We start from the raw sequence: 116,049 nt of genomic DNA on the forward strand, positions 1-116,049 counted from the left end.
TGCTCTGGTCCAGGGGGTCACGAAGAGGCGGACACGACTAAAAGACTCACCAACAGTGGTCCCTCTCCGCCCCTTCTTCTCCCTCCTCCTAAAAGTCCCCTTGGACTTCCAGCTCCCTAACCCTGGAGGAAGGAATCCCACCAATCTAGTGGTCTGGGGGTGGGGAGGAGGAGGGGTTTTTTGGGAGAGGCGGCGAGGAACACGCGAACACATCCACACGAACACGCACACCAATGCGCCCCTCTCCAAGGGCGCGCGTACCGCCCTTGCCTTGGTCTGGATCCGCGCCATCAGTAGGCGGCTGGCCCTTTAAGACAGCCTTTCGCCTTCCGGGGATTTAGGAGGCTCAAATAGCAGCAGCCAGGTGGTGGGGCGCGCGACGGGGGGGGGGGTTGGGGTTGGGAGGGGCGCGCAGCAGATGAAAGCCGCGCCTTCCCTAAAGCCGGGGCTACGAATTAATACGTTTCAGCTGCAACTCTACCGAGAATAATAGTGATTTTAAAAAAAATATCAGAATAGCATGTATATTTATTATTTTGATGCAGTCCCTTCTAGAGTCGCCGTCATTAATGCTTTGCGCGCGATCCTGTCAGAACATTCTAGCCCAGCATCCTGTTCTGGCTAAGGGGAATCCGTGCGCAAGAGCAACAACCTCGCGGGCCATCGACAGCTCTCTCATCCCTCCATGAATTTGTCTAATCCCATAGAGGTTAGTCATCCTCGCCGCCTCTTGTGGCGGGGAGTTCCGTAGTTTAAAAGACAACGCGAGTGGGAGAGAGGTGCAAAACATAAAACACCGCACAATTCCGCTGTGGTTGCCCCCGGAAGCGAGTTTCCCGGAGTCCCCCTAAAGACTGCAGCCTCCTGCACAGGCTGACCAGCGGGATCCTCGCCTTCTCCTTAAATTGCAGCGGGGTCAGGCTAGATGACCCTTGGGGTCCCTTTTCCAATTCTACAGTTTTACGATTCTATGATTAAGCCCCGATGAGTTCCATGGGATTGACTTGCAGACTAGCTTTCCCACAAAAACCACCAGACAGACCGGGCTGAATCTTAATAACAGCGCTCCTAAAACATGATTATTAATTATACTATATTAATACCAAATTATGCCAATTAACAGTGGAGCAAGAGCTGTATGATCTACGGAGCAAAAGTCCAGCAATGGCTACGGGTGAGGATGGCGAGATGTGAACCTCTTCGGTGCCATTCCAGTGGCAGTGTACGTCAGAATTCCAATGTTTTGGGAAGGTTTTGGGAAGAGAGGAAGAGAACTGTTGTTTTTGCTTAGCCCCTCTGAGAATCAGGGACCTATAATATTTCAACACTTCTATTCCTGGTTTTGGTGGCTGAAGAGAACCGTAGAAATCAATCGTCGGAAGGGTTCCATGCGGACATCTAGTCCAACCCTTGCCACGCAGGAGCTCTTAAAAGATTAAACACGGATGCCTTCCACGATTATGCTGGGCTCCAGACCGGTCGATGCGATTTAATGGTGCCGCCAGACCCAGGAGAATTCAGAACCTCTCATGTGCTACCGGCTACCCAGCGCAGGAACCCCAAGGAAAGCAGTTTGGGAACACCCATTAAAGCGGGAGGGTGTTTCAGGTGGTAATGAACGCGCGTTTGCGGGGAACGTGTGAATGGAGGTACCCACACCAAGCTTGCGCTGTTTAGAAAGGAGTCTGCCGTGGAGAGAGAAGAAAAGCGGGACACACGCAAACGCACCTTCACCCCACCCGTAATTAACTCTGAAATAGGAATTAAATCCGCAGCTCTATTCCACAGTGCGCAGGACTGCGAGACCCCTTATTTCCATGCCTGCCTGACCCTCGGTTCAGACGTTCAGCTCGCCATTCACGAGAACACGGCTCTCCCGCTGCCCTTTCTCAGTACAGGGAAGGAGGGAGCCGTCGCGCGCTCTGAGGAGCCACTGTCGCGCGTCCTGCTAACCAGAAGCTTAGGGCAGCCGTTGCCATCCTGGTGCCCTCCAGATGTTGTGGACTAAAACGTCCCAATCCTTGTGTTCCAAAACATCTGGAAGGCACCCGGCTAGCCTGGCGACGGCTGCGGGTCACGGACACCTCGCCTTCCCGAACCCTGATGGGTTCCTGATCGTGTGGAAGCGCGTACACGAGAAGGCTTATTCCTTTCTTTCAAACGTGTGGCCTGCAGGGCGCGCCCTGCTCGGCCTCGCTCGGGGAACGCGTGTTCTCTTGACTGTGGGGAGGATTTCCACTTTCTTTCCACGCATCCCTTTCTCCCCCCCCCTTCCATCCATCTTCTCCAGTCTTCATCCATCCATCCCCTTCCTGTATCATCTCCATCCTTCGTTTCTTCGGCTAACGTTTTGCCCCAACCCGTGTGAACTAAAGGCAGTTCAGCTCCACGCAGGATTTGTCCCGCGCACAGACCTTGCCACAGAAGCAGCGCACGGGGATTATGGGCGGTCACCGCGGGCGCGTAAAATGATCCCCAAATCTCTTGCTTTCCTCGCGACGCTGGTTTGGGGGGAGACACCTAGTTTGTGCTTTGTTCGGCGGGGGGGGGGGTCGCGCATGCTGCGTTAGTTCCTGCCGGTTTTCTATAGTTTATTTGTCTGCCTACTTTTGCAAAAAAACACCACAAACCCAATGAAGAAGTATACAAAATTATATTTAAACTATCAGCGCGCTCCTTCTCTTCCCCCTTTCCTCCCTCCTTCTCCACATCCATATGCACCCAAGGATGCCAATTTGGAGAAACTATTGCGGGGGGGGGCAGGTAACACCTCCCCCCGCGCGCGTAATCGATCACCAGACGCAGCGCACACACCTTTTGAATGGCGATGCCTATCAATTTTGGAGTGGGGAACTCAAATATTTTATTGGGATGGGGGTGCCAAGGGACCCCGGCCCCTAGGAATTGGCAGCTATGTATTTACCCGTTTTTATTCCCACGCTTCTCCCTCTCCCCCCCGCGCCCCCCCCTCAGATACATGCATCCCTCATCCCTCCCTCCCACTCCTTTTCTCTTTTTCCCAAGGGCTCCACCTCCGGCACAGCAGCAACAACGCGGTCCAGACTCCCTCCCATTTGGCTCTGGGCTCCACCTCACGCCCAGCCCTCCTCCCGCCCCACATGCCAAGGAGACCCCCCCCCCGGAAGCTGCTCCGGCCCGTCTCTCTTCCCGCGGCTTCCTGCGCTCAGCGGCCTCTCTAAAAGCCCGGGTCCCCAGCCGCCTGCCCACAGGCGGACGCGTCTTACCTGTCCCTGGGCAGGCGCGGGCCGCCTCGTGGCCCCCGCGGGCCGGGAGATGCTGGGCAGCGGATCCAGCGGGTGGCCCCCGAGGGCGGCCCGAGGGGCCCTTGTGCGTGCGGAGGGAGGGAGAGAGGGGAGACGAGCGTGAGAGAGAGAGAGAAGTCAAGGGCCGGAGCCCCCTCCGGAACGGCCCCCGAAGGGCCTTCTTGCTCGTCCCTGCGGCTCGCCGACAGGGCTGCCTTCGGGGTTCGGTCCAGGGGGAATTTATACAGCTCCCCAAAGCCCGAGGAGGGGGCCCGCTCCTCCCCTTTGCTCCGCTTTGTGTCCACTTACCTGCTGTCGCAAACCGGACACCTTTGGCAAGAGAAAAGAGATCCCCACGGCCGACACCTGAGCCGGCCCGGCCCGGCGGATCCGGTTTCCTCGACGGGGCTGTGGACCACTTTCCGTCTCTTTGGAGCAAAACCTGGGAGGGGGGCAGGATGGAAACGAGATCTTCTGCCTCCCCCATCTTTTTTTTAGTCTAAAAGGGAGGTGTTTAAAAATTTAAGGCTGCCTTCTTTCTACCCCCGACGGGTCGGGCAACCTTAGAGGCTGCGCGCCAGGAGGGCGGCTGGGAAGGCGTTGAATATTTCAGAGGCTGTCCGGGCAGCGCCTTTGTGCGCCCCGAGGCGTCGCCAGAAACACGAGCGCGCCACCGCCCGTCTGGCCTCGGGACCCCCAACCCACCCCCTTTGTTGGGGCCAGGGGGGAGGGGAAGGTGGGAGAGACAGGGGGCGGTGGGATAGTTGCTGCAGTCGGGCGTGGTGGGCCGCTTCGCACGGCCCTCCCCCCCGGGGGTGTCGCAGGCGCAGGAACCTGAGGGATGGAGAGGGGCGCGGAGGGGCTGAGGAGAACAGTTGTTGTTTAGTCGTTTAGTCGTGTCCGACTCTTCGTGACCCCCTGGACCAGAGCACACCAGGCCCTCCTGTCTTCCACTGCCTCCCGCAGTTTGGTCAAACTCATGCTGGTCTCTTCGAGAACACTGTCCCACCATCTCGTCCCCTTCTCCTTGTGCCCTCCATCTTTCCCAACATCAGGGTCTTTTCCAGGGAGTCTTCTCTTCTCATGAGGTGGCCAAAGTCTTGGAGCCTCAGCTTCAGGATCTGTCCTTCCAGTGAGCGCTCAGGGCTGGTCTCCTTCAGAATGAGTTACAGATAGGTAGCCGTGTTGGTCTGCCAAAGTCAAAACAAAACAAATTCCTTCCAGTAGCACCTTAAAGACCAACTAAGTCAGTTCTTGGTATGAGCTTTCGTGTGCATGCACACTTCTTCAGATACACACTGTGTATCTGAAGAAGTGTGCATGCACACGAAAGCTCATACCAAGAACTGACTTAGTTGGTCTTTAAGGTGCTACTGGAAGGAATTTGTTTTGTTTTTTCCTTCAGAATGGAGAGGTTTGATCTTCTTGCTGTCCATGGGACTCTCAAGAGTCTCCTCCAGCACCAGAATTCAAAAGCATCCATTCTTCGGCAATCAGCCTTCTTTATGGTCCAGTTCTCACTTCCATGCATCACTACTGGGAAAACCATAGCTTGAACTATATGGACCTTTGTTGGCAAGGTGATGTCTCTGCTTTTTAAGATGCTGTCTAGGTTTGTCATTGCTTTTCTCCAAGGAAGCAGGCGTCTTTTAATTTTGTGACTGCTGTCCCCATCTGCAGTAATCATGAAGCCCAAGAAAGTAAAATCTCTCACTGCCTCCATTTCTTCCCCTTCTATTTGCCAGGAGGTGATGGGCCCAGTGGCCATGATCTTCGTTTTTTTGATGTTGAGCTTCAGACCATATTTTGCGCTCTCCTCTTTCACCCTCATTAAGAGGTTCTTTAATTCCTCCTCACTTTCTGCCATCAAGGACGAGAACAGAAGGAAGGGGGGAAAAGGAAATTTTGTGCATGGGTAAGAGAGGAACCATAGCGAGGAAGAAGAATGAATGTATTTCTGAGAGAGAGAGAGAGAAAGAAAGAGAGTTTGTGTGTGAGAGAGAGATCATCAGATCATAGCAGATCAGCTGTTGTGCTCTAAAATATCTAAAAAGGAGCCGCAGGCTTTCAAAGGCTGCCCCATATCTACATACGTACAGAGTCTATGCAAACCCACTCCTCCCCAAATAATAGTTGATTTTAAAAAGTGCCTCTCACTAAATGGAAATGAATTGTGAAAAAGGCTCTATGCGTTGAATGTGGAAACGATAGATGTACCCTACCTGTTTTGTAACTAAACAAACCTTTTTTTAAAAATAAAAACTAATTTTTCAAAAAAAATCTGCTGTCTAGGTGGCTGCCATCCTATGTCTACTTCCCTGGGAATCTGGGGCTTAGTTTTGAGTAGCGGTGGAAGAAAGCAAACACAGCCCTAGAGCCGGATGTGGCCTGTGGCCTATTGAAGCCAGCACCCTGTTTCCAGTGTGTCCAAACGCCCCCAAAGAACCTAGAGATCAAGATAGACTGCTCCGGGACCAGGAAGTTCCATCAGAAGTGACTGGCCGCTGGATCAGGCCAAAGGCCGCCCATCAATTCCCACCATCCTGTTCCCTCAAGGACCAGCCAGATGCCCCCATAGGGGGACCCCAAGAGTGGATTTCTGCCCCACAGCAACACTTCTCTCCTGTGGTCCCCAGCAGCAGCGAATGTAAGCCATCTTGGCTAGTAGCGCAATTGATAGATCTGTCCTTCTTCCCTTTAAAAAGCCATGCATTTTCACTTTACATTAAATGGGGACGTGATCCGCGGAGGGTGGTCGAGTTGTGCGTCCGGCCCTCAAGCTGACAGACCAGACGGCTTGTCTCTCCTGATCTCGCTCCTCGTCAGTGCAGGACACGCAAACAGCCCTCACACTAGTACTGCCACGCACGATCGTGGGGCTACATCAAGGATCCTGACGATGCTAATAAAACGTGTACTGTTTGGAACGACTGCAGTGGTCAACCTGGGATGCTTAAAGGACCACGTCTTCCCAAGGGTTGCTGAGATCTCCTTCTGAAGACCTTCATCAGGTCCTTCCGAGGTGAGGAAGGAAGGGAGGGAGCCCAGTTGCGTCGGCATGGGGTGACTTCTCTGACACGGATAAGCCTTCAGCCTGAGATCCTTCCTCCTCGCTTTTCCTCCTCAATCTACTGCTTTCTTCGGACGCCACCCCACCCCAGAGAGCCGGGGAGGCCAGTACTTCGAGCAAAGGAGCGTTTCCCTTCCCGTTCATGGAACTGGGCCGATTCACACGTGCGCGCATGCAGGGCTCGGCGCACGTGTGAATGGGCTGCGTTCCAAAACACGGCGCGTGAAGAGAGTTGGCCGTTCTCTGAGGTAGCTGCTGCCTGTGAGAGTGAGCCAGGGTGGGACCTGGGAGACCCTGGTTCCAAGCGCCACTGGCCATGGAAAGCCAGTGACTTGGGCCAGTCGCTGTCCGCCTAACCTATCTCAGATATCTGAAGAAGTCTGCATGCACACGAAAGCTTATACCAAGAACAAACTTAGTTGGCCTCTAAAGTGCTACTGACAAATTTTTTTATTTTTATTTTTTTATATATTTCGACTACCTCGCGGGGTTGTTGCTCCTCTCTTTTTATCCGCATGACGGGCGCTTCCTTGAGCTGCTTAGAAGGTATAAAAGTGGAACATAAGAAACAGCTTCTTCTTCTAAGGTTCCCCTGGCCTCGGATCCCACCGTCTGCAGATAAAATACACACCTGAATTGAGCATTCGATTTTATTGTTTGCATTTTTATTGCATATTTTGATTATGGATATTTTAATGTTTTTGTACATTCTAATTGCAGGTTGTTGTTGTTTTTTAAAAACAGTTTTTAATTGTCTGTTTTATTGTATATTTGGTCAATTGTATATTTCGATTAAGGATGCTTTAATGTTTTCGTATATTCTAATTGTGGATTTTCATTGCTTTTAATTGCCCGTGTTATTATATATTTTATTTGAATGTTTTGTATATTCTAATCATGGATAGATCTTACAGCTGTAAAACGCTTAAGAGCCATGGTTGCTATATAAGCGGTATACAAAATAATAACAATGCCAGTAATAACTTTACATAAGGTTTTAGCCGCTGCTCCACAATAGGAGAGCAAGAATAACTCGATATGTGTTTTAATTATTTTAAAAATGCATATTCCCCTTTTTGTCATAGCATTCATACCAACACTTCGCCACGTGGAACGGTTTCCTGCCTAGCTCCTGTCTGTTTCCTGCTTATCATGATATAGGAGGGTTTACATTTTCTACTCATCATTTTGAACCTCCCTTCGTCTTGCAAAGGAAAACGTCCCATCCTATCCGGGCTGCCATCCTGTAACCTTGCGCCGATTCCACGCACCCCAATTGATTTTAGGGGCAGACTGTGCTTTTTTTAACCGATGGCACCCGCGCCCTGTGACCGTACGGAGATGTCCAAACAAAGCAATGTCGAAAAAAAAATAAATAACCCCCCCCCAAATGACCAAACAAATGTCGAAATAAATAGATAACACCCCGCCCCCCCAAAAAAATGCCTACATGAAAAACTGAAAAACGGTATTAGTATTTTAATAGCGATACCAACAACAACATGTAACATGTATTACAGTATTTTAATATTTTTTTGGAAGCCGCCCAGAGTGGCTGGGGAAGCCCAGCCAGATGGGCGGGGTATAAATAATAAATTATTATTATTATTATTATTATTATTATTATTATTATTATTATTATTATTATTATTGAAGTATCTAAATACAGGATTTGGTGAGTTCTGGGTTGGCGACGGATAAACCTCAAAAAGCAAACAAATCTATATTATATATGTATTTTAAAAAGGTAAAATAAATACATAAATATGAAATGAAATGAAAGGCTCTGATAGATGTTGAGGTGTGTGAATCAGCCTCGTCGCTTTTTATCTGGAAGAGAAGGGATTTTGGAGAGCTGTCTAGCTCCGTTGCGCATCTGCGTCTCGCCAGCCTGAGTGTCTTTTTTGGTCTCTGTGCGCGCTTGGGTAAGGTGGGGGGGAGAGAGGAATATATGGCGGAGAAGAGAACCTGGTTTGTGTTGGTCTCTATAGAAATGTGTCCAGGAAGGCCCTGGGAATTCAGGAAAAGCAAACCAGTCAAACCAGTCGGCGGGGGAGAGGCGGCCGCGCTGCCCGAGGAGGGATCGGATTGCTAAAAGCCTGACCTGCCGTTTAGGATTAAAGCGGAAAAGCATCAGACGCGCGCGGGGGGCGGGGGTGGAATCCGCTGCAGAGACAAATAATTCGATTATTTGGGAAGCATCTCTCTTCTCTCGCCTCCTCCTCCCCCTTCGCCACTGAAGGCTCCTTTGGTTCCCTCGCCTCGAAAGACGTTGGTGAGGTTTTTGCAGCAGAAGGAATCCAAACAAATAAAATGCTAAAAACCAAAAAAACCAAAAGCAGAGGCAGAAAAATAAAATACTTTGTAAATGACCTAGATTTTAAAAAACAACAACAGCAACAACAGCAGCAAAACAGACATATATGCGATTTTTTTACCCGAATGACAAACAGGTTGATGGGCTTCCGGCTGGAGAAAACTGATCCACCTGTTCGCAAAAATTAAGGAATGATTCCCATTTTTCCTCTAGCCTTTCTGGTTGGTACTGTATTTGCCTATCACGGCTGTTCAGCTAAGTACAAGCAGGTCTTACTGAGCACTTACCTGGGCGTGTCAGTGAGCTCAGAGGGGGCCTTACTCCCGAGTAGACATGCACAGAGCGCTGGTCTCCATTGGTTAGCGCATGGTTTGTTTGTTTGTTCCCCCTACCGCTTTCCCCCAGCTCGGACTCAGGGTGGCTTACACAAAATAAACACAGAAAGCGAAAAACGTTAAAAAACGTTTTAAAAAAAGCCAATAACGTATAAGAGATAATTGCTAAAAAGTAAACTGTAAGATAATCAAAACAATATTTTTGAAATTATGCTTAAAAACTGGTGATAAAAACAGCACAGTGCTATTAAAAATCCCATTCAAATGAGTAATGAAAGATGCAAGACAATAAATTATTATTATTATTATTATTATTATTATTATTATTATTATTATTATTAATTTGTACCCCACCCAACCGGCTGGGTTTCCCCAGCCACTCTGATCCGCTCACAATAGAATATTAAAAACATGATAAGACATCAAACATTAAAAACATCCCTAAACAGGGCTGCCTTCAGATGTCTTCTAAAAGTCAGATAGTTGTTTATTTCCTTGACATCTGGTGGGAGGGCGTTCCACAGGGCAGGCACCACCACCGAGAAGGCCCCCTGCCTGGGTCCCTGTAACCTCACTTCTCACAGGGAGGGAACCACCAGAAGGCCCTCAAAGCTGGATCTCAGTGTCTGGGCAGAACGATGGGGGTGGAGATGCTCCTTCAGGAATCTCAGGTAAAGCATACATGGCAGATGGCCATTCAACCTCTGCTTAAATACCTACAAGGAAGGAAAGAAAGAACTGCTGAGAAGATCCACAAAAAAGCAACCATACCAAAAGCAATTTTTGGTGTTAAAATAATAAATATTGAGGGAGGTGGTGCCAAATTTTGTCCTTGTTCAGGGCACCTATTACCAAAGTCTGCTTTATCACTGAGCCTTGGACTACTGCCATGCTCTCTACATGGGGCTACCTTTGTAGGTGACCCGGAAACTACAACTAATTCAGAATGCGGCAGCTAGACTGGTGACTGGGGGCGGCCGCCGAGGCCACCGGTCTTGAAAGACGTACATTGGCTCCCAGTACGTTTCCGAGCACAATTCAAAGTGTTGGTGCTGACCTTGAAAGCCCTAAACAGCCTCGGCCCAGTAGACCTGAAGGAGCGTCTCCACCCCCATCGTTCTGCCCGGACACTGAGGTCCAGCACCGAGGGCCTTCTGGCGGTTCCCTTACTGCGAGAAGCCAAGTTACAGGGAACCAGGCAGAGGGCCTTCTCGGTAGTGGCACCCGCCCTGTGGAACACCCTCCCACCAGATGTCAAGGAAATAAACAACTATCAGACTTTTAGAAGACATCTGAAGGCAGCCCTCTTTAGGGAAGCTTTTAATGTGTGACATTTTAATGTATTTTTAATCTTTGTTGGAAGCCGCCCAGAGTGGCTGGGGAAACCCAGCCAGATGGGCGGGGTACAAATAATAAATTATTATTATTATTATTATTATTATTATTATTATTATTATTATTATCCCATGGCCAACCACTGAGGTCTATCTTGCTCAATACTGCCTACACGGACTGGAAGCAGCTGTCTGGCGTTTCAAGAAAGGGGCTTTTCCTGCCCTGCCTGGAGATGGAATGAGGATGGAATCTGTGGCCTTCTGATGCAAAGCACCTGCTCTAACAACCGAGTTGCAGTGAGTTCCTATACAGTGGTACCTTGGTTCTCAAACAACTTGGAACCCAAACGCTGCAAACCCGGAAGTAAGTGTTCTGGTTTGTGAACTTTCTTCGGAAGCTGAACGTGCTCCATTTTGAGTGTTACACTTCCGATGTGAGTGCCACACTTCCGTTTTGAGTGTTATGCTAAGGTCTGTCTATTTTTGCTCTTTATTTTGCGTTTTTATTTATGAGGCTCTTTTTGTTTTGTTTTTGTGACTGTGTGGAACCCAGTTCAGTTTCTGATTGATTGATTGTGTGACTGCAGTACAGTGGTACCTCGGGTTACATACGCTTCAGGTTACATACGCTTCAGGTTACAGACTCCGCTAACCCAGAAATAGTGCTTCAGATTAAGAACTTTGCTTCAGGATGAGAACAGAAATCGTGCTCTGGCGGCGCGGCAGCAGCAGGAGGCTCCATTAGCTAAAGTGGTGCTTCAGGTTAAGAACAGTTTCAGGTTAAGTATGGACCTCCAGAACGAATTAAGTACTTAACCCGAGGTACCACTGTACATCAAAAAATTGATGTACAATTTTTTGATTACTGCAGTCACACAATCAATCAATCAATCAATCAATCAATCAATCAATCAGGAACTGAACTGGGTTCCAGTACATCATTTATTGCTTTCATTTTATGGGTCAATGGTCTCATTAGATAGTCTCATTAGATAGTAAAATCCATGTTCAATTGCTGTTTTAGGGGTTGTTTTTCAAAGTCCGGAAGGGATGAATCCATTTTGCATTGCTTTCTATGGGAAAGCACGCCTTGGCTTTGGAACGCTTGGGTTTTGGAACCGACTTCCGGAACAGATTAAAGTTTGAGAACTGAGGTACCACTGAATTTCCCAAAATGATTCTTACATCAGCAGCGGCAGATCTCCTGCTAACCCCTGAGGGAGAGACTCAGAAATAGAAAAAAGGCAATTGCTTTCAGCAGAAATCAATAAAAGCAGAGGGGGAAGAACTCTCTCCACATCTGACGCAGTGGGCTCTTGCCTGTGAAGTCACTAACTCAGCCAGCTACCGGCTGTCACAAGGCTCTTTGCTCTTTGCAGGGGGGTTGGACTAGATGACCTCTGGTAGACCCTTCCAACTCCACAATTCTTTGATAATTCAGATTTGAATACACTGATATACCTACGACTACACCTTTTTAACAATATTTCCCTCTCTCTCTCTCTCTCCTTCCCCAACTTCCCACCACTATCCACCTTATCGCTTAAATATTCCTTCCAGATTTCTTCATATTTATCCATCCTTAATTTGCGTCGACATGCAATTCGTTCATATGCAGCCAATTTGTCCAATTTTATCAATCCATGTGCTCAATGGAATCTTTTCGTGGCTCTTCCAGTTCATCAAAACACGTTTTTTTGCTTCTAATATGGCACGGTACATCCATTTTTTTTGACCCCTTGAAATCTCCCACGTTTCCGGAATATAATTTAGAATTAAATACAATTCCCCTCAATAATAATTTTTTATTACTCTTGCTATATATATCCTCACCTCGCACCAAAATGATCTTATCATTGGGCAGTTAATCAACATATGTACTAAGTTCGCATTTTTACTCCCACATCTCCAGGAGTTGTCTGCCCTTGTTATTTTCTTCTGGTATAGTTTTGCTGGAGTCCAGCGGACTCTGAATATTATTTTCTGCTGAATAAGTCTTAGATCCATAGAGACTATTCCTGTTGATTTTATACTTGACTCCCATATACCATTTGTTATGTTGTTGTTTACTCGTTTAGTCGTGTCCGACTCTTCATGACCCCCTGGACCAGAGCACGCCAGGCCCTCCTGTCTTCCACTGCCTCCCACAGTTGGGTCAAACTCATGTTGGTAGCTTTGAGAACACTGTCCCACCACCTCGTCCTCTGTCGTCCCCTTCTCCTTGTGCCCTCCATCTTCCCCAACATCAGGGTCTTTTCCAGGGAGTCTTCTCTTCTCAGGAGGTGGCCAAAGTCTTGGAGCCTCAGCTTCAGGATCTGTCCTTCCAGTGAGCACTCAGGGCTGATTTCCTTCAGAATGGAGAGGTTTGATCTTCTTGCAGTCCATGGGACTCTCAAGAGTCTCGTCCAGCACCAGAATTCAAAAGCATCAATTCTTCGGCGATCAGCCTTCTTTATGGTCCAGCTCTCACTTCCATACATCACTACTGGGAAAACCATGGCTTTAATAGCTTTAATAACCATTTGTTATCTGTACCCCTAATTCTTCATTCCATTTTTGTCTATCATGGACTTGCTCCATTCCATTTTTGTCTATCATTGACTTGGTCTTGTGTTCGAATCCTGCTTGTGGGTTTCCCACAAGCATCTGTGAGAGCAGGGATGCTAGGTGGTCCTTTGGCTCGATCCAACAGGTGCTCTACTTACGTTCCCTTATCCTTATGTAAGAATAAAGTGTGTGTGTGTAAAATGGCATTTGAATGCTGTCGTTTTGGATTTTAATAAAGGGCAGGCTATTACCAGGCTAGCAGGAGAAGGCAGAAATTTAAACGGATTAATGGACTCGGCTGCGGAGTGGGTCTCCTGACAGCGCTGTCAGCCCCCCAGCCCCCTCCCCTTCCTGGTCTGAGTGATGATCATATAATGTTACTGCCATACTCTCCAGAGTCTTTTATTCTCTGTTCTCTGCCCCTCTCCCTCTCCTCTTTTGAATTAATGGCAGATGCCACAGGATAGCGTTGCTGCTACAGAGAAGATGAGGGTGGATTTGTTGTGTTGCATTTGTGTCTGTGTGTATCCATCCCCCAGTTTTTAAGCCATTGTTTCCTTTAGAGAGAGGATTAAATCCGCCGATGAGCCTGTTCGCTGGGCTCAAATGGAAGGAGCGAGGCGGCAGAGATGGCAGGGATATAATATTAATGGGGCGAGGATAGAAAACTATACTGATAACATTTCTCAGGTGGCAATGCCCAGCCTATCTGCAACAGCCATTTCAGGGCTCTCTCGCAAAGGCCTCGGAGCAGCTCTCTGTCCAGGTTATAATAATAATAATTTATTATTTATACCCCACCCATCTGGCTGAGTTTTCCCAACCACTCTGGGTGGCTCCCAATCAAGTGTTAAAAACAGTACAGCGTTAAATATTTAAAACTTCCCTGAACAGGGCTGCCTTCAGATGTCTTTTAAAGATAGGATAACTGCTTATTTCCTTCACATCTGAAGGGAGGGTGTTCCACAGGGTGGGCGCCACTACCGAGAAGGCCCTCTGTCTGGTTCCCTGTAACCTCACTTCTCGCAATGAGGGAACTGCCAGAAGGCCCTCAGTGCTGGATCTCAGTGTCCGGGCTGAACGATGGGGGTGGAGACGCTCCTTCAGGTATACTGGACCGAGGCCATTTAGGGCTTTGAAGGTCAGCACCAACACTTTGAATTGTGCTCGGAAACGTACTGGGAGCCAGTGCAGATCTCTCAGGACTGGTGTTATGTGGTCTTGGCGGCCACTCCCAGTCACCAGTCTAGCTGCCGCATTCTGGATTAATTGCAGTTTCCGGGTCACCTTCAAAGGTAGCTCCACGTAGAGCACATTGCAGTAGTCCAAGTGGGAGATAACTAAAGCATGCACCACTCTGGCAAGACAGTCTGTGGGCAGGGAGGGTCTCATCCTGCGTACCAGATGGAGCTGGCAGACAGATGCCCTGGACACAAAATTGACCTGTGCCTCCATGGACAGCTGTGAGTCCAAAATGACTCCCAGGCTGCGCACCTGGTCCTTCAGGGACACAGTTACTCCATTCACGACCAGGGAGTCCTCCACACCCACCCGCCCCCTGTCTCCCCCAAAACAGTACTTCTGTCTTGTCAGGATTCAACCTCAATCTAGTAACCAAATCTTGGAGGGGAAAAAGGCTCCCGAATCGTGGAAGGAAGCATTCATCTCACTTATACCGAAGACAGAAACTGAGAAACATCAAGTTAAGAACTACCGCCCTATATCACTTTTGAATGTGGATTATAAAATTTTTGCAGACATTTTAGCAAAAAGATTTAAAAAAGTTTTGTTGGAGGAGATTCACGGGGACCAAACAGGCTTTCTACCAGGTAGACAATTGTCAGACAATGTGAGGAACATTATAGACATTTTAGAACTTCTGGAAACTGACATAAATAGAAAGGCTGTTTTGATTTTTGTGGACGCAGAGAAAGCCTTTGACAACATTTGTTGGAGTTTTATGAAGAGGAATCTCCAAGGGATGGGGGTAGGCAAAAATTTTGAAAATGGTATAGGTGCAATATATTCTGAGCAAAAGGCTAAACTAATTGTAAATGGTATGGTTATGGACGAGATTCCAATAGAGAAAGGGACACGACAGGGATGCCCAATATCCCCACTATTGTTTATATCGGTACTGGAGGTTTTCCTGAACATGATTAGAAGGGACCAGATGGTTAAAGGAATACAGGTTGGAACTAAACAATATAAGTTAAGAGCATTTGCAGATGATCTAGTTTTGACACTACAACAGCCAGAAGCCAGTACAAAAAGAGTTTTGGAACTAACTGAAATATTTGGTCAAGTAGCAGGTTTTAAATTAAACAAACATAAGACAAAAGTCTTGGAAAAAAATCTAACGATGGGGGAAAAAGATAGCTTTCAAAGAGAAACCGGTTTGGAAATTGCAAAAAGAGTAAAATATCTGGGGGTGAACTTAACATCTAAGAATGTGAACTTATTTAAAGATAATTATGAGAAATGTTGGTTGGAAGTGAAGAAAGATTTCGATATATGGTCTAGGCTGAGACTTTCCTTGTTAGGCCGAATTGCTGTTATCAAGATGAATGTACTGCCGAGATTGTTATTTCTGTTCCAGACACTGCAAATTTTAGACAAGATGGATTGTTTCAAGAAGTGGCAGAAAGATATATCTAAATTTGTCTGGCAGGGCAAAAAACCCAGAATAAAATTTAAGATTTTGACCGATGCAAAGGATAGAGGGGGCTTTGCCCTGCCGGACTTAAAACTTTATTATGAAGCAGCAGCTTTCTGCTGGCTGAAACCATGGCTACTTCTTGAGAATACAGATATTCTGGATCTGGAAGGTTATGATAACAACTTTGGTTGGCATGCATATCTATGGTATGACAAGGTAAAGGTACATAGAAACTTTAAAAACCATATTGTCAGGAAAGCACTGTATAATGTATGGAATAGATATAAAGATTTGTTAGAGAGTAAAACCCCCAGGTGGTTGTCACCAATGGAAGCTAAGGCGGTAAAAAGACTCAACATGGACTCAGATTGGCCAAAATATTGTGAAATTATAGAATATGATGGTGAAAACCTGAAACTACAGAGTTTTGAGAAATTGAAACCTAAAGTCCGAGACTGGTTACATTATTACCAGATTAATGAAACCTTTAAGCAGGACAGGAAACTAGGATTTCAGAAGGAGAGGTCAAAGTTAGAAACAGAATTGCTAGAACCCAATACTAAGAATTTGTCTAGAATGTATAATTTGCTGCTAAAATGGAACACACAGGATGAAACGGTTAAATCAGCTATGATTAAGTGGGCACAAGATGTTGGTCATGATATTATGTTTGCTGACTGGGAGCAGTTATGGACCACAGGTATTAAATTTACGGCATGTAGTGCCTTGAAAGAGAATATAATGAAAATGATCTATAGGTGGTACATGACCCCAGTCAAGCTTGCAAAGATATATCATTTGCCCAATAACAATTGTTGGAAGTATAATGAATGCGAAGGAACTTTTTATCATCTTTGGTGGACCTGCCCGAAGATTAAGGCCTACTGGGAAATGATCTATAATGAAATTAAGAAAATCCTTAAGTGGACATTTATAAAGAAACCAGAGGCTTTTCTCTTGGGCATGGTGGGCCAAACGGTTCCAAAGAAAGATAGAACATTCTTTATGTACGCAACAACAGCAGCAAGAATTCTTTTGGCGAAGTATTGGAAGACTAAAGAAGTACCTACTCTGGAAGAATGGCAGACCAAGGTGACTGAATTCATGGGACTGGCAGAGATGACCGGCAGAATCCGTGACCAGAAGAGAGAGACAGTGGAAGAAGACTGGAAAAAATTCAAAATCTATCTTAAAAATTGTTGCAAAATTTCGGAATGTTAAGATGTCAAGGGATTAGATATAAAGAATTACAGCTGTAAAAATTGAAATTTAGAAAAAAGCTCTAAAGAGAATTAAATATAAAAAGGGATGAAGGATTGCTAAAAAAATTTTAAAATAAGGATGCAGTGAAGGGGAGGTTTGGGGAAGTCGTGTTATGTTTGTTTGTTTTTTGTTTATGTTGTAAAATTAATAAAAATTATTAAAAAAAAAAAAAAAGGATTCAACCTCAATCTGTTAGCTGCCATCCATCCTCCAACCGCCTCCAGGCACTCACACAGAACCTTCATCGCCTTCGCTGGTTCTGATTTAAAGGAGAGGTAGAGGTTGCAAACACTCCTCCTTTTCCCCTTTTCAGTATTGATTGTTTACACTTGTTCTTCGCCAGTGTTGCAGTCAGATAATTTTAGATTCTGGACTATAGATCCTATAGAGGTCCCGGCTCTTTAGATGGCGACGGGTATTATTTCCTTACTTATTCGGGTTTTGTTGTAATCCCTTTTATGAATCGCTTCCTGTGAAATATCTCAAAGCCATTTGACAACAAAAACACTGGCAAGGAAAACAAGAGCAATAATTTCATGTGTAAAAAAAATACGTAAAACGATTTCATATACGAAAGCAATTGAAACCATTTCACATTTGAAAAAGGAATTAAAGAAACTTCATATTCAAATACAATTCCAAATCCAGTTCTGTGGGAGATTTGCAGAGAAATCTAGCAATACATATTCTTGCGAGTTAGTATGTGAAGGGGTTAAGACCACAGAGCCACATTGCGGATAGGCAGACAGGCCATAGAAATGTAGCTGGTAGAGAAGTCTCTGTGTGATGTCATTTCCCCTCCTCTCTTGAGTGGGAAGAATTTCCTGTTCCTTTCCCATCTCTCCTTTTCTCTTCAACCAGCAATGGGACTAGACTTATATCCAACTTCTGCAGCATGCCTGAGGCTACTTATACTGTAAATATAAGCATTTTTCCTGCATTTATTTTACTGCTGTTGCTTCTGAGAACAAATGCATCAATTAAGTGTTTTAAATTTGTTGTTAGCCTGGTTTTCTGAACAGGGAAGGGTGGGGTATAAATAAAAAAATATTTATTATTTATGAGTAAGTAAATCCTCTTTTAAACTTCCTTCACAATCTGTTGTCTGATTCTTTGTTAAGCAGGCTAAGAAAGGGGGAGCCAGTTTGCTTCACAGCTGGACTTAGTTCCAAGAGCCTATTCCCACGCTTCCAATTTTTCTGCAAAGGATGGGACTTCGAACTCAGCCCTACGTTTCCAACAAAGCGGTTAGCTAATCTCTTCGTATGTTCAGCACCCACGTGTGTGTGCCTGGAAGGAAAAATTGCAATTAATATATCCTCTCCTACCTATTAAAACCCATCCCACAGATATTCAACATTGTGCCGTGACAATCATTCCAGTGGTGCAAAGATTTCTGCTTGAAAGATGGAACAATATATTTTCTCCTTGCCCTGTGCATTTTTTTTGGGGGGGGGTGCATCTCCCCCTCCCCCGAGCTGATTTGGGGGAGACACGGAGGGAAGAAGGAGGGGAGCCCTGTCAGGCTAGCGACCTTCCACTACCACACTGTTAGCTGGATCTGGCCCATGGACAGAGATAAAAATCTCCACTTAGAAAGCTTGTTGGGGAAAAAGGAAAAACTTCAGTAGACACTAAAAAAAGGCGATACCTGCCTGTTTGGTGTTTCAGAATATCAGAAGTGTTTGACGGCCGGTTCAGGCCAAAAGGTGCCCATCTAGTTCAGCATCGTGTTACCGCAGTGGCCAACGAGGTGCCCCAATGAGAAGCCTGCAAGCCTGTGAAATGGGAGGGACTTTCAAAGGTTAGGAGCCACCACACTAAAGACCCTGTTTCTATACCGTATGGTATAGACCTGCTGATAAGATGGTAACTGCAGGAGGCCCTCTCTTGCCGAGAGAGGATGGGCGGGTGAGGTGATCTTTTAGGTATCCTGGCCCCAAGTAATACAGGACTTCCCCTCATTTCAAAATGTAATTGACGTGTGCCACTCCAGCTGCAAAGTGGAGCTCAATCTGCTCATTTTGTGACTCTTATCTGCTCAGTTGTGGAAGCCATTTTGTGCTATTCTCTGCCTCCCACAGAAACTGTGAGGTGAACTGAGGCAATTTCTATAAACTAGCCTTCGAGCTTACACAGAAATTAAATTCAACGGGCACCTCAGTTTTTCCACAGATAGGGGGACCACCATCTTGCCCACAAGATGACGGAGCCAGCAGTAAATCACACCGAGCAAGTTACGAGTTCACGCTTCACTAGCAAAAGCAGGATCTGCACAGGACTGGCAGGCCTAATGAGCAGAGCAACTCATCCCCAGGGTTGTAAAGACAGTGGAGAGAATAATTGGGTGCACTCTTCCCACCTTGGATCAAATCTACGCTTCCAGGTACCATAAGAAAGCTGCAGAGATAGCGCAGGATAGTTCGCACCCCGGAAATTATCTCTTTCAGCTTCTGCCTTCTGGAAGAAGGTCCAGGGTTATAAAGACTAGGACTAGCTGCCTGAGAAACAGTTTCTATCCAAATGCGATTTTGGTTTTAAATGCAGTGTAAGGTAGTCTCTAGGGAAATGGGTGACGCTGTGGGTTGAACCACAGAGCCTAGGGCTTGCTGATCAGAAGGTTGGCAGTTCAAAACCCTGTGATGGGGTGAGCTCCCGTTGCTCGGTCCCTGCTCCTGCCAACCTAGCCGTTCGAAAGCACGTCAAAGTGCAAGTAGATAAATAGGCGTTTCCGTGCGCTGCTCTGGTTCTCCAGAAATGGCGTAGTCCTGCTGGCCACATGACCCGAAAGCTGTACGCTGGCTCCCTCGGCCAATAAAACGAGATGAGTGCCGCAACCCCAGAGTCGGCCACGACTGGACCTAATGGTCAGGGGTCCCTTTACCTTTAAGGTAGTCTCTATGGGAGTATATTGTATTTAATTATGGGGTATAAATTTTTTAGGGGCTAACCAGGCTGGGATAGCAGGCTTGTTGGTTTTTGAATGTCTGATGTAGATTTTTTCATTTTCGTCGTTCTGTATAGGACAATAACAATAAAGTTTATCATATCCCCAGTAGGTCTTGCCCCCATGAAGCAGTTTGCTGAGGCTGAAGGAATCCCTTCCCTGGCAGCGGGGTTGGGCTGGATGACCTCTGAGGTCCCCTTCTGACAGTATGATTCCTCCTCTGTGAATTTGTCTGATCCCCTCCTGAATCCTTGCTCAGCTGACCAGACACCACCCTGTCCTGTGGCAAGATGCTCCCGGTTCCCCTCACTTGCAAGAGCTTGTCTGGTTGGCCGGCTGACCAATCTGCTGTCCGGACCCTCCATCCTTTGCAGCCTGCCTCTTTCCCCTTCCTCTCCCCATTTCCCTTGCCTCCTCAAGGCAGTGACTTCATTCACCCTCTCTGTGCAACGGAGCCGCCATCAATATTTCACGACCGCAAGGCTATCATATGGCATAGGCCAGGGAATGAGAGATGGTCTCCGCTGGCAACGGAGGATGGATGGGCAAGTTAAGAATGTAAGAGGCTTGCAGGATTAGGCCAACGGCCCATTTAGTCCAGCACCCTGTTCTCCCCCCCCCCCATTTTTTATTCATTTTATAACACAACTAAACAACACAAACAGAAAAAACAAACAATACAAATTCTTAGGTGAGCTTCCCCAAGTCCCTCCTATCCGATTTTCATTTTATCTCATCTTTAGCAGTTTACATATATCATAATTTCTAGCCTTTTTTTGCCACGCTTACTTTTACCATAAAACTCTTCACATTTTATCACTTACAAATAATACTGTTTTAAAATACACTATCTTCTAACCCTACAGCCTATATCCACTTCCAGAGCTATTCTAAGATTTAAATATTAACATATTTTTTCAAATATTCTTTAAACTTCTTCCAATCTTCTTCCACCGTCTCTTCTCTCTGGTCTCGGTGTCTCCCAGTCAGTTCCATATAGTCCATCATCTTCATCTGCCGTTCTTCTATAGCTGGTAAATCTTGTTTCTTCCAATTCTTCACTAGTAATATTATCACAGCTGTTGTGGCATACAGAAAAAAGTAACATCCTTTTTGGGGATTTCACCCCCCGACTATACCAAGTAAAGACACTTCTGGTTTCTTAATAAATGTGTTTTTCAACACTTTTTTCAGCTCATTATAAATCCTTTCCCAGAAGTCTTTTACCTTGGAGCACGTCCACCACATGTGGTAAAAGTTCCTTCTTTTTCCTTACATTTCCAGCATTTATTATCATGAGTACGATATATTTTTGCTAACTTCACTGGTGTTAAGTACCATCTGTTAGCACCCTGTTCTCACAGAGGCCCACCAGGTGGCCTTGAGAAACCCGCAAGCAAGATCCGAGCACCAGACCAGGACTCTCCTCTCCTGCGGTTTCCAGAAATGGGCATCGCTGCCTCCATTGAACAGCCATTGATAGCTCTCCCTCCTCCATGTTCATTCCTTCTATAAAATCCCCACTCCGAAATGCAGAGATGTCTCTGTGCATCAACTCAAGAGATGCTAAATTATGATTATACTAAGCACAGGAGGAGCCAACACCCGAGGGCCCATGGTCCCCAAATACACCGTATTTTTCGCTCCATAAGATGCACTTTTTTCCTCCTAAAAAGTAAGGGGAAATGTCTGTGCGTCTTATGGAGTGAATGTGTGGTTCCTGGAGCCGAATTGCCCAGGGGCGAAAAGCAGATCGTGCTTTTTTTTTTTTTTTTTAGAAAGAGGGAAGGGGGTGTTGAAACAAAGCCGCTGAGCAGCTGATCAGCAAGCAATCAGGAGGGAAATAAGGGACTCTAGCGATAAAGGAGGCTGCCTGGGAGGGAGGAGGTAAAGGCACATGGATCCTCAGGATTTTTGCATTGGGTCACCCCAAATTCACCATCAGATCACATAGCATGTCCATGGCTATAGCCTGCACCAGAAAAAAATGCATCCACTGTTTCGTGGCGCAAAAACGTGGTTACAAAGCATGGATCCACATGGATCCTCAGGGTCACCCCAAACTCACCGTCAAATCACATGTCTGTGGCCACAGCATGAACCACAAAAATCATACATCCACTGTTTCGTTCAGATTCCCTCCCCCCTTGTTTTCCTCCTCTAAAAACTAGGTGCGTCTTATGGTCAGGTATGTCTTATGGAGCGAAATATACGGTAATATTTGAGGGGGCCAGGGCCCCTCCAAAGCGAATGGGCATTGCCGTTCAAATGGTGTGTGCATGACACATCTTGTGATCAGTTATGCGGGGTGGAGCTTACCTAGACCCCCAATATTTTATTCAAGTTGGCAGCCCGATATTAAGCAGGGCTGGCCCAAAACCTTTTGCTGCCTGAGTTGCAGGGCAAGAGGCTTGTTGTGGGGATTCAAGGAGGAGGGGCAAAGGTAAAGGTAAAGGGACCCCTGACCATTAGGTCCAGTTGTGGCCAACTCTGGGGTTGCGGCGCTCATCTCGCTTTATTGGCCGAAGGAGCCGGCGTACAGCTTCCGGGTCAGGTGGCCAGCAGGACTAAGCCACTTCTGGCGAACCAGAGCAGCACACGGAAACACCGTTTCCCTTCCCGCCAGAGTGGTACCTAATTATCTACTTGCACTTGATGTGCAATATTATTCCGCACCCCCCCCCCCAATTGTGCTGGTAATATAACCATTTTTATTTTTTTGCAAACCAGCCAACACCTTGAAGTGTTAAGTTTGCTTCCGGCGCATCATTTATTCTGATTGCAGAAGCTGAATTTCTGGTGCAATAGCTTTTGGGGGCAGCAGAGAAGATGCCTGCGTAATGTTTCCCCATCCATCAGGGACCCTCTCAGCTCCACCATATGCATGTTTCTTCCAACACTAGGCTGAACGATGCAACTGGTTTCCAACCTTCCCCTTCTTTTTGGTTTTTTTCTTTTTTTTCAGTTTCCATCCCCCTCTTCTCGACCGCCTCCCCTCCATCAGAACATCATGCATTAATAACAGCCACTGATCTGGCCCAGCTCTGACAGCCTTTTTTTTCCAGCTGGCGGAAAGGTTAGAAGACGTAACCCGAACTCGTGGCTCAGGGACCGGCTCGGGTATCATGGCAGGTCTCAATTTCCTGGCTGGTTTTGATCCCAGGCGAGTGTTAACAGGTGGGACTGGCGTGCCAGCGGCCTGCGGCAGCAGGGGCAGAGTCGTACCCCCTTAGAATCATAGGACTGCCTGGAGGGATCCCGGGGTCATCTAGTCCAACCCCGGAAATGCAGGAGTTGAAGCTACAGCACCTCTGACAGGTAGCCTTCCAATCTCTGTTTGGAAACCTCCAAAGAAGGACAGCCCATTTCACTGCTGAACAATTCATACAAGGCACATCGTTATGTTCTCAAAGAATAAAAATTTCCAGAGTCCGAATTCCATACAGTAAATTTGCCAAATGCCACAATGGCTGCTATTGTGTGTTTGCTGGAAGCAGATGGAATAAAATCCCTGCAGTTGATGCAAAGGGATTGTGATTTCTCTCTCTTTTTGAATATTTTTTTTAAAGAATTTCAGCATAACAATTTATCAAAGACATATCATCCTCATTCTCCCCCTATTTCCCCCTCCCCCCTCCCCAAGAAAAAAACCACCCGGACTTCCCTCAGCTCCTCTATCTGGTTTTACAGCACATATTATACTCTGCATATTATAAAATTGTAAAGATCCTTAAATTATCTGTCTCTATGTTACCAATAATAAATTTGTGTTTGTTTATTCAAAACCTGCCAAGGAGTTCAGTTCATTTTGTTGTTTCTTTAAGTACTTTGTAAAAGGTTCCCATTCTTCTGTAAAGTCACAGTTGTCCTTATCATGGAGTCTGTGTGTCAATTTCGCCAATTCCACATAGTCCATCAATTTCCCTTTGGTCGGGATTTCTTCGTTCTTCCATCCTTGTGCTATAAGACTCTTGTTCCGTTGTCGCATACATGAATATGTTCTTCAATTTCCTTGGCAGGTCTTTTCCTGCAATCCCTAACAAAAATGCTTCAGGCTTTTTTTACAAATGTTAATTGGAACATTTTCTTCAATTCATTGTATATCATTTCCCAGGGAGAAGAGATGGTGGTAGAAGATTGGGAAAGTCTAAAGTTTGTACATAGAAATATTGTAAAATTAATGAGTGTTTGAAAATTGTTGGAATGAAACTTTATGGCTTTAGCAGAAATGCTATAAGGAGTTAAGTATAAATAAGTATTTTAGTATTAATGGAAAATAAGGTTAAAAATATGTTAAGACATTCATAATGATAAAGATAGAGAAAGATGGAAAGGATTTGCTGAAACAAGTAACAGAAGTGGAATACAAAAAGGGAGGTGAGAGGAAGTTGATGAAATAAGGGAATGAAAGATAGACTAATGAAATGGTATGTTATATGTTTTTTAAATTGTTGTTGTTTTGTTTAATTTAGTGTTAAGATTGTGTTTTGTCTTGTTTATTGTATTGTTTCTTCTTTTGTTCTTTTTTCTTGTCTGCCGTAAGTTTGAAAAGTAATAAAGATTATTTTTTAAAAAATAAAATTTAAATTTCACTACAATCCCACCACATATGATAACAAGTCCCTTCTTTTTTCCTTACATTTCCAACATATATTTGAACCGGTTTTGTGCATTCTTGCTATCTGTACTGATTTCTCTTCGCCTTGCATAACCTGGATTTTGCTGCCTGAAATGATTGCATCTTAGAATCGCAGAGTTGCAGGAAGGGACCCCCAGGTTCATCTAGTCCAAAGCAAACATAACATGAGGTATGACTGCTCAAGGTGGACTCACGCACTTCTCCTACCTGTTTTGTTCTCACAACAGCCCAGTGAGGTAGGCTAGGCCGGGAGTGAGTGAGTGACTGGCCTCCAAGGTCACCCAAGTGGGGATTCAAACCCAAGTCTCTCCCAGGGGCTAGGCCAGCACTCTAACCATTACACCACCGCTGCATCTCAATGTGAGGCTCGCTTGTTGTAAACATTAGGGCAGTGGCAAATTCAGCAGCACAGTGTCGCTATATAAAAGCAGTGGCGTAGCGTGGGTTGTCAGCACCCGGGGCAAGGCAAGTAATTTGTGCCCCCTAACCCATGGATTTGCGCCCCCTAACCCTAACCCCCAGATGTTGCGCCCGGTGCGGCCGGCCCCCCCTGCACCCCCCACGCTACGCCACTGTATAAAAGTCACAGCCACGGCCCCTTCTAAGATTGAGCAGCCTTCCAAGATTCCACAATAAACTTGTAATTATACAAGAATTATAATTCAATGATACATTGCAATGATCAGTGCAGAACTTCCTGTGCTGCCCTTTTAGCTAAATCCTGCTATTTTCTGCGCATGTACAACATGACCAAATGATTTGGAGTGCTCTAATACTGTCTTTATTTTTTATTTATTGTTTTAAAGAAGAAAGGGGACAAGAGCCCACCACAACTGCAAAAGGAATACCCAAACAAGCTGGTAAATTGCATGGGTAAAAACATTTACAGTTCGGGTTAAGAACTTAATTCGTTCCAGAGGTCCGTTCTTAACCTGAGGTACCACTTTAGCTAATGGGGCCTCCTGCTGCCGCTGCGCGATTTCTGTTCTCATCCTGAAGCAAAGTTCTTAACCTGAGGTAATATTTCTGGGTTAGCGGAGTCTGTAACCTGAAGCGTCTGTAACCTGAAGCATCTGTAACCCGAGACACCACTGTATTTTTTACTCTCATAACATCCCAAAAGGCATGTCAACAGTGAGTACTGCATAAGAATCGAGATGATGGGAGACGTTACTTGGTTTTCCATGCAGGTAAGTACAGTGGACGCTCGGGTTGCGAACGTGATCCGTGCGGGATGTACGTTCGCAACCCGCATCTGCGCACGCGCGGGTTGCAATTTGGCGCTTCTGCGCATCCGCGACCGACGAAACCAGGAAGTAACCCAATCCGGTACTTCCGGGTTTTGGCAGTCCATTACCCGAAAAAAAAAAACCTGAAGCATCTGTAACCCGAGGTAAGACTGTAAAAGGAATAACAACAATAACAATAAAAATTTATTTATACCCCGGGAAGAAGAGCGAGATAAATCAATCAATCAATCAATCAATAAACAACCCCCCCCCCCCTTTTTAGGAGTGCACCAATATCTTCTCTCTTAAAGTGACTTGGGTTGCACTTTCCATGACGTTCCGTTGCAGGCCAGAGAACTTGCTCACTGCTCCCTTCAAAGTGAAATGCCTGGAGTATTCAGTTTTCTTTTGGAGCATCAAGTGGGTAAAAGAAAAAAGAAGAAGCTCTCCATTCATACTAATTGGTCAACTCAGAGGCTGGAGACCTTGCAGGGACCCCGCTTGAGACCCCAGACCACTACGCCCCTGGTAGTAGAAAACTCTAAGCGGTTTGCAGGAAATCTAAGCAGCGTACAAGCATACAGTCTACGTTGCGTCGCCTGCTTGTGGGGGGTCTGTGTGGAAGTTTTGGCCTCCCCAGCTGATCAAATGAATGAGCCTCAGCTGATGGGCTTCCTGGTAAAAGGTCCCAGATAATACCGTATTTTCCGCTCCATAAGGCACTTTTTTCCTCCTAAAAAGTAAGGGGAAATGTCTGTGCGTCTTATGGAGTGAATGTGTGGTCCCTGGCAGTGGCGTAGCGTGGGGGGTGCAGGGGGGCCGGCCGCAACATATGGGGGTTAGGGTTAGGGGGTGCAAATCCACGGGTTAGGGGGCGCAAATTACTTGCCTTGCCCCGGGTGCTGACAACCCACGCTACGCCACTGGTCCCTGGAGCCGAATTGCCCAGGGACAAAAAGCAGATCATGCTTTTTTTGTTTAGAAAGAGGGAAGGGGGTGTTGAAACAAAGCCGCTGAGCAGCTGATCTGCAAGCGATCAGGAGGGAGATAAGGGACTCTAGCGATAAAGGAGGCTGCCTGGGAGTGGGGAGGAAAAAGCCCATGGATCCTCAGGATTTTTGCATTGGTTCACCCCAAATTCACTGTCAGATCGCATAGCATGTCCATGGCTACAGCCTGCACCAAAAAAACCACGCATCCACTGTTTTGTGGGGCCACAATGGAGCAAAAACGTGGTTACAAAGCGCAGATCCACATGAATCCTCAGGATTTTTGCATTGGGCTACCCCAAACTCACCATCAAATCACATGTCTGTGGCCACAGCATGAACCACAAAAATCATACATCCACTGTTTCATTCAGAACATTTTTTTCCCTTGTTTTCCTCCTCTAAAAACTAGGTGCATCTTATGGTCAGGTGCGTCTTATGGAGCGAAAAATACGGTAGTAATAATTTATAATAATAATTTTATTATTTATACCCCGCCCATCTGGCTGGGTTTCCCCAGCCGCTTTGGGCAGCTCCCAAAAGGAGGGGAGGGCTCCGTTTTGCCAGGACGAATTGCCCCACTTCTCTATTTCACCACCCACCTCTCCTTCCCTCTCAGGATCCGTGACCCAGCCAAGGCAACCTGTTGTCACCCTGATAAGCCTCTAAGCCGCCTGCTGGCTTCCCGCTGCTCATTAGGAGACAGGCCTGTCAAAAGAAGCAGGTTAAGCTCAACAACACACACACACACACACACACACACACACGGCCCCCATCTCTTATGCAACCAGGAATTAGGGCAATTAGGTGGGTGGGGGACAGGGAACGCAAAACTGCAGCACAAAGTTAAACTGTGGAACTCACTTCTGCTCTTGCGTTCGAATCCTGTTTGTTGGGTCTAGTTGGTCCTTGCAAGAGCAGGATGCTGGACTTAGGTGGGCCAATGGCTTGATCCAGAAATAATAATAATAATTTATTATTTATACCCCGCCCATCTGGCTGAGTTTCCCCAGCCACTCAGGGCGGCTCCCAATCAAGTATTAAAAACAATACAGAGTTAAATATTAAAAACTTCCCTGAACAGGGCTGCCTTCAGATGTCTTTTAAAAATAGGATAGCTACTTATTTCCTTCACATCTGAAGGGAGGGTGTTCCACAGGGCGGGTGCCACCACCGAGAAGGCCCTCTGCCTGGTTCCCTGTAACTTGGCCTCTCGCAGTGAGGGAACCGCTAGAAGGCCCTCGGTGCTGGACCTCAGTGTCCGGGCAGAACGATGGGGGTGGAGACGCTCCTTCAGGTATATTGGGCCGAGGCCGTTTAGGGCTTTCAAGGTCAGCACCAACACTTTGAATTGTGCTAGGAAACGTGCTGGGAGCCAATGCAGATCTCTCAGAACCGGTGTTATGTGGTCCCGGCGGCCGCTCCCAGTCACCAGTCTAGCTGCCGTGTTCTGGATTAGTTGTAGTTTCCGGGTCACCTTCAAAGGTAGCCCCACGTAGAGTGCATTGCAGTAGTCCAAGCGGGAGATAACTAGAGCATGCACCACTCTGGAGAGACAGTCCAGGGGCAGCTAGGGTCTCATCCTGCGTACCACATGGAGCTGGTAGACACAGAATTGACCTGTGCCTCCCTGGACACAGAATTGACCTGCACCTCCATGCACAGCTGTGAGTCCAAAATGACTCCCAGGCTGCGCACCTGGTCCTTCAGGGACACAGTTACCCCATTCAGGACCAGGGAGTCCCCCACACCCGCCCACCTCCTGTACCCCCAAAACAGTACTTCTGTCTTGTCAGGATTCAACCTCAATCTGTTAGCCGCCATCCATCCTCCAACCTCCATCCATCCTCCAGAAAGGTTCGTTCTTCCGCTCTTAAGACGTGTGTCTTTCCTCTCACTGAAATTGTGCAGGATTCTGCCACCATTATCTCAGCGTTGCTAAAGAAATGAGCATTCATAGTGAAAGAAGAAACCATCGCCTCTGTCCAAATCTGAAGGGTTAGAACCAAAAGGAAGTCTTTCCTTTGGAGGTCAGGAGCAAAAGTCCTTGAGGAGATGGATGTCCCCGAGTTGTCCCACTTCTGTAACCGTGATAGTGAATCAAGGCCAGATTTCGGTTTGATGAGGCCCTCAGCTCCTGAAGGAAACGGGGCCCTTTATATGTCCAGTTGTCCTTTGTCAACAACAAATTGCCGCTGTTTTTTGTGTTGAATATATACTGTATGGTAATTTATGGACCTAATAGGTATCTAAAGCCTTTTGCACATAAAATACTTTATCAAAGTAATATCTATTTTATCTTATATTTTGGAAATGTACATCCAGTTTTTTCCCTTTAATTTTTTTGCCCCAGCCCCAAGAGAGTGGGGCCCTAAGCTATAGCTTGTTTTAGCTTACACGTAAATCCAGCACTGTAGTGAATAATACAGACCACAAACATTCTTGAACACACTTTGTTTTATTTTCACTTGCAATGGGAGCCTTTTTGTGTGTGTGTGTAGAGGGGAACCCATATCAGTGAAAGGCAAGGCCAGAGATGGAAAGCCGTGGGGCCAGAGACTAGCTATGCTGTGCTGTGCCGTACATTGGGACTCTTATACAGTGGTACCTCGGGTTAAGAACTTAATTTGTTCTGGAGGTCTGTTCTTAACCTGAAACTGTTCTTAACCTGAAGCACCACTTTAGCTAATGGGGCCTCCTGCTGCTGCCGTGCCGCTGGAGCACGATTTCTGTTCTCATCCTGCAGCAAAGTTCTTAACCCGAGGTACTATTTCTGGGTTAGCGGAGTCTGTAACCTGGAGTGTCTGTAACCTGAAGCATCTGTAACCCGAGGTACCACTGTATTTCCTATATTCCGTCTGTGCAAAGCTGAAGAAGAAGAAGAAGAAGAAGAAGAAGAAGAAGAAGAAGAAGAAGAGTAGAGTAGAGTAGAATCATAGAATCATAGAGTTGGAAGAGACCACAAGGGCCATCGAGTCCAACCCCCTGCCAAGCAGTAGTAGTAGTAGTAGTTTGGATTTGATATCCCGCTTTATCACTACCTGAAGGAGTCTCAGAGCAGCTAACAATCTCCTTTTCCCTTCCTCCCCCACAACAAACACTCTGTGAGGTGAGTGGGGCTGAGAGACTTCAGAGAAGTGTGACTGGCCCAAGGTCACCCAGCAGCTGCAGGTGGAGGAGCGGAGACGCGAACCCAGTTCACCAGATTACGAGTCTGCTGTTCTTAACCACTACACCACACTGAGGTTTGCATCTCTCCATCCTGCAAGTGCAAAAGCAAGACTCGTGATTATCACAGTTCAAAGACACAATGACAGCAGCTATAACATTTAAACACTATTTCTTGATGCAACCAACAATAAGAATTCTGGTGTTCATTCACTCTAGAAAACAAGCGTTTTCCTTTTCGGTTTTTTTTTGATGAACGAAACACACATTTTACCTGAGATCTGGGCACAGGTGGAGCGTGAGCACCATCTATCGGCTGACTGGAAGACTGCCCACCCCCCTGGAGGGCACAGGAGCCTCCGAGGGATGCCCAAGGGACCCATATTGTCCAGGGTGGGGAACCTCAGGCCTGGCAGCCCAGCCCAGCCCAGGCTTCTAAGCCTTTCCATGCAGCCTTCGGGACCTCCTTAGGTTCTGCCAGCCTGGAAACCCGAAGTAATGTGGTTTGAGCAGAAATGATATAAAGGATTAGGTAAAAATTGATTTTTTAATTGGTGAAAGACGAGAATGTAAAATTACAGTATATTAAGACAGATTATTAGGGTAAAAACAAAGCTGGAAAGGATTTGCTGAAATATCTAATTGAACTAGAATACAAAAAAGGGAGGTGTGAGGAGGTCTAGGAAGTAAGCAAAGGAAAGAAAGTTATGTAAAAGTTTGAGTTGTTTTTTTGTTTCCTAACTGTTTGTATTTTTTCTGTATTTTTTATTTTTCTCTTTTTTTGTCTTTTCTAATTTTCTTTTTGTAATCTTAAAAACTTAAAACTTGAATAAATATTATTATTATTTTTTAAAAAGGAAACCCGCTCCCCAGGCCCATAGCTGTCAACTGTCCCTTATTTGACGGGAAACTCCTTTATCCCAGAGCCGTGTCCTGCTGCTGTCCCTTATTGATGATGTCCCTTAAATTTCCCGGGTTAAATGCTTGCCCGGCTTGGGAGGGAAGCAGCAGCTCGGGGTCCTCCGCCGTGAGAAAGAGTGCGCGCTGGCGCCGTCGTCCTGGTGCAAGGAGTTCCATCGACCCTTCCCCGCCCGAGAGAGAGGGGGGGAGGGAGAGAGACTCTCGCCCACGCCGCCCGCAAGCCCGGAGGCGGCAGCGGTGGCGGCAGCTGAGGAGGCGGCCTGAGGGAGAAGGAAGAGGAGGGGATGGGGAGGGACGCAGAAGGGCAGCGCTTCAGCGGCTGTGGTGCTGCCGCAACCACCTCATGCCACATTGACAGCATCTTTCAATCCTACCAATGTATGTACAATAGCAAAATCCCTTATTTTGGCTGCTGATCCCTTATTTTCGAGGCTGCTGGTCCCTTATTTTCAAATCTGTAAGTTGACAGCTATACCCAGGCCGTGTCAATAACCAGCCAAGCCACAGTCTCTCCAAGGCCCCAACCACCCACATTGTGCACCAGGCTCTGTTTGGCAGCTTCAGGGTTCTTGGTTGTTGTTTTTAACACACTCCTGCAAGCTTTAAATCTCCATCTTCCAGATGCTGACAACCTAATTGGTCAGCTGGCAGCAAAGACTGCCGTGGGGAGAGAGAGGCCCCTTGTGGTGGTGAGATGCAATTGCTTCCAAGGATCTGCATGCCCCAAGAAATCAGTATAAGGCAGCAACATAGGAAAGCTGCCTTAGAATCATAGAATCATAGAGTTGGAAGAGACCACAAGGACCATCGAGTCCAACCCCCTGCCAAGCAGGAAGCACCATCAGAGCACTCCTGACATATGGTTGTCAAGCCTCTGCTTAAAGACCTCCAAAGAAGGAGACTCCACCACACTCCTTGACAGCAAATTCCACTGTCAAACAGCTCTTACTGTCAGGAAGTTCTTCCTCATGTTTAGGTGGAATCTTCTTTCTTGTAGTTTGGATCCATTGCTCCGTGTCCGCTTCTCTGGAGCAGCAGAAAACAACCTTTCTCCCTCCTCTATGTGACATCCTTTTATATATTTGAACATGGCTATCATATCACCCCTTAACCTCCTCTTCTCCAGGCTAAACATGCCCAGCTCCCTTAGCCGTTCCTCATAAGGCAGCCTCCTAAGGAGTGTGAAGGCAGGAGGACTGAGTATTTGAAAAAGCAAACCAACCAGAAGGGACGGCAGGTGTGGCTCCAAACGGTCATTCAAACCTAATGCCATCCAGTTTATTTTAGACTGCAACAAATCCTGGTCCTACTGTACTAGCTGCCAGTGATTTTCCGGCCCCAGTTCAAAATGCTGGTTTGGATCTCTAAAGTCCTATGTTGTTCAGGATCCCAGGACCTGCCTCTCCACACAGGAACCAACCCAGATCCTGCCATTGTCATCAGAGGCCTCCTCCATGAGAGGTCTAGAAGGTGACCTGGCAAGAACAGACCTTTTCAGTGGTGGCTCCGACCTTATGGAATGCCTTCTCCAAGGGAGGCTGTCCTGGCACCATCAATGCATATTTTGGGCACCAGGCAAAAACTATATTCATCAGGCCTTTTGGCTTTTAACTGAGGCTTTTTTGCACAGGCAGGATGTTTTTTATGCAGTTTTTAAAATTTGCCTTTTAGATATTTCTTATGGTGGTTTAATATGTGTATGTAAGTCGCTTTGAGTTACCATGGCAAAAAACAATATTTTTTTTTGTTAATCAACAATGACAACAACCCACATCAGTCCAGGCCAGCAAAGCGGATGTTGAGCTACTGTTCAAATGATTTTGAGTTATCATTTTGTTGAGCACTGGGCTAGCTCAACTCTTAAGATCACATTCACCCAGTGCTTTTCCAGCTGCACTGGATCCCGGTGGGGTACAGGATCAGGTTTAAGGTGCTGGTTTTAACCTTTAAAGCCCTATATGGCCTAGGACCCTCGTACCTACGGGACCGTCTGTCCTGGTATGCCCGACAGAGAAACTTACGGTCTTCAAACAAAAACATCTTGGAGGTCCCAGGCCACAGGGAGGTTAGGCTGGCCTCAACCAGAGCCAGGGCTTTTTCGGCTGTGGCTCCAATCTGGTGGAACGCTCTGTCACAAGAGACTAGGGCCCTGTGGGACTTGACATCTTTCCGCAGGGCCTGCAAGACAGAGCTTTTCCACCAGGACTTTGGTCAGGGCACAGCCTGACTCCCTCCTTTGGCAATCTTCACAGAACTTTAGCCTAATGGTTGCCATCAATTTGAGTTGAATTAATTTTAATGAAATTTTAGAATGTTGTATAATTTTATTGTTGTTAGCCGCCCTGAGCCCGGCTTTGGCTGGGGAGGGCGGGATATAAATTCATTATTATTATTATTATTATTATTATTATTATTATTATTATTATTAAGAATTCCAGCATTGCAATTTTCCCACATCATCCCCTGAGCTTGCGCCCTGCCAGTTCCCATCTGTGACCATAACAAGTAACAATTTGTTGTTGTTTTTTAAGTGGTCACTTACATATTGGGCTGGGATAGTTTGGTCTGTACAGCATGAGACTCTTATCTCAGGGACGTCGGTTCAAACCCCATGTTGGGCAAAAGATTCCTGCGAACCTTGTGGCCTCTTTCAACTCTGCAATTCTAGGATTCTACATTCTTCAAAAGAAAAAAACCCAAAAAAACAGTGGGGGGCAACTTGGGAAGTTCTGTGCTGGCAACTTGGGAATCAATATACAAAAATCCATTCATCGTCTTCACCATCCCATTTCCCCAAACCGTTTCCTCCACATTGCCCTCCTGCCTCCTTTTGTAAGGTCACAGGCAGAGCTGGCGCTAATGTGGATTTGTCACAAAAAGTACACCCAACCCACCGATTGGGACCTCATTTTAGGGAATGCGTATATCAGTAGTGTATATCGAGTTAGGAGGGAAATAGGGTGGTGCCACAGAATCAGAAAGTGTGTGGCAGGGAGGGAGAGATGCAATTTATTCCAAATTTTTAAAAGCCCCACGAAGCGTCAGCAGCAGTGACCCACACCCCCAATATCTCTCTCTCTCTCTCTCTCTCTCTCTCTCTCTCTCTCTCCTGGGGCAATTACCAGTCGAGGGGCCAAGGTATATACATATTTTATTTTTTAAAAAAGTTTACAGTTTCTTTAATTATACACAACTATTTTGAGAGGTTATAATTCTTAGAAGAGGCAATTGCCGTGGCGCCAGGCATGCCCACTAACATCATCACAATGCAAAGAGGATGGGGGGGGGGCGGGGGATATAAGAGAGGAAGCGGAAACGAAAACGGGAGGGGGGGGGAAACAAACCAACCCCAAAAAACCCCAAAGGAAAAAAAAAAAGCAAGGACTTGAATGGAAGAGGCTGGATGCCCAGCTTTACCTCTTCAAGTATTCACACAATATGTACCAAACACAGTCAGTAAAAGAAAAAGGAGGGAAGGAAAATGGCCATTTCTCATGCGGCAAGAGACTTCTGGCTCCAAGGTGCCACAGCAACTCAGACGAGCAAAAGGAAGCGAGCGAGCGAGAAAATATTATATATATATTTATATAAAACCAGCGCACGCTCAGATCACAGGAGTCGCCTTCGGACACTCCACACGTTTAACTACTTTATCTGTTTCCAGATCTAGCCGCAGGAAGCTAGCATGGACCCTTCCCCAAGAGGATAAAAGCTTCACCCCCTCCCCTACGAACCCCCTTTTCTTTGTGGAGTTCCCACCTGCTGCCCCAAAGGTAGGAAAATATCAACCGACCACACAAGCCGGGGAGCTTTGGGGTTTTTCTACAAGCTGACCTAGCCAACGAAAAGCTCCAGGGCCATTTGCTTTCTCCACCAGCCGTCACCTGGGTAAAACCCTGCGCCACTCTGATCCATGCTGCTCTCTGCCTCTGTTTCCAGGTCCCCACTCTCTTATATCAAGCACAAGATGGTGTGGCAAGAAGAACTAACAAGAAGGTCGACAGGTGGACTTGGGAGACCGGCACGGAGGGCAGAGTGGGATAAAAACTGTGCTTCGGAGGTATGTCTCCGTGGGTGATTTAAGAGGCATTTTGAGGAAGAGGAGCAGATCAAACGCCAAGGTCGATGTGGGAGGTTTCGTCTACCGGTGCCAAAATACTCAAAAAGCACAACGGAATTTTACGGGTGGGGAGAAGGGCAATAGCCGGTGCAAGCACTTGAGATCCCACCAGAGTGTGTTCACGTTAACAAGGCAACTCACAACAAACACACACACTTTGCAGCTTCCCAGGGGCGGCTGCGTTGGGAGTTGGGTCTGAAGCCTGAAAGGTGGTTTTCAAAAGGAACGCGGGCGTTTCGGAAGGGACGGCAGGGGGGCTGGCGACTGGAAGTGGCCTTTCCGTCTGGTCTGGCTGAGAGCGGAGCAGCTCTGCGAGCAAAGGGGATCTCGGAAGGCCGAAAAAAGGGAGAGGGGGACAAGAAGGAACTGCGCTTAGATCAGTGGTACCAGAGGAGAAGGGAGCCTGGTCTAGTTAACTCGCAAGGTCGGTCCTCACAAACTCATCTTTCCAGGTAGATCCCATTCCACTAAGGGCATTTTGCCAGCCTTCCCTGACACCCGGAAAGTAAATGCAGAAGAAGAGATCTTTGCAACTGCAACGCACAAACAAGGGGTCCGATCAAACAGGAATTGCGAAAATGGGTCTTTTGCACCCCAGGGGCAAAGTGTGTGGATGTTGGGTGGGGGTAGAGAGGAGAGTCGTGCTGCCTTTTCTTGGGGGTGGGTGGGATTCCATTGAACACGGACCGTGTCTGCATTTGGAACCACTTCCGTGCGTTTAATTTAAAAGCCAGGACTGTTGAAATTAAGAACGGGTGTTTGCTTAGAAGAGCTGTGTACGTCAGAGTTGTTAAAAACTGACTGTGCACCAGGATTGAGATTCTTTTTTTCCCCCCAAGGAAAAAGTTACCTGTGTAAAGTAAAGGGAATTAGAACACTAATATTTGTATATACAATATTGAAAAAATACGATTTATTTTGTTTAAATTGGTACCACCATCACCACTGCCACCTCAGCACTCAAAATCTAGACCTAAATAGCACCTAAGAGGCCACCACACAACCAGAGAGCATCTCTAAGACCAACTTCGCCAACTTTGTGCCCTCCGCAGGTTGCTGGGACTACAACTCTCTTCAGCCTCAGCCGGCAGGCTGGCAGGGGCTGATGGGAACTGTAGTCCATCGACTTCTGGAAGGCACGAGGTTGGTGAAGGCTGGTCTCAGGAGCCCTGCAGCAGTAACAGAGCTCTCCCCACGCTCCTCCAGAGTCAAGGAAATGGCACAGAGTTACATGTTCCATATTAATGCTAACCCACCTGCCCCCCCAAACAAGCCATACTTGCTTAAAGGAGAGAACTTCAGCTCAGCTACTATAACCACATTACTGTTTTGCTTTTTTTAATTTAGAAAGAAAGAAAGAAAAGAAAAGGTTCTTGGTGGTTGTTGTTGTTTTTTCTTCATGCCCGTAATTCAACTTCTTGGTATGCTTTTGCTTTATTAAAGGAAAATGATCATGCCAAAGTTAAATTCTACTTTACATAAGATCTTTTCAAAGGGGGGGGGGAGCAAACTGATTAGGCTTTAAGATTGTACTCTCTTGACGCATCTTCCCCTCGCACCCCAGAACAATCCACAAAATTCTGACGGCGTTTCAGGGGAATCTGGGAAGGAAATACAACGGACTGGGCTTAGCTTGATATTCAGAATTCTGCTCACGTCACCCGAGTTCGAATTCCATTCACTGCCCCCACCCCACCCCACCCACAGACATTGCACCAAAACTGCCCTCCCCACATCCTGTCCCAAAATAAAAAGGGGGGAAAAAAACTCTTTACAAATACATCAGAGGTAATGTCCAGATTGCAAAATCCACATCTTGCCAGGCGTTTTCCTTGCCGTTATCCATGTTCAAGTAACATCAGCATCCCAGGTAGGCATTCAACGTATGGGGGGGGGCGTTCTCTTACCATTCCATTTTTTGGGGAGGGGGGACGGGGTGGAGGGGAAGAGAGAAGGAACATTTTTGTGTTCAAAAAACGCCCAAGAAATGAAAAGGGAGGAAGAATCTAATTCGGAAGAAAATCTCTGAAACCAGCACTCTTATGATCAATTCCCCTTCCAAAACAACAACAAAAAAAACCACTTCCCAAGCCCAGTATACTGGATTTTCCTAGATTGTCTGGCCTGCTTTATAGAAGGGCCACAAGTGAGCAAAGAAAGGAAGGAACTAGCAAACTTGGGAGACCACCGATGGAGTCGTGATCAGCGGCAACTCGGGTGGGGGGCAATGAAACTGTCCATGGGCTTGCAGCGCTCTTGACAAATCCGACTTGTAAGAAGACCTCTCCGGAGGAGGTCATGGGCACAGTGCTTGAAGAGACATCAATGAGTGGAATAATTAAAACTGCCAGTGGTTTTAACAGTGGGGCCAAAAATGGATTGGGTGTGACGCGCTCCTGGAAAGCTAAGCCAAAGTTGGACTCTGCTTGCTTTCTGTCCCTTAAGAGTAGTAACGGCGACAGAGGCAGACGGACACCAAGGATCCAGACCAGTAAAGTTGACTTTTGACTGTCCAGTCGCAGGTTTTCAAAAGGTCCCCCGAGCAAACCAGACCAATCGCCAGTCTCTAGCGGCGGGGCAGGAAGTCCGCGCAAAATGTTCTTTAAGCCAAAGAAAGGCGTCTTCGTCAGAACCGGACACTTTGAAGAACTCGGCGTATTCTGGCGACGGTGTTTCGTTTCTTAAAAATGCAACTCCGTTTAAAGTGTAAAGCGGCCGAGCTGAATCGAAAGAACACCTTTCCGACTTCACTGCCTCTCGCATTTATCCCCCGATATTTCTCTCCGACGTTCTGCAAGCGATGCTCTGCTTCTGCATCTGAGGGTGTCCTGCCATCTTTGGAACCATTAATAATAATAATAATAATAAAAGTGGGGGGCAGGGAGGGGAAAAAGGGGAACATCCGGACCCTCTCCCTAGCAAAGCAGCTGTTTTTTTGTTTTGTTTTGTTTTTTAGGTTGACAGTTCAGTAGCCCACAGGTTGTCTTTGCTCAAATGGAATTATAAACGGACGCCTCGCATGCATCTGGGCTGCATATTGCTACCAAGTGGAATGTGGGAAATGCGCTACGATGCACTTTTGGGCTCTGAGAAATGACCAAAAGAAATCAAGATCTAAAGGGTGATATATATATATGTATATATATCTCAATGCTATTATTCATAAAAACCTTGTTTAGTAATAAAAAATTGCTTTGTTTAAATATGAATATTATAGTCTGCTTCTCAGCGCGTGGTTAGGAAGTCAGTCTCTCTGAAAAGCAGGGTGCTGCTTCTACTACAACTCCATATCCTGGGCCTCGTCCTCTGAAAAGTCAGACATAGAGCTCTCCGAAGAGCTGTCCCCGGTGCCTTCTTCCTGCTCTTTTAGCGCTTCCTCTGTTGCATATTTCTGAATGTATTCTGGATGGGGTGAAAGAGAAAGGTGGGGGGGGGGCAGGGGAAGAAAAAGAGGGACGATCAACATACACACTAAAGGAACACCCTGAGGTCCCTCAAAACAACATGGCTAAGCAGACCACAAACTGCTTCTCGACAACTTAATGTGCTTTTTCGACATGCCTGCATGTGCCCGCCCACCAAAATGACCCCCAGATTTCAGGAAGGACAACTCCTTGCTCAAACATTAGTACTTGTCTGAAATATCTTAAAAAGCAAGATTTAATAATAATAATAATAACAGCAACAATAATAATAAACAGTCAACATTTGCACCTGTGATAATATTGCCTGTTTTTCCTGTGTTTTTGTGCCTTCCAGTGTATTTATTTATTTACTGCAGTTATAACCCCACCTTCCTCTCCAAAGAGATCCTGTAACTGGTTCTCCCCCTCCTTATTTGACCCCCAACCACAACCCTGAGAGGTAGGGTTAGGGCCCAGCGGTTCTCAACCTGTGGGTCCCCAGATGTTGTTGGACTACAACTCCCATCATCCCTGAGCTCTGGCCTTGCTAGCTAGGGGTGATGGGAGTTGTAGTTCAACAACATCTGGAGACCTACAGGTTGAGAAAGGCTGGGTTAGGCTTAAGGGCAGTGCCTGGCCCCTGCAAGGTCACCCAGTGAGCTTTGTGGCAGAGTGGGCATTTCAACCCTGGTCTCTCAGGTCCTGGTCCAATGCTCTAACCAGTACACCACCGCTGGTGTAAGACAGCTGGGACTCGCATGACGTGCTTGGCTTGGGAACGCATCTCTGTGCGAAACACAGAAAAGTCCTGAAGCTGGAGGGGGTGGGAAGAGCGAGGAAAGGCTCAGCAGAGCACACCGTAAATGGAGGGAGAGGGTAGAAACCTTCAAAACTGTAGGGAGGTGCAGAAACACATTTCTGAATTATTTCTAAAGCACACGCGTGTTCTGGGTGCTGGACATTAAACAGGACAGAAGGCAGAGATTGCAAGGCTGAGGGGAGGGGCCTAAGACAGACCAAGAGACACAAGGACTGGGGAGAGGAGGGGGGGCAGAAGAGATAGTGGAATGAGACCAGTTAGCGGGAAAACGACAGAGTCAAGACGTGAGTTTTTAAAGCCTGGTGTCTAACTATAAAAATGGGAGGACGGATTCCAGGACGTAAGGAAAACCAATGGTGGGGGAGCAGCAGGACAGGTGGGGGGCAGTCAGGGGAGCTGCCAGAATATCAGTATTCTGTCTTTTGTTTTACATAGGAGAGCATTCAGAAAAGCGGCACGCACCTTCCTCCTGAGCTCTGAAGTGGTACAGTCTACCGGTTCCCTTTGTGTCAATGTAATCTAGCAGGGCTCTCTGCATGTTCTCAATGCGCTGGGTGATGCTCAGAACTAGCCACTGGGTGCAAATATCTTAGGACGGCTCCATTCATTGCCTCAGACTCTCAGATACACATTTTGGTGTGTGTCAGAACAACCCAGGGCCCATATCCCTTCTTTAAAAAAGCCATTCAGCAAGAAAGGGCTTCCAGTTTCAGGAATCTGCACCAATTACTATATAGCCCAGGAAGGATGTGTGTTACGAAGCTCCATGTTAAGAAAAGATGCTCAGCGGCCTGTGGATGTCGTATCTACGCAAATGAGGCCTAAATCTCACAGCCTGCTTCTCAGTGCCAGTGGGACAAGAGCTCATTCTGCACCCGAGAGAGACCCGGGAGGAGGAACGGCTACAAAAGATTGCTGCCTGCTTCTCCACAATGTGGCCCAGCTGTGTCAGAGTCCTTCTGAGCAGGCCTAAGTACAAGGGCCTCTCTCTAGAGAACTGGAGAAGGCAATCGTCAGAGAAGTACCCGTATTTTTCGCTCTATAACACGCACCCGACCATAACATGCACATAGTTTTTAGAGGAGGAAAACAAGAAAAAATATATTCTAAACGAAACAGTGGATGTATGATTTTTGTGGTTCATGCTGTGGCCACAAACATGTGATCTGACGGTGAGTTTGGGGTAGCCCAATGCAAAAATCCTGAGGATCCATGTGGATCCATGCTTTGTAACCACGTTTTTGCACCTCTGCAGCCCCAGGCAACAGTGGGTGCGTGATTTTTTGGGTGCAAGCTGTAGCCATGGACATGCTATGTGAACTGATGGTGAATTTGGGGTGACCCGTGTAAGCGGCTCCTCTCCTCTCCCGCTTTGCTCCTTTAAAGCAAGCAGGCTCTCTGTCCCTCTCTCCTCCCCACTCAGCGGCTCTTCTCCCGCTTTGCTGTTTCAAAGCGAGCCACGGAGGAGGGAAGGAAGGGGAACCATGGATCCTCTGCTCACGACTGCAGCAGATCCCCCCGCCACCCGTAGGCATTCGCTCCATAACACGCACAGACATTTCCCCTTACTTTCTAGGAGGAAAAAAGTGAGGGTTATGGTGCAAAAAATACGGTACTTGCCACTGGCCATCTACTACTGCGACCAGTTAAGAGGCAGGTTTCCTGAATTCTAGCTCCAACACATTGTGGGCTGATTCCTCTAAGCCAACGGGGCCTTGCGGTCCCTCCCCCAGGGTTACACCAGAAAGACTTCTACGGCTCCATCAGTTAAAAAGGGAAGACGAGATAAATTATGCATTTACAGAACCTTGTCTCCCAGCGCAGAGGAGCTGCTGCAACTCAAGGCATCGGCGCGGAGGCTATTTTTAAGCGCCACTGTCGCCAGAAAGCTCTTTGCATCATGTCAGTGCCTGAGCAACTCCCAGCTTGTAGCTGCCTGCCTGTCACGCAACTGGGGTGTGTGGGGAGAGGTGTGGCAGGGCATCCCGGGTCTACCAGCCAATGTCATGCATAGCAAAGCTAAAACAAGCGATATTTTCATAGTGGCAGTGATGATGGGGAGTGGCTGTGGAAGTCCCAGATTGATTTTGAGGTTGCATACTCAGTGGTGTAGCAGGGAAAAGGACAAAATTGTCCATTAGTTCCTTCTCTCACCAATCTTACACACATCTTGAGTTGGGGGCAGTTCTTCTCTCTCCCCTAGCTAGTGTAGTGGAAGTTATAGCACCTGTTTTTGATAGCTTACTACCTGTAAAAGGTAAAGGTAAAGGACCCCTGACAGTTAAGTCCAGTAGTGAAAGACTCTGGGGTTGCAGCACTCATCTCGCTTTACTGGCCGAGGGAGCCGGCGTTTGTCCGTAGACAGTTTTTCCGGGTCATGTGGCCAGCATGACTAAGCCGCTTCTAGCGAAACCAGAGCAGCGCACAGAAACGCTGTTTACCTTCCCACCGGAGTGGTGCCTATTTATCGACTTGCACTTTGACGTGCTTTCGAACTGCTAGGTGGGCAGGAGCTGGGACTGAGCAACGGGAGCTCACCCGGTCACAGGGATTCGAACCGCCGACCTTCTGATCAGCAGCCCAAGGCCCAGTGGTTTACACCACAGTGCCACCCGCATCCCACAACCTGTAAAAACCATCAAAGGGAGGGTGAAAGGATATCCTTGGAAGAATCTGCTTGTTCATGCTCTATTACGAATGCATCAAGGAGATTTGTGCGGGAAAACCCCAGCCTTGAGCTAGCCTGAGAGAAAGCAGGCTCCCTGTTATTCGCACTGAACTGAGCATTCAGGTCAATCCAGGCCTCTGAGATTGTGACTGACCATATTTTTTGCTCTATAAGACGCACTTTCCCCCTCCTAAAAAGTAAGGGGAAATGTGTGTGCGTCTTATGGAGCGAATGCAGGCGGGAGGCTCTGCTCAGCGCTCCCTTTAAAGAGCCACATGGAGCGTGTGTGCAGCTCTTGGGGGCTTTTCCCCGAGGAGGGAGAAGGACTGCCCTTCTCCCTCCTCAGGGAAAAGCCCCCAAGAGCCGCACACACACTCCATGCACTCTTTAAAGGGAACGTGGCTCTTGGGGGAGCCTTAGCCGCACGCAGCCTTTCCCGGGCAGGGGATGAAGGCTGCCCTTGCTCGGAAGAGGCTTCGCGCAGCTATCCCATAAGCCAGGACAGCAAGCGGGATTGCTGCGAGGCGATCCCACTTGCTGTCCTGGCTTATGGGATTCAGAATTCCCCCACTCCCTGTTTTCTTCTTCCAAAAACTAGGTGCGTCTTATGGTCTGGTGCGTCTTATAGAGCAAAAAATTCCTACGCTTGTGCAAAGCTAAGGTGAAGGAATGCCTTTCTAAAAGCCTGTGCGATTTATAGGCCTGTTGTTGGCATCTGTCTGTCTTGAGAGACAAGGGAGTGCGTCTCGGGGGATGAAGTCAAACCGCTGCATCAGCAGCACAGAGGTGATCTCTCCTGGGAGCAAGCCTGGGCAGCGTGTGTGGAGGTCCTGGGCTGCATAGACAGACAAGACCGCCCCCCCAAGCCTCAGTGATGTGGTCCAAAGGAAAGCAGAGCAAGACATTTGGCTCCAGCTGGGCTGCAGGAGTTGCCAGAAGGAGGTGTGCTGAGATCTCCCCTTTTGTGGGTTCTCCAGCGACCACTGCTATTTATTTACTGAATTGAATTTATTTATTTGCTACGACCAAATAAAGTTGCTTTAAACATCACAGTGGTGTGGTTACACAAGAAATCCACCACGCTAGGCACTGGTCCACCAAACCGAAGCTTGTTGTTCTGTTTTGCTTGTTTCATAACTGAGCAAGCTGCCTTTTCCCAAAATAAGGCCTGGTGATTCCCTCCCCCCCCCCCGGCCTTTCCCTTTAAGGCTAGCTGGCCTCTCCCAAGTGAGATGGACACCTCAGTTAGACGTTGCTAACCTGGGAGGTTAGCAACTGGCTTGTCAAAGCCGCAGCAAGACAGTGCCGAGTTCTTCAGACCCAAATGCTCTCTGTGACAAAGTTCCAAGACAGGCTGCTAATGGTCTCTCACGCTTCCAAAGCCCTTACCTTTAATTTTCTGTTTGTATTCTTCTGGTCGGTGAAGGTACATGGCTGCCGCGTCACCATTAAGGGGATCTATGGGGTTGGGGTACGCCAGCAACTGGGGCAGGAACGACTCAAATATATTGGTAAGATCTGAAAATCAGCAAGACAAAAAGAATTTGATATGTAACGCCTGAAGCTGGCCTTTGAAAGAGCCATTTGCCATGATCTCTACTACCACTACAACATCTATTCGGCCAAAGTGGCTGTGCCCCCTCCTCACAGGACTTACCATTCCAGTAAGATGGAACCAGTAAGATGGCACTGCTCACCCAGACTGCCGGCTAGCTAATCTTATCCATCAATCTATTATTTCCTGCATTCCTTTCAAGGAGTTCAGTATGGTGTACATGCGTCTCCATATTATCCTCACACAACAACCCTGTGAGGTAGGTTAGGCTTAAGAGTTGGTGACTGGCCACCCAGCGAGCTTCATGGCTGAGTAGGGATTTGCTCATCCTTAGTACATGGGGGAAGTAAATGCTAACTCTTTTTAAACTATCCTATTGCTAGAGTACTGCTTGTGAAGGTCTGCATGCCAGCTGAATTCGTTTACACAATTTTAATGAATTTTAATGAATATGCCAACTCTGTTTTGGTACTACAGAAGTAACTGAAGTAATCTTCGTTGTCCTTGAGAGCATTAACCCCTGGGATGCCAAATTCTAGCGCGTGCTATGTTCAAGGTTAAAGAGTTCCTAAAATGGGTGCCAGGATTGCAAGGGGGGTGGGGAGACTCTTGCAATCTGCACACTTCAAAGCACACGTGAAGACTGTGCAAGACTGTGCTCTCAGACAGCATGCTAAAATATGTGTGCATGCACACCCACCCCTTGTATAGTACAAAACCACTGACGCCATACGTTTCTTAACTCACCATAGAGAGCTGTCCAAGTCTGATTAATTACATCTAGACATACAGTTCCTGACCTGAAAGAGACAAACAAGGGTTGACTTCCATTTGCAGTTAGGCAGTGCTGGTCTGGTACAGCGGCTACACAAATTCAGATCTTCCCTTCCTTATTAACACCCAATATGTTTCACGAAAGTGGAAGAGGGCAAAAAAGGCAGACTGGAATCTACAGGAAGACATTTGGGAGACTGGAAAGGTTTATGGCACCCAATGGTTTACCTAGTTCACTTCCCCAAAATTAAGTTGCTGAAACACAGAAAGGGGTGTGTGTGTGTGTGGGTGTGTGTGGACTTGAAATATGAGCAACAGCGTTAATTATTAAGATAAATAGGTAAAAAAATTGAATAGTTTACATGAAATTACGCAGGATTCAAGGGTAAATATGGGAACCATGGAATGGGACGATCGGAAGACAATGGATAAAGTAATTTATGGTCTATGTTAAAATCTGTAAAGGGTTTGTTTGGGGGGGTGAAAAATCAAGAAAGAGGAAGGAAGGAAGGAAGGAAGGAAGGAAGGAAGGAAGGAGAGGAGGGAAGGAAGATTCAGGAGTAGATTTTTTGTGTAAAAAGACAGCTCACTTCTGGTACTGAAAAAAGTCCCAGGGCTGAGCATGTGCTGTTATTGCCTCTGGCTCCAGTTGGTAGACTTTGATCCTGCAAGCTGGAAGTCTGCCCACAGGTATGCTGGAGCATTTGACTTAGTCTTAACCAAGAGGGCCCCCAAAGCCACAGTTTACATGGATTACATATAAATGCCTATCCACACAGACTGATAAATCCAGACAATATGAACTTGGGTTACCATTTTAAGCCATAGCGCTTCATCTTCCATTTAGCCCTGCAGGGCACAGGGTTTATCCAAAGTTGTGCCCGGACTGAGCAACCTGCCTGATGCTGGAACCCTAAACTGAGTCTCAAGAATCTTCTAAAACATTAAGGAGATCCCCAGTAGAGAACAGAAAATGGAAAGGATTCTCTAAGGGCAGGGTGTCTGAAAACTTGTGTAAGCCCCTGACTGCTTGCCTTATCCTCAACAGAGAGGGTGAATAAATTGTTCTTCACAAAAAAAATCTTAACTCATCACATATCCATTCTCTTCCCCTTCCTGAATTAGAAAAGAAAGCTATGCACCGAGGTTAAGAGACAACCCTCCCCCCTAAATAATTATGTTTAGTACAAAACATCTCCAATCACTTACGCTTCGTCAATATTGGGATGGAAAATTTTATTCATGAATCCTGCAATGGAGACAAACAAAGGAGATGTTAGCAACCTTTATCACCGTTATCTTTTATTTACTTAAGAAAACTTATATATGATTGTAGTGACGGCTCTAAGTGGTTTACAAGAAATATTAAAATGATCAATAAAGAAAGCTGAAAACACTGAAAAGTAATTAAAATTAACTGTAAAAAAAGAAGAAGATCAAAACAAATCAACATTTACATTTCCGGACAGGCATGCCTAAATGAAAATATTTTAAGGAATGTTGTTGCGCTGAACAACTAAAAAAACGGCAAGCATGTCCCTAGTTTTGTTCTGGTGGAAAGCCACTGGTCCCTAAAGCACAATGTGTTGCTCCGCTCCTGAATTCTGTCATTCACGCATGGAAAGGAAGGGTGGGGGAATCCAAAACTAGTTTCCCATTTGAAGTTGAGCAAAACCTACTGTCAGCCAAGCACCACCAAAGCGGGTGGGGGCTGCCTTTGGAGAAATCACCACTGCCACCGCAGACTAGAGGCACTCAAGAAATCAGAAATCACTGCATTATTTTCACTGCATCTCATGAAGCCCATCTTAACACATCACGCTGAGATGCAATGGTTGGGAGTTGCCAAGGCTTATTAAGAGAGACACAATTCACTGATTTGCGCTTCCCAGAACCTTAGTAGCTGCCCCTGACTGAAGCCCAAAATGGCTGCAGGCTCAGCAGCTGTGCCCATTTCCATGAAAACCATTAGGTAAAGGTGAAGGTACCGCTGACCATTAGGTCCAGTCGTGACCGACTCTGGGGTTGTGGCACTCATCTCACTTTACTGGCTGAGAGAGCCGGTGTACAGCTTCCAGGTCATGTGGCCAGCATGACTAAGCTGCTTCTGGCAAACCAGAGAGGCACACGAAAAAGCCGTTTACCTTCCCGCCGGAGTGGTACCTATTTATCTACTTGCACTTTGACATGCTTTCAAACTGCTAGGTTGGCAGGAGCAGGGACCGAGCAACGGGAGCTCACCCCATTGCAGGGATTCAAACCACCGACCTTCTAATCAGCATGTCCTAGGCTCTGTGGTTTAACCCACAGCGCCACCCGTGTCCCTTGAAAACCATTAGCCAGTGACTGAATACAGGTGGGCCTGCTCTATGAACTTAACTCTCCTGGGCTGCATATTTACTATGGCTATGTGCTAATCTGATGCTGATTTAACGAGAAGCTGACAGGCAGGGTCAAAACATGCAAGACTCAACACTTGCGCCACTGAAAGGTGCATTTGTTCCTCTGTTTTTCGAAAACTCGACCCTACGCGTCACTTCCAAATCACAGGAGCTGCCGCCGCCAAACTCTGGAATTCCTGGCTCACAAACACAGGAAAGCACCTGGGGTTTCAGAATTCTTGTCCGCCTTGAACCCACGGCCTGAGGGTTATCAGACAGGGGCCACTGCCAAATCTACCACATGCCAGGCCATTTGGCAGGTGCAGAGCTTTACGTAGCAACAGAAAGCAAAAGAGCAGGATGCAGGCATCACAGGCTAGTAACCTCCCTTTACATGGGGGGAAAAGGCTGCAGCAGCGTTGTAAGAGATGTAAACATTCAAGACCAGAGGACTTGACTGCCACATCTTCTTTCCAGTCCTCCATCCTCTTTTAGGTAAAGGTAAAGGGACCCCTGACCATTAGGTCCAGTTGCAGACGACTCCGGGGTTGCGGCGCTCATCTTGCTTTATTGGCCAAGGGAGCTGGTGTACAGCTTCCGGGTCATGTGGCCAGTAGGACTAAGCCACTTCTGGCGAACCAGAGCAGCGCATGGAAACGCCGTTTACCTTCCTGCCGGAGTGGTACCTATTTATCTACTTGCACTTTGACGTGCTTTCGAGCTGCTAGGTTGGCAGGAGCAGGGACCGAGCAACGGGAGCTCACCCCGTCATTGCGGGGATTTGAACCGCCGACCTTCTGATCGGCAAGCCCTAGGATCTGTGGTTTAACCCACAGCGCCACCCGCATCCTCTTTTACCAACTCCCAATTAAGCTTGGCCTGCAACTGGCTCGCCCCTTGGGCTCTGTCCAACTCAAGTCACTATTTAGGTGAAATGTGCACACCAGCTCCCTGAATGTTTGCTTGGTCACCTAGGATCCAGTGCCAAGCGGATACTGCTTGAAGGCCTTGCCATTGGGACTTCCCGGCCTGACCCGCAACTGCCATGGCACGGGTGGGGAGGGGGCAAGTGTCCAGCTGACCGGGTGAGACAGAGGCAGCTGCTATACACCTCTTGGGAGCTGAAGGTCACGTTCGTCCCTGCACTGGGTTTTTTGTTTTGGTTTGACGTCCCCTCAATCCCCATCCAGAACAGAATTCACAAGCAACGGAACCGGGTGAGGGACATACACCCTCGTGTGGAATCATGTCGGCGTTTTGCCTTGTGCTTTTGACAAGCAGGAAGACACTTTTCGGGAGTGCTGGACACGTTCTTGCCAGCCTATTCCAAAAACACAGCAAGCACGGCCGTTAATGTTCCAGCAGCCTCATCAGATGATCAGGAGTACTGGCTGGCTGCCCTGTGACCTGCTATGAGCATCCAAGCAGCTCTGCTTGCACATATTATTCTATTATCTTCCCCTCCCTCCACCCCAAACAGTGTTTCTGTCTCCCCACCCTACCCCCACGGATGTTGAGAGATTCTCACAGATGGAAGACTACCCGGGCAGAAATCTAGGATGCCCCTTGCAAAGCAAGGCACATCCAATTTCCAATTCACCAACTTCTGGCTGCAAGGCAAGATCCTGTCTGTAGTTAAAGGAAGCCAACAGCCTTGCAAGGGACGTGGGTGGCGCTGTGGGTTAAACCACAGAGCCTAGGGCTTGCTGATCAGAAGGTCAGTGGTTCGAATCCCCACGATGGGCTGAGCTCCCGTTGCTCGGTCCCTGCTCCTGCCCACCTAGCAGTTCGAAAGCACATCAAGTGCAAGTAGATAAATAGGTACCACTCCGGCGGGAAGGTAAACGGCGTTTCCATGTGCTGTTCTGGTTCGCCACAAGCAGCTTAGTCATGCTGGCCACATGACCTGGAAGCTGTCTGCGGACAAACGCCGGCTCCCTCGGCCTATAGAGCGAGATGAGCACCGCAACCCCAGAGTCGTCCGCGACTGGACCTAATGGTCAGGGGTATCTTTACCTTTACCTTTCACAGCCTTTGCAAAACTCAACCCATCAACTGAAAGCTTCTCATATTCCAAACTTGGATCAAGAAGATTAGACAGCCTCAGCAGGAACACTGGAGAAGCAAATTCGGTGGAAAGGTAGCCATTGCTTTTATTTTAATTTTTTTTTAGCGCATAACAAGAGTGACTGAAACTCTTGAACTGGCACAACAGGGTACAATTGCCAGGCTGGAGGTGAGGGTGTGCTCAGGGCTTCAGGAACAGGCCCACCTCCTTCCAGCCCTGAACTGGGCTCTTTTACTTCCTGCCTTACAAGCAACAAGGGCTGACACCCAGCCCTATGGGGGAAAGCTCTACAGCACTACAGAGGTCAGCCCAAACCTTCCCACTGCCACTGTTGGAAGTCCCCTCCAATTCAGATGCACCAGATGCAGAAAGCACTTATTACTGCAGTATACTGTGGAACTCGCTTCCAGCCGAGGTCACACTGAGGTCTCCCTCCCTGTTGAACTTCCGCCATTTATTCAAGACTTAAAAAATAAAAATAAAAAATAAGAAGGCTTTTAAAACTGATTTTTGTAGAACGCTCACCCCAGGTAGACTCGCCTGGTGCCTTCATTACAAATCATTAGGTGCCAGGCAAAAACATTCCTCTTCTGGCTTATTAAACAATCTATGGCCTTTTCAACTGGGAGGAGGTTACTGCCTGTGAACATGATGTGTATTTTCGTGTTTTTATATTGCAAATTGCCATGTGATCCTCAGATGAAGGCTGACAGAGAAATTAAGTAAGTAAAAACAACAAGTATTCATTTTCAGTCCTGGTGCAACAGGTCTCCTGCACACCCCTTAGAGAAGAGGGATTAAGCGGCATACAAATTGTTGAAATAAAGAAATAATAAACAGAATTGCTAGCCAGGCACCAGCTGGCACAAAAGCAGCCCGGAGGCAGGGCACAGTTTTCTCGTCTTCTCATTGAAAATAATAATTATGAGGAACAACAGACCACCCACATCTTGTGGACGTATTAGCCAGCCTTCTGACGTCAGTATTATAACCATTATCACCACCAATTGCCAACCACAAACAATAAAAAGAAGCTGGGTTCTGTGGTGAAGCCTGGTGGGATTACACAATTATAACTATTTTATTAGCCAGTGAGCCAAAGCTTGTGGGCATATCAGTCAGCCTTCCAACTTCAGTATCACTAGGCCTCATTATTAAATACAGTGAATATTTTCACTCACTGCTGCTGGCTGACAGGGTATCCAGCTGTAATGGTTCTAGGGATTTGCTTGTGCGTAAGCCGGTGCAAACACTTGGCTGGGTTGCCTGAGTGAACCTTTTCTGTCCAGACAGCCACTCACCCGTGGCTGTCTCAGTCGCTGGCAGAATCCGTCAGTGGGCGTTTCTTGAACTTCTTCCAGCAAAGAAGCTCTTTGACGCCTAGTCTCCTCCTACTCTCCCTGCGCGAAAGCCTTCTGCGCAAGGAGGGTGTAGGCAGCGGAGGACCCCTACTCTCCCCGCTGGTCCCCGGCGAGGAGTCATGGGACCGCCTCGCCGCTTCCCCCATCTGCCCCCCTTCTCCAGTGGTGCTACACTGATTCTCTTCCCCAGAAGATGGGCTGCCTCTCCCAATCCCGGGACGCTCTCTGGGACCCCTCTGGATTTTGCTCTCTCCCTCCGGCACTGATGGCAGTTCCCTGACACCAGCAAATCGACTACTTTTTGTCATTGCTGACAATCTCCTCCCTCAAAAGACTTCTGCACCTGCATTATTTCCCCCGCCTTCTGCAATACGCTATGAGTATTGTAAACTAAGGTTTATAATCCAAGCACAAACCTTGGCGGAGAAGCAATCTTTAACCACGGCCAATGAACCATGGTTAAGTTGCTGGGCTCCATTCGCACATAACACCGAGCCATGGCTTAGCACATCATCCACAGTTTACACAACATACTCCTATTCTTTTCTATACGGGGTAATTCACAGAGTGTCCTCCTATTACAAACCTATTACAAAAAAATAAAATGTAAAAAGCAGCAGAAAGGCACTTTTTATAATTAATGTTTATATCAAGCATCCGGTCATGTGAATCTGGTTCTGTAAGCTACACTGAGAGCTTTTAAAGTCCAAAGGTGGGGTATAAATCCCTTGATTTATAGGCATATATATTTATATGCATTTATACGCATTTATATCCCTTGGTTGACACTGGTGGCGCTGTGGGTTAAACCACAGAGCCTAGGACTTGCCGATCAGGTGGTCGGCGGTTCAAATCCCCGCGACGGGGTGAGCTCCCGTTGCTCGGTCCCTGCTCCTGCCCACCTAGCAGTTCGAAAGCACGTCAAAGTGAAAGTAGATAAACAGGTACTGCTGCAGCGGAAAGGTAAACGGCGTTTCCGTGCGCTGCTCTGGTTCGCCAGAAGCGGCTTAGTCATGCTGGCCACATGACCCGGAAGCTGTACGCCGGCTCCCTCGGCCAATAAAGAGAGATGAGCGCCGCAACCCCAGAGTCGACCACGACTGCACCTAATGGTCAGGGGTCCCTTTACCTTTATATCCCTTGGTTACGCAGAGTGACCAAGGAGAAAAAGGTTCAGTCTTCAAGGGCTGGGATCAATCAGGGAAGGTAGCCCTCCATCCCAGGAATTCCGTGGGGTGGCTGCCAAGGGGACTGCTACCCTTGGGGGGGGGGCGCTGTTGTGCCAAGGGCAAAACCAGCCCTCCAGCACCAACTAGATGCTGGATCTGCACCCACACAGAACCTGTGAAGTGTGTATGGGGTGGGAGAATGTGCGTTTGTGCAGAGGTGCACTGCGTTCCCAAAGCTCTCAATGGACACCTCCACTTGACAAGCTGCCCATCACAATGACAGGCATTTGCAGCACAAACAGTAATTAGCAGCAGCAATGCCTGGGAAGCAATTAGCATCTCGTCACCACGGAGACCTGCCACCTTTTTCTGCCCGATTACCTTGGGTTCCCTCGTTCCTCGCTGAAAAGCTGGTGGCGCCTCTCTTAATGAGGTACTGAGCAGCGCGGGCTGGTTCAGGGAGTCTAGACAGAGCCTCACGCCGCCGCCGTCCCTCTTCCCGGCCACCAGCCTCCCAACCTCCTCCGTTATCAGAGCTCTTTTGAAAAATAAATAAAAGGATCTTTTTATAGAATCCGTATGGAGGGAGACAGAGAGGGGGGGGGGGCTCTGGGAGGCAGGCAGGCGACTCTGCCGAGTCTCTGAGAGGTGCAAGCAGAGGCACAAAGCCAAACTTGCAGAAGGGCAAGCTGTCCTGGCAGTGACGTTGGAGCCAGAGGCAGTCCTGCATGGAGGCCAGTTAAGAGGCAATGGCTTCAGGCAATGAATATATCACACTATTGAAGGAAGTGAAGATAGAGGGGGAGACACCTGAGCTGTGGGGGCCACAATTCCCCAAGGAAGTTCTCCTATGTCACAAGGCCCCTCCGTCACCACCTGCCTTCCTGCAAAGGGTGGCGGCAGCCCCGCCGCTTATAGCGGCATTTCTCAAACTTGGGTATCTGACTGTCCTTCAGACTACAGTTCCCATCATCCCTGACCACTGGTTTTGCTTATTAGGGATGATGGGAGTTGTAGTCCAAAAAAAAAAAAACAGCCGGAAACCCAAGTTTGGCTTGACTACCCTACGTTCTCCTACAAATGGACCTTGAGCTTGTTTTGGAGGTTCTAGCAGGGGAGCGCAGCTATTGTATACCCTTGACCGAAGAATGGTACACTCCTTCTATCTGGGATGGTCGTCCTCTTCCACCGAGCGCACAGCTTCGGGAGGGATGCACATGGAGCAGTGAGGGAGGAAGGGGACACCCACCCAGCCAGCCAGATCAGCCGAATTAACCCTGGCGATCAATGGGGTGGCAGATGTCGCAGCCAGATCGCCCTCACATCCAAAAACAGTAAAAATTTAAGGATGTCCAGGATAATTCACCACAAATAGTAATTCAAACTTTTTAATCTATTATCATCTCCTGACACAACTGGAACAAAGAAAGCCAACTCACAAGGAGTTAAAGAGACATGCAAAGCGGGCACATCTAAGACAAAATCTAAGCCTATCTGAGAAAACAACTCCGAGCATGATCAAAGAAACTATGCCATCCACGGCCATGCCCCATCAGAGCCCTTCCAGGGCATCTCCAAAAACCGCAGATAGAAGCGAGTCGGTGACCCTTAACACTGATGTGAATTTACCGCAGGATTGGCTAGCTTTGTGTCCAAAAACAGGATGGAACTTGGTTCTAATTCCTCAGAAGCTCGTTTTGGCCAATTATCCGAAGCTGTTGGGCCCATGTGCTGGGATGGATCTCATGAAGCACCTTCTGTCCATTTTAAATGGCATTTTATCAGGGGTGGTAAAAACATCTGACACAGTTGCCACAGGGTACTTATATCAAGACAGTCACTTGGTACGAGCTCTGATCACGTTTCTAGATCATAACCTGGCAAATTTTATTTTTAGAGCAAGCAATCTATTCAAACACGAAAGGATAGAGCTACTAAGAATTTTTGAAAACAGAGCACCAATAGCTCCCCTCGAAGCTCCCAGGGGTGATAGGATGCTCGGAACAGAGGATCAAAAAGAAAAAACCCAATTTGGGAAACGCTGGTTTATAAGCATCAACCAGGGCTGGGGACTCTGCAGCCCCACTCGATGTTCAGACTCCAAAGCCCATCAGCAACAGCAGCAAGCATGGCCGAGGGTGATGGGAGTTGTAGTCACCCATAGCTTTTGCCCTCTCCTCCTCAGGCACTGAACCTTGCCTGCAGCCATCGCTGCTCGGCGTCCCTCCCTTCTCTTATGAAACCCTCCAACAGGAATCCTGCATCCTTGCTCCTCATTGCCACCTCTTCCTCCTCTTGGCTGCAACACATCTGGGACCACTTCCCTGGCCTTGCCACTCTGGAGGCTCCTGGCTCCTCTCTCTCGTCCCTAACATCTACGAGCCACAATGTCTACGGTTCTACCATCACTTAGGGTGGCAAGAAGCCTCTGGACGCCAGCTGCTGGGCATCACAAATAGAAGGTGTCAGGGAACTGACATCAGAGCGAGAGGTGGAGGCAAGGCTCCAAAGCGATGCAGGAGAGGGGACCAGCAGGGGGGAAGGAATTCAGCGTAACACCAGTAGAGAAGGGAGGGAGATGGAGGATTCGGAGAGAGGTCTCCAAGACTCTTCACCCGAGACTAGTGGAGAGAGCACGGGGACGCCTCTGCCTACTCCTTCCTTGCGTAGAAGAGTCCCGCGCAGGGAGAGTAGGAGGAGACTTGGCGTCAAACAGCTCTTATGCTGGAAGAGGCTCAAGAAACGCGCACTGACGGATTCTGCAAGCGACTGAACGGCCACGGAGTGAGGGCTGTCAGCCAAGGCATGGTTAGCCAGGCACTCTAGCCGAAAGTAACGGCAACTTACGCACAAGTAACCCCTTATAACCATTACAGAAGGGGTGCAGATGTGCTCAACTTCTGCTTGTGTTGTTTGGGCTATGAGAATAGGGTGCTGTACTAGATGAGTCACTGGCCTTAACCCAGCAAGGCTGTTCTTACTATCTTATTCTCTGGCCTAGCTGAACCCTCTGGCAGCTTCTCTTAACACGGGCTTTCGGCGCCAGCTGTTGCTCTGGGCGCTACTTCTCGGTGCTTCCACACGGGCTTTGCTGCTTCAAACAGAGCTGCTCTCACATTAATCTTTTTTTAAAAAAATTGTATAGTATAGTATTTATTTTTTTGCACAACATGGATAGATCTTTTCAAAATGAGATCGGGAGCATCAAGTGATACTGAGGACGGACAATCCTAGTTGAGATCTTCTTCTTGTTGTTTTTTTAAGAAAAGGGGCCCCCTGACCATTAGGTCCAGTCATGACCGGCTCTGGGGTTGCGGCGCTCAACTTGCTTTATTGACCGAGGGAGCCGGCGTACAGCTTCCGGGTCATGTGGCCAGAATGACTAAGCCGCTACTTCTACAGGTATGTTTTTGGAAAGCAAGAAAAGCCAAGACTACAGGTTCTTTAAAAAGCCAGACCAAGTGAATAGCAGGAAGATCAGCAGAGGGAAGTGAACCACGAATGCTCTCCCTTGGGCAATTCCTGTACTTAAACCATGGGTAAGCAAACTAAGGCCCGGTGGCCGGATCCGGCTCAATCGCCTTCTAAATCCAGTCCGCCGACGGTCCGGGAATCAGCATGTTTTTACATGAGTAGAATGTGTCCTTTTATTTAAAATGCATCTCTGGGTTATTTGTGGGGCCTGCCTGGTGTTTTTACATGAGTAGAATGTGTCCTTTTATTTAAAATGCATCTCTGGGTTATTTGTGGGGCCTGCCTGGTGTTTTTACATGAGTAGAATGTGTCCTTTTATTTAAAATGCATCTCTGGGTTATTTGTGGGGCCTGCCTGGTGTTTTTACATGAGTAGAATGTGTCCTTTTATTTAAAATGCATCTCTGGGTTATTTGTGGAGCCTGCCTGGTGTTTTTACATGAGTAGAATGTGTCCTTTTATTTAAAATGCATCTCTGGGTTATTTGTGGGGCCTGCCTGGTGTTTTTACATGAGTAGAATGGGTCCTTTTATTTAAAATGCATCTCTGGGTTATTTGTGGGGCCTGCCTGGTGTTTTTACATGAGTAGAATGTGTGCTTTTATTTAAAATGCATCTCTGGGTTATTTGTGGGGCCTGCCTGGTGTTTTTACATGAGTAGAATGTGTCCTTTTATTTAAAATGCATCTCTGGGTTATTTGTGGGGTCTGCCTGGTGTTTTTACATGAGTAGAATGTGTGCTTTTATTTAAAATGCATCTCTGGGTTATTTGTGGGGCCTGCCTGGTGTTTTTACATGAGTAGAATGTGTGCTTTGATTTAAAATGCATCTCTGGGTTATTTGTGGGGCATAGGAATTTGTTCTTTCCCCCCCCTTCAAAATATAGTCTTATTTCAAGATAAGGTCTGAGGGACAGTGAACCGGCCCCCTGCTGAAAAACTTTGCTGACCCCTGAAAACCCACCTAAAAAGAGCAAAATGACAGTTACACACATCAATTGGTTCCCTAGCCTCCGTTTGCTAAAGTTGGTAGGGAAGCAATTCCAAAGACAGTGGAATTCCAAAGGAGGGAAACTGTGCAGGCTGCCCTTACTACAGAGCGATGTGAATCACCTCTCCATTTCGGTTGCCGAACTACCATTTGTGTTTGTTGGGAAGAACGTGGCAAGAATACTGAAATGCAGGTTCTGTCAGGAGCTAAAGGCTTGGGGACATCCTTTAGTCTCCTGCAGATGTGTGAGACATACTGAGCGGTAGGTGCCAACAACTCAGAAACTGGATGCGAGATGGGGACAGCTGAGTGGAAAATTCCCAAGATTCTGCAGAGTCACCCCTGTCAAGTGCCTGCTACACGTGTACAAAACGGCAAACATTTGAGGGAAAAGAAGAAGTGGCCCTCATTCTTGTCCAAATATTTCAAGGCTCGGATGCCCAGCTTGTTTCTAAGTGAAGTCTAGCATCCAGATCAAGGGAAGTAATAAAAGGTAAAGGGACCCCTGACCATTAGGTCCAGTCGTGACCAACTCTGGGGTTGCAGCGCTCATCTCGTTCTACTGGCCGAGGGAGCCGGTGTACAGCTTCCGGGTCATGTGGCCAGCATGACTAAGCCGCTTCTGGCGAACCAGAGCTGCGCACGGAAATGCCGTTTACCTTCCCGCTGGAGTGGTACCTATTTATCTACTTGCACTTTGACGTGCTTTCAAACTCTTAGGTGGGCAGGAGCAGGGACCGAGCAACGGGAGCTCACCCCGCCGCGGGGATTCGAACCACCGACCTTCTGATCGGCAAGCCTTAGGCTCAGTGGTTTAACCCACAGCGCTACCCGCGTCCCTTAAGGGAAGTAATAGACCCACTCTATTTTGCCTTGGTCAGACCACACCTGGAATACTGTGTCCAATTCTGGGCACCACGTTTATGAAGGATGTTGACGAGCTGGATGATCAGGGGTCTGGAAACTAAGCCTAACGAGGAACAGCTGAGGGAGCCGGGGATATTTAGCCTGGAAAAGAGAAGACTGAGAGGAGCTATGAAAGCTATCTTCAAATATCCAAAGGGCTGCCACATGCAGGATGGAGCAAGCTTGTTTTCTCCTGCTTCAGAGAGCAGGACTCGAATCAATGGCCTCAAGTTACAAGAACGGAGATTCTGACTCAACATCAGGAAGACCTTTCTGACAGTAAGAGCTGTTTGACAGTGGAACGGACTCCCTTGGGATGTGGTGGACTCTCCTTCCTTGGAGGTTTTTAAGCAGAGGTTGGATGGCCATCTGTCATGGACGCTTTGGCTGAGATTCCTGCATTGCAGAGGGTTGGACTAGATGACCCCTGGGGTCCCTTCCAACTCTACAATTCTATGATTCTATCTACTTGAGAGGTTAGTTCCGAGTGCTACTAAAAATCTGGCATCTGTACACATTTCCGTTCAACAAATGCAGCGCTGGGTTTCTTAACAGGCAGATGTGCGGCCAGCTTTCCTGTAGCTGCACAAACTCAGCTCCACCCTAGGTGGGTTTTTCTCCCAAGTGGTGACACTTGAGTTGGCTGAGGACGCAAGCCTGGGCCCGTCCTAGAGAACGCCGTGTGTTAAGTGGGCAGACAGTACTTGAAAAGCAAATTAGGAAAGAAGCAAGGCACACTGAAAATAGAATGCAGATACACTATGCAAAGGTCTATTTTAAGTAATGAAAACAGCCACGGCCTGCTGACTCAAACCAGGATGTTAGGCTGCAAGAGGGAGGCCGCCTGTCTTGTCCAAGCATCTTTAGGAGACACATGACGTCTCCACACCGCTTCTCCCTCAAGCTTCTCCTGTTCCCTAGATGGAAGAGTCCTCATAAGCACCTCTGTGGCTTGACATATAAACCTGCCCTTAAGTGGAAATGCACAGTCACTGCTGAGACGGCACCTGCCTTTTCAAAACTCCAGGAAAAGCATGTCGAGACTTGCCGCAATTCACTGCGGCCCCCAAGTTCATGTTTTAAAACTGTTTAGCAACAAAGCCCACTGCTTGGAAACTGTAAACATGGGTTTGTCCCATACTCAAAGTTGCATCTGCTAAGAAAACAATGAAAGCAAGTCCCAGTGCTCTGTCATGCTCTAATGCAGGCATCCCCAACCTTCGGCCCTCCAGATGTTTTGGACTACAATTCCCATCATTCCTGACCACTGGTCCTGTTAGCTAGGGATCATGGGAGTTGTAGGCCAAAGCATCTGGAGGGCACCAGGTTGGGGATGCCTGCTCTAATGGGACTGACCAAGACACAGAGCCCAGGGTGAGAATTCGTAGATGCTCAGGTGCTGTGTCACTGTGGACTGAGAGAAGATTTAGCCTGTGCCCCACTTGTGTCCTCAGATGAACTCCTTTACTTTCAATGTGGGGAGGAGGGGTGAGCCTTCTCACTGCCTGATCACCCCTGGCTTCCAATCTGTTGTGCCCTCCTGTCCTGTAGGTGGCACCCACATATCATCATATTGCCTTCTCCCACTCAAGTAAGCAAGAGCTGATGACTCATACAGGAGGTCTGGCAGTGGGGGACACCAAGGGGGGGTGGAGGAAAGCTCTCTCCCAAGTGATGGGGGGTGTGTGTGGAGAGAAACAACCACACTGTGCCCTGCCCTGAATTCTATGGGCTCTTATTTTGGTCACAATGAGGAGAATTTTGTAGGGAAGAATAAAGACCCTTTGGGGAGAGTGAGACAAACACCATATACTTTTAAAACCTGTATCATTTACCGCAAGGAAGCAACCCCACCCTCAGCGAGCATAGAGCCACTGAGCTTTCAACTTTGGCAGTACTTAAGAGAGCCTGCTTGGGATCTGGGTGGCACTGTGGGTTAAACCACAGAGCCTAGGACTTGCTGATCAGAAGGTCGGCGGTTCAAATCCCTGTGACGGGGTGAGCTCCCGTTGCTCGGTCCCTGCTCCTGCCCACCTAGCAGTTCGAAAGCATGTCAAAGTGCAAGTAGATAAATAGGTACCGCTCTGGCAGGAAGGTAAACAGCGTTTCCATGCGCTGCTCTGGTTCGCCAGAAGCGGCTTAGTCATGCTGGCCACATGACCCAGAAGCTGTACGCCGGATCCCTCGGCCAATAAAGCGAGATGAGCGCCGCAACCCCCGAGTCGTCTGCGACTGGACCTAACGGTCAGGTGTCCCTTTACCTTTAAGAGAGCGGTCAGGTGTCCCTTTACCTTTAAGAGAGCCTGGTTAGTCAGGGAGACAATATCTCCTGCATCCATTTGGAGAAAAATGCATGGTTCCTAGAAATACGAGCTTCTACTTCTCAGGCCTACAGAGGTGCTTTCCCCTCTCACTGGACGATGCCATGTTCACTGCAGAAAGCCAGCTGTGCGGACTGCACAAGGACTGATTGTCCTGCTCAGACGCATGGACCAGTCAACACACCTGCATCGTTCTGATGGTGTGTCTGTGTGTTGCGGGGACTAGTAGTGCTAAATACCACTTCCAATTTCTTAGTCTGGAGCTTCCTGGTGCTACTCAAATGCAGAGAGGCAGGGGTGAGTAGGAGTGCAGAGAGAAGACCAAAGATCAGGGCACATCAGCTACATATATGAAGCTTGTAGTCTAGAGACCAGAGGTTCGTTCTCTCAGCTCCTGGATGGATGGGTCCAAGCTCTGGAACATCTGACCATTCTTCAGACATTGCCATCTCACCTCTTTACTTAAACAACAACAACCTTGTCAGAGTATTATCGATAATTTGGAAAAGACTGTGCAATTCCTCTAGGAGTTAAACAAGCAAGAAAAATGGTAAAAATCCGTTACCTATAGATGGGGATTTGAAGGGGTATTTGTCAGGAAGGTCCACTCTAACTTTCCACACGCCACCTTCGTACGGTGCTGCAATCAGGGAAGGAACACGGTGTTAGCTCCACAAACTTGAACAAACATCTTCAAGCATGGTTTGCATTCTTAACCATAAAAGCACATAAAGGACTGAATGATAACTCATTTGCTTCCAATGGGGCTTTTTCCATGAGACCTTCCCAATGGCATGGTGCCTTCAGCTTTTTGGACTACCCTATATTTAATGGCCATACACACACACAAATACTTGGCTTTTCCAAGGGGCCTGGGTAAAAACCTAATCCAGAGCCTTGTGAATTTCCGTATTTACACAGGGTCCTCCCAAAACTCACCATCAAATGAAAGCTTACAGTGATGGACTACACAACAAAGATCAGTTTTGGAGCTTGCTAGCATCATAAAAATATTGATCCACAGCAGTGGATCCTCATGATTTTGACAAAGGATTGTGAAAGCCAAACCACCAGCAGATCACAGAACACAAATGTGTATGCAGAGGTGACATACGATTTGATGGTGCTTTTGAGGGGATCACTTACGAGAATCCATAAGGATCGGTGCCCCAGATCCATGATTCTTATGGTTTGGTCAGTGGAGCTAGAGGAGACCTGTGATTTGATGGGAGGTGGCAGCAGGGAACCTCTGGAGAAAATAGTATGCCATTTTAAGAGGATCCATTCTACTTGGTCCAAAGTGTGTGCATTTGCCCCTTCTCTCTTTCATCCAATTTTCTCTCCCTTCCTCAACTGTTTCCTTTTCCTCTTCCACCTTAAGTCCCAGTTTCCTTCCCTTCCCAGCGTCTGCCCGGACACTGAGGTCCAGCGCTGAGGGCCTTCTGGCAGTTCCCTCATTGCGAGAAGCAAAGCTACAGGGAACCAAGCAGAGGGCCTTCTCGGTAGTGGCGCCCACCCTGTGGAACGCCCTCCCATCAGATGTCAAAGAGATAAACAACTACCTGACATTCAGAAGACATCTGAAGGCAGCCCTGTTCAGGGAAGTTTTTAATGTGTGACATCTTAGTGTATTTTTGGTCTTTGTGGAAGCCGCCCAGAGTGGCTGGGGAAACCCAGCCAGATGGGCGGGGTACAAATAATAAATTATATTATTATTATTATTATTATTATTATTATTATTATTATTCCCTGCCATCTTCTTGGTCACTCTGCCTTAGAATCATAGAATCCTAGAGTTGGAAGAGACCACAAGGGCCATCGAGTCCAACCCCCTGCCAAGCAGGAAACACCATCAGAGCACTACTGACATATGGTTGTCAAGCCTCTGCTTAAAGACCTCCAAAGAAGGAGACTCCACCACACTCCTTGGCAGCAAACTCCACTGTCGAACAGCTCTTACTGTCAGGAAGTTCTTCCTAATGTTTAGGTGGAATCTTCTTTCTTGCAGTTTGGAGCCATTGCTCCGTGTCCGCTTCTCTGGAGCAGCAGCAAACAACCTTTCTCCCTCCTCTATGTGACATCCTTTTATATATTTGAGCATGGCTATCATATCACCCCTTAACCTCCTCTTCTCCAGGCCTTCCATCCAACAGCTCTAGTGCTGACCTGAGCTTTGAAAAGTGGGGGAAAGGTATAACTCTTTCAACTTCCTCTTCCGGTTCTGTGTACTTTTCCGAGGTGGCTGGGGAGTAAACCACCTTTGCCACCTCATGGTGACCACAGCAGCGAGCAGAAGGAATGGGAACCTGGTGGCTTTTGTAGGTGCCAGGCAAAGTCTGGAAGGGCACCCCTGCACTCGCAGGTGCCAAAGTGTTAGCCCCAGCCTTACTGTAAGACAGGACATGTTTCATGAGAGGCACAGGGGATGGGCATTTTTTGTAAAAAAGAAACAGGGGAAAAACCAAAAACCCACCCAAACCCCTTCCTTTCTTCTCAGTGGTACACTTTCCTGGCAAATCAACAAATTATGTAGAAAGTGCTTAAAACCCCCCGAAAAAAACACCTTAAGTATCACAAATGGTGGGGAATATTTGCATACTTACTTCCTTGTGGTCCATAGAACTTCACTACAAATTCATTGAGTCCTCCTAGGATGGTGACTTCATGTTTACTTTCAATACTAAATGCACGCAAGTCAAGGAAACGTTTGTCACGTGTGCGAGGCTTATCAAACCTGCCTCTTGAGAACCCTGGCCCCCCGGGAACAGCAGATTGTTAGAATTCCTTTACCAGCAAATCTGAAATAATCCTCTCATAAATGAAGCCCCTTGAAAATACACGTCTGAGGCTGTTTGCCGTGGTTTAAGCAGACCCAAAGTACCTGGCCAGACAACACAGGTGAAACACAGTTCAGGATATAAAGGCTTCAGGTTACAGATTCCAGCATTGGCTTCATTTCTGTATCATAGAATCATAGAGTTGGAAGAGACCACAAGGGCCATTGAGTCTAACCCCCTGCCAAGCAGGAAACACCATCAGAGCACTCCTGACATATGGTTGTCAAGCCTCTGCTTAAAGACCTCCAAAGAAGGAGACTCCACCACACTCCTTGGCAGCAAATTCCACTGTCGAACAGCTCTTACTGCCAGGAAGTTCTTCCTAATGTTTAGGTGGAATCTTTTTTTCTTGTAGTTTGGAACCATTGCTCTGTGTCCGCTTCTCTGGAGCAGCAGAAAAACCTGCCTCTCGAGAGCTTTAAGAGCGGAGGAGTCTGCTGGATCAGGGCAGTGGCCCATCTAGTCCAGAATCCTGTCCTTAGTGGCCAACCAGAGGCCTGTGGGAAACTCGCAAGTAGGACCCCGGGCACAAGAGAAACTCTCCCCTCCTGTGATTTCCAACAACTGGTCTTCAGAAGATCTGCTGCCTCAAATTGTGGAGGCCAAGCAAAGCCATCACGGCTAGCAGCCGTCATTAGCCCTCTCCATGAATTTGTCCAATCCACTTTTCAAGTCATTCCAAGTTGATCGCCATCACTGTCTCCCGAATGAGCAAATCCCAGTTTTAACTATGCGCTGTGTGAACCAGCACTTTATTTTTTATCTGTCTTGAATCTTCCAACATTCAGCTTCTCTGGGTGCCCACGAGTTCCCAGTGCTACGAAAGGTTGGGGGAGAAGCTTTTCTCTACAGTGGTATCTCAGGTTACAGACGCTTCAGGTTACAGACTCCGCTAACCCAGAAATAGTACCTCGGGTTAAGAACTTTGCTTCAGGATGAGAACAGAAATCGTGCTCTGGCGGTGCGGCGGCGGCAGGAGGCCCCATTAGCTAAAGTGGTGCTTCAGGTTAAGAACAGTTTCAGGTTAAAAACGGACCTCCAGAACGAATTAAGTTCTTAAGCCGAGATGGCACTGTATTCAGGGATGCGGGTGGCGCTGTGGGTTAAACCACAGTGCCTAGGACTCGCTGATCAGAAGGTCGGCGGTTCGAATCCCCACGACGGGGTGAGCTCCCGTTGCTCGGTCCCTGCTCCTGCCAACCTAGCAGTTCGAAAGCACCTCATAGTGCAAGTAAATAAATAGGTACCGCTCCGGCGGGAAGGTAAACGGCGTTTCCGTGCGCTGCTCTGGTTCGCCAGAAGTGGCTTAGTCGTGCTGGCCACATGACCCAGAAACTGTACGCCGGCTCCCTCGGCCAATAAAGCGAGATGAGCGCCGCAACCCCAGAGTCGGCCACGACTGGACCTAATGGTCAGGGGTCCCTTTACCCTTTACCTTTTTACCACTGTATTCACTTTCTCCATGCTGTGCATAATTTTACAAGATTCTATTGTGTCACCTCTTACTCATATTTTCTCTAAAGAATCTCCTATGCTGCAAGCTTTCTTTACGGAGGAGTCATTTGGTTGTCTCTTTTCCGAACCTTTTTCAAGAAGCTGACCGGAACTGCACACAGTATTCCAAATGGGATTTGTATTCCAACAGATCTGTGTAACGGCATTACGGTATCTGTAGGTATCATTCCTGATGATCCCCACTATGGAATTTCCCCTTTTGACAGCTGCCGCACATTGGGCCGACAACTTCATCAAACTCTCCACTACGATCCCTGGTCAATCACCACCAGTGAAATAAAGATTCATTCATTTATTTATTGCCCCAGCATGCATCGCCTTACTCCTGTTCACAATAAATTATATTTGCCATTTTACTGCCCATTCATTCATGGGAAAGGCAGGTGGAATTTGAAGGAAGAGACCACATTATGCTATCTCTCTTACTGTGCAGGTGTATCTGAGCTTTCTGCAGAAAGGCAATAAAAGGAAATGCTTTAAATGCAAATACCAGAAGTCACCTTTGGCAACACACTGTTTAGCCAAGAAATCCTGACCACCCAAAACATGCCATACAACTTTCAGTGCTCTGAAAGAAAACCAGTCATCCTTTGCATCTGATGCTTGTACATGTTACTTTAATTATTATTTTTTTAATATTGTGCTTTAATGGTTAGAATGATAATAGTAATAAAATGCCCACTGCCCTGAGTCTTGAGAAACAACTGGCTACAGCATAAGCAAGCCTTAAACAAATAATCAAAGCTGGCAGCCCATAACAAATTCTCATAGAATCATAGAGTTGGAAGAGACCACAAGGGCCATCAAGTCCAACCCCCTGCCAAGCAGGAAACACCATCAGAGCACTCCTGACATATGGTTGTCAAGCCTCTGCTTAAAGACCTCCAAAGAAGGAGACTCCACCACACTCCTTGGCAGCAAATTCCACTGTCAAACAGCTCTTACTGTCAGGAAGTTCTTCCTCATGTTTAGGTGGAATCTTTTTTCTTGTAGTTTGGAACCATTGCTCCGTGTCCGCTTCTCTGGAGCAGCAGAAAACAACCTTTCTCCCTCCTCTATGTGACATCCTTTTATATATTTGAACATGGCTATCATATCACCCCTTAACCTCCTCTTTTCCAGGCTAAACATACCCAGCTCCTTTGGCCGTTCCTCATACGGCATCGTTTCCAGGCCTTTGACCATTTTGGTTGCCCTCCTCTGGACACCTTCCCGTTTGTCAGTGTCCTTCTTGAACTGTGGCGCCCAGAACTGGACACAGTACTCCAGGTGAGGTCTGACCAGAGCAGAATACAGTGGCACTATTACTAAGTTATTAACTGATATTCTTAAAAAGGGGAGGAGAGGAAGATAATCAAATGTTGCACAGCTTCTCTGTGTGATCTCTTACTCGCTGCAGGAGCTTGAAATAAAACCACAAGCTGGTTCTGGGCCAGGTTGGGATGAGCGACTTCAGTTCTGCCCCAACTCCTTCTAAAAGGTGTCCATTTGCCAGAAAGGGAATTGGATGTGCAACTTTCAAGAACAAAGTTGTGTATCCTGGCTCCCCCCCCTTTTTTTTCATTTAGTCCGCTTAAGAAAGCAATACTCAAATCTGGAGAAAGTGGAAATTCAGACACAAGTCAAATTTCCCAACAAAAGCCAACAGACTGATCAGAGTGCAGATTTACTCCAATCTCAGAGCTTTAGAGAATAATAATAATAATTTATTTATATGCTGCCCATCTAACTAGGTTGCCTCAGCCACTCAGGGGAAATGTGCTCGTACGAGGCAGCCTTGTTGCAAACACCTCTGTGGCGTTGCTCGACTCTCCCACCCAAACCTGTTCTAGCTCTCCACACCACTTCTGCCAAACACTGTTCCGAGAAATGTGTCTGCACAACGTAACGCAGCCAGGATTCTGATGCCGTCGGAAGGATGCAGAAAAGCCTGTGCAAATATTTGCTGGCAGAAGATCTACGTACGGCTCTTGGAAGAGAAACAAAGAAGAGACTCCAGATGAATTCTGACTAGATTGTGAGCCACCGTCTCTTGACCTTGGAAAAGTTTCGCTCTGTTGTGGACAAGGGGGAAGAGATACCAGGCCCCGCACAACTGCAAGCTGGATGTCATAACTATGGCTCAAAGCATGCTTGTGCGAGTAGAAGCTAAACTTATGCATGGATGTGTGTGTTCATGTATGCATGTGTGAAACTCTGATATCTCCCTACTGCAGCTGCAGTCTTCTGTGCCACACTGAATATTGTTTCAATGAACCTTTTTTTCCTTTTTGAGATGAGGGTTAGAGGACTTCCGGGTTGGCGCCTCCGGCAATGGCGGAGCTCCTCCGATCGGGAGGAACTTGCTCCGTGAAAAGTAGGGTCTGAACCGCCACGGCGAAGGCGGAGACCCACAGAAATCACAGGCGGAAGAAGCCTGTGAACTTGGGATTTGGCTGGCACCATTCGCGCCTCCCCTACTCGCGGGGAAACCCTGTTTTGGGGATCCGGAGCGACGTGGGGTGAGTGGCGCGATGCTTTGAATCGACTGCTTCTTTCACGAAGTGAAGCCGCATTGCTATTGTCGGAGAGCGCTGACTTTTTCCTGTGGACAATTGGACTTTAAACAACAACCCGTGAGTAGATCGGAAAATTGGATTTTTAAATATCTTAATTTGGCAACGAACGGGGAAGGTTCAAAACAGGAAGTTCGCCTTCCCTTTTTGTAAATAGACTGAAGCAAAGAGGTTGCAAGCTAAGGTCTTGGAAAGCCTGATGTGAAGAACTAAATTTCCACTGATTGAAACTATTAAACCCCCCCTTGGAAGCAGGGGAAGAGGGGGGGAAACTGTGGACTGTACATCCTGCAGGAGAGAGTGATAAAAATTAACTTATCACTGCTCTGAACCCCTGGGAACGGACTGCCGGCAGATTGACGTTTGGAAGAATTCATTGACAGCGAAAAACAATCAGTTAATAAGAGAAATATATTGTCTCCACTGTTCGCTTCTGCGTTTTAAAAGGAAGAAAAAGTAACTGATAAAGTAATTGAAAACTGAAACTAGTTTTACTTTTGCAATAGTGTCGGAAAGGATTGATACAAAGTGGAGATTGCTCCCCCCTAGAGGGAGTCTTTGAAACTGTTTCAAGAGTCGAGCTGAGGAACCCAGCTGCAAGATAAGAATTGTGAGAACTTGAGACTGACCTTGAACCAAGATGTTGGAAGAAAAGATAATAGTGTCTGCATTTTGCAGGATAAATCATCTGCTGGAAAAGCTTCATAATAAGATTGATGCTATGGCTACTAAAACTGACATTTTGGGACTAAAAGTGAATATCAACACAGAAATAATTCAGGATCTGGCACAGGAATCTATTTTAGTAGGGCAGACCGTTGAAAAGGAGGAGAAAGTTGCTGCGGTTGAACCCAAAGCAATACAAGGGGGAGCCTTAACCTCACAGAGGCAAATTGATGATTACAAGTTGAGGCCCCTTATGATCGAAACCAGAAAAGGTCAGATTTTGAAAATTGGAACCTGGCCTGGACTGGAAAAGGAAAGTTGGAGAGATCCCCTTATGCAGGGATCAACTGGGATTTGGGACGTGGATTTGGATCAGGAGGAGATTGGAGTTTTGGGGGCCTCTGGAATTGGAGGAACCTTGAAACAAGAGTTGAAATATTTTATGGATCCCAGTTTTAACTATGGAAATCTGGCTGACCTGTTGAGATGGAATAAAAGTACTGTTGGGTTGGAACTTCCTCGAGATCTGCTCTTTAGAATTAAAGAATATGAGCAGAAGGGACGTGGAGAAGAGTTGAGAGCCTCGGACATAAGATCTCCAGGTTGATGGACTATATGGAATTGACGGAAAGGACTGGCAGAGGCCGAAACCAGGAAGAGGAGACGGTGAAGAAGATTGGAAAATTTAAAGTCTATATAGGGAAATTTTGTAAAATTTAATGAGGGATAGAAAAATCTTGGAATGGAATTTTTTTGGCCTTAGTGGAAATGTTGTAATAGGTTAAGTGTAAATAGGTATATTAGATTTAATGGGGAATAAGATTTAAAATATTCTATGTTAAAACTAACTATAAGATAGAAAATAGATGGAGATGGAAAGGATTTGCTGAAACAGTTAATTGAAGTGGAAAACAAAATGGGAGGCGCGAGGAAGTCAATGAAACAAGCGTATGAACGTTAGGATTGAAAATATTGGAAGTGTTTTTAATTACTTTTGTTTTGTCTTGTTAATTTAATGTTTTATGTAGTGTTTTTGTTTCTGTTTATGTCTTTGTATGTTAAATTTTTCTTTCTTCTTTTTGTAATTTCCAAAATCTTAATAAATATTATTATAAAAAAAAAAATAGATGAGGGACTGCCAGTGAGAAGCAAAGCACTACCCCCCCCCCCCGCCCTCAATGAGAAGCAATTTACAATTTTGATCAAAGTCCGTATTTACAATGCACTGCAGGAACATAAACACCCAAGAACATTGCCCCTTGCAAAATATCTAATATACAGTCATACCTGTGTTACGTTTACTTCATGTTACGTTCTTTCAGGTTACGTCCCGCGGTGACCTGGAAGTACCGTAAAGGGTTACTTCCGGGTTTCGCCGCTTGCTCATGTGCAGAAGCGCAAAATGACATCACGCACATGTGCAGAAGTGGCGAATCACATCCCGTGCATGCGCCGCTGCGGGCTGCGCTCTATTCATGTTGCAAACGGGCCTCCAGAACAGATCCCGTTCACAACCAGAGATACCACCGTATTACATTTCTATCATTGCCGGAGTCACCATTCAAACAACAGTCCTTTCCTTTTATCCTGACCCAGGTCAACCCCATTTGCCTTTGGCTCCCAGTACGTTTCCGAGCACAATTCAAAGTGTTGGTGCCGACCTTTAAAGCCCTAAATGGCCTCGGTTCAGTATATCTGAAGGAGCATCTCCACCCCCATTGTTCTGCCCGGATGCTGAGGTCCAGTGCCGAGGGCCTCCTGGCGGTTCCCTCACTGCGAGAAGCCAAGTTACAGGGAACCAGGCAGAGGGCCTTCTCGGTAGTGGCACCCGTCCTGTGGAACGCCCTCCCATCGGATGTCAAAGAGAACAACAACTACCAGACTTTTAGAAGGCATATGAAGGCAGCCCTGTTTAGGGAAGCTTTTAATGTTTGATGCATTACTGTATTTTAATATTGTGTTGGAAACCGCCCAGAGTGGCTGGGGAAGCCCAGCCAGAGAGGTGGGGTATAAATACATTATTATTATTATTATTATTATTATTATTATTATTATCATCACCATCATCATCATCATTCAGCCGCAGCCTCTCCCCACCCAGTTCCAGGTGCAGCAGGTTTGTTGAATTTCCCAGGGGGTCCAAAGGATGGAAAAGCCCCCTGCTCGACTCACAGCTCTTTCTTCTCCTACTCCTTCAGCTCCATCCTGGGAGGTTTTGTCACCTCGCATCAACAGAGAACCTCTATAGGTGGACTGGCTACCGGCTGGCCTTGTTTACACATAATGCTAAGCCAAACTGAGGCTTAGCACAAATAGCAAGCACAGTAAGAAAACTGTGGCCAGTTTATTTAAGAGAGTCTGTAAAATAAAACCTATAAGCTTTGCTCCTCTCGCCCACTCCTGCAGCACTACCAGAGATAAGCCACAGTATGGCTTAGCAGTATTTGCGAACCCAGGCTCAGGGTTTTTCTTCCTAACAAACGATGCATGGCAAGGCAGACCATGGTTACAGCTTGCAATGCGTTTGGGGCGAGACAAACAACAAGCCCAACAAACCACAAGATGCAACCAAGGTCTAAAATCTGGGCTCCAGACTCCACACGGCTCCTTGACCATTTGCAGATGCAACTCAGATAGGATTTTCACCCACAAAGCCTTGCAACGACCAATGAAGAAAAGATGCTTTGCTTTTTTCCCAGGCTGGGAAGAAGCACTGCATGGCTGCCCCCCCCCCACTGCTTTCCCAAGCGGCTAGATGAGGGAGCAGAAAAAGGCCTTGTGTCATTCTTCCTGCTATCTAGAAAGAAGAGGGCCAAGGAGGAAGGTGCTCAAAGCGATGAAAGCGCTATGAGGCTGCTGTGTACATTGTTCTCTCTTCGGATTACAAGACATGACTTCTACATTACGTTAAGCAAATGCACTTCACCGCCTGCTGAGATTTCTACCAGAGACCTATCAAAACCCCCAGAGACGCCCCCCAGGCAACCTGAGCCCTTTACATACAGCTCCCCCCCACCCCACACGTAAAGGGTCTGCAGGAGAAAGCAGCAGTTAAGCTGAGCTAGGAAGAATTAAGCTTGCAAGTCTAAGAAATTCCTTTGCCCTCAAATAACCTGTTGAAAGAGACTTTTCCAAAAGTACAGATCATGCCAAATCTGAAGCAATCCATGAGACAATAGATGTGTTATTTTCAGAGAAGGCAGCTGCTGATTTCAGTTTCTTTGAGATGACCCCCCCTTTTTTATCTTGCTGGGGGGTGGGGGAGAAATGGAGAGAGAATGCAAAAGTGCAGTTCGCAGAAGTGCTGTAAGACTTGACACAGGGTGGCTTCCAGTAGCTGAAGCAAAGGCAACTAAGGGGGAAGCCCAGAGCTCTGTATTTTTGTGCATTCCCAAGGGGAGGGGGAGGCCGCGGGTGGCGCTGTGGGTTAAACCACAGAGCCTAGGACTTGCCAATCAGAAGGTCGCCGGTTCGAATCCTTGCGACGGGTCCCGTTGCTTGGTCCCAGTTCCTGCCAACCTAGCAGTTCGAAAGCACGTCAAAGTGCAAGTAGATAAATAGGTACCACTCCGGCAGGAAGGTAAACGGCGTTTCCGTGCACTACTCTGGTTCGCTAGAAGCGGCTTAGTCATGCTGGCCACATGACCCGGAAGCTGTACGCCGGCTCCCTCGGCCAATAAAGCGAGATGAGCGCCGCAACCCCAGAGTCGGCCACGACTGGACCTAATGGTCAGGGGTCCCTTTATCTTTTTAAGGGGGGGGGGAGCCCTGTGCCCTGCTCTATGTTCCTGGAGCTAGCGCCCTCAAAAGCCCAGCACATGTACTTAGTGCCCAAAGGACCCTGTACCCCAACATCTTTTGAACAGAACCCCATGAAACTGATGCATAACTTAAAATGAAAGCAGAAGCCTCCTTGCCCCAGTTCTCACAAGACCCTATTATACTAAGTACTCGGCTCCTATGCCACAGTGCCTTATTTAGGGTCGCTGCCCCACGCTTGCTTCCATGGAGCAGTGGGTTCAAATCCCATTTCCATCATGCTGGAGCCAGCACAAGACTCAACCTCAGGTGAGGAGCCACAGTTCAGTGGGAGTGCATAAGCTATGCATATGTGGTAAAGGTAAAGGTAAAGGGACCCCTGACCATTAGGTCCAGTCGTGGCCGACTCTGGGGTTGAGGCGCTCATCTCGCTTTAATGGCCGAGGGAGCCGGCGTACAGCTTCTGGGTCATGTGGCCAGCACGACTAAGCCGCTTCTGGCCAACCAGAGCAGCGCACGGAAACGCCGTTTACCTTCCCGCTGGAGCGGTACCTATTTATCTACTTGCACTATGACGTGCTTTCGAACTGCTAGATTGGCAGGAGCAGGGACCGAGCAACGGAAGCTCACCCCGTCACGGGGATTCAAACCACCGACCTTCTGATCGGCAAGTCCTAGGCTGTGTTTAACCCACAGTGCCACCCACGTCCCGTATGCATCTGTGGTACCTGCTGTTTAAAAGTTCTCAGGTAGAAAATGAGAATTTTATTTTTATTTTTTTGCTGAAGGCCTTTGAGTGCCACTGCCCGTCAGAGAAGACAGAGAAGTGGGCTAGATGGCTCAACAGTCCAATTCGATACAAGGTGTGTTCATACTGGCTCCAGACTGCCCAACTCCAAAAAGCTCAGAAACTGTACCCAAAAGCTCAGTAACTGAAACTGCGTTGGGTTTGGTGGATCAGATCACGGGGTCATCAAGCCCTGCAGCTGGGGAAGCGGGGGGAAAAGAATAAATGACACAAAAACTTCCGAGCACCGGGTGAGGGTGTGGAGACAGACAGGCAAATTGCAGAGCGCTGGGCACTGAAGCCAGGGCAACTGTCTTACCAGCAACAATAAGGAGGCTCCCCCAAGTGGTCGCTGGGCCACGTACAAACTGTGGGTGTGATGGCAGCCCTAAAGAAGGGGGCAGGGAGGGAAGCTAAGGATTGAGTCTGTGGAGCCATAAAGGTTTCCCACCCGTGATCTATGTGGAATTCTATTAATAGTCACACCAGCAGTCTTCCCTAGCCCTGCTACCAAATCTCTTTTAATCTGTCTGAGATTCCCGGATTCTCAGCATGCAAAGTAAGTGAAGTGTCAATGAGCTATGGCCACTTCCCCACTGAAGGGAGTAGCTTTCCCTGACAAGAAGTTTGATACAGCAAATAATTTCTACTGCCTTGGTAGAGCCCACCCAAGTCCTTGCTACGAGCAGACTTCCTAGGGGTGTGGGCCTCTGAATGAATCTCTCTCTCTCCGACTGACACATACACACACCAAAAACTTACTGCAAACTGCATTTTACATTCTTCCACCACACTGTACCACCGAGCCAGCGAGGGCAATACAAAGCTCTCCTTCTCTATTTATAAACTGTCTTTCCATAAGGGCCCACGGCAGTCCATAGGCAACCATGGTAATAACACAACATACAAAAAAATGGCTAATCTGATTGCGTACAGCACTATCTGACTGAGCCAACGTGATTATGTTCCCTTTCCTACCCGAACCCACGAGGAAAGTCGAAACCAGCGTGCCAAAAACCAGCAGTTCAAACATTCTAAGGCTTAAATTCATCCAAGTGAGAGTCCTAAGTGCAGGTTAAAGGCATAAAACCAGAACTGGGAAAATCCCAGATACCTAGCTGCTAAGAAATGTAATGGATTCTGAAATATTTGTTCAGCTCTGTCAAGTGCTGGAAGATTAAGAGTCGATTCATTCTGCCAGCCTTGGTTAAAAATAATAATAAAAAAGCATTAAAGACATTTCATACCACTGTATCTTAAGCGCTAAACAGGAGATTTGTACAATTAAGACTAGGTTTCCTGCAAGCTTTTAGCAGACTGTTTACCATTCTGAATTTAGACCTGGACGTTATCCTAATCCTGGAGAACTGATGCCTCTCTGGTCCTGAGCAACGGCTCCAGGGGAGTTGGTTCAGCCTTGTAATATGCCACTTGCTTGCTCATCCAGAGAACAGTGCCAATGGCCTCAGGGCAACTGTGTACACCCAACATCCCACTTCCAACACAGTCTTGGACAAGGGACAGCTTCAGGGGGAGCAGCAGGATATTCTGGGCATTTTTCCCTTTTGCAAAAACTGACCAACTCAGAGGCATTTCTTCATTCTTAGCAGGTAGGAGAATCCCAATAGTGAAAGAACTGGCACAACCGCATGCATGCACAAATAGTTTTTTAAGGAAACATCAGGGAGAAAAGTGTGTGTGTGTTTGTGTGTGTGATCCCAGGGGAGCTGAACTTCTGCAGGCTCGAAACAAAAGACCGAATCTGCATACTGAATTCCCCAGTAACATTCTTTTGCTACATTAGCTGTTGCCATTTGCCGAGGAAAGAGATCGCTGAAATTCTTAGCAATATGCAATACAATACCAGGAGAGTCACTGTCCTCAAATTCCTCTGTTTACAACGGCCTCCCTCAACTTGGTGCCTGCCGTCCAGATGTTTTGGACGAAACTTCCATTATTATTATTATTATTGGTTGCTCTGGCTGGGGCTGATGTAGCCCCAAAACATCTGGGGGACAACTGCAAGTTGGAAAAGGCTGGCAGACGCAGTCCCAGTTCAACCACGTAGGAAGCTACACCGCACCCCCACAAGAAATGTCTCCTGATAAAATCCAGAACCTCTCAAGTGTTCCACAACGTCCACCACATACGGGAGTGTTTCCCAAACCTGGGTCTCCAGCTGTTGTTTGACTACAACTCCCATCACCCATGACCACCGGTCCTGTTAGCTAGGGACGATGGGAGTTGTAGTCCAAGAACAGCTGAAGACCCAGGTTTGAGAAAGCCACTCTAGCCACTATGTTAAGAAAACCTTAAAAGGTAAAGGTAAAGGGACCCCTGACCATTAGGTCCAGTCGTGGCCGACTCTGGGATTGCGGTGCTCATCTCGCTTTATTGGCCGAGGGAGCCGGCGTACAGCTTCTGGGTCATGTGGCCAGCATGACTAAGCCGCTTCTGGCAAACCAGAGCAGCGCACGGAAACGCCGTATATCCTCCCGCCGGAGTGGTACCTATTTATCTGCTTGCACTTTGATGTGCTTTCGAACTGCTAGGTTGGCAGGAGCAGGGACCAAACAATGGGAGCTCACCCCGTCGCGGGGATTTGAACCACCGACCTTCTGATCGGCAAGTCCTAGGCTCTGTGGTTTAACCCATAACGCCACCCGCGTCCCTAAGAAAACCTTAGGTGCTGCTTAAGTGTCCTCAGTTCCCAGGGACAACCTTCACTTGACACCCCCCCCTTCCCGCCTGGTTCTTGCTCTCATTGATTTGCCTCCAACTCTGCCCGATGGCGGCTGGATAACATTCTGACGGCTGTTGTGAAATGTCTGCGGACACCTCGAGTTAACCAGCTGGTGCGTCTTATAGCAGAATATTGTGCTGCGTATTCTGAGCAGAATGTTTTCGATCTAACATGTTTGCAGATGTTCTTAAACAGTTTCGAATGCCGCGAGTACGTTTTCGTTTCTAATTGCACTGTTTTCGCTGCTTTGTTTTTTTGCCGCCCTGGGCTCCTTTGGGAGGAAGGGAGGGAGGGATACAAAACTTAATAAATGGTAATAACACAAAGACCCCCTCCATGGAGGCCTGCGGGAAATGTCCATAGATTCTAAGCTGAGCAGGGGAGCAGCTGCTTCTTAGCAGCCTGTGAGGCGAGGCTTTCTCATTTCCTGCGCTCCAGTTGAAGGGGACGGCATGCAGTCGCCCTATATCTTTAAAATCTGAAATGCAGCTTGGGGTGGTGGGACTGCAAATCTGATCAGAGTAAAAAAATTCCTTCCAGTAGCACCTTAAAGACCAACTAAGTTAGTTCTTGGTATGAGCTTTCGTGTGCATGCACACTTCTTCAGATATTTTGTTTTGACTATGGCAGACCAACACGGCTACCTATCTGTAACTGATCAGAGTAGTAGAGAACGGTGGGGAAGGAGCCTTTCCTAATGGGGCGTTTTCTCTCTCTAATTAAAACTGCCCTTCCCCATGCTGCTTTCCCATCTATGGAGGGTGGGGTCCAAGGCACCCAGCTTCAGAAAACTGGCCAGATGGGAAGAATTAAACTGCCCCACCTCCCGTCACTGCTCTGACGACATCTGAAGCTGCCCATGGTTATGATTTCGGTATCAAATGGTAAAGGGTCAGGAGATCGCCCCCATCTCGTGCCCAGTTTGACCCTGGTACCCACCACCCAGTGACAAGGGTTCACATAGGATGTGGGGCTTTGTAGCAGCAGAGTCTCTCCACCCCACCCATGGGGGACACTGGGGCTGAATCCAAGCTGACAGCATTTGGAACAGGCTCACTCTGCGCCTCTGTTCTCCCAGAAGCTTTTCAAGATTTCTTAAGTCCTGCCAGGCAATGTCTCAGAGCCATTCCCCCCTACTAAAAGGTAAAGGGACCGCTGACCATTAGGTCCAGTCGTGGCCGACTCTGGGGTTGCGGAGCTCATCTCACTTTATTGGCCAAGGGAGCTGGCGTACAGCTTCCGGATCATGTGGCCAGCATGAGACTAAGCCGCTTCTGGCGAACCAGAGCAGCGCACGGAAACACCATTTACCTTCCCGCCAGAGCAGTACCTATTTATCTACTTGCACTTCGACGTCCTGCTAGGTTGGCAGGAGCAGGGACTGAGCAACGGGAGCTCACCCTGTCGCGGGGATTCGAACCGCCGACCTTCTGATCGGCAAGTCCTAGGCTCTGTGGTTTAACCCACAGCGCCACCCGTGTCCCTTTTCCCCTACTAGTCAGGATTAAATGCGCAGTTTCAGCTCACTGCTGTATCTGTAGAGCTCACCTCCAGATAAAGATGGCAGCCCTGGTGAACACCCGGTTCTTTCATGGAAACCCAACAGGTGCTCATGCAAGAATGATGCATTCTTCCCGAAAGCTATCATGGGAAGCAAATGATTTGTTTCCCCAAAGAGTTATTTGGAGGTAGTGTTTTTCAGACGCTGTTTTCCATGGTGTGCACACTCATCTCTTTTGTCTCTGGTCAAACAGGTCTTACAAGCTTTCGAATCCCTATTGGGGAAGAGCTTGCAAAACCTGCTTAGCCTACGACAACAGTGGGACAGGAAAAATGTGTGCACATGAGATATGGCTCTAGCAAATATATCACCTGCCTCCATACTTAATAGAAAGTCCAAAAAGAAGGATTTGAGGGGAGGAGATCAAAGTGGTTTGCTTCCAGTTGCTCCTCGTTTTAAGGTCCAATAAATTAATGGCTGCCTTCTCATTCCCCCTTTGGTCCACGAGGAGTGGAGTGCCTTTCAGAACGCAGAGCTTTTTGAGCAGTAGATGCAATCTCCCGTAAAATGGGCCAGCCTGGGAAACCTGAAGAGCAGCTCTGATAAACATATTAATGCCTGAAGTGGCCCTGAATAACCCTCTGGTCATGGAAAAAGGCAGATTGAAGAGAATTAAGGCGGCATTATCTCAGGACAACTATGTAAACAGGTGCAGAAGTGAGGCTAGAACGGAGCAGAGAGAGACAAGCAGAAGGAGAGAGCCCCTGGGTCCCACAGTGGCCAGTTTGGTGCTTCTGGGAAGCTCACAAGCAGAGCATGGAGGCCTAATCCCACCACACATTTTTGCCCCTTACACAACTGGGATTCAGGGGTATACATCTCCTGCAGATGGAGGCTCCATTGAGTTACCATGCTGATAGTTGGTGATAGGCCTATTCTCTATGGACAGATATAATCCCCTTTTGCCCAAGACCTCTGTGGAGCTGTTCCACTGGAAAATGTAGGCTTCCCCCCGGATTGTATGGACTTTCAGTGCACCTGCCAAGCAGACTGAACTCACTGTTTGGAGGCAGGAAGTTGGCACAACATGAGAAAAACACACATAGACACACATTCTTCTCCTGACCAGCATCCTAAAAAGAATAGCTATTGAACTTCCAAGGTTAGAGTGAACTCTGGCATCACACCGCCTCCCTTCCTTCCTCTTTGGAAGAGCTGTTGACAAGAAAAGGAATGTTTTTCAATATGCTACTGATCCTTTTTGTAAAAAAAACAACCACAAAACCCAGTAAGCTCAAGAGGAGAGGTGTGTAGGCATTTATGGCTCAGGCCAATCAGTTGCAAGATGGCCTTCAAGCATTTGCTCTAATAGCTGAGCAGCAAACGCCCAATGTAGGCTGATCACCAACATTATTCATTCCCAAACAGTGGGGCAACAGAGGACATGCTTTGTCTCCCTGCCCTCCTGCATATATACCCTGGACAGGCCTGCCAATAAGACACAGAGTTTATTTTTATTTATTGCATGAATACCCCACCTTGGCATGAGGGTGGTGCTGTGGGTTAAAGCACAGAGCCTAGGGCTTGCCGATCAGAAGGTCGGCGGCTCGAATCCCCGCGACGGGGTGAGCTCCTGTTGCTCAGTCCCTGCTCCTGCCAACCTAGCAGTTCGAAAGCATGCCAGTGCAAGTAGATAAATAGGTACCGCTCCAGCGGGAAGGTAAACGGCATTTCCGTGCGCTGCTCTGGTTCGCCAGAAGCGGCTTAGTCGTGCTGGCCACATGACCCGGAAGCTGTACGCCGGCTCCCTCGGCCAGTAAAGGGAGATGAGCGCTGCAACCCCAGAGTCGGTCACAACTGGACCTAATGGTCAGGGGTCCCTTTACCTTTACCCCACCTTACCTCCAAAGAGCTCAAGGTGGCACACAGGTCCCCTCCCTCCCCATTTTATCTTCACAGCAATCCTGTGAGGGAGTTCAGGCTGAGAGACTGCAACTGGCGCAAGGTCACCTAATGAGCTACATAGCCAAGTGGAGGTTTGAACCCTCCCAGGTCCTAGTCCAACATTCTACACCACAGTAGATGTGCCAGTAGATGTAGCCAGCTTACACAAGCACCGCTCAAAAAAAAATGTGTGAATGGCGGGCAAGGAGCCCCCATGGTGAGGCAACAGTTCTGTCAAAATCAGACTTGCCTCCGGACACGGAGCAATGGTTCCAAACTACAAGAAAAAAGATTCCACCTAAACATTAGGAAGAACTTCCTGACAGTAAGAGCTGTTTGACAGTGGAATTTGCTGCCAAGGAGTGTGGTGGAGTCTCTTTCTTTGGAGGTCTTTAAGCAGAGGCTTGACGACCATATGTCAGGAGTGCTCTGATGGTGTTTCCTGCTTGGCAGGGGGTTGGACTCGATGGCCCTTGTGGTCTCTTCCAACTCTATGATTCTAGGATTCTAGGAGAGCTGCTCAGCACACTCTGGAAGCATTAGTAGGGGGGCTGCCAAGCCAAGTCAAATAAAACGCAGCATATAGTTGCAAGACACGGGATTCCACAGAAGGGTCTGCGCCACACCTGCCCACAACAATCTGGCCCGGGAGGGTACTTTGCAATGAGCCTTGTAGCTGTGCTGGGAACTGGAAAATACACAACGCCTTCAGGCAGCACGGGGTTTGACAGGACTTTCCAGAGATTGGGAAGTGCAGCACCTGCAACAGGAGCCCCAAGCATGAGCTCTAGGAACATGCTATTTTTAAAAACGAAAGCCGAGAGCCTTCCGCCCTAGCCAGTTCCATACCGAGCGCCAGAAGGGGTGTGGGGCAAGTACAGCTTTTTCTATAGGGATTTCGGCTCTTGCTGTCAGATACACAGTTGTGCTCTTGCTTGTTCTTTATACTTCCCTGCCCCCCACCTCTGCCAGTACACAGTGTGTGATTTGCCAAATCTAAAGCTGATGAATAGCTTTGGAAACACACACCCCACCCAACACGCTTCCAGGTGGGAAATGTTAAGGTTACTGCAATCAAAGCCAAAATACTATTGAATTCCAGCTCAGCTCAAAAACAAGTATGGCTCCTTTTCAATTCATTCCCATGGGCGGAGAAGCCCATTTACCTTTCTAAGCAGCAAGGAACCCTGGTATTGTAGCTTGGAATCTATTGGCAAGGGTCCTTGTGCTGGGTACCAGTCAGGCTTTAGGACCTGATGAAGGTTTAAGGAGCAGCCTGTTCACTGCAGCCCTTCCCAACTGCTGCTACAAGAAGATATGTTTTACGGAAATGGAAGAAGGCCTGCAAAAACGGGGGGGGGGGGGGGGAGCACACACAAATGGCCACAGACCTGGTAATTTGGAAAATGACACCCCTGGGAACACAGCAAGGTCTGGAGTTCAGAGTGGGGCAAGCTTTAAAATGAGCCGATTTGGCCCCAACCTGAATTAAGCTCAAGGTATCTTGTACTTAAAAGGGACGCAGGTGGTGCTGTGGGTTAAACCACAGAGCCCAGAACTTGCCAATCAGAAGGTCAGCGGTTCAAATCCCCGCGACGGGGTGAGCTCCCATTGCTCGGTCCCTGCTCCTGCCAACCTAGCAGTTCGAAAGCACATCAAAGTGCAAGTAGATAAATAGGTACCGCTGCGGCGGGAAGGTAAACAGTGTTTCCGTGCGCTGCTCTGGTTCGCCAGAAGCGGCTTAGTCATGCTAGCCACCCGGAAACTGTACGCCGGCTCCCTCATCCAATAAAGCGAGATGAGCGCCGCAACCCCAGAGTTGATCACGACTGGACCTAATGGTCAGGGGTCCCTTGTCCCTTCTTGGGAGAACTCATCCCAAACTTGACAAGGCAAACTCACTGCTAAGTTTATCCCAAACATTGGTATGACTTTTATAGCGCAATCCATTAAAAATACTTGCAGCTAAACTTCCTTACATGACAACGGAGGGAAATTCAGTATTGGCACAAAGTTCTCAAGGGACCACATAGCAGGGACAGGAGAGGCCGCTCTGGCTGAGAGCAGCAGATCTGCTCTGACAAAGTAAGCGTTCTTTTGTTGACCAGGCCTAGGTGCTTAATGCTGTGATTTGCAGAACAGGAACCACCGCTGCTGTTTTGCTGTTTAACTCTGTGTATTTCTCTGGAACTATAACTCCTTATAATAGCAAACTCTGCTGGGTGAGTACCTCCAGGATTGCAGCCAAGGATAGGGCTGTCAAGAAACAAGAGGGAGGCGTCGGCACGGTTGGAGGAAGTATAAAAAACATGGAATATACCTGAGGGGGACCTAAAAACCAAACAAAGCCACAAACAACACAATGAGGACCAATCATGCCCACTAGGCCTTGTGACAAATGGAAAAGGAAAAACAGACCTGGGGGTGCATGCTGGAATACTGAACAGGAGCTCTCTTTTCAGGATGGAGGACAAACTGCAACACTTTGTTGCAGGCCCTACTTATGTAATACATGTCTAGCTTTGTAATTTGTTAAGTTTTTATCTGTGCACCATTTAGCAAGCTGATTTGTAGAGGCAGTCTATAAAATTTAAGGGCTGCAGAACATTGCAGCTTTAGTTAGGTAAGAGGAAGAAAAGACAGCTTCCAGGTTTTGCAGAAAATAAACCATTAAAGAAGTGCTAATCTGCAATATAAGAACAAACGCATCTATTTCTAAGGCTACTGTTAGAAACTTCTACAAGGGCTACTACATTAGCAGCCATTCCTCGTTACAGAAAGGCCAAGTTGGCTTTGCCACTGAGAGTACATTTAAGAGGATGGGACGTTTTTGGGGACACCGCTTCAGGAACGGTTTGCAGCTGACTACCATCACCATTACTTGCAAGGGGGTCTTCACAGAGTTAACACTAAGCTGGTGCTCGTCAAATGCCTTTCCTTTCAAGGAGCCTGAGAAAGTGGTACAACCCTGAGCCGAGTTCAGCTCTGTGCATTCTTGAACAAGAGGCATTTCCATGCCTGGTTCAACTGGAAATATATATAAAAAATAAAATAAATTGTCCAGTAGCACCTTAGAGACCAGCTAAATTTGTTCTTGGTATGAGCTTTCGTGTGCATGCACACTTCTTCAGATACCAAGAACAAGATGACACCTGGCTTGAGAGCAGTACATGTGAAAAGAATCTAGGAGTCTTGGTTGACCACAAACTTGACATGAGCCAACAGTGTGACGCGGCAGCTAAAAAAGCTAATGCAATTCTGGGCTGCATCAATAGGAGTATAGCATCTAGATCAAGGGAAGTAATAGTGCCACTGTATTCTGCTCTGGTCAGACCTCACCTGGAGTACTGTGTCCAGTTCTGGGCACCACAGTTCAAGAAAGACACTGACAAACTGGAACGGGTCCAGAGGAGGGCAACCAAAATGGTCAAAGGCCTGGAAACGATGCCTTATGAAAAACGGCTAAGGGAGCTGGGCATGTTTAGCCTGGAGAAGAGGAGGTTAAGGGGTGATATGATAGCCATGTTCAAATACATAAAAGGATGTCACATAGAGGAGGGAGAAAGGTTGTTTTCTGCTGCTCCAGAGAAGCGGACACGGAGCAATGGTTCCAAACTACAAGAAAAAAGATTCCACCTAAACATTAGGAAGAACTTCCTGGAAGTAAGAGCTGTTCGACAGTGGAATTTGCTGCCAAGGAGTGTGGTGGAGTCTCCTTCTTTGGAGGTCTTTAAGCAGAGGCTTGACAACCATATGTTAGGAGTGCTCTGATGGTGTTTCCTGCTTGGCAGGGGGTTGGACTCAATGGCCCTTGTGGTCTCTTCCAACTCTATGATTCTATGATTCTAAGATACTAAGAACAAACTTAGTTGGCCTCTAAGGTGCTACTGGACAATTTATTTTATATATTTCTACTGCGTCAGACCAACACGGCTACCTACCTGAATCTGGTTCAACTGAGGCAGCCCTCTGCAGACACAAATTTACCAGGCTGGCTTTTCGCAACGTCCCATTGATGAAGGTCACAAGCAGCAATGCCTGAAGGTGAATGGCCACCAGGTCCCAGAGTCTCTTAAAGAAGCCTTCCGCAACCTGGTGCCTTCCAGATGTTTTGGACCACATCTGGAGAGAATCAGGTAGGAGAAGGTTGCACTCAACAGGCAGCTCATCCCAAACACGGAACCTGGTATTGGTACCTGGAGACAGTCAGGTCGTGCATCTGCAGCTGTGACCAGAGGAGGAATGGCCACTGGGAATGCAGAGAAGAAATGTCGCAGTGGATCTGCATTAGTACAATTGGACACCTTCATCTGCCCCAGCTGCAAAAAAACATGTCTCCTCCATGTTGGTCTGTACAGACACAGCAGATGCTCCAACTCTCCAATCATCTGACTTCACCCCCCAAAGGCTTCACCTCCTGTTTCTCGAGACAGATGGATGCCAGCCGAAGCTATTAGTCTGCAATAGCTACAGAGGAAGACAGCACAGCAGCAGTTTAATAAGCCTTGTAAACATCCAAAGAAATTGCTCCCATTTCAGTTCAGGGATATCCAGATGATTTTGTCCTGGATTCAAGGGGGGGGGGGAATTAGGTGCTGCACACATACCAGACAGCACAGGATTAAGTAAATAATTAGAGTGGAATGGCAAGCCCCTCTGCAGTCTAAAGGTTCTTCGTCGTATGTCAGCAAACATTATCTTTTCGATGCAGATTATCTTCTGAAGCGGCAGCAGAACTGTGTGTGTGTCAGGAGCCCCTGAGGTTCAGGCACCTAATTTCATACCCCCCGGGCCACTGTTCCGTTGCACTGCGGTCAGTTCAAGCCAGGACACCATGAATCATGTGATCCAAGAAAGGCAGGGCACCTGCTGTCGAGCTGCTAGATTCGCCACTATGCCAGCATGCAACAAAGAGTGCTGCAAATGTCCCCTAGAAAAGGGGAGGCCCTGCACTGCTGTGAACAACGCAGCTCAATTCTGACAAATATTTCCAGGAAATGTGGGGGAAAGGCCTTTTCGGTCAAGCCTATCAATGTAATCTAATGGTGTGTTCCCTACCCCAGTAGTTTGGGTGCTGCAGATGTACTTGCACGTTAAATACATGGGAGCATTTATAGGGCATGTTTTCAAGTATCCGAATGTCAAAATAAATCAAGACGGCAAGGCAAATGTTGTCCTGATATTATAATCGTAATAATTTATACCCCGCCCATCTGGCTGGGCTTCCCCAGCCACTCTGGGCGGCTTCCAACGAAATATTAAAATACAGTAATGCATCAAACATTAAAAGCTTCCCTAAACAGGGCTGCGTTCAGATGTCTTCTAAAAGTCTGACAATTGTTTATTTCTTTGACATCTGAAGGGAGGGTGTTCCACAGGGCGGGTGCCACCACCGAGAAGGCCCTCTGTCTGGTTTCCTGTAACTTGGCTTCTCGCAGCGAGGGAACCACCAGAATTCGCAAATTATTTTTTAAAAATTGGGGGGGGGGGATAGGAAAGTTTGACATTTGTCTGAATTGATTCTGCAGTTCAGACAAGGTTTGAACTTTGAAGCTACCAGAGTTGGTACCCTTCATTTTCCTTGGAAATGGGACAAGCTAAAGCGGCGTCATCTCTCGTTTCATTTAGCTTCTCATAGCTACGTGAGCTGCCCCTAGTCACACAGGTTGTCCGACGCCACTTGCTCCCTGCTGCACCACCCACCCACCCACCCACCCACCCCTTCCACAGATAACCTTTCACGCAAATATAGAAGCAAACCCAGAGGTGCCTATTCCGAGAGCGCCTCTGATCTGGACAGATCATTAGCCCAAGACATTAGCTAAGCAACGAGACTGCCAAGACATTGTATGGCTTAATCCTCTCCCTGCCGCTTCATGTAATCAATACCTGGCAGGTGTAATCTTTGGCATGGCCAGGTTTGAAGGTTTTCGGAAAGGTCAGCAAGATTGCATTCCCGCCCCCACAGATCCACACCTTCCCCAAGCATGGATTTAAAAAGGAGACCAGTTAAGCGGTGAAAGTCATGAGCGAAATACAAGAGAGATGAGAGCCAAAATCTGGAGTTGATTGGAAGGTGTTTGTGGAAGAGTCATTGTTTTAGCTGTAAGAATCCCAACAGCCAAAAATGGAAAGGAGGGGGGGGGGGACCAAACCAGGTAAACATCTCACGTCAGTAGTGAATTTGCTGGTAATTATGGAACCACTGGGTCCCTAACCTCACAGAATCATAGAGTTGGAAGGGATCGCACGGGGTCATCTAGTCCAACCCCCTGCAATGCAGAAATCTTAACGAGAGCATCCATGACAGATGGCCATCCCATCTCTCATTAGCTCCAAAATTCATGGGTAACCCATAGCATGCATACAAGCCTCAGTCACCAGAGTTTAATTGTTTCTTGCATTTATACAGTGGTACCTCGCAAGACAAATGCCTCGTAAGACGAAAAACGCGCAAGACGAAAGGGTTTTCCATTTTTTGAGTTGCTTCGGAAGACGATTTTCCCTATGGGCTTGCTTTGCAAGACGAAAACGTCTTGAGAGTTTGTTTCCTTTTTCTTACAACCGTTAATACCCAGGGAATCCACGCTCCGCAAGACGAAAAAATCGCAAGACGAAACAACTCGCAGAATGAATTAATTTCGTCTTGCGAGGCACCACTGTACTCCGCTCTTCTTCCAAGCATATATGGGTTTTATTCTGTTCTATTTAATTTATATACCACTTTTCAGGCAGACCTCACAAAATAGTCTACATAAAATTACTGCAACGATAAGAACTGCCTAGAAGTTACAATAGAATGCGTAAGACAACTTGTTTAGAAAAGGCCGTTCCCAAGCTGTCACTCACACTGGAAATAAGATAGGCCGAATAAGCGTTCTTTGAGACTCAAGTCTGCAAATATGTCACCTGCATTCCTGGCCCAGCATAAACAGAGTGGGATGTGCTCATGCAGCTAGATGGTGAGTTTGCATACTTCTCTCTTCCAATTCATCAAAGGATAAACTTGCACCTGCAGACTATGGCCTCCTTTTGTGGCCTTGGACTGGGCACTCTTTGTGCCTCAGTGCACCATCTGTATAATGGAAGCACTGACGTACTTCACAGAGTCATTGCAAAGGCCCACAAAATGAAGACTGCAAAGCAAATCTGCACAGCAGAAGTCCTGCAATTAATGATGACTAGTAAAAGGGACCCCTGACCATTCAAACTGCTAGGGTCGTACTTTCAAACTGCTAGGTTGGCAGGAGCTGTGACCGAGCAACGGGAGCTCACCCTGTTGCGGGGATTCGAAACGCTGACCTTCTGATCGGCAAGTCCTAGGCTCTGTGGTTTAACCCACAGCGCCACCCATGTCCCTAATGATGACTAGTAGCATCTCACAATTCTTCCTACTTCCACCTCAGCTTTGAGCATTTCCAATTAAATTTCCCCTTGTTTGCAAAGCAAATGAAAGAGCCACGCTGACTTGAGCACATCTTAGTGCTACAGCACTGTTGAAGCTAAGCAGATGTTGACCTGGATGGGAGACGACTGCTGGACACCTGTCATACGAACACAGATATGAAGCAATAATTAAGCAAGTCAGTGTCCGTATCGTAATAACTCCTTGGTGCTCCAATGATTTTCAGGTCGCGCAACCCTTTCTAACTAGCAGCATTTAAAAACAGACGAAATTATTAAAATTAATTAAACAACTTCTTCTGGAACAAGGCCAGGCTCAGTGAAGCTGTTTGTCTGATTTCTGATGCTACCTGAATCTTTACGAGAATCAGAAAGAGGGCATTTTCTTACAACCTCTGCACCTACTTCATTAAAACATTCCAGCAGCATTTGGAAGTAGCTAAAAGCCAAACTCACAAGTGTTTATGCACTTACTCCCAATTCATGACAGTTCTGCAATTTAAATTGATTCCACAAGCAGAAGTCACAAGAAAACGGGGGCTTATTTTCCTTTGCAAATAGGCTGCTAGAGGCTTCGGGGAAGCTGCTCTGAGCTTCAGAGAGAAGGAACGGAATATAAATACAATGCAAGCATACCTTTGACTTTTAAAAAAATGAACCTTTTTCGCACTTATCTAGAGAACTGGATGTCTTGCTGGAATTCTGAATTCCACACCTGGAAAAATACCTGTATCATGGAATCAAAGAATTGTCGAGTCTTGTACAACTCCCTGCAATGCAGGAATCTCAACTAAAGCATCCATGGACCAACCAAAATGTCACAAACCCAGCTTTCAGGTTCTCCAGCACTTTGCATCAGGCAGTGCCAGTTACAAAAAGCAGGGGGTTGATGAGGAAAAATAGAACAAGTGCAGAAATTATGACGGGTGCTGTAGCCATGAGCTCAGGCTGCAGATTCAGTTCCAAGATGGAGATTGTAGGATAACACGTCCCTCTCAGGTGCTGCACCAAGGATTCTGGGGCAAAGAAGCAATGGCTGTTCCCTGCTTTTGATAGAACAAACACCTTGCTAGTAACCTGGACCTGGTCCAAACTATAAATGAGAAACACAGGTTCCTGGGTAGGCATAGTGGTGAAGAAGACAAACATAGCAGCCTTTCATTTAACAAAACCAGGAATGAATTTGGTTTGTGTAGCAGTAGGTAGGCTGAGGCAAAGATGTTACACAATGCAGGAAATGAGTGGACATGGAAATTTTCTAGAAAGTACGAAATGTTAAGCTGCGTGTTGTAGCCGTGAGGTTATCTTGCCTGTTATCTTGAGCTCTAAAGAACTCAAAAGCTTGCCGCAGCATTGCGAAATTTTGCTTTGTCTTAATAAAGATATTGTTTGATGGTGGGTTTTGGATTTTTATCTGATGGACCAAGATGGCTGCCTTTGATAATTTTCGCTGGAAGGTTGTGTTAGATACCTTGCTGCAAGGGGTAGGAGTGGACTGAGTGATCCTTTAGAGCTGCAGTTCTGTGATCCACTCAAGAGATCTTAGACCTATTGCTCTATCCAGAACGTATAGACTAAAAAAAGTGCAAGTCGCACAGAAGGCAAAAAGACTCACCACCTCAGCCAAAACACAAGTGACTGGTGACATCAATAGCGCGTCAGACACAAATTAATCTGACTTTGATCTTGAAGTTCAGCAACAATGAGGACCCAAGTTATCCTTGCTGAAATGCACAGGAGCCATGCAAAAGTCACTGCCATCGGAATATTTACATTTAGAGCAAATGGCCTGCTCTGTTACAAGGTCTGGGGTAAATAAATCAAACGGTCTTGGCTAGACAAAAAATCGGTGGCGTGACAGCCAGAATTTCAGGTATCAGAGCCAAGAAAAAAACTGGCTGAAGTTGTGGGTGCACCATCTCAGGCACATCCTATGAAATAGCAGCATCTATTTGGCTGTGGGACAGGTTCCCAGAGGCACACGGCAGAAGACCGCCACCCTGAGCATTTTCTGATTTCAAGTACTCTGCTAGGATCGGTCAAACGACCGAACAGAAGCAGTAAAAAGGAAAGAATTAGTTGCACACGCGAGAGACACCCAAGTGAGCGCTTTGTGTCCTTGTTGTATACCGAGAGTCCACAAGAAAACAAGAAACAATAGCAGCAGGGGGGTTGCACACAGGCAATAAAGGTATACAATGTCCTGGTAAAACACACACACATACACACACGAGCTGTACAGCCATATCCAGTCTTCACAAGCAATTCAGTAAACAGTGCCTTTTCATCTTTCTTGCCAAGAGAATGGGCAGAGGTCCAGGAATTTAAGAGAGAAAACAGCCTACTCGGTTCTAAACAGTTTCTCCTCTTCTCATCCCATATTCTCAGATACACCTCTGGATCCCCAAGAAAGGGAAAACCCACTGGGTAGGTTCAAAAGGGCTTCACTGGTTGCCCTGTGTACAAGTTGCAAACACGGGATGCCTTTTGTTTAAGTCCCCTTTAATTATGACGTGTGGTCAAGCGCGATTTCAGGAGAGCACAAAAATTAACAGGTGCAAAGAATGTAGTTACTTAGCAACAGGCAGCCACTGCCCCACGGCCAGCCCAGAGCCTCCCGTTTCGATATCAGGAGGGCCCCTCCTCCAATTGCCAGTTTCCACTGTTTTTGCAAAGTTGAATGAAAATGAAGCCAGGTCAGGAAAAGAAATTAGCTGGAGGGCTTCCGAGTTGTTCAGCCAGTCTAGTCCAGTGGATACAGAGACAGACTTGAACCTGCGAGACCTGGGCTTTCAAGTTTGGATTTTTTTTAAAAAAAATAATTAAATCAAGGCATGGCTATGATCAATATACTCCCCGTGGTAGCTATAAATGGAGCATCCATATGTAGGGTATATGCCCCCTCCATTTTCCCCTACAATGTTTGGAAAGAACAAGAAGTGGTTGTGAGCTTCCCGGGAGCAACTGGCTAGTAGGTTGCTGAACTAAGCGGACTTTCATTTGGTCCAGTCCAGGAAAATTAACTAAGTCCCACCTCTGCCACCACATCCCCTGTCTATCAGATGAGAACATGGGCTGCCTCACAGAGTTATTGAGAAGGTGCAATAAAAGACTGCAAATTGCAAATGTTGGGGTTGGGGAGGAGTTACTGGGTTTGGAGAGGGATTGTTCTTGTTTTTATTATGAGTTTTGTGTTTTTATCTTGTATTTTTATACTGTGAACTGTCCTGAGATATATGGATGAATGGCGGCATAAAAATAAAATATAAAATAAAATAAGTAAATAGAAGGCAGCAGTAATAATTGTCTTGTTCAGTGGCCAGTAAGTGCTACAGAGCAACAATTTTCAGAAGTGTGCATCACACTGGTTCAAGGAGGTGGTTAATCTGGTTCCTTCTGTACAGAGCCTTTTCAGTCACAGCCTTCAGTATTCTTCCATCACAGAAGCTTTGCAGGAAGAAATGAAGAATTCACCCTGAGCACCCGAGAAAGTAATCTAAACATACACCCCCGAGCAAAGGCTACAGGACGCACAAAACTTGAGTCCTCAGCTTTGATTTCCAGCAGCGTGGGGAAACCTTGTGGGAATTTTGCTACAGATAGGCACTCTTGAGACTTCACTTGGCAGCAAGTCCACAGAGCTCTTCAGAGGAAATGGGTCAACTTGTTTCCGAGATGATGCAACATGAGTGGAGGCAGCCTGCCCAAGTCACCCCATCACACAGAGACACCCTGGAACCTTGGTCTTGCCCCCCATCCAATGCTGTTTTGGAGGAGAAAGGAGTACTGTAACCCAGCTTTCTGACCCAAGTTATTATTGCTACTCGCAAGCAGCACCTGGGGTTTTAAGGGTTGCAACACTCCCCATTTCTTTATCGTGAACCTGCACAAAGCTTAATAATCTGTCACCATTTATTCTGTATTTAAGCAAGGGCAATTGACGACCCAAAATCTCCAGCTCTTGAGGCTACTGGGCGTTTTTACAAGCCAAACCATTTGCATTCGGTTCACTACCTTAGATTATCAAATACCGTACTGGCCCGAATATAAGACGTACCCGCAAATAAGCCGCATCTTTAAAATTCAAGGCTTATTTGGGGGTGTGGCCCATCTCCCGGCTCTACCGCCCTGATAGGGGGGCGGCGCCGGCTTCCGAGTGTGCTGCACACTCGCCTTCTAACACTACCGCCTCCCAGCACTCCCTCCACAAGCCGGTGTCGGGGGAGGCTTGAGAGCGGCCGGCGGACTGCCGCCATCACCCCACACTCTGGGCTGTTTCCTTTGGGGGGGGGGGAGACATGCCGCCTTCCCGGCAGTGTAAGATTGCAAATATAAGCCGCACTTTAACTTTTCACTGTCAGAATTGGGGGGGGGGAGTGCGGCTTATATTCGGGCCAATACGGTATATTAGTATCTCTAGCTACATGGGGGGGGCGCGGGTGGCGCTTTGGGTTACACCACAGAGCCTAGGACTTGCTGATCAGAAGGTTGGTGGTTCAAATCCCCGCAATGGGGTGAGCTCCCGTTGCTCAGTCCCAGTTCCTGCCAACCTAGCAGTTCGAAAGCACGTCAAAGTGCAAGTAGATAAATAGGTACCACTCCGGTGGGAAGGTAAACGGTGTTTCCATGTGTTGCTCTGGTTCGTGGCTTAGTCATGCTGGCCACATGACCCAGAAGTTGTACGCCGGTTCCCTCGGCCAATAAAGCGAGATGGGCACTGCAACCCCAGAGTCGACCACGACTGGACCTAACGGTCAGGGGTCCCTTTACCTTTACCTACATGGGAAGTACGTTTTAGTTAAGCAGTCACCATCTTTCAATCTCACCTGATGAACAAAATATGTATATAGCTTGAAAACCTGCACACTCCCAAACAGGACCATTTAAAAACAACACACACATACAAATGCAATTTCATTTCACCTTGTTACTGCTCCCTTGTTCTCTAGATCAGTGTTTCCCAACCTTTGGTCTCCAGCTGTTTTTGGACTACAACTCCCATCATCCCTAGCTAGCAAGACCAGTGGTCAGAGATGATGGGAATTGTAGTCCAAAAACAGCTGGAGACCAAAGGTTGGGAAACACTGCTCTAGATCAACTGTGACAATATCACATTAAGATCTGCTGTGGGCACAGCCCTGCCTAAAATCCTCCCACCCCCACCCCATAATTAATGAGAGCCAAGGGCACACAGCACTTGAAAAAAGTGCAGTTCTGGCACCCGGGCCTTCAGATTAATGATCAACTTGGGGCCCCCCAATTACCACTGGTAGAACAATGGTTCAGCTTATAAGCTCTGGCAGACGCAGCTCTATCTTACTTGGGTACCCACAATGATGGGAGTCTAAAATACTCTTTTCTAGAAATCTCTCCCCCCCCATAAAACCCTCTAGTGCTTCAAAAACCTTACCATATTGTTGACCAAAGGTCACCACACTGTGACCGTGCCCCGACTATTGGTGCTGGGGCTGGCAAAGCCGTTTGACATCCGCAGCCTGAGAGCAAGAGGGCGTCTTAGCAAAACCACTCCAGCATCATTATGCGAGGCATGGGAAACGCCACCATAATAGCAACAGGGCAAGGACACAGAAAACTTCAAGGCCTCACTTTCATGAATAGGCCTTTCAGGAGTCTCTCTTTAGTGAGCTCAGCTATTTCCCCCTCTCTTCTCTCACCCGCCCCCCCCCCCATTTCCCCCCACCTTAACACAGCTACATTAGCAATAACAGAAGCCAAGCCGCTGAGCTTTGCAATCAGGTCCCGGGACTTAAAGAGGATGTTACCTCTGAAGTTTCACAGGCAATGAAACGCAATCCAGATACCCTAAAGAGATGGGTCATCTAACTAGTATTAAACTATTTTTTTAAATAATTCCCACCACTGCTCCAGAACAACTCGTGTTTATACACAGGCAAGGTAGTGAGTGGACGCGGGTGGCGCTGTGGGTTAAACCATAGAGCCTAGGACTTGCTGATCAGAAGATCGGTGGTTCGAATCCCCGTGATGGGGTGAGCTCCCGTTGCTCGGTCCCTGCTCCTGCCAACCTAGCAGTTCGAAAGCAAGTAAATAAATAGGTACCCCTCCGGTGGGAAGGTAAACGGCGTTTCCGTGCGCTGCTCTGGTTTGCCAGAAGCAGCTTAGTCATGCTGGTCATATGACCCAGAAGCTGTACGCCGGCACCCTTGGCCAGTAAAGCGAGATGAGCGCCGCAACCCCAGAGTCGGCCACGACTGGACCTAATGGTCAGGGGTCCCTTTACCTTTAAGGTAGTGAGTGCCCTCTTAAGGAGCAGCGGCTGCCCAAATCACTAGGTCCATCAGGAGAGGGCAGTTTGATTGAGTTGCAAAGTCATCGATACAGCCAACTTCAAAAGATTTACAACAGGTATGTCCAAAGTCCGTTTTGGGGGCCTGATGGTCAATTTAATCCCGTGGCAGTATATGTCCTGGGGTAAAATCCGTAAAAAAGCCCCACAACTTTGGTCGGCCCTCACGCATGTTCACTTCATCAAATCTGGCCCTCTTTGGAAAAAGTTTGGGCACCCCTGCTTTACAAGCTTAGAGGCAGATCTCGCATCGTAACCAGAGCCTAACTGGTATAAGGGCTCTGAGCAGTACAAACACCTATGCTTTTTAAAAAATGTGTAATTGATAGATTTATTTTTTAACGGTAAGGCAACAGTGCACCTGATCTGTTTAATCAATGAGACGTGGACTTAACTGTCTCCATTCCAAGCTATTTAATTCCAGTTCGGTCTTTCCTAGTTTTCAGGAGCCATACAGGTAATACCAGAACACACTAAAGAGGAACTGATCTCCACTTCACCCACTAAGCCACGAGTCCAAACTTTTCTGCTTGTTCTTAGCAGCACTACTCGCTTCTCTGTGGCACCCAGGGCAATCCACTGAATTATTCACCAGGAATCTGTCCTGTCCCCATTGCCCATGCCCATGTTTGTGAGCACTGCAGAATGGAGCAATTCCCTTCCCCCAGGGACTCACCCTCGTCCTCGGTTTGATAAAGAAATGGTTACACCACGGAATAATTCACCAGCAATAGGGCACTGCACAGGCAACAAGTCTCTCTTTCGGTGAAGCTTCCTGACTTAAGTGACCTCGCTAACACGCCCCCAACAAGCTTCCGAATCGTTCCTTGGAAGAAGCCTGACCATCACTTGCTTGGAAAAGAAAACACCAAGGGATGGATCTGCAGGCAGCTTCTGGCCCCAGTAAAGGCGAACAGAAAATGGCAGGCGTTCTTTACCAAGAGACAGGAGTCTGATGCTGCCACCACATTTTGCATGTGAGCCTCTCAAAGTCATCATCTGCCAACAAGTCGGTGAGTGGTTAGACCCGGCATGTTAATTCTTAATGCATAAGATTAAGACAACAGGGTAAAAAATGCTGTTTGGTCAAGCCAGCTTTCAACCCATCCACTAGAAAGAATATTAGGATATTAGTGGTCATATATTTTGGGTCTAATCTGCAATTACTTGTTATTATGATGATTATTATTGTTATTAAATTTGTATACTGTCTATCCTCTGTAGATCTAAGGGTGGTTCACAGCAAACATCGTTCAACTTGAGCTGTGCAACTCTTTCGGTGAGTAACGTCTTAGCTAGGGACCCTTCAATTCTAACTGGTTTAAAAAAAAACCCCACAAAAAACCAACAGATTTCATATCTCTGAAATCTGCTTAATGCATTAATTGCGCTAACTCAGTTCTTGCTTTCAGCTCTACTGGTTAATTAAGTTGAATCCACACAAACAAGCCCTTATTATAAGACAGACCAGAATGAAAAGCTTGCTAAGGCCTTGTATTGCAAGCTGTTCTAAGCCAATTCATATTAGGCAGCTCCAGCACCACATAACCATTTTAATGATATTATAAGTAGATGCAGCACTCTTTCAAGTCTGTGTTACAAGACTAAGCTTCAATGGGCTATGCAATCAAACTGACAAAGCAACAATGAGACAGTGAATTTAAAATCAAAGCCCTGTGCCTTCCACACAAGCAAGGAACTCAGCACAGCCTAGTAAGTTTATTTCTGGAAGCAACAAGGTAAGATCTTGGAAAGCTATCGTTTATGCACAGCGGATATCACATAAGCAATTAATCAACATGCTCAGGCAACTCATTAATTGCAGATTAAAAATATGAATTTTTAATCACAGCTGTCCCTCTGTGAAATGGTGTTCAATGCTTATGATATTGTTGTAAACAACGACTCAGATAATACAGTTTAGATTTGCCACGTTATATGTGATTTGCCTGTGTCTGGCCAAGAAAAATGGATTTAAATGACTTAAATTAAAACCACCAAAGCAAATCCTTACTTGGGCTGTTCCCTGAAACAAACTATAAGCTTTTAAAATTGCCTGGTAGCCCTGTATATATAACCTATGCAAATTGCAGTTCATTTAAACATTGGTATTTTCAAAATGAGATGTGGAGGCTCCAGTGTTTATGGAAGGTATTCATAACCAGCATTCTGAATACTTTGGGGTTTTCTGCAGCTACAGAGTGACATGGTTATTTTCCTGGATAAAATAAAAATAAAGACCGGATTGCAAAGTGTGACTCACTCAAACTGTGAGTTAAGAGGGGTATCTTGTGTCACCACAATCAACTATAGCACCACACAAGGGTGGGAGGTGGGGGGAATCTGAACATTAATTCTGAACACCTCAACTGTGACGAAGCCTTCAAACATATGACTCCCCCCCCCCCGCCAATCTTTCCTTTCCCCAGCTTTGCATCTGTTCATAAGAGGAGACCAAACACAACAACAAGCATTCCACCAGGTTTCTAACTTTGCATTCTGAATCAGGAGATTTCCAGAGCTGACTACCCTGTAACAACCAGGATAAGTTATTTTTTCAGTAAACTGCTTCCTGTCCCATGGCTTCTTTGTTCATCTGAAAACTTCAGCATAACACTGCCTCTGAAGCCAGACAGTTTGTTTGCTTTAAATGCCATGGATGTACCCTGAGAGCTTTGAAAGCCAAAACGAATCGAAGTCTGTACATACCGAAGACCTTGTTGTCTGGGCAGGAATTTAACAGCTGTTAAATGCAGGGGCTACGCAGGTATGGGATTATTTTTTTTGGGGGGGGGTGTATTTTATATTCATCCTATATATAATCCAGCACGGGTTAAAAATTAATACGCAAAAAAAAGATTTCGCTACATTTAATATGGGTCCCAATTTTAGTGTCATAGACTGGGACCAGCGAGATCTGGCACGGGTTGGTCACCATCCTTCAGCTTAACCTATCTCCGTTTGCAAGGATAAGATTAGGAAGATCTTGTATGCCTTGAGCTCCCTGGAGGAATATAACAAACCTGGGCAATGCAGCAGCAACCAGTGTCCATGCTAGAGCCTAGCCTAGGTTCTCACCAGGGCAATAAACATACACCTGGATTGCATTTCGTACCATTTCAGACGGGGACTCACGTGACTCAACGACTCTCCGTTCAAGAGATTCCCTTCGCAAAGAAACGAGCATATCGGGTAGAAGAATTGTAGTCTACCTTCTCCCCGCAAACACTGGTTTTCTATGCAAAGGAATTTCTGGTCTGGTATATTTCTGGTCTGAAATATACCACTCAGACACATATTTAGCACCTCACAGAGAACGAGGCCTCACTGTATTAGAGAAGTGTGAAGTTCAGATATGACAGAGCCATCTACCCCACCCAAAATATTTCACACACGCTTCCTTAGAAATCTAAGTCCCCTGAAGGGGGAAGGGAGCTTCCTCTGCTCCTAAGTGATCGAGATACTTCCAAGCAGAGAAGCAAAGGATTAGGCTGCACAACCACAATCCGTGTTTTAAGTACCGTCTTTTTCGCCCTATAGGACGCACTTTTCCCCCTCCAAAAATGAAGGGGAAATGTGTGTGCGTCCTATGGGGCGAATGCAGGCTTTCGCTGAAGCCTGGAGAGCGAGAGGCGTCGGTGCGCACCGACCCCTCTCGCTCTCCAGGCTTCAGGAAGCTATCCGCAAGTTTCGCGTGCCTGGCGTAGCACGCCCAGTGCTTCGGACAGATGTCGGCAAGCCTCGTGTGCCCTGCAGGAGGTCCCGCCGGGCGCGCAAGGCTTGGGGCGGCAGCCTGTTCTGAGGGCTGGGGTCGGGGGGGGGAATAAAAATTCCCCCCCAAAGAAAACCCTAGGTGCGTCCTATGGGGCGGTGCGTCCTATAGGGCGAAAAATACAGTATATATTATAGTTAATCCAACACGCTGACCTGCCGCAAGTGTATAAATGCCAAGTGAAATTAGTACCAACGTTTTAGATTACAGGAAAAGGCAGCTAAAAAACTTGCCCAAGCTTATCAAGCAAGTCTGTGGCATACACAAATTCTGAATTCAGGTTTCTCTAGTCCACCCAAACACACAATTTATGGAGTGTCGTGTTTCCTGTGTTCTCTTTTCAAGGCTGTAGGTATTTTTTCTGGACATAGTGCTGATGTTGGGGAAGCTGCAGCGAAGGATCTGAGGGAATTCCGCTGGAATGGGAGATGCCACAAGTGCATCAGACATAATACAGATTTCATGGCAGAAAGACCTCTAGTTGCAGTTTGGTATTCAATATTAACTACCATTTATACAGCCTTTCGGATTCACTGCTAGTAATTTATTCAATCTTTAAGATTCCCAGAGCACATTTCAACCTTTTGCCCTTGCAAAAACTGTGTGTTCGCTCTCACTAGTTTTATGGAGGGGGTTACCAAGACCAAGAAACTGTGTCTTGTCCAAAACTACCCCAGAGATGAGACATGAGCCTCCAGCTCCCATAATCCACATCCAATCTCTCTATTCATAGGCTTTGACATGGCCACTCTTCTGGAATTTGGTTCTCTATAGCCAACGCAGCATAATTCTGCAAGCAGTGATACATTCCCAGCTGCCAATGTGAGCTCCCCTCCCTATTTCCATATCCAAGGCCAGTTCAAGAGTGTGGAGTTACTTCCACACCTCTCCATTTCATCACATGTGGCACGGCTTCTTTGCCACAGAAGTGCTAGCCCTTTTTCGAGGCAGGCTTAGCATCACGCTAGGTGCCCCATTTTCAAGCTTGCAAAAACAAATCCAGAATCTTGCACCAACTTTCCATTTGTTGTGGAACTCTCTTGACCGTTTTGATTCCTCTGCAAGTGACCAAGTCAATGCGGCCCAATAATATATACAGTGGTACCTCGGGTTACATACGCTTCAGGTTACATACGCTTCAGGTTACAGACTCCGCTAACCCAGAAAAAGTGCTACAGGTTAAGAACTTTGCTTCAGGATGAGAACAGAAATCGTGCTCTGGCGGTGCGGCAGCAGCAGGAGGCCCCATTAGCTAAAGTGGTGCTTCAGGTTAAAAACAGTTTCAGGTTAAGAACGGACCTCCAGAACGAATTAAGTTCTTAAACCGAGGTACCACTGCACAGTATATATTTAAAGACCAGCCTGAGCCCCCAGGAGAAGGGCAAAAACAAACTAAATAAACCGCGTCTTGGTGCTGGTTCAGACTGGGGAAGTTAAAGGCACACTACTGCTGTGACCCAGAGGTATTTTAGATTGTTAAGAGTAAACTGCTGAACTGTCATTCAGCCCAAACTTTAGACTGCCTCAAAAATCATTGCAGACCTGGGGGCGGTGGAAAAACCAAACCCTGTCCCACCCCTGGCAGCCAGTACTGTCCCTCGGATTAACATGAGTTTGGATTAACAGCGACCTCCTTTTGCTTGCAGGACACTTCTTCCTTTCCTGCGCCAAGCAACCCCTTGACCCGGCACAGATTGTCCTGCTCTCTCCTCTCCAACGCCTTCCAGCCCAGGCCTCCCCCTTCCCAGCCCCCACGCTCCTGAATATAAACACACTCTTGTCACACACTCCATCAGCTGTTTGGGTTGCTCCGCCCAAGCCTCAGTTTCCGGGTAGTAACAGAACAGCCAATCGGCTGACTCGCAGGCTCTGTCCGGAGGCCTTTTGCCCGAAAACACTTTTCCAAAACAAGCAGTCCCCCGGGTTCTTCCGGAGCAAGAAGCGAGGCTAAGATCCACAAAATAAATAAATAAAGGGGGGTGCCAGAAAGAGGAGAGAGACGCATCCCTCCAGATTTGGAACTTTAAAAGATCACACACTAAGGTCACTGATGCCAGTTCTTGGAGATTCATGAAAGGCACCCTAGCAGCCAGGACTAGAAAGGTGTTGAGAGTTGTAGTTCTTTTTATATATATAAAAAAACCCCAACACATTCTGTTAGAAACTCTGCAATGCAAGAAAGGAACTCAACAACAAGTCAGCAAAGACAAAAAAAAAGAGGCTGGAGCTGCGATCCCCCCCCCCCCGACAAGGTTGAAATGCAACACACACAAGCTTCTCATTTCTTTCAAAGGTTTGCACAATGTTTAGAGAAGCGTCCAAAAAAGCAAGTGAGTGACTCAGAGTTTCAGATCACCGCCATGCAATTACCAAGAGGAGGCTCATTTCTTTTTAGCTAGGCATGCTAACAACTCACCCATGTAATACAGGACATTGGCCAACCAACCTCTCCCTCTCTGGGTTGCACAGATTTGAGTACACAAGGCCAAAAAGGGGTGGGGGAATGACAGCAGCAGCACCACCACCCCACCAAACCTGTCAGAGCAGTTAAGTCGACAGCTCCAGACACTTTCTGTGGGGCCATGCCTCCGCTCCCCACCCTATATCCCCAAGTTAGTCAGAGGCTGCAAATCAAGATGCGAGGCAAAGAGGTACTTTGAAAGCAGAAGAGGCAATCCTACAAGTAGTGGCAGAATACAAGGAAATGGGCATCTCCTCTACTGGAAGCCACCAGAAGGTGCGCTGGGCTCCCCTCTGCCTCTAGATTCCAGTGAGCAAACTTCATACATAAATTAAGGCTGCTCTCCTAAGCACAAAATGACTTGGGAGTAATCCCCCAATGAAAGCAACACGACTTCCAAGTAAACAGTGAGGACTAGGCTGGGTCACATACCCAAAAGACTGACTGTACAGATGCCGAAGTAGGCCAGGAAAGCCACAGGAAACAAAAAGACCTATTTGTTCATCACACTCACAGGACACAGTCAGTCCACATCACTTAAAATACCAGGAATGATAATAAGAACTCTGGTTTGAGGTCTTTTTTTAGCCGTTTAGTTTGTTTCTTTTGTCAAACAGAAGGATCGGCAGCTAACCATGAACCGGAGAGGAATGCCAGGCTATTTGCTTTTCTCCTATCCACCATCAAATTAAACAGCAACCACGGTACCAATAAGCCAAATGAAGTCTTTTTTTTTTTTTAAGAGAGAAAAACAACCCCTGCTCTTTGTCTCCTAAAATGCTATGATCTTTCAACATGCCAGCTACCAAGTGAACAGAAAGTGGGGGTGGGGGCAGCAAAAAAGAAAAAGGATACACTACCAGGAGGTCACAGTGGGCCTCATCGCTCCATAATCCGGCTGCCTTTTCAAAATTTATATATAATGAGAATCTCTTTTTTTTTTTTGTCACTGAACAGCTGGAGTTCTATCTAGCCTCCCCTCAAACCAGTAAAAATTAACTATCGAATGAAGTTTGTATCCGAGGAAGGATATGTCATGCATATGCAACTGAAGCAGAGGATAAAAATAGCTTTGATTCCACAGCAATCACAAGCCACTTCCTATTTATTAAAAACATCATTTTTAAAGGGGAAATCTATAGACAGTTATCAAACACAGGCTTTGTGCTTTTAAAAATGTACAGACAGACAGTTAAGCAAGAGACTGGGGAACTCGCTGTGCAGTGTCAACAATTGACTATAATAATTTCACCCCAGCAGGCCTAATCTAAACAAGTTTGTTTATCTCTGGAAACTAAATGCTATTTGTAACCCTCTCACCCCTCTACATAGTTAATTCCTTCCCGATTAAATTCTCCTGGGGGAGGTTAACACATTCAATAAACATATCTGAATGCATTTCAGCTGGCTATGTCAACGCCAACCCATCTTTCCTTCCCTCCCCACCACCTGATAAACAGAACTATTAATAAACCTATTCTATACGCAAATTCACTGCACTATTTCAGAAGCTTCACAATCTTCAAATATGCACACAAGGACAAGGTAACATTCTACTGAGAGGCAAGAACAAAACATAATTTGGAAAACAAAAACAGATCCTTTACGAAGGGATAAAAGGAAATCTTCACTGAACTGAAGTGTTACATAAACAAAACCAGCAGCACAAAAAAGGAAAAATGGGTGATGGATTTCTACGGCATTTAGATTCTTTTTCTCCACTATTACTACTTCAGTGTTGTTCTCCAGGTGCTCCCACCCGCATTAACTGCCCCCCCCCAGCTGCCATCAGAAGCTTCCCGAACAGCAGACTAAAACTGGATTGAGTAAATAGTAACACACCACCAGAAGCTGATCACTGGATTGCTAACTGTCAACAACTACCCTCCCTTCTCTCCCCAGCTAAATCTGGCCCACTGCCCCCCACCCCACAAAGCATGTATTAATTCTGGCTGGGGAGGGGGAAAGAGAGCACATCTGAATCAGTGTGTGTAGAGGGAGTTGTATTATTATTCAAGCATTGTCACAATACCTGAAAGGGGGAGCACTGACTCTGGTCACAATCATTAGTGAGGCAGACAGAGAATAAGTGCTCCCCCCCCCCACTGCCTATATTGTTTCCCTACGAAAATATTTTGGGATTCCTCTCCAAGACAAAGGGGATTTATTTATTGAAGGCAACAAGGGGTCCTGATCACCCCAAGAGAACCTGGCTTTAGACACAGGCCTCTACAGACCAGAGAGCAGCCCCCCCCCATCCGCCAAAAGAACCAGTTTCTTTGGGGAGAGAGAAGAAAGAATGGATTTGAAGAGGTCTATATTTGGGGGGCAAGGAAGAGGAGGCTAGGGAATGAGTTCCTGAACACCCCCCCCATAAAAAAGACTAGAATGAAAAGTCAACAACTGTGTTCTCATTTCTCAAAGGGGGGTGTCTGAAGGCCTCATTTTACCTAAAAATGAGATCTCCCTTCAGTGGTATGATGGCGTTGTTGGGGTTTTGGGGGGAGGGAAGAAAAGATTTTGCTCTGTCTATACCTGGGGTGCCTCATCTCTCTCCTCCCCCCATGTCCTAGAGCCCAACAGGAACAAAAAAATCACCTGGAGCTGCTAAAATTTACTACTCTCCAGGAGTTGCAAGTCTCTTCCCCTCCCCTAAGATTATTGGGGTGCCCTCACTCTCCAACCCTATTCTAAATATTTCACTCTGGAGAAGGCTGCTTTCTTCTAATGGGTGGTGGTGAGAATAATTCTATTCTCCTGCTGGTGAAAAGGAGAGGGAAGGGCTTTTCCTCCCGAACCCCCCCTATTCCAGGAAAGCCTTTGTACACTCCTCAGTTCTAAGGGGGTCCCCGATTCTGCGCCCCTCACCTGGAACCGGAGGCAGGGAAAGGGAGAGAAGCAAAGCCGAACAGAAACAATCATTGCTCATCTATTCTCTGCAATGGAATAGGCATTCGTCTTCAGCAAGCGGAGGGCACTGCCCCCCACCCCCCCAAAAGTACCTGCTTTCTCCCCATCATTCCTTGGCCTTGTGGAGGAAGGAAACCTTATCTCTAGACCCCCCCACCCCCCAATATAAAGTTCCATTTAAGACATCCAGTCCAGTTTTTTTGAGGGGGGCCCCCCCTCTCTCCCTGCCCCCCCCAACCATTCCAACAAAGTCTTCATTTATCTCCTTGTTCCTGTCTCTCACTGACTGTGTGTGTGGTGGGGGGGTGTCTGCTCCCCAATACATTCCAGAATGGGGGGGTGCCCCCCATTTTACCTGCCTTGGCCACCCCCCCTCCTCACCAACCCCCCCCCCACTCTCCAGGTAAGGATACAGCTTGACCACGTCGGTGTCCATCCGCCTCTTGCCCGGGCTGGGGGAGGACATGGTGGCCCCCCGGCCGGCGGCCCCTCCCGGGCGGAGTCTGGAGCTGCCTCTCTTGTCCTGTCAGGACCCCTTTTCCGATGGGGGGGGCGCTTCAGGAGGTGGGGGTCCGAGCCCCGCTCTGCGCCTGCGCGGAGGCCTCTTTCCCCCCCCCGCCTCCGCGGCCCCTCCCTTCACGAGCCGGCTCTTCCTGCCCCGCGGGCTCCCCCCCTCCTCCGCGTCTCTCCTCAGCCTCAGCTTCCTGACCCCCCTCACAGCTTCCTGCGCCCTCCCGCTCCCGGATTGCTGCTTGCTGCTGCTCCTGCTCCGGCCGCTGCCTCGGCTCTGCCGAAGCCTCTCTCTGGACCCCTGACGTCACCCACAGTGACCTCACCGAACAGCCCGCTCCGGATTGGACGCGGCCCCTCGTGACGCGAAGAGACGCGCCGGGCCCCGCCCCGCAAGCCCGCCTCCCTCGCCGCTCGGCATGCCGGGAGGTGTAGTCCGCCGGGCCTGAGGCGAAGTCGGGCAGCTGAGGCGAAGCCGCGTTCTCAGGCCCGCCGACTGGCTCGGCTCGTCAAGGGTTCGAGCCCCCGCTTCCCTCCCCCGCCCCCGCGGCCTGGTTTTTTTTTTTTAAATTAAGCCCGCATAACCATTTCTCCAGGCGGAGGTTCATGTCTGAATGGGCGCCAAGGCTCGGCCCTGGATGTGAGGGCGTCTGAGCATGTGCAGAGCGCTTTTCCACAAATGGCTTGCTTGAGGCCCGGAGCCTGTTTTCATTAACTGAGAGCCAGTGGTGATGCGGTGGTTGGAGTGTGCGATCTGTGACTAGAACCTGGGAGAGATCTGGGTTCGAATCCCCACCACTTGGCCGTGAAGCTGGTGGATGGTCACAGCCTCTCAGCCTGACCTATCGCACAGGGTTGTCGTGCTCTACCAACTGAAGCAAGCATAGGCAAATCCCAGGATCCCTAGCTAACAGGACCAGTGGTCAAGGATGATGGGTAAAAGGTAAAGGGACCCCTGACCATTGGGTCCAGTCGTGGTCGACTCTGGGATTGCGGCGCTCATCTCGCTTTATTGGCCAAGGGAGCCGGCGTACAGCTTCCGGGTCATGTGGCCAGCAGGACTAAGCCGCTTCTGGCGAACCAGAGCAGCGCACGGAAACGCCGTATATCCTCCCGCCGGAGTGGTACCTATTTATCTGCTTGCACTTTGATGTGCTTTCGAACTGCTAGGTTGGCAGGAGCAGGGACCGAACAACGGGAGCTCACCCCATCGCGGGGATTTGAACCGCTGACCTTCAGATCAGCAAGTCCTAGGCTCAGTGGTTTAGACCACACTATGCTTTAAAATGCTAAGATCAGCAAAAGTAACATGCAAAGGTCTGTTGTATATGGGGAAATTGCCTTGCAAAACTGTGTTGACTGGTTGATAGTAAAGGTAAAAGGACCCCTGACCATTAGGTCCAGTCGTGGCCGACTCTGGGGTTGCGGCGCTCATCTCGCTTTATTGGCCAAGGGAGCCGGCGTACATCTTCCGGGTCATGTGGCCAGCATGACTAAGCCGCTTCTGGTGAACCAGAGCAGCGCACGGAAACGCCGTTTACCTTCCTGCCAGAGCGGTACCTATTTATCTACTTGCACTTTGAGGTGCTTTCGCACTGCTAGGTTGGCAGGAGCAGGGACCGAGCAACGGGAGCTTACCCCATCACGGGGATTCGAACCGCCGACCTTCCAATCAGCAAGTCCTAGGCTCTGTGGTTTAACCACCAGCACAGTTTAATTCTGTGTCCAGGGCAGCTGTTTACCAGCTCCATCTGGTACGCAGGATGAGACCCTCCCTGCCCGCGGACTGTCTCACCAGAGTGGTGCATGCTCTGGTTATCTCCCGCTTGGACTACTGCAATGCGCTCTACGTGGGGCTACCTTTGAAGGTGACCTGGAAACTGCAATTAATCCAGAATGCGGCAGCCAGACTGGAGACTGGGAGCGGCCACTGAGACCACATAACACTGGTCTTGAAATATCTACATTGGCTCCCAGTACGTTTCCGAGCACAATTCAAAGTGTTGGTGCTTTGGCCCAGTAGACCTGAAGGAGCGTCTCCACCCCCATCGTTCTACCCGGACACTGAGGTCCAGCTCCGAGGGCCTTCTGGCGGTTCCCTCACTGCGAGAAGCAAAGCTACAGGGAAGCAGGCAGAGGGCCTTCTTGGTAGTGGCGCCCGCCCTGTGGAACGCCCTCCTACCAGATGTCAAAGAGAACAACAACTACCAGATTTTTAGAAGACATCTGAAGGCAGCCCTCTTTAGGGAAGCTTTTAATGTTTAACAGACTACTGTATTTTAATACTTTTTTGGAAGCCGCTCAGAGTGGCTGGGGAAACCTAGCCAGATGGGCGGGGTATAAATAATAAATTCTGTTCTATGGGAATTGTAGTCCCAAAACATCTGGGGGGCCGAGTTTGCCTATACCTGAACTAAGCCCTCACAAGAGACTTTTAATATCTCATGGTCGTGGGTTTGAGTTCCATGCTGGCGAAAAGTTTCCTGCATGGCAGGGGGGTTGGACTAGATGACCCTCAGGACCTTTTTCAACTATGATTCTAGGAGAGAGGGAGAACTATGAACCCCACCTTGAGTTCCTTGGAGAAAAAGGCAGTGATATAAAGCAGTAAATAAATAAATAGCAGAGTGATCTAATTCCTCTCTACGTCTTCTGATTGATTGGCAAAAAGAGCAGAATTGAGCACATGTCGTCGTCCCCCCACCTGGGTCTAGGATAAGAAAGTGGAGTTTCCTTCTTTTTCTGAAGGTCTTGTTTTCGAAAACTAGGCTTCTTGCAAGTGTGCTTCAAATTCATTGGAGGCGAGTCAGTGAAATAAAGGAGAGTATTACTCTTGTTTATTAAATTTGTGTACCACCCTTCATCCAAAGATCCGAGTGGCTCATAATAACAGAAAAATGCAAAATGAGAATACAAAATACATAATGCAAAAGCAAACCAATAACACACACACACACACCCTCCCACAAACACAATTAAAAAGCATAAAATAAAATACTATATCAGTTTGGGAAGAACTGCTACTGACTCAGAGCAGAAAGCAAAGTCTTAAATGCATTGTTTTAAAGTCGCGATTTTAAGAGACCCTTTGGATGAATTGAGGCTGCAGCCTGGCCATTTGAGGTCCAGGCCAGCTGCCCAACCTAAACGCTGGCAAAAGTAAGCTACTGCTATCATAACACTGATCAGCTGTTGGGCAGGAGCAGGGATGGAATCATTGAATTGTAGCGTGGGAAGGGAGCCCCAAGGGTCAAACAGCTCTTGCCATCAGGAAGGTGAGTCTGAATTTCCTTGTAATTTGAATCTATCGGTTCGAGTCCTCCCTTCCGGAACAGCAGAAAACAAGGCCACTCCACGTGGAAATGTGGCAGCCCTTCTGGTGGAAATAACTCTCAGAAACTGAGCTTGGGACCCCTTCCCTTTATCCCTAACATTTGACCAGGCTGAGAGGATAGATCAGGGCGTTAAGAACAGGGCCTTCTCAGTGGTTGCCCCATAGCCAGGGAACTGGAAGAAGTTTGGTGATGTTTCTCTTCATTAGCCTTCTGAAGGCAATAAGGCTCTTCTTTTGAAACCTAGCTTCAGGCGCTAAGGATAACTTGCCGGCCTCTTTTTTTGTGTGTTTAGGGAGGTATTCCTGGCTTGCTGAAACTGGAGGCACCCAGAGCCGAAGGCAGTGTACACACGCATTTCTGTTTTGCCACTCTTGCCTCTGATAAGCAGGTTTTGCAGGGTTTTTAAGCACCAAAACCCCCTACAAAACCTGTTTTCCAGACATGCCACGGAGGTTAAATACATGCACCCCAATCTAGCTGTCTTGTCTGTCTTTCTGGGCCAAGCTAAGAGGTGCCACCATGGGGCACCTGTGATCACATCTCCTGCTGTGTTTGTCTTACAGGAAATGCAGTGGTGGGAAGGCCCTGATTCGGAAGAGGCCCTCGTGCTTTGGGGAAGAGCAGCCATTTTCCCTTGTACGATTTCCTGTTTTAACTTATCCCCCCCCCCTCCAAGCTGCTATTAGCAGCATAGGACAGGTACAATACAGGTGTGTGTGTGTCTCCCCTCTTTCCCTGAATAGTTCACAGTGGACTATTTAAGGTGGCAAAATGGGGGGCGAGGTCCTGATCCATTCTCTCACACACTAACATACCACAACAGCTTTTGAGGGAAAAATAAAAATGAAGATGTCGAGACAGAGAGGCATCAATTTATTTTCAAGTTTTCCACCTCGCCATTCATTGTAAAAAACAAGATCTAACTCTCTGAAACATAAAGCAGCCGATACCATTACTCTTCCTGTTTCCCATTTTATTCACACCACAACCATGTGAGGTAGGTTAAGCTGATTGCCTTAAAATCACTCAGGAACATATATATTAGGAAGACAGGTGGCTTTTGAAAGCTTTTATGGTTGCTTGCTAGCTATTTAGAAACTTGTTTAAAAAGGAAGATATATGTTTTAATCATCTTGCTTTATGCTTCTATCGATTTCTTTTATTAGCAGAGTGCTTCTAAGGAAAACAATTTTAAAGGACGAAATAATAACTAAATAGATAATAGTCATAATTATGGGTCTGTAATGTTTGTCCAAAGGGACGCAGGTGGCGCTGTGGGTAAAACCTCAGTTCCTAGGACTTGCCGATCGTATGGTCGGCGGTTTGAATCCCCACGGCGGGGTGAGATCCCGTCTTTCGGTCCCAGCTCCTGCCCACCTAGCAGTTCGAAAGCACCCCTAAGTGCAAGTAGATAAATAGGTACCGCTTTATAGCGGGAAGGTAAACGGCGTTTCCGTGTGCTGCGCTGGTGCCGGCTCGCCAGAGCAGCTTCGTCACACTGGCCACATGACCCGGAAGTGTCTGCGGACAGCGCTGGCTCCCGGCCTCTAGAGTGAGATGAGCGCACAACCCTAGAGTCGGACACGACTGGCCCGTACGGGCAGGGGTACCTTTACCTTTAATGTTTGTCTAGCCAATTGAATGAATGGAGGAGATCTTCCAGTGGTCTATGTTTTGGGGGGGCCCAAACACGACACGTCCCTGGCCTTGCCACCTCTGCCACCTAGTCCAATAATAATAATAATGTTAATTTATACCCTGCCCATCTGGCTGGGTTTCCTCAGCCACTCTGGGCGGCTCCCAACAGAAAATTAAAAACATGACAAAACATCAAACAATTAAAACTTCCCTAAACAGGGTTGCCTTCAGATGTCTTCTAAAAGTTGGATAGTTGTTTATTTCCTTGACATCTGATGGGAGGGTGTTCCACAGGGAGGGCGCCACCACCGAGAAGGCCCTCATCCTAGAGATCAGTGTAGCTGTCAGTCCTGGCCCAGAAATGGAAACAAGAGGAAATACCGACAATTCAAGAATGGAGAATGAAATTGACGGACTATGCAGAACTGGATAAATTGACTGGGAAAATAAGATATGTTCGAAACCAAAAGTTCATCGAAGATTGGGGAAAGTTTGTAGATTATCTGAAAAATGTATGTGATGTGCAAACAACGCTAGTGGGGTTTCAAGAAGCACTGTAAAAGTTTAAGAGGTATTGTTAAAAAGAAATAGAAAAGGGAGGGAAGACAAATGCCAATACAATCTAGGGAATGCGTATTGAAGAGTAATTGTGGATGATTACCAGAGAAACTGAAGGAGGTCCATAAAGTGTAATTTGTTAAAATTTGGATAAAATTGTACAATTGTGTTGGAAAATTAATAAGAATTTATATGAGTGTAGCTGTCAGTCATCATGGGTGCCACTCCTGAAGTGCCATCTCGGGTGATGCTAGTGAGTGGAGCCTGTTCCGCAACTTGCCACTTCCAGTTCCTTTCTAAGCACTTCCTGCAACATATTAAGTCGCGTGGCTCGTAGATGAGTCTCCCTCCTGCCCTCCTCTCTGCCCACTCCTGTTCCACATGAAGATGGCACTTCACCACATCCATCAACAGCCGGGCGTTTGTGACACACTTGCATCGCGTCAGGCTGGCACCAGCTACTCAAATTCCATTGGCAGCTGGGCCTGCAGTGATGTGTCAAATGTGGGTCACATCCACACCACGCATTTAAAGGTCTTTTACACTGCTTTATGAGTCATGATGCCTCCCCGCCCAAATAATCATGAAAACTGTAGTTTAAAGAGTGCCGGCCTCACACAGCTACAGTTCTCTGCACCCTTAACAAACTACAGTTCTCAGAGTTCTCAGTGACTGTTAAAAGCAGTATAACAGGGATCTAAATGTATGGTGTACTAAAACTGAGGTGTGGCTTTGGCCAGATGTACTAGGAGTTTGTTCTTCAGCTCAGAGTCCGGAACATCAGCAGTTTTTGCTGGAGTTTGGAATACAGCAAGGGGGAAGTTACTGTTCCCCTTGACCAGACAACAGCAGATGATCTGCTTGCAGAAATCATACTAGGTAAAAGACTTTATTTCACCTTCCAATTGCAAGGGATGATTTTGCATTTCCCAATTCTCCTCTGCTTCTGAAAAACGGCCTTATCACACATAGTTTTCAGTAGCTCACCAGGCTACCTCACCTCCTTCAGACCTGAAGAATCTCAGTCTGAGTCCCCAAGACACGAACTGTAAATAACTTTTTTGTGTGTGTTCTTGGGCTCCCCGCCTCTCTGACTTACATCCTGGGAATGTGCAGCCCGTTGTGGCCAAGGAGAATGCTTTCAATTAACTCTAGATATATGTTTTTGGCATGTCAAAACAAACAGCTCTTTTTTCCTTTTTAGAAAAAGCATTTGTGGCAGTGCTATGACCTCAAAAATATTTACTCGGAAGCACAACACAAACAGACAGCAGGTGAGCGCTGTCCTGTAGAACAGGTAAGCGCCGAGAGTCCCTGTGTGCAGAGGAAACAGGTGTACAGCCTCGGGTGACCTTTGAGAGTTGCATTCTGGGAAACGGCACTCCTGCTGCTTCTCGGCTTTGCTTTCAAAGAAGTTGTTATGTCCAGAGTACATTGCCACCTGCCCAGTTTTAAACCCACCTGGTCGCCCTTCCTCCCTTAATATTCTTAATATACTCCCAAAGGCTCGGGAGGCTTGCTGTAGTATAGTTCACCATGAGTCCCCTGTTTTGAGGACCAGCTGAACAAATGTCCATTTTACCAGCTTCGTCTGGTTTGCCAACTACAACCGTTCCTGAACAGAGATAGCCTGACCACTGTATCCCATGCATTTGTAACCTCAAGGCTGGATTACTGTAATGCACTCTATGTGGGGCTGCCCTTGGGGCTGCTTCAGAAGCTCCAGCTGGTGCAGAATGCTGCAGCCAAATTGCTGACGGGAGCTTCTAGTTGAGAACATGTGACACCAGGGTTGAAGCCCCTGAATTGGCTGCCCATCTACTACCAAGCAAGTTTCTTGTATTAATTTACAAGGCTCTGAACAACTTAGGTCCAGAGTACCTTAGGGATCTATCACCTCCTGGCAAATAGAAGGGGAAAGCAGTGAGAGATTTTACTTTCTTGGGCTCCAGGATCACTGCAGATGGTGACAGCAGTCACGAAATTAAAAAACGCCTGCTTCTTGGGAGAAAAGCAATGACAAACCTAGACATCATCTTAAAAAGCAGAGACATCACCTTGCCAACAAAGGCCCATATAGTTAAAGCTATGGTTTCCCCAGTAGTGATGTATGGAAGTGAGAGCTGGACCATAAAGAAGGCTGATCGCCAAAGAATGGATGCTTTTGAATTCTGGTGCTGAAGGAGACTCTTGAGAATCCCATGGACTGCAAGAAGATCAAACCTCTCCATTCTGAAGGAAATCAGCCCTGAGTGCTCACTGGAAGGACAGATCCTGAAGCTGAGGCTCCGACACTTTGGCCACCTCATGAGAAGAGAAGACTCCCTGGAAAAGACCCTGATGTTGGGAAAGATGGAGGGCACAAGGAGAAGGGGACGACAGAGGACGAGTTGGTTGAACAGTGTTCTCGAAGCTACCAGCATGAGTTTGACCCAACTGCGGGAGGCAGTGGAAGACAGGAGGGCCTGGCGTGCTCTGGTCCATGGGGTCACGAAGAGTCAGACATGACTAAACGACTGAACAACAACTTAAATGAAGAAAGTGGTTTTGCAGAAATGACATTAGAATGATGGAAATTAATAATTGAGAAATGGTGTGTGCATAGATGAACGATCTATTCCTGGCTCCTTGGGCCTAAATCATGTTCTAGTATGGCTAGAACATTGTTAGCTATAACCACTTTTTAGGTATATACAAATATCTGAAGGGCTGTCACATGGAAGATGGAGCAAGCTGGTTATCTGCCGCTCCAGAGGGTAGGGCCCGAACCAAGTTACAAAGAAAAGTGATTCTAAATAAACTTTAGGAAGAACTTTCTGGGGGCAAGAGTTGTTTGACAGTGGAATGAATGCCCTCAGAAGGTAGCGGACTCTCCTTTGTTGGAGGTATTTAAGCAGAGGTTGGGAGGCCATCTCTCAGCTGTGAATTCTGGGTTGAAGGGGGTTGGACTAGATGGCCCTTGGGGTCCTTTACAATTCTGTGGTTCTAAGACCGGCAACATTAAATGCCCGACTTCTGGTTTCAACAGCCGTCAATAATGTTACCGGGATAACAATAAACTAAAACCAGGTTGAAACTTGCATCAGCTTTTTAAACATATGGGTCAGATAGCCCAAACAGAAGGAACTCCCAAAAGATGTCAATAGGCTGGGAGTTCTGAAGTTTAGGTAAAGGTAAAGGTAAAAGGACCCCTGACCATTAGGTCCAGTCGTGGTCGACTCTGGGGTTGCGGCGCTCATCTCGCTTTACTGGCCGAGGGAGCCGGCATGACTAAGCCACTTCTGGCGAACCAGAACCAGAACAGCACACGGAAACACCGTTTACCTTCCTGCCGGAGCGGTACCTATTTATCTACTTGCGCTACCTATTTATCTACTTGCGCTTTGACGTGCTTTCAAACTGCTAGTTTGGCAGGAGCTGGGACAGGGCAACGGGAGCTCACCCTGTCGCGGGGATTCGAACCGCCGACCTTCTGATCGGAAAGTCCTAGGCTCTGTGGTTTAACCCACAGCGCCACCATCCCTACTTCTGAGTAGATACGTCTAAAACTGCTCTGTAAACTTCACCTCAGCCGCAAAATCACTAGCCAAGCCACTCTCTCTCACACACACATGCGCCTGGCCACAAAGGATTACAAAGGTGGGTGGGGTCAGCTGTACAAGTAAAGAACAGAATATATATTTGATTATGCGGGCCTGCAGTTCTGAAATCTAGGACGGTATACTTTTTTTAACATACCGTCTGTGACACTGGTTTGCTGCCTTGAGGACTTGCTTTGAATAGCAGGCTAAAAATGCTTCAAGGAGATGCAGAAACAAACTTTTGTGACTTCAGTGGCAAGGCTGCCTTAAGAAGGCCGCCCACGTTGGCCAGGGAACAGGGAGCCGCACTGGATTTCATGATGATAAAAGAGCCACACACCCCAAAGCGTCCTGGCACGGTGGTGAGTCACAAGAGAAAACAAAGCAAGGACACCCATTCCCTTGAAGAGGAGGGCGATGGAGAAGAGAGGCACATGCTCCACCGGAAAGGCCACCAAAACAACCTCTTTGTAGCCGCATCCTGCTGTTGTTTCGCTGGGGGGCATTTTCCATGTCATCACAGATTGCCACACTTCCTTGTGGCTGACTCAAGCACATTCCAGGTCACGCAAGACATTTCTCTTCAGTGCCGGTGAAAAACACCTGCTTCCATTCCTTTAGGGCTCCTGGAAGCTGTCCAGGCACTGACACACCAGACATTAAACCACATAACTTCCCCCAAAGATTCCTGAGAACCATAGTTTGTGTGGGTGCTGGGAACCATAGATCTGCCAGGGGTAAACTACAATTACTAGGATCCTTTCCGGGGGTGGGGGGTGGGGAAGCCGTGTGCTTTGAATGCATTCTGGGCACGCAGCCTAATGTTTCAAAAAACAACAACAACACCCCACAACGATTAAGGTGCAGGGTTATGGCTAGAGACTGGATGCACAGAGCAGTGTGGATTAGGAGTTCAGGTGCAACACAGAGGAAGGAGATCTCTGTCGTAATTGACGGGTGCTTAACAATGCCCCAAGGGGGGGAGGGTACATACACCTGCTTGGCACACCACTGTGATGAGTTTGCAAAGGAAGAGGCGAGAGTTTGGACAGGAGGAACCGGTGGCCTGAGCCGCCCAGGTAGCAGTGCGGGCGAGGCATATCCTGACCAGTGTTAGAAACTGAGATAGCAAGCTAGGAGCCTAAAGGGCGCCTTAAACCTAGGGAATGGGCACAACAATGGAATGTCTAGGCAGGCTTTTTTTTAATAACAAGAATACAAAGCTGAAAATGCTCTGCAGTTTCAGTCTGAAATCTTAGGCGCAGTACTGTACCCAGAGCTCAGAAACTGCTTGCATTAATGAAATTCCGTCACAAAATGCACCTGGAACAATGGGAGTTTCGAACACTGGTCCTGCCTACCTGGTTGGAGAAAAGAGGCAGAGATTGTGTCCATGAAAACTCCCTCCCTTAATTTATTTGTCGTACTTATAAGATTTGTTTTTTTAAATTCACATATACGCTCATGGAGTCTGAACTTGTGGCATCAGACCAGGAATGACACCTTGGGGTCATAATTCCGAACTAGTGTGTGGTGCCATAAATAAGGCAAATTCTGTACTAGAGATCAGTAGGAACAGAACTGGAAATAAATGATTGAAGGCACAGAATGGCTCCTCTACGAAGAAAGGGTTGCAAAGTCTGGGACTATTTAGTTTAGAGAGTAAGTAAGAAGCATGGCAAGGAAAAAGTGGATAGGAAAAAAGGGACGCAGGTGGCACTGTGGTCTAAACTACAGAGCTTAGGATTTCCCAATCAGAAGGTTGGCGGTTTGAATCCCTGTATGCCGGCTCCCTCGGCCAGAAAAGCGAGATGAGCGCCGCAACCCCAGAGTCGGTCACGACAGGACCTAATGGTCAGGGGTCCCTTTACCTTTACTCAGAACTAAGCTCCATTGAGTTCAATGAGGCTTCCTTTCAGGTAAAGGGCGGGGGGGGGAGGAAGCAAGGACGGGAAACATCTAGCCAAGGGGTCATCAAACTTTTTCAGCAGGGGGCCGGTCCACTGTCCCTCAGACCTTGTGGGGGGCCGGACTATATTTTGAAAAAAGAAGAACAAATTCCTATGCCCCACAAATAACCCAGAGATGCATTTTAAATAAAAGGGCACATTCTACTCATGTAAAAACACACTGATTCCCAGACCGTCCATGGGCCGGATTGAGAAGGCGATTGGGCCGGATCCAGCCCCCGGGCCTTAGTTTGCCTACCCATGATCTAGCCCACTGTACCTCTGCCATTGGCCCCTGAGGCCGTTTCAGCCAAGTCATGCCCACCTGCCTTACACCTATCATATGTCATGTGTGGGGCAGGTAAAGGTGATGTTTGGATGAAGTGACAGAGTCTGAAAAGCACTTCTTGAAGTAGTTCTCAAGAGCACTTTTTCTGTGAACCACCCTGAGACCTCCAGGCATAGGGTGGTATATAAACTCAGTTAATAATAATAATAATAGCTGACCATCAGCTGATTGTGCCACAGACAAGCACTAACAATTAACTATTAGTGTTCTGCTTGGATCAGTCTGTCTATAAGATCTCCTTACGCCATAATATGCCTGCTCAACTGCTTTGGTCAGTGGAATTGGCACCGTCACAAGTGCCTCATTGTAACCATTCTGCATTTGTAAGATCTCAATGTTTTAGCATGGCAGTACCTGTGGCGCTGTGGGTTAAACCGCAGAGCCTAGGGCTTGCCGATCAGAAGTTGGCGGTTCGAATCCCTGCGACGGGGTGAGCTCCCGTTGCTCGGTCCCTGCTCCTGCCAACCTAGCAGTTCGAAAGCACGTCAAAGTGCAAGTAGATAAATAGGTACCACTCCGGTGGGAAGGTAAACGGCATTTCCGTGTGCTGCTCTGGTTCGCCAGAAGCGTCTTAGTCATGCTGGCCACATGACCCGGAAGCTGTATGCCGGCTCCCTCAGCCAATAAAGCGAGATGAGCGCTGCAACCCCAGAGTCGGCCACGACTGGACCTAACGGTCAGGGGTCCCTTTACCTAAATTTCGGAACTCCCAGCCTATTGGCATCTTTTGGGAGTTCCTTCTGTTTGGGCAATCTGACCCATATGTTTAAAAAGCTGATGCAAGTTTCATACTGGTTTTAGTTTATTGTTATCCTGGTAACATTATTGACGGCTGTTGAAACCAGAAGTCGGGCATTTAATGTTGCCGGTGTTAGAACCACAGAATTGTAAAGGACCCCAAGGGCAGAATTCACAGCTGAGAGATGGCCTCCCAACCTCTGCTTAAATACCTCCAACAAAGGAGAGTCCGCTACCTTCTGAGGGCATTCATTCCACTGTCAAACAACTCTTGCCCCCAGAAAGTTCTTCCTAAAGTTTATTTAGAATCACCTTTCTTTGTAACTTGGTTCGGGCCCTACCCTCTGGAGCGGCAGATAACCAGCTTGCTCCATCTTCCATGTGACAGCCCTTCAGATATTTGTATATACCTAAAAAGTGGTTATAGCTAACAATGTTCTAGCCATACTAGAACATGATTTAGGCCCAAGGAGCCAGGAAGAGATCGTTCATCTATGCACACACCATTTCTCAATCATTCATTTCCATCATTCTAATGTCATTTCTGCAAAACCACTTTCTTCATTTAAGTTGTTGTTGTTGTTTATTTGTTGAGTCGTTTAGTCATGTCCGCCTCTTCGTGACCCCCTGGACCAGAGCACGCCAGGCCCTCCTGTCTTCCACTGCCTCCCGCAGTTTGGTCAAACTCATGCTGGTCTCTTCGAGAACACTGTCCCACCATCTTGTCCTCTGTCGTCCCCTTCTGCTTGTGCCCTCCATCTTTCCCAGCACCAGGGTCTTTTCCAGGGAGTCTTCTCTTCTCAGGAGGTGGCCAAAGTCTTGGAGCCTCAGCTTCAGGATCTGTCCTTCCAGTGAGCACTCAGGGCTGATTTCCTTCAGAATGGAGAGGTTTGATCTTCTTGCAGTCCATGGGACTCTCAAGAGTCTCCTCCATCACCAGAATTCAAAAGCATCCATTCTTCAGCAATCAACCTTCGAAGAAAATGACCGATTGAAAAAACATGCAACTAAAACGAGAAAGTAGCACAGTAGCTTAATTATGGTTTGTTTCATGGCTCAAAGCCATGGTTTATTGCTGGTTTAAGAAGCTTGGCTTGCCTTAACTGTGGCTCAATCTTTACTTAACCACGGTTTGCTTGACCACCCAACCCCAAACACTCACCAAATTGGAAAACACATGAAACTTTGGAGAAGCAACTCATGGTTTGTGTAATCATCTGTGGGCCAACTTGTGGTTTGTTAAGCAATCTATTATGAGTGGACCAGGCCAGTGTCGTGCGGCTGCCCCGTAAACAGTGTGTGGACATGGTGTGACTCTTCCACTGCAAAGGTCATGTGCGGAAGCATGCTTGGCCCTGGGTCCCGTGATTGTACTTGTCGTAACAGGGGAAAGGCCATATGATGTCTCCCTTGGGCAGAGATGGGAAACGGGCGAAGAGGCGCACCAGTAGCTCAACACAAGCCAGGGAGCTCGCTTCATATTTGCACATTTCTATGAGCATAATTGGGAAGTGTGACAATTAACATATTGTGAAGAGCGTTGAGTCTCCCTCCTGCCAGCTGAGTCTCCAAGCCAAGTGGGACGACTGTGAGGAAATACCAAATGCTGGCAGATAATGAGCGCAGATCCCATCCAATCCCCTTTCACCCCATCAGGAATTGAAAGGCATGTGATGAAATCTATCTCCACGCCCCTTTCCCTCCAATTTGTGTTTCTGCCACCAATATCCCCAAATATCACAGCTGATTAGAAATATATTAAAGGATAGACTAATAATAATAATAATAATAATAATAGTAGTAGTAATTAATTTATACCCCACCCAGCTGGCTGGATTTCCCCAGCCACTCTGGGCGGCTTCCAACAAAATATTAAAAATACAATAAAAAATAAGACTTTTGTAACAGCATCTAAAGAAAAAGGGCATTAATGGCAGGCATGTCTTCTTAGGAAGACGAAAGTGATGAAATTAAAAAGGGGGGGGGGAAATGTCAGCCTTGATGTCAACATTACTGTCTGTGTAGGAAAAAACAGAACCTATTAAATAATTCCCAATTGGCTACCCACCCCAAACTAGCTGCCTAAGGGTGGCTGCCTCAATTTGCCTAATGGGAGCCCCCACCCCCGCTCTGTCCCCCCTTTTAATCTCTCTGATACCTCCTTATCTGACAGCTGCCTTTTCTTTTTCTGCTACCCCACCTTTTCCCAGTTTCCCTTCTCCGCTTCAGCTTCTGTCTCTAATTCCGGACTTCTTTCTGCCACAGACTCCACTCGCTCACTAAGCCCTGTTACCCCTTCCCAGTCTTCTCCCTCTGACCACTCACTGTCGTCCCAACACCCCCTTCTTCCCTTGGTGCTTTCACCAGCTGGTTCCTCCCACCATTCCTCTGCGTCCAACCAGCCCATGATACCTATCTGGAGATGTGGACGGTTGAACCATAGCTGTCAACCTTCCCTTTTTTGTGGGAAATTCCCTTATTCCAGCACTGTTTCCTGCTGCCTCACGCTGCTATCCCGGATTGTTAGATATTCTGTAGACTGTCCCCAGGACAGGACAGGACTGTCCCCAGGACAGGTGAGGCTGCTGATCCCTTATTTTCAAATCTGAAAGTTGACAGCTATGGGTTGAACCCAGGCCCTTCTGCATGAAAAGCACGTGTCCTGTCACTGAGCTAAGGCCCTTCCCCAAGGGAAGGTGGAGCCCAAAACACAAACATTCTGGATTCACTAATCTGGAATGAAGACCACTATACTTCAATTTTCACTATTGCTATGCCAGATTGGAATTCCCAAGCCTATGCAGGCCTTCTTGGAAGCAAGGCCCTCCGGGCTTAGTGGGGTTACTCTTAAATGAGCATATGAAGAGTTTTCTTTCCTTTTTTGTAGTCCAACTCAACTACAGTGGTACCTTGGTTCTCAAATGCCTTGGTACTCAAACGCCGAAAACCTGGAAGTAAGTGTTCCGGTTTTCGAACGTTTTTCGGAAGCCGAACGTCCAATGCGATTGTCGGCTATTGTTTCTAGGGCACCTGCACCAATCAGAAGTTGCGCCTTGGTTTTTGAACATTTCGGAAGTCAAGCAGTCTTCCGAAACAGATTAAGTTTGGCACTTTTGTTTTTGCTATTTATTTTGCGTTTTTGAGGCTTTTTCGGTTAATTTGTTTTTGTGACTGTGTGGAACCCAGTTCAGCTACTGATTGATTGATTGTGTGACTGCAGAAATGGATAAAAGCCCACTATCCAAGCAATGACTATCATCAGTGCACATAAAACAGGGACTACATAAAACAGGGGCCAGCAACCTTTTTCAGCAGGGGGCCAGTCCCCTGCTTTTTTGGAAAAAAAAAATGAATGAATTCCTGTGCCCCACAAATAACCCAGAGATGCATTTTAAATAGAAGCACACATTCTACTCATGTAAAAACACCAGGCAGGCCCCACAAAGAACCCAGGGATGCATTTTAAATAAAAGGGCACATTCTACTCATGTAAAAACATGCTGATTCCTGGACCGTCCGTGG

At 47.4% G+C, this 116,049-nt stretch overlaps 1 protein-coding gene and 1 long non-coding RNA gene across 2 annotated transcripts; one reads left to right on the forward strand and one right to left on the reverse strand.

The window, feature by feature from the left end:
* Positions 1-33,815: 33,815 nt before the first annotated feature.
* UBE2H (ubiquitin conjugating enzyme E2 H) lies at positions 33,816-100,642 on the reverse strand. Its single transcript, XM_081880241.1, has 7 exons — positions 100,283-100,642; positions 61,294-61,370; positions 59,256-59,330; positions 45,232-45,271; positions 43,996-44,048; positions 43,083-43,211; positions 33,816-38,203 (listed from the first exon to the last, which is right to left on the reverse strand). The coding sequence occupies exons 1-7, from the start codon at positions 100,333-100,335 to the stop codon at positions 38,079-38,081; spliced, it is 552 nt and encodes a 183-aa protein (XP_081736367.1). The 5' UTR covers positions 100,336-100,642; the 3' UTR covers positions 33,816-38,078.
* Positions 50,969-54,131, forward strand: LOC309352056. The gene is made up of 3 exons (XR_014161069.1): positions 50,969-51,706; positions 51,748-53,463; positions 53,881-54,131. It is a non-coding gene; the product is annotated as an uncharacterized lncRNA (long non-coding RNA).
* Positions 100,643-116,049: the final 15,407 nt, after the last annotated feature.

The sequence above is a fragment of the Podarcis erhardii genome, assembly GCF_964252035.2.
Source record: "Podarcis erhardii genome assembly, chromosome: 10".
NCBI classification, from domain to species: Eukaryota; Metazoa; Chordata; class Lepidosauria; order Squamata; family Lacertidae; genus Podarcis; species Podarcis erhardii.

Bases quoted from the DNA above. Each gene is read 5' to 3' on its own strand.
- UBE2H (XM_081880241.1), bottom strand. From the start codon at position 100,335: ATGTCCTCCCCCAGCCCGGGCAAGAGGCGGATGGACACCGACGTGGTC. The intron at 59,331-61,293 runs GTAAGTATGCAA...CCCTGATTGCAG, and splicing joins GTTCTATGGACCACAAGGAA to CACCGTACGAAGGTGGCGTG. The intron at 45,272-59,255 runs GTAACGGATTTT...TCTCCATTGCAG, and splicing joins CTTCAAATCCCCATCTATAG to GATTCATGAATAAAATTTTC.